At 39.3% G+C, this 125,042-nt stretch overlaps 2 protein-coding genes across 4 annotated transcripts in view; both read left to right on the forward strand.

Moving 5' to 3' along the window:
• Positions 1-623, forward strand: part of LOC132672879 (guanylate-binding protein 1) — a 17,427-nt gene extending 16,804 nt beyond the window's left edge. Inside the window, exon 11 of the mRNA XM_060625255.3 lies at positions 1-623. This exon is cut by the window's left edge and continues 556 nt beyond it. The gene's annotated coding sequence lies outside the window, so the exon portion shown is untranslated.
• Positions 624-30,705: 30,082 nt separating this feature from the next.
• KYAT3 (kynurenine aminotransferase 3) lies at positions 30,706-103,441 on the forward strand. 3 transcript variants are annotated; one of them, XM_078451715.2, is made up of 14 exons: positions 30,706-30,973; positions 37,292-37,391; positions 66,906-66,964; positions 67,749-67,893; positions 71,267-71,416; positions 75,679-75,765; positions 77,015-77,140; positions 77,240-77,360; positions 84,718-84,794; positions 86,191-86,280; positions 91,909-92,095; positions 96,062-96,138; positions 96,414-96,500; positions 102,880-103,441. In XM_078451715.2, exons 2-14 carry the CDS (start codon positions 37,293-37,295, stop codon positions 102,940-102,942), a joined length of 1,368 nt encoding a protein of 455 aa, XP_078307841.1. In that variant the 5' UTR covers positions 30,706-30,973; position 37,292; the 3' UTR covers positions 102,943-103,441. The 3 variants fall into 3 exon arrangements, with proteins under 3 accessions (XP_078307841.1, XP_078307839.1, XP_078307840.1); XM_078451713.2 differs by lacking the exon at positions 30,706-30,973 and adding an exon at positions 31,256-31,384; XM_078451714.2 differs by lacking the exon at positions 30,706-30,973 and adding an exon at positions 36,147-36,374.
• The last annotated feature ends 21,601 nt before the right edge of the window (positions 103,442-125,042 follow it).

The following is a 125,042-nucleotide window of genomic DNA, read 5'->3' on the forward strand; positions in this document are numbered from 1 at the left end:
TGTGAGCAATGATGTGATCACTAGGCCCTAGGAATAGACAATCCTCCCTGATGGATTCTAAGCAGAAGCAAACCACCTTATATAGAGATCTAGAATCTACAGAATTTTCATAAGAAGGTAGAAGAAACCATTAGCATGAATAGGGATTGGATCACAAACAAATGGGCCAAAAAAGGAAACTCCTTTTTTACTTAATTCACCCAGGTTGTAACTTTAATGGTACATTTTAGAGGTTTAGATAATTGACACTGGACTGAACATAGTAACATGATGACAATTATGCATTATGTGTTTGTAACAATATATAATTCACAAAGATGGACTTTAAATGATGACAGATAACATACTAGAAAACTGAGCTAAGTTAATTAATAGATCATTTAAGATCCTATAAATTAGGCAACCTTTTTCCACTTCTCAACAGTCTATACTTGAAAGTTTGCTGATTTTCCCCAAAGTGATTATAGATTGTTTTTTATATTTTTTGAATAACAAAACAATGCTCTTGGTATTAGTATGCACAGACTTTCTCCTAATTTTCTAAACTCCTAGGTAAATGGTTGATATTTTTCAAAATGATTAAAAATTATTTTTAAGCTGAAAATAAAATATGCTTCACTGGGCTTTTTTTTTTTTTTTTTTTCAGTTTTCACCCAAAAATAAGACTTTACTCTTCACACCAATGGTTGGCTAACTCATCTGCAAAAGACCGGGTAGTGGCTATTCATGACTTTGTAGGCCCTACAGTCTCTGTCTCAACTGCTCAATTCTGCCATGTAGTGTGAGAGCAGTCATAGACAATACATAAATGGTTGGACATGGCTGTGTTCCAATAAAACTTTATTTTAAAAAATAAGTAGCACTCATAAGCCATAGTTTCCAGATTATTGCTCTATAAAAACATTGGTCAAAGTCTATGTATCCGCCTTATGTTGCTTACATTTGTAAGGGAATGTGTATTAAATTGTATGTTAAGATCTTGAAAATATTATACAATGTTTCAAGATATTAGAAGATGAGAGAAATGCAGAGACGTAGCTAATGCCATTAAATCCACATTAATAAGCCTGATTTGCTGATTGCATAGGGACATTTTCTTCCAATGAACCCCCTTACCTCCTATTACATGGTGAATACCTCTTTCCACAGTTAAACACATGCTACTAAGCAGTATTTTTTCATTTGACTGCCTTCACTGGAGATCAGGGAGATCTACGGCATGTATGTAGGTATGCACACAGACCCACAATGCTTATATAAATAGGCTTTGTCTTTTCTTATCCAAGCTGCATTGCAACAAAAGAGTAAATAAAATACATTTTTATTAACTAAAGAAACTTCATGGTAGAAAGAACACATATGCCTTCAAAACCAAGTAGTGGTCTCTTTAATAACCATTTAAAAATACTAACATTAAGGGGCGCTTGGGTGGCTCAGTCAGTTAAGTGTCTGACTCTAGACTTTGGCTCAGATCATGATCTCATGATTTGTGAGTTTGATTCCTGCATCAGGCTCCATGCTGGCAATGTGGAGCCTGCTTGGGATCCTATCTCTATCTCCTTTGCCCCTCCCCAGCTCTTTCTCAAAATAAGTTTTTAAAAAACCTTAAAAATAATAACACTGAAACTAAGCAAAATTACATAACTTCCTTTCTAGCTTGATAGCATGAGTCTATACCAGATTTCAAATCATCTGACGCCTGGTTTAATGCTTTTTCTATACTATCTCTAGGAACAAAATGAAGCTGTCTCCAGGGAGGCATGTTGCTTTCACCAGTAGTCTTCAACCCCACCGTGCATTAAAACCAATTTATTAAATATAAAGATTCTCTGGGCCCTAGCCTTCCCTTGACTTTCTGATATAGTAAATTTGAGATGGGTCATCGGGTGATATCTGCCAAAGCTAGCATATGTTAGGACCTATATTTGCTGACCCTTATGATGTTCTTGTGTCAAAATTCTTTTTAACCTGGGCAGGTATATTTTCTACTGTTTAAGTGACAGTCTGTTACTTTTCCTTCTATGGGTTTAATGAAAGGATATATAAGGTCCATTGATATAGTGGGAGGGGCTGAAAACTATCCTCCACATATTCAGGTCAAGGGTCAATTAGGCCACACAAGCTCAGAGCCTGGAGCCTGCTTCAGATTCTGTGTCTCTCTCTCAGCCCCTCCCCACTTATACTCTGTCTCTCAAAACTAAATAAACATTAGAAAAATTTTTTAAAGATTTAAAAAAAGAATCAATTAGGCCAATTAAGGTATTGACTGAAAAATAAACACAAAGATAAAAATTTAAGAAACCTTTTAAATATTTGATAGACAGATAAACTAAAACTCAATACTGTTACCACTCTGCATGCATAATTTCAACAAATTAGATGAAATGGACTAATTTCTAAAAAAAACCCCACAAACTACTAAAACCCACCTTAGGTGAAATAGATGATCTGAATTGTACTGTAACTTCTAAATTGAATTCTAATTGAATTTGTAGTTTAAAAAGAATCTGAACTGAAATCCATAAGATAATGGAATAGGAAATCCTGGCTCTCATCTACACCAATAAAAGAATGCTATTTCACTTTGCTGGTATCAGTCCCTGCCACAAGTTGAAACAGCTTAGCATCTAGAGAAAAATTTTGCTCAGCCCACGACTTTTCCCTCAGGGGCAAAATATAAGGGAAGCAACCATCTGATATCATCCTCACTTTTCCGGATGCTGCCCAAAAGACCTACTCGAGAGTGATGAGGCAAGCAGCAAAGTTAGAATGCCTGGGGGCGACTTTGAACAAAGAAAAGGGCAGGACCTCTCAGCTGACTGCATAGCTCTGTGGGATTAAGAGAAGTTACATGATTGTGAGAGAGGAAGGGAGACAAGTAGAGCTTGCACCCAGTGCCATTCCAGTACATCCTGGCATTTTAGTTTATTGTCCTAGGGAAAAGAAGCAGGCAGCTCTCAACAGCTGGCATGGCTCTATGGGATAGGAAGAGACACACAATCCAGAATCTTCTCCAGAAGGGAGGGAGAAAAATGGAACTCAACAACTTCTCATTTCAGTACTGTGACCCAGAAAAAATGTGGCAGGAGGTTTGTGGTGGCCGGCATAGCTCTGTGAAATTGGAAGACGGCCCATAACCCTGAGATTTCTCCCCTGGAAGAGAGGGAGAGGACTGGAATATGTTTCTAATACACCACCCTATCAATACACTGCTCTAAGGAAAAAGAAAGCAGGTTTACAGCAGCCAACATGACTCTGTGAAATTGAAAGAAGGTATACCACCCTGAAATCTCTTCCCTAGAAGGAAGGGAGATTGGGAGGTCCACATCCACAGAAAACATTTGACAGGCCCCCAGGATCTCCAGCTGGGCTGACCAATAAATGTCTTTTCCTGCCAAAACCAGTCTGTAAAGACTGGAAGAGGTGAATGCTTCATCCTGTGCACAGAAACCAGTGCAAAGTTATAAGGAACATGAAGAGTCAGGGAAATATGATGCAACCAAATAAACAAAATAAATCTTCAATAACCAACCCTAAAGAAATGGAGAACTGTAAATTGCCTGACAAAGAATTCAAAATAATACTCTTAAAGCTCAATGAACTACAAGAGAACACAGACAACTAAAAAAAATCAAGAAAATACATGAACAAAATGAGAATGTGAAGAAAGGAATAGAAACCATAAAAAATAATCAAGCAGAAAATCTGGAGTTGAAGGATACAACTGACCGGCCCCCCCCCAAAAAAAATCAAAAGCTTCAACAGCAGACTTAATTATTCAGAAATAATCAATGACCTTTTCGTGGAAATGAAAGGTAAAGCATAGGATATATAGTCAATGGCCTTTTAACAGCATTCTACGAGGACAGATGGTACCTACACTTGCAGCGAGCACAGCATAATATATACACAGTTGTGGAATCACTATGTTGTACACCTGAAACTGACGTGACATTGTATGCCAACTATACACAAATACAAAAATAAATACCCTCAGGAGGTTGGTATTCGAAGAAGTTATGAGTGGGGTGCCTGGGTGGGTGGCTCAGTCGGTGAAGCATCCAACCTCAGCTCAGGTCATGATCTTGTGGTTCGTGAGTTTGAGCCCTGTCTAGACCTGGAGCCTGCTTCGGATTCTGTGTCTTCCTCTCTGCCCCTCCCCCATTCACCCTCTGTCTCTCTCTTTCTCAAAAAGAAATAAACATTTTAAAAATTTAAAATAAATAAATAAGTTATGAGTGAAGTTTTATATAAAGTGAAAAACTAATGGCTGAATTTATCTGTGTTAAAATTTTGAATTTCATAGTCTACACTTATTTTTCAATTTGCAACCCTGTATATAGTTGTCCTCAATTTGCTTTGCCAAATTGTAATCTTTTTTCCTCTGTGTTATATGTATAGTATAAATTCCCCAAAGGCAGAATAAAATCCAAAAAATGTTCGTTAAAATATTTGCAAAGTCTGAGGATAGGAAAAGTGTTGAACATGTAAGAGATTTATTGGAATCTCAGCTTGAATTCTAACTGCAAGTACTTATGAAAATGTAAATATTAACATGAAATATCTGGCAGTTCTTATAATAAGTGTAAATTGAATTAGAAAAAAAATCAATGGCCTTGAAAACAGGTCATTTGAAATTAGCCAGTTAGAGGAATAAAAAGAAAAAGAGTAAGGAAAGCATATGGGACCTATCGGATATCATCAAGCAAAGAAATATATGCATTATGGGAGTAAAAGAGGAGAAAACAGATAAGGACAGAAACTTTATTTACAGAAATAATGGCTGAAAATTCCCCAAATCTTGGGAGGGATGTGGACATCCACATTCATGAAACTAAAGGACCCTAAGCAAAATCAACCAAAGAAGATTGTCTCAAGAAACATTATAGTCAAATTCTCAAAATTCAAAGACAAAAGAGCTTTGAATGCAGCAAGGGAAAAGTGATTTGTCACATACAAGGGAATCCCCAGAAGGCTATCAGTGAATTTTTTTTTCTTTTTATTTAAAAAAAATTTTTAGGGATGCCTGGGTGGCTCAGTTGGTTAAGCATCCAACTTTGGCTCAGGTCATGATCTCACAGTTCATGGGTTTAAACCCCACATCAGGCTCTGTGCTGACAGCTCAGAGCCTGGAGCCTGTTTCAGGATTCTGTGTCTCCCTCTGTCTCTGCTCCTTCTTAATTCATGCTGTTTCTCTCTCTCTCTCTCTCAAATGTTTTAATAAACACTAAAAAAAAAAATAAATAAACATAAGAATATTTATGAGGTAATACATTAAGACTCCCCAGTGGTTTTTTTGTTTTGCTTGATTTACCTGCTAGCACTGGTTTGATGATAACAAGTAAGTTTTTGTCTTAATGATTGCAGACCGGTGTAGAAACAAGGGGCCTAGTCCAACTCCATCGTTGGGAGGAGACCATAAGGAGAGGGAGTGGGAACAGGATGAAGGTGTAGGCTGAGCAAGGTGGCCCGAGTGATGCCTCTTAGAGGACTGGGAGGTCCATGTACAGCCTGACTGCAGAGAGGACACAGCTATAATTTACCTCCAGGGCCTTTTTAGGACTGCTGCACCCCCGCCCCTCCTCTCTCACAAGGGGGTCGGAACTGATAGGTTCCATAGCAATCATTTCTTCTGCCCTCTCCTTTCATACCAACAGCTACCCTGGGTAACAGTATTATAACAGGACAGTGACATACAGGTATGCCTTTGTCCTGAGAAGAAGTAAGACATTTAAACTTTATTATAACTGAACAAATAAAACCTGAGTTTTAATATCTTTATTAAATGTCTGAATTACTTGTCTAAATCTTATTACCATAATAGCTTAGATATAAAATAAAATACCAATATTTTTCTCCACTAATAATAGACACATAGGAAAAAGCAAACATCAAGAAGCAAGAGAGGTCCATTTTCTCCTCTCTTTGGGGAAAACATTTTATAATTGTTTTTAAACTTCACCTTTGTTTGGAGGGATACTATGCAGGCCTGTACTTGAAAATGAATTTTTTTATGTTAAAACAACTTGTAGTAAGTATAACAATGTTTGGCGAAACAGTGTTTAATCCTGGTTACAGGTGGTTTTTGCTGAAAAGAGCATAAGTCCAAAAGAAAATAGAAAGTGCTTATAAGAACTATGATAGTTTTTGGCTCCTAGCATGTATATGTTAAATCCACGTATACTTTTTATATACTTTATAATGAATTTCATACTCTACCAGTAAGGTCTTCAGAGGACATTTACTATTACTGCACAAAATGCCCAAGCATTTCTATTAGGTAAAATTGCAAGTAAAACAGCTTACAATAAAAATTTCTTTGGCGTTCTTTCACTAGCAATTTTATCATTACCTGATGAAATAAAAATCTTTCAGTAAAACCAATTGATGTAAGTGATACATATACTAGAATTCATATTTTAAAAAATTTTTATATTTATTTTTGAGAGAGAAAGAGAGAATGCAAGCAGGGGAGGGGCAGAGAGAGAGACACACACAGAATCCGAAGCAGGCTGCAGGCTCCAGGCTTACAAGGTGTCAGCAGAGAACTCGACATGAGGCTTAAACTCATGAACCATGAGATCATGACCTGAACTGAAGTTGGACGCTTAACCGACTAAGCCACTCAAGTGCCCTTCAGGGAATTTCTTAACAGAACCTTTGCAGGGAGATGATATATTCAAAGTGAAAAAAAAAAAAAAAAAAAATGCCAACCAAGAACACTATGCCTGGCAAAGTTGTCCTTCAGAAATGAAGAAGAGATAAAGACATTCTCAAACAAAAGCTGAGGGACTTCACAAATCCTGCCTTACAAGGAATGTTCAAGGGACTTCTACAAGTCAAAACAAAAAGAGTACTAAGTCACAAAATGAAAACGTATGAAAGTGTTAAGCTCACTGATAAAGGTAAATATATGATCAAATTTAGAATATGCTAATATGGTAATGATGGTGCATAAATCACATTTAACTCTAGTATAAAAGTTAAATTACAAAATTATTAAAATAACTAAAACAATAATTTGTTGATGGATACACAATATTAAAAGATGTAAAGTATGGCATAAGTAGTATAAAATGTGGGAGAGAGACAAGATGTAAGAGTGTAGTTTTGGTATGTGATTGAAGTTAAGTTGTTACCAGCTTAAAATAGACTATAATAAATATAATTTTATGTATGCTTTATGGTAATCACAAAGAAAAATTCTCTAGTAGATACATAATACATAGAAAGAAAAGAATCAAAACATGCATTTTTTGTAAAAAATCAACAAATCACAAAGGAAGACAGCATGAGAGGAAAAAAGGAACAAAGAAACTACAAAACAGTCAGAAAACAACAAAATGGCAGGTATAAGTCCTTACCTATCTTAATTATTTTCAAAGTAAACTAATTAAATTCTCTAAGACAGAGTAGCCGAATGGATTTTAAAAAACAGGAATTAAAATCCTTTAAAATTAAAAAGAACAGACTCCAACAGTATGCTGCCTACTAGAGATTCCATTTAGCTTTAAGGACACACACAGACTAAACTTTGTTTATGAGTTCTAAGAATTTTTATGAAGCTTTGGTACATGATTGAAGTTGTTACCAGTTTAAAATAGGCTGTAATAAATGTGTTTTATGTACGCTTCATGTGAAGTTTTATGAAGTTTCTACATACAGGATCTTGTTATCTGCAAACACAGATAATTTTCTTCATGCTTTCTGATTTAGATTTCTTTCTTTTTTTTTTTTTTTTTTTTAAGGAAAACATGATTTAAATGCGTTTGGAAAGTGTTTTTTATTTTATTTTATTATTTATTTTTTTTTTTTTGAAAGAGAGAGAGTGCAAGTCAGGGAAGTATACAGGGAGACAGAGGGAGAGAATCTTAAGCAGACTCCACACTCAGCACAGAGCCCAATGCAGGGCTCGATCTCACAACATGAGCCAAACTCAAGAGATCATGACATGAGCCAAACTCAAGAATTGGGCACTTAACTGACTGAGCCACCCAGGCGCCCCTGATTTGGATTACTTTTATTTATTTCTATTGCCTAATTGTTTTGGCTAGGGCTCCAGTACTATGTTGAATAGAGGTGGTGAGAATGGGTATCCTTGTCTTGTTCCTGATCATCACTGAGTATAATGTTAACTGTGGGCTGTTATATATGGTCTGTACTCTGTTGAGGTACATTCTTGTATACCTAGTTTATGAGTATTATTTTATCATAAAAAGATGTTGAATTTTGTCAAATGTTTTATATGCATATATCGAGATGATCATATGATTTTTATCCTTAATTATATTAACGTGGTGTATCATGTTTATGGATTTCCTTATGCTGAGCCATCCTTGCATCACAGAGAAAAATCAACTAATATTTGACAAGGATGCCAAGAATACACAGTGGGGGAAATTATAGTCTCTTCCACAAATGCTGTTGGGGAAAAATAGATATCATATGCAAAAAAATTAAATTGCACCCTTCCTTTACACCATCCACAAAAATCAACTCAAAATGAATTAAAGACTTCAACACAAGACCTGAAATGGTAAAATTCTTAGAGAAAAACAGAGCAGATCTTTTTGACATTGGTCTTGATGATGTTTTCTTAGATAGGACACCAAAAATACAGGCCACAAAATCAAAAATAGACAGATAAGACTACACCAAGCTTCTGCAAAGCAAAGGAAACAAGAGAATGAAAAGGCAACCTATGGAATGAAAGAAAATATTTGCAAATCATATCTCTGATTTGGGCTATATGCCCTTGATCAACTGAGGTTTATTAATTAATGTAATTCACCATACTAAAAGTCTGAGGAATAAAGACCACTTAATTATATAAATAAATGTAGATAAACCTCAACAAAATAATATAGCCGTTCGTGATAAAACTCTAGGCAAACTCGGAGTAAAAATTAACTTCTTTGAGCTGATAAAAGCATCTACAAAAGCCCTACAGATAACATCATATTTAATGATGAAAAACTGCTTTGCCACTAACTCAGAACAAAGCAAGTAAGTCTAGTCTCACCACTCCTGTTCAACACCACCCATCCAGAAAATCCCAGGGAATCTACCAAAACAACCTCTTTGAACTAATAGGTCATAAGATATAAGATCAACACACAAATCAATCTTCAGGACTCCATCTCCTGTTCTATTGATCTATGTGCTCATTTTTGTGCCAATACTATACTGTTTTGATTAATTACAGTTTGTAATATACCTTGAAATCTGGGATTGTGATACTTCCAGGTTTGTTGTATAATATTGTAATATGTTGTATAGTGCCAGATGGTGGTGACCGCAGTTATGGTAAACATTGGGTAATGTGGAGAATTGTCGAATCAATATTTTTGAAACAGTGCTGACTATACTGACCCCATCATTGACTGTGTGTTCCAGGCCCCTTGGTGATTAGCTTACATACCTTGGAAATGCCCATCAAGGTAGGGATTTGGGGGGAGGGGGGCTTGCTTTGGCCTCCCAGGAATCTGTTAGAGATAACGTATTTCTTTCCTCTTCCTGATGCATAGGTAGTACCACAAGCACTAACTGAAGTAGCCGTCAGTTAGGTGCTCGCAAGCCCTTTGAGGAACACGCAGACCCTTTGAGCTCACTACAGTGCCCCTTTTGTGTGGCCCCTCGCTCTATAAAATCTGTGGACTAAGGTCTGAATTTTGTGGAGCGTAACTATGCAGGTGACATGGATCATCCTCCACCGGATCCTTCCTGTCAGTAAGTTTCCCAGAGTAAAACTGTGCAAACTGTATGGAGTGGCCTGCTTTATTTTCCAGTCTCAAAGTGGCTTCTCAGTTTGGGGGACACTTTCCTGTCTCTTCTCTACCTTCTAACAATGTTATATGATGTGGGAATAATGGGGTTCAGAGCCCATGGCCAAGAAAGAATTCTTGAGACATCTTCAGTGCAAAAAGGTGGTTTTATTAAAGCACAGAGACAGGACCCATGGGCAGAGAGAGCTACACTAGGGTTGTGAGCAGTGGCTGATTATATATTTTCAGATTGGGAGGGGGTTAGGGATAGCGTAAGTCTATAAGGAATTTTGCAAGCAAGGTTTCCAGGACCGAAGGGGGCTAGCTGTTGTTAGGAAAAGGTCATTTATTACTGTCTAGGGAAACCTCAGTCACGAGACCCTCCAGATGTATATCAGTGGGCCATATCCTTGGAGGATGATTGCTAACATCTATCTTGAGGGGAGGGGACAGAGATAAAGGATGTTTCCAAAGGAATTTTTATATGTTAAAGTAGACTTACAGGATCCTGGGGGGTCAGGATGATGTTAAGCTAAGATTGCCTTTTGCCTTTATCAAAGTGTTAGCATCGAGGCAGCTGAGCTCCCAAAGGAAGGTCACTCTGCCTGTTTCAAAGATTTGTCAGTGAGTTGTAGATAGTAGGGAAATTTAACTTGTTCTTATTGCCTTTGTTTCCCACATCATTGTACACATTAACATAACATTGAATGTCAATTTTACTTCAGTAATAATAAAAAATGTATCTTCAACTGCATTTTTATATACAAGTAATGAACAATTGGAAGCCAGAATTTAAAAAAACAATGCCATTTACAACAACACAAGAAATACTTAGGTATAAATCTAACAAAACATTCAACAGAATCTCTATGCTGAAAATTATTCTAAGACCAAGAGATTTTAGGATAGACCATGACCCATGAACCTCCTTAGATTCTCTCCCCTAGCAGTTTTTACAATGTTCCTTCTACTGGCTGTAGAGAAGGTTCAAGACCCTTTTTTATCTAGTATTAGCCCTGACAAAAGTATATGCCTAACATTGGTTAAGTTCCATTGAGCACTAAAAATATGTCCATTGTGTGTGTTAGGATTTCTCCAAGTAGAAAGAGGAAAAAATATGACCCTGAACTCAGAATGACAAAAAATATTTCTACTCGATTTGCACACACACACACACACACACACACACACACACACAACCTTCCCATCCACTGGGAGTTCTTTGACAAAAAGGAATTCATAGAACACAAGAAAAGGAAAACTCACCCAAGTTTTTATTATGGAGATTTTTTTCACCAGCCAAACATCAAAACAGAGTCCCTAGGGAGTTAGATGAGACCACCTGGAAAACAGCAATTGCTTGGGCTAAAGGGATCCTTTCATTCAAAAGGTACTTGTTGAGTACCTATCAGGTACTCTGTCAAGGACTGGGAAGCATTGTTGTACTTCTTATTCAAGAAACTAATAGTCTAGTGGTGAATACAGATATTAAACAAATATCTGTATTCAGATTGGGATTCTTCCTCTCTCTCTCTTTCTCTCTCTGCCCATCCCCTGCTCGTGCTCTCTCTCTTAAAATAAATAAGTAAATATTTTTTAAAAGATACATTCAGATATTAAATAAATAAATAAATAAATAAGGGCAAATACCCAGGAAATTGAGGGGAGAGGATTTCTATGATTTAGGAAGGAGCTGATCTAATTCACCTACCCCAAGATACCTCTTGTTGGCTCTGTAGTACATCTTAACTATATTTCCCCCTTTCTGTAAGCTGGTAGAAAAAGAAAATCTGAATAAGGAGGGAGAGATAAGAAAAGAGAGATAGCCTATCACCTGGCCCCCAAACACAACTTTAACAGCATATCAGGCACTCAGCATCATTCTTTTTGAGAGGATTGGTGAGACATAAAAAAAAGTAATGAGCTCTATCTAGTGGCCAACAGTTTAATTTTCCTTCACAGTATTTTATCACTGACATATTGCCTGTCTCCCCCATTAGAATAGAAGCTCCATGTGGGCAGAACTGTTTTGTCCATAAGGGTGCCTGGCATAGTAAGTAGCTCATACCATGATTATTTTTAAACATGTGAGTATCAGCGCAACTCCATTCTCAATGCTTCTCCCTGAAAGTTTACCTTTTGGTTATTTAACATCATATTGAATATTTCAGGAATTTGATAGCTGTTTATATTCTTATAGTATTTATTTTTAATTTTTTTTATTTTTATGTATTTTTGAGAGAGAGAGAGAGACAGAGTGTGAGCAAGGGAGGAGCAGAGAGAGAGGGCGACACAGAATCTGAAGCAGGCTCCAGGCTCCTAGCTGTTAGCACAGAGCCCAATGAGGGACTCAAACCCATGAACTACAAGATCATGACCTGAGCCAAAGTAGGATGCTCAACCAGGCATCCAGGCCCCCCTATGGTGATGGACTTTTGATCCCTCACTTTGTCATAGTGTCAATGTCTTTTTGGCACTGCTGCCTGTCCAGTCAGTACTACATGCCTTATGCTGGGTGGATTTCCAGAGCAATGGCAGGAAAGTAACACCAGATTCTCTAGGTCTGTAAGTAAGAAATAATAATGAAATCCTATGTGGGAAGGGAGAGGGAGAAGATTCTCCTTTAAACAGTACAAGAATAGGGGTGCCTGGGTGGCTCAATCAGCTCAGCGTCCAACTTCGGCTCAGATCATGATCTCATGGTTCGTGGGTTTGAGCCCTGCATCAGGCTCTGTGCTGAGAGCTTGAAGCCGGGAGCCTGATTCGGAATCTGTGTCTCCATCTCTCTTTGCTCCTCCCCTGCTCACACTCTGTCTCTGTCTCTGTCTCTGTCTCTGAAAAATAAATAAACATTAAAAAAAATTTTTTAATTAAAAGAAAAGTCCATCACCATAGAAACCCTTCAGCAGCTGAGAATCTGCATATAGCCTTAAAGAGAGAGGCCTCTGAAAGATTAAGAGCTCCATTCTGAATGTGAGTCAAGAATTCCAGAGGCAAAGTCAGACTGAGAAAGAATGCATAATACCTCACTAAGCAGAGCAATTTCTACCAGTTTCTAATGTAATGATACTTGTGTGAGGACATTTTCTAACGTTATTTAGCTGGAAACCACACACCTAGCCTGTCATAATGGGCACAGTACTTGCAAAAGCTTTCACAAGGATAATTTTTATTATTATATTTTACATTTGGACCCCATGTTTTGAACTATTTTTCCCTACCAAATTGACTTTTAAAGTCAACATTTATTCTTTTTAAAAACTGTTCAAAGATTATGAAGATTATAGAAGTAACCAATGCTAAAGGCTAAATTGCTATAAATCCAGCCAAATGTATATGCGGAAAGACAGCTGGACAGACAGATAAATAGATACATAGGCAGGCTTTCTATGGGTAAATGTTCAATTTCCATTATGGTTTTTGAAATACTTAAACTGTTTGTACAGCTATTATTTATCTGGCTGGAAAGCATTAATTTACTATAATAATACCTACACACATGCACGCACACACACACACATACACACACGGAGAACATTGGATTTAAAATAGCTCCATGAGGCTGAACACTGAACATAACTTTTTGTGACATATGTATGTATATTATATATACACACATACCTTATAGAATGATTATTAAGATCAATTTAATTACGATGTTCATCATCTCACATAGTTGCCATAGTTAACTGTGTGTGTATGTGTGTGTGTGTGTATGTGTGTTGAGAATGTTGAAGATCTACTCTCATCAGCTTTCAAGAACACAACTCTTTTTTTTTAAGATTTTTTCTTTTTTTGAGAAAGAGAGAGAGGAGCAGAGGACAGGCAGAGAGAGGTAGAGAGAGAATCTTAGCCCAGTGCAGAGCCCAATACAGGGCTCAATCTCATGACCATGAGGTCATGACCTGAGCCAAAATTAAGAGTTGGATACTTAAGCGACTGAGCCACCTAGGTGCCACTTAAAGATTTTCTTTTTAAGTAATCCCTACACCCAACATGGGGTTTGAATTTACAACCCTGAGATCAAGAGTCTCATGCTTTGCTGACTGAAACATCTAGGTGCCCCTCAAGAACATAACTCTTGGGGCGCTTGGTGCTGTCAGCGAGGGGTCTGCTTCGGATCCTCTGTCCCCCTCCCTCTCTACCCCTCCCCTGGTCACGTTCTCTGAAAATTAATTTAAAAAAATTTAAAAATAAAAAAGAATGTAACTTTTAAAAAAATAATTAATCTTAATAGCGGGAATGTCAGGTAGCAAAAAAAGCTTTAGGAATTTACAAACCCAGATTTCACTTTCTCTCCTAGAGCAGGTCCTTTTTAGTATCTCCCTAGGGTCATGAGGTAAAAGAAGAATGCTCTGTTTGCCTGCCTCTTAGCACCTACAGGTGACAGACACCTTTTGAGAAGCATTGCCAGGTAATGAGGCTTAGCTTCCACCTTGTTCTCCTCCCTGTCACTCCTCTATTGTCACCTGGAAAGTAAAGTGGCATGCTTTTGGTAAGTAAATTAGAAGAGTCAGTAAACCATTACAGCCATAGTACAACATGTCAGAAAATCCGTATAAAAAAGTTAAGGGGCACCTGGGTGGCTCAGTCAGTTGAGCATCCGACTTCGGCTCAGGTCATGATCTCGTGGTTTCTGAGTTCAAACCCTGCGTCGGGCTCTGTGCTGACAGCTCAGAGCCTGGAGCCTGCTTCAGATTCTGTGTCCCCTTCTCTTTCCACCCCATGCCTGCTTGTGCTCTGTCTCTCTCTGTCTTTCAAAAATGAATAAACATTAAAAAAATTTTTTTTAAAGAGTTAAAATTGAAGTTGACTTATCTCTTATTTAAATATAGTAGGTCTGGGGCTGGAGTAGTGGCTCCATCATGTCAGGGCCCAGGCTCCTTCTCTCCCATTCTATTGCTCTGCCATCTTCAATGTGCAGATTCCACGTGCTGGTCCAAGCAATCGTGTCTGCACTCAAACTGTCAGGGAAACTGCAAAACAAGGGAGCAATAAGGGCATGCTAGCCCTTTAAGACTTTTCCTGAATGAAGCACACATAGTTTCCCTTATACCCCAGTGGCCAGAATTTAGTCTTATGGCCAACCTAGCTACGACAGAGGCTGGAAATATAATCTCTATCCCAGTAGCCACAAACTCTGCTGAAATTTGAAATTTCTGTCATCAGCTAGACTCCAAGAGCTGACCTTTACTGCTCACCTGCTTGTACCCACTGAGACATTTGTCCCACATTTTTCCTTAAACTTTTTTTCCAGCTTATCTCTTAACTCAGGCAAATGATCCTACAGGCGTAGCACCCCATTATGGAAACTGAAACTGCCCCTCAAGCAATAATGACTGCCCAGAGGAAGAGCTCCTGGGGCCCAGACCACCCAGACCCAGTTTGAGTTATAAACCCCCTACTCACACCTCCCCAGGTGAACAATGGAATGACCTCTGGAATGACGGAGATATACCTTTACCTCATTATAATACTAAAATCTCTGCCCAAGGAGGGCACAAGCCTCCTTTATATAACATACAGGTCATGTACAGGCATGTTTCCTCAAGGCGCAGGTGTGACCTAACGCCTGCCTCTACGAACGGTGCCAAGGCTTCCCTTTCTAAATGTTCATCCTAACCCTAGATAAAAGGAACCCATTCACCCCTACTCAGGGAGTCAGAACTTTGGAAGTTATTCCCTGGGATCTTACTTGCTTATTTGCTGCAAATAAAGTTTCCTTTGTGTGACAATTCACCTGGTGTAGTTTCTATCTGTGAGTCACCGAGAACAAATTCGCATTAGTTCAGTTCTATTACTAGAGTGTGGTAGGGTCCCCTCCCTAAGGAAAGAAGAAAAAAAAAAAAAAAAAAAACTCAAGGCAACTTGGCTATACCCATACGTGACAACATCCCTCACGATCTTGTAACATGAAACACTCAATCAGACTACATGTTTGTGTGTTACCATATATGGGAGACAAAGAAGTGAAAAATATGTTTAAAAAAACCCTTGCCACGTGGCATTCGGGGTTGAGTTCTCTGAGTACGAACCCACCTGCGTGGTGCCGGCAGGACTAAAGTTGCTTCCCGGAAAGAAAAGTCTCAGTGTCATGACTCTGCGAGAATCCTGCTACATGACTTGGGGGCTCTCCTCCGGGATTCGGAGACAGTGCGTTTCCACCCCGTTTGCCACCAGGGGTGAGAACCTCAGGGCAAGAGGCGGCTCACCTGGCGCCAGCAGACCCCTGGATCCGCAGGGGACTAGCCCTTCCCGCGATCTGGGGCGAGGACCGCCTGTGCGCTATCGGAATCCCGTGAGGGCCAGGAACCAGCTCGGGGAGCGCCGTCAGACTGGCAAGAACCCGGTTCGTTTTGGCAGACCTGCCCGTAAGAGGCAGAAGGGGAGCCTGATCACCTCCCAGAGTTGCCCTAGTAGTTGCATAAGGGGCGAGGAACGAAGCTGCAACTCTAAGGTGTTGGGCGCTGGACAATGGGTGGCAGGTTGGAGTCGCCGTGTGACTGTGTATGGGGACTTGTCTGTCCTTCACTTCCTGGGTAAATGACTATGATCATTAGAGCCAACTGTCTTGGTTATTCTACCTCAGAATGGGGACTTTAAGGAATAGTCCCAAGCGGCTGCTGAAACTCCTTTTCTTTCACGGAAATTCCCTGTCTTCTCCGACTGACATGGACTAATTTCACTGGTGGAAAACAAAACAAAAGAAACTTGGAGTCTGCCCCTCTGTCTGAGCTGACAAGATTTAAAACTGGGAATTCTCTTTCTCTGCCTTCTGCTGGCACCTGGTCTCTTCTGCCTTCCCTTCCCCTCCTCCTATTTCTACACCACCTGGGGCGCAGCCGGCAGAACTGGCTCCTCAATGCCTCAGGCACCATCAGCTCCTCCCACCCTAGATGTCAAGGAGCAAAGACCACCACCTATGTCAGATTTCCCCACCAACATTCCAGGTAAAAATTAACCATGCCTTACCTGGACTCATCAAATAGCCTTATGTGGACTCAAGTAAAACGTATTCAGTGTTTAAGCTAATTTAAGTTTGTTGGTTTGAGATAGACAATGTTTATCAACATCAAAAAAATTAAAACAAAAACTTTTATTCTACCTACATTTGCTGAAGATCAAATAAGCTCATGTTATCTCTGTTCCAATTTGTTAACAAAAGGATGACTTTAAAGTGATGGCTAATTTTGTCCGTCTCAAAGCTTTCATGGGTAGGGGCGCCTGGGTGGCTCAGTCGATTAAGTGTCCGACTTCAGCTCAGGTCATGATCTCAGGATCCGGGAGTTCGAGCCACGCATCGGGCTCTGGGCTGATGGCTCAGAGCCTGGAGCCTGCTTCCGATTCTGTGTCTCCCTCTCTCTCTGCCCCTCCCCCGTTCATGCTCTGTCTCTCTCTGTCTCAAAAATAAATAAACGTTAAATAAATAAATAAATAAATAAATAAAAAGCTTTCATGGGTAATTGTTAAGATAGCTTTCAAAGTCCTTGGTAACCTAAAACAATAAAGTTTTGCTTGCATGATAAGTTGAGATTAAATTCAATGGATACCTAACAAGATAAGAGGCTAAAGCACTAATTACTAGATGTGGGTCTGTGCTTTTGACTTGTTGCAAAAAACTAAGGATATTTGGAACTGTTGAAAAATATGCTTTGTGCTTAATGGATTCGTAAGTTTGCCATTTAAAAAATTCTGATGTTGGGAATGCAAACTGGTGCAGCCACTCTGGAAAACATTATGGAGGTTCCTAAAAAAAACAAAAATAGAACTACCCTATGACCCAGCAATTGCACTACTGGTATTTATCCAAGGGATACAGGTGTACACTTTCGAAGGGACACATGCACCTCCATGTTTATAGCAGCACTATCAACAATAGCCAAAGTATGGAGAGAGCCCGAATGTCCATCAGTGGATGAATGGATAAAGAAGATGTAATATATATTTATACAATGGAGTATTACTCGGCAGTCAAAAAGAATGAAATCTTGCCATTTGCAACCATGTGGGTGGAACTGGAGGGTATTATGCTAAGTGAAATTAGTCAGTCAGAGAAAGACAAACATCATATGACTTCACTCATATGAGGACTTTAAGAGACAAAACAGATGAACATAAGGGAAGGGAAACAAAAATAATATACAAACAGGGAGGGGGACAAAACATAAGAGACTCATAAATATGGAGAACAAACTGAGTGTTACTGGAGGAGGTGTGGGAGGGGGGATGGGCTAAATGGGTAAGGGGCATTAAGGAATCTACTCCTGAAATCATTGTTTCACTATATGCTAACAAATTTGGATGTATATTGTAAAAAATTAAATTAAAAATAAATAAATAAATAAATAGTAACCTCTTAAAAATAAATAAAAAAATAAAAAATTCTAATGTAACAGAGTTCACAATTGGTTACTACTTAGTTTTCACAGGAGACTAAGGTTTCTAAGGGTTAAAATTCTGCTAAATATAGATAAAACTGATAAAAATAAGAAAAACAACTCTGTATGTAAAAAAGTAGGAGATATGAAAGAAAGATATAAGAAATGTAAATGTATTTTTGTTGATGGTAAAAGAAAGTAATTTTATCCTAAATGAGACTAGTTATTTGGAGAGAAATGGCTTGGGACAAAATCTAAATGCAAAGAAAAGTTGTAGAAGGTTCGTGAAGGAAAATCTTTAAAAAGAAATTTTATGTGTGGTCAGGACGGACTAAGGTTAAAGATGAATGGATTTTAAAAGTACACAGGGTTAAGATTAAAATTCCTCCTCCTTTGATCCAAAGGCTGGGAAAATGATGGCAATACTGTTGGTGCCAGCCTCCAAACCCTTCACATTTGTGTTGTTCTTGTTTAGCAGAGGAATGGATGCCTCTGCCATATGAAGGATGAATGATATATAAAGGGCTTTTACTAAGATGTATGGGAGCTATTTTACTAAACTTAGCCTACTGTATGCCAAAAATGGATATCCACATGACTGAAACATATTTATGTGGGCATTGTTGAAAAAGGCAGGGGAAAAGACCTTGACTTTGGCTCTTTAACCCTCTCCCTCAATGACCAATGATCAATATGTAAGTTACTATTGAACCAAAATAAAATTAGTACATCCTACGACAACCAGGAAAATCTTGCTAGGTCACAGTCCATACCCCCAAGATGCTACTGGCCAGAAATGGAGGGATAAGAAAAAAAAAAAAATGAAAGACCAGGTCAGCTCTCAGAGGTAGAGTCAAGCCTGGGTAAGAATGACTACTCCCAGCACCTCGAGAGACTGACAGGGCTCTTGGCTGCCAGTTGCATAGCCAGCCAAAACAAAGGGCCAGGAAATGAGGTTTCTCCTGGTTAGCTATAGGAAATTGAGATAAGGGGCAACTTTTTTCCTTTTTCCTATAGATGGGTAATTCCCCAACCAAGGCCATTACTCCTTTGGAATTCTAATTATGATTCATTTGCTTTTGCCCAAAGCCTTGGCCCCAGTACAAATTGGGAAAAGAGGGAACCTGGGTGCCAGAGGAAATTATCAATGAAAATATTGTCCTACAATTGTGAAGGGAAATGGGGAGAATTTCCCTATGCTCATTGTTTTGGGGCCTTAAAAAAAATCGAGATATATGTAAGCAATATAAGGTGGATGGTAATTTAATGGCAGCCCTTTCTAAACTCCAGCAATCAGGAGGGGAAACAATTAAGGGCACCTTACCTGTATCCAAAACAGACCTAGAGAAGGAGGAAGGGAAGTCTTCCACCTCAACCTCCTCCTCTTCAGGTCCTCAACTATATATTAAAAAAAACAAACAAACAAAAAACAAAAAAAAAAACAAAACAAACAAACAACTCAGGAAATCTAAGTTTTAGCCCTTCAATTATGCTAAATTGGCCACTATTTTTTTTTTAATGTTTATTTATTTTTGAGAGAGAGAGAGAGAGACAGAGCGTGAGTGGGGGGAGGAGCAGAGAGAGAGTGGGACACAGAATCCAAAGCAGGCTCCAGGCTCTGGGCTGTCAGCACAGAGCCAGACGCGGGGCTTGAACCCACAAACCATGAGATCGTGACCTGAGCTGAAGTCGGATGCTTAACCGACTGAGCCACCCAGGCGCCCCTAAATTGGCCACTATTTTACAAACACAAAATGGGAGTTCAATAGCCTTCCTAGAGAAGTTGGGGGAGGCTCTCATTAAATATATGGCTATCCCCCATGACACTCCTAAGGCTGAGATAACTTTAAAGGACATATTTGTCACTCAATCAGCCCTAGATATTCAGAGAAAATGCAATAATTGGCTGTTGGCCTTGAAAGGACCCTGGAGGAGCCCTTATGAGCTGCCAGTTGGGCATATTACAAACAAAACAGAAAAGGAAACTTAAAAAAAAAAAAAATCTGAAGCCTTAGTTATGGCCTTACATACTATGTCAGACCAGACTTCCTGAGGTCCTGGCACCAAGTGCCATTTATATGGCCATTCAGAGCTCGAAAATGAAAACGTCCTCAGAGGGGACAACCAAAACGAAAACCGCATAAGCCATGCCTCTTATATGGAGACAATCACTGGAGATCTGAATGCCCTTGGGGACCTCTATCTGTGAGGGCTCAGATAACCAATGTCCCTGGAAGGGACTAACTGGGGCCTGGGGCTCTTCACAGTTGCTCCCCTAAACCAACTGTCTATCAGAAACCCAGAGCCTCAGATAACTCTAAATATGGAAGGAAAACTGGTTGATTTCCTTCCTAACACCAGAGGTACCTTTTCTGTCCTCTTTTCCACTCCAGGCCAACCACCCAAACGCAGCATGACGATTAGAGGCATCTTCGAAAAACTTGTAACTAAATTTTTCTCTCGGCCCCTGGGATGTATATGGGGAATCCTAATTTTTTCTCATTCTTTACTGAGAATGCCAGAGAGCCTTACTCCTTTGCTACAAAGGAACATTATAACTAAATTAGAGACTATGGTGCCACTAACTCCAGGACAGATAAACAATTATGTAAGTTTTTGAAAATTACTGGATGTTGTAGGCTATAGATACCAGGGTTCAGGAGAATAGTTTGCTGCTATATCAATTATTAAAGGAGACTCAATCCCACCTACTCTCCCCCGAAAAATAAACTGGGGTCTCACTTCTAGACACTGTCTCCAGCCCTTGGAATTGTTACAAACACAGCAGGGCAATTACTATCACCAAGCTCACAAAGCTAAAAAATTATTAAAACACAGCATCAGGCTTCTCCTTTAGGGGAGGATAAAACTTATCAAAGGGCCCAAAGGATGTTTACTAAAAAAATTTGTCAAGGACAGTTCTGTAAGTAGTATCAGGCGATGAAGTATATCTTAAAAACAATCCTTTCAACCACAAACTTGCTCTCCCAGACAATCAAGGAACTGGAGACTAAGTAGGAAAGACTAACAATTAGGTCTCACTCAGATGCCAAGGTTAAAAAAAAAAAAATTCCAACATCTGTTTATATGGGTTAACGCTTTTACGTATTGGGTAAATGCCTTCCCCTACAAGACAGAAAAGGCACAAAAAGTAATAAAAATTCTCCTTTATAAAATAATACCCAGGTTTTGCTTGCCTAAAAATTTACCTAAAAGTTTTACACATCAAAATAAAGCAGAATGTCTGCTTATATTCAAGAAAACTCTACATAACACCGCACAAGCATTAGATGCTTTAAAAACTTTTTTTTTAAATTAAGTTAGGGCCAAACTGTTGGAAATACAGCCACCATTGATTATTTACTGCTCTTGCTTCTCCATCACCTGGGTTATGAGAGATTCCCTGGCATATGTTGTTTACAAAGTCAGGGTCTCCTAGATTATTTGACAGGCTTGGAAACTGTAGACATTATCTTAAGATGCCATCTTGTTGGTCAGTATAATCTTTACTTTGTGTTTTTCTCTTTGTTTCTGCTAATGTTTATGCCACCTCCTGCCTGCCAGCCTTCCTGTAAAACCATACTGTGGGCCACTTGACCGACCTCGGGTAGACTCTGACTGCTGTCCCCCTACACCGTCCCTTATCAGCTTGAAGAAGCCAGAGCGGTCATTGTCCCTGTTCCCTAACAGCAGTTACAGGCTCTATTCCAGGGAGAAATAGATAGGGAAAAGGATAACATTAGGCAGGGAGAGATAAGGGGCCTTCGGAGAAAGACTGCAGCTGCCAGTGAGAGGCTAAAGAAGCAAATGGGGTTCTCCCTTATAAAGTCCTTTATAGGCACCCTTCCCCCATTATCAAGGGCATAAGCAGGGAGGGGGGATCTAAATGAGATAAACAATAAGGCAACAGATGTGGGCTCTTGGCTTTACCCTAACCACCTTATACCCCCGGGTCAGGGAGCGATTAGCTGTAAATCTGACCACAGACACCCCTTTAAACCAGGAGATGCAATATAAATAAAGGAATGAAATGTCCAACCCCTAAAACCCCTCTGGAGGGGCCCATTCACTGTCATTTTGTCCACCTCTACTGCAGTAAAGATAGCAAGTGGGTCCCTGGATTCACTACAGCAGAGTGAAGCCAGCATCTCGAAACTGGGAATGCATCCTTGATCCATCAACGCTGTGCAAACTGACCATATGGAAGAAGCAATCTGCAACTCCAGAGGCTCCAGGAGACTGCAGCCCTGCTTTAGTCACTCAGGGAAGCTGACTATTCTATGCATGACAGAAGCTTGAGGAATCCACGGTCAGGTGAAACAAAAGACTGTCCTTATTTTTATAGGTTTCCTTACTTCAGTGATGCACTGTCACGCTTTGTTTCTCACTATAATTGTGATTCTTCCTCTACTCTTTGCCATAGGATTGGCCATGACCACCCTGGCTGGTTGGAAATGTGTTAAGAGGTTTCTGTTAACACTCACCTTCCTTTTGTGGATAGGATACTTCGTCGGTACCAACGTGGGAAAACAATGGCCATAAGAGTCTAGAAAATTAGATCCCCACAAACCTTATAGTAAAACAAAATACCTCAGTCCTACTACTGGGGTTTGGCTCCTCGGAAGTTCAATTATTAGGAAAAAAATGCCTTGCCTGGTGGGGAGAAAGTTCATCGTCGTCTCTGTTAAAAATTTAACATGTCTAGGCCAAAGATTTTATAATTCAACTGCCCAGAAAACTCAATGGTGGGGGACCCCAGATCACTTTGAGCCAGATCCCCCTTGTCTAACTTCTCTCATCTTTGACAGGCCTGAGACAGTGTCAGCGCAGCCATCAAATGGCGGGCCCCAGGTGGACTGTACTAGATATGTGGAAGGACAGCTTATACAGTACTTTCCTTAGTCTGGTCAGGGTCATATGTGCTGGAAGCTATTCGTCTATCTTTCTTCCTGCTCCCACTTGCCAGAGGGAGACATTTGGGAGTCCAAATGTATGGGGACAGGGTAACTCAAAGGAAGCAGCATGCCTCACAAATGAACGATTAAAAAGATAATAAATGGCCTCCATGCATTGAATCCAATATTATGGCCCTGCCACCTGGGTGGAGGATGGGTATTGGGGCTACTACGTACCCATTTACATGCTAAACCGCATAATTAGACTGCAAGCAGTTACAGAAATTATAACCACTGAAACTGCCAGAGCTCTTAACTTACTAGCCAAGCAACAAACCAAAATGTACAATGCCATCTATCAAAATTGCTTGGCTTTGGGTTACATGCTTGCTTCTGAGAGAGGTGTTTGTGAAAAATTTAACCTGAGCAACTGCTGCCTACAGATAGATGATGAGGAAAAAGTCATGGAGGAGATCACAGATCAAATAAAAAATGTTGCTCATGTCCCAGTCCAGACCTGAACGGTTAAAACCCCAGGGAGTTATTTGGAGGATGGTTTTCAACTCTCAGGGGGATACAAAACCCTCATGGAAATTATCCTTCTAATTTTGGGAGGGTGCTTTATCTTACCCTGCTTAGCTCCCCCAGTTGTATGGTCTGCCTTCAGTCTCATTGAGGCCATAATTAAAAAAAAAAGACGGCCATTCATGTAAATATGTTATAAAAATATAAACCTCTAAACCAAGATGATGCTCTTTGACCTAAATAGAGGGGTCTGAGCATCACAGGGGGGAATGTGGTAGGGTCCCCTCCCTAAGGAAAGAAAAAAAAAAATACCTCAAGGCAACCTGGCTATATGCGCATACATACGTGACAACATTCCAGACCTTGTAACATGAGACACTTAATCAGACTACATGTTTGTGTGTTACCATATATGGGAGACAAAGAAGTAAAAAATATATTAAAAAAGACTATGCCACATGGCATTCAGGGCTCAGTTCTTTGGATACGAACCTAACTGAGCGGTGCCTGCAGGAATAAAGTTGCTTCCTGGGAAGAGAGCCTTGGTGTCACGACTCTATGTGAGAATCCTGCTACAATAGAAGAGAATGCTAAATATTAGGGAATAATCAGCAGTCCCCTCCTAAGTTTTCTCTTTCCTTTTTTCTTCAGGAACAATTTTATAGGACTTACTAAGAACCAAGTAATGTTCTAAGTTTTTTTAGGTCTATAAAGTCATCGAATCCTCATAGCAGCACTCTAAGTAAGGTGCTCACGTTTTACAGAGGAGGAAATTGGAAGTCAAGAGAAATAAAGTAACTTGCCCAAGGTTGCACAGCTAGATAATTGCAGAGCTAGGATTTGAACCAGACAGTTTGGCTTAGCCTCTGTGATATACTGCCTTCTCTCCGCTATATTTCAGAATATTTTTAGTCCTCTATGATGAGGGGGCATAAGAGGCAAGCTGACAATCTCACAAACACCCTTTCCCTCCCCACCCCCTCAAGGTGGGATATGTGTGACATTCCTCAGGCATTCCTGGCTGCCCAGGAACAAAGGAAAGGACAGAAAATAAATGGTTAACTAATAGAGATCAGAGTCATGCAGGTCATGAGTCCCCATCAGTTTAGGTATGTCTTAGTAAATTACAAGAAAAAGGCAATCTTTTTTTTTTTTTTAAGTTTATTTATTTATTTTGAGAGAGAGAGAGAGAGAGAGAGGAAGAGAGACAGTGGGGGAGGGCAGAGAGAGGTGGGGAGAGAATCTCAAGCAGGGCCCAAATCCATCAACCGTGAGATCATGACCTGAGCTGAGTCAAGAATCAGACACTTAACTGACTGAGCCACTTAGGTGCCCAAGAAAAAAGCAATCTTATCAATAGCCTAATCCCCGGAAACTATAAACTTAGTTTCCTGGAGCCCCAACATCACCCTCTCTTCCATAGTGATGTGGGGAACAAAGTCAAGAAGGAAATGGTAGATAAATTTCTTTATAAACTGCAGTCCATTGACAGTATAACATTTTTCCAGGAGCTCCCTACTGTCTTAATGTTAATGCCTTACTAGAGGGAAAATCACCTGAGCCTGACAATAGCAAGGCCTCAGGCATCTTAGGAGTACTCTTTAGCACATCAAAGTCCCTCTGGAGGCCTCCATTTTGACTTTACCTCTCCCAACTCCATAGTGTCTAACCAGTCACTCTTCACAATCCCAGTGCTGCTCTTTCTGCCTACGGGTCTCCATGCTTTAATAAAATCACCTTTTTGCACCAAAAATGTCTCAAGAATTCTTTCTTGGCCATCAGCTCCAAACCCCCCCAATCCAAAACCCCCTCACTCTATATGAAGCAATAGAAGGGCTTTAGCTACATATGGAAGATACTGTCTTTATATTCACAAAACAAATAAGCAGAAGCTATAAGGAAAATGAGCTATTAATTCCAGGTAGTCACATATATTTCTCTTTTAAACACCAACATGAGTATAAAGAATAACATGAGGCTTAACATAGGAACAAAGTATTTGAATGCCCAGCATTTGATCATTTAGTCATTTAATGAATATGTATGTAAGCCAATAACAACAGCAAGAGAAGTCAAATCAAAGATACATTTTGTCTCTACTTAAGCCCCACTAAAATAACAGTAAGGAAATTCTTTTAAGCCATAAACCCATGAGAACAAAAACAAGGGGAAAGCGAGTAGCAACAAAAATTATAGAAGTTAGAATGCAAATGGACAGGTAGTAACTGACAGCAGATTCAGATAAGCTGAGTCCTAGATCAGTCATGGAGAAAGCCAAAAAAGCAACTAGAATTACCCCCACAAGACTCAGGACTTGGTTCAGGACTAAATACAGGAGGATCATTCACTTAAAGGTCTTAATGAGAAACAACTAGATCCCCAGATCCCTACCCCCGGTCCACATAGCCCTGCCAATTGGTCTCTCTTCATTTTAGCAAGAGATTAGCAGTTTATACTCTGAAGAGGGTGAGCAAAGAGTGTCTGAATTAGGAGAAACCAGGCACAGCTGAAGTGGAGGGGCAGTGCTGAAATAGAAACAAAAACTGACTATCAGCAGAATGAACATTGGGATCCTTAGCCCTCTTTCCCTCCTCTGCCACGGCCCTAGCCCAACAGCTATCACTCCTTACTTTAGCAACCTCCTAACTGAAGGATCTTCCTGCTTCAAATCTTGCCTGTCCACAACTTTCTTCTCCAAAGCAGCTAGAGTACATTTTAAAAATGTAATTAAGATTACATTATTCCTCAACTAAAGGTTTTCCAATGGCTGCTCCAGAATAAAATCTAAATCCTTTTCTGTGGTCTACAAGGTTCTGCATGATATGTTCCCAATCTTCTCCATCTTAATCTGGAAGCACATTCCCTCTGGATCGCTATGGTTTAACCACCCCGGTCTCTTTTATTCCTTGAACATGCCAAGTTTGTTCCCATATCAGGGCCTTTTTCTTTTCCAGATTCATTTTTTTGCAAGGTTGCTTCTTCATCATTTGCCGGAGTCCAGCTCCAGCAGGCCCAGGGGTTCCCGAAGGATGGAGGGCATCGGTGAAAATAAAACAAAACTAAAATAAAAAACTAAAAAATAAAAAACTAAAACTAAAATAAAAATGGACACAGATAACAGCAATGTGTTGAACTGACCGATTTATTGTAGTAAACGTGGCATTATATTTGCTAGTGATTTCCTTGTAGCATACGTCATCTATGTTTTTGTAACATTACCTAACTTTGAAAATGTTCCTGTGTGTAATCAACCTTTAAGAAATAACATGGCGATTTTCCCCTAGTTTTCCCGCATACCCTTTGATTATTGATTAATTTCTTACATTATTCCATTATGCATCTGCGTTTATCTATAATCTACAAAGCATTTGCTTTGGTGTTCTTGTGAAAGGCCCTCCATTTCTCAACACCGCAAGTGGAACAGTTACAGGGACATGACCTCCTAACCACATGAGGCCAGAAGAACAATGTGCTTGCCTCGGTCCCAGGTGCCAGGAAGGGGCTGAAAAAGCCTTAGAAACCCATGCCTCATACATTCTCAGAGAGACAATGCACCTAGGAACCAATGAACCGACTAGGTTCAGTCATCATCTGGAATGCCTTGGGGGGGGGGGGGGGGCGCGCCAGGTGGGCCTAAGGGTTGAAGTCACCTGTGCCCAGAGATACACTCCTTAGTTGCCGGAGTGAAGCTTTCAAATCCATTTGTCTCTCCTTTACAGGCCCTCTTTGCTGACAAAGGTGTGAGGCTATCCTTCCTGTAAGTAGAAGTCTCCATAGGGGATGACAAGGGCTAAACGTAAGGCCGCTCAGTTTCTTGCGGAACCTTATTTTCTTCCCTAATGGTTCTTTTCCCAGGGGGCCTGCCGAGGGCAATTCCCCAACAGACAATACCCCAGGTAGTTTTAAGGCCAAATTACCTAAAAGTGGGAGTACAAGAAGCTTCACTGTCATTGGGCCGCCCTACAGTCACCAATCCGTCCACAGGCCGGGCCCTGCTACTCAGGCTTGGATAGCTCGGCTTCCAGCAATCATTCAATTCTGGGATCTAATGTTACCTCAAAACAAACAAACAAAAACAAACAAAAAACAAAAAAAAACCCTTCCTGGGGCACCTGGGTGGTTCAGTTGGTTGAGTGTCTAACTCTTGATTTTGGTTCTGGTTGTGATCCCAGGGGTGCTTGAGATTCTATCTGTGTGTCTGTATCTCTCTGGGGAAAAAAAAAAAATCCTTTCCTGACCATCCTATTTAAACCATCTGATGTCTCCACCCATCATTGCTTCTTTTATAGCAATTACCCTCTGAAGTCATTGTATGCATTAACTCCTCTATTGTCTGTTTCTGCCTCTGTAAGGTTCAGGACACTCACTTCCTCTGCTTCAGTTTTTCAAGCAGCCTCAGCACCCAAGTACTCCATTCATAGTTGTGACATGTGAGAAAAAGAAAAGCAGCACCGAACATTGGGAACTGAACCGACACTCTTAAGGCTTTGGCTTCAGTGTTGTTAGGAACCCACTGCAATGTTCCTTCCCCTACAAAACATAACAATCTGACCGAACACTAACATGAGACAAAATCACTCTGTGGTCATGATGAAGTAAGACAACAGACAAGATCACTTAATAATCTTGCCTAAACACAGATTAAAAATAAGGTCATTGTAGGGGCGCCTGGGTGGCTCAGTCGGTGAAGCGTCTGACTTCAGCTCAGGTCACGATCTCGCGGTCCGTGAGTTCGAGCCCCGCGTCGGGCTCTGGGCTGATGGCTCAGAGCTTGGAGCCTGCTTCCGATTCTGTGTCTCCCTCTCTCTCTGACCCTCCCCCGTTCATGCTCTGTCTCTCTCTGTCTCAAAAATAAATAAACGTTAAAAAAAATAATTAAAAAAAAATAAGGTCATTGTACACGTTTCATTAGATTGCCAGAGGGGCCAGAGCACAAAAAACGGTTAGGAGGCCCTGAGTTAGCCCTTTTGTGTTACTACACCCTGAATCCAGTTCTTTGCCTCCATGAACCTCAGTCTGCCCATCTGTCAACCAAGAACATTAATGGCTATGTTACAAGATTATTGTAATGTTTAAATGAAATAAACAATGTCCAGCCCGCTGCTTAACACAACAACAACAAAAAAAAACCACACCAAGATTATTGTGAAAACTACAAAAATACTAAATTTCCTCCTCTCCCATCTAGTCAAATTGTTGCCTCTTTTCCAATTACGGATTTAGCCTTGCAATTATCCTCCCCTCCTTCTATGTAAGAATACAATACCTCATTTTACAATTACCCCTACTTCCTGACAACACCCAAAACAGAATGAACCTCCCTTTCTTTGAACCCTCCTCCAAAATCACCGAATACAAGCCCAGGTTTTATAAGTCATTTCTAACATCCTGTTACTGAATGATCCCTGCTTCCCCAAGGTGTGTGTGTTCTCCCTCATTGCAACGAATAGTATACCTAACTTTCTGACTACAGTTGTGTTTTCTGTGGTCTTTGGGACCACCAATATTCTCCATATTTGCTGGAAAATACTGACAGATGAATGGGCTCACAATAGTTCACAATATAAAGGTAGGTCCTCTGAAGTACCCAGCAATTTCTTCATTCACTTAATCATATTTTTTTTAATTTAAAAAAAATGTTTATTTATTTTTGAGAGAAAGAGATAAAGAGAGAGTGCAAGCAGGGAAGGGGCAGAGAGAGAGGGAGACACAGAATCTGAAGCAGGCTCCAGGCTCTGAGCTGTCAGCACAGAGCCGGACCGGAGGGTTGAACCCACCGGGAACTGTGAGATCATGACCTGAGCCGAAGTCAGACTTAACCGACTGAACCACACAGGCGCCCCTCACCTAATCATCTTATGACCCTCCTTGTACCTAGTTTAAGAGTGTATTCCTTTGGGGCGCCTGGGTGGCTCAGTAGGTTAAGCATCAAGCTCAGGTCATGATCTCACCCATGGTGAGTTCAAGCCCCACATCGGGCTCTTGACAGCTCCGAGCCTGGAGCCTGCTTCAGATTCTCTCTTTCTCTCTCTCTGCCCCTCCCCTACTCACGTTCTGTCTCTCAAAAATAAAATAAGCATTTAAAAAAAAGTATATTCCTTCAACCAAAGATTATCTTTGTTCTTTCCTCTAGGCCTGAGTACGATGCTACTGCCACACTCACTCCATCTACCCTCTCATCTTCTTAAAATAGGAGAGGAAGAAAATCCAATTGTGAAATTCGATTTTTAACAGAAACTGTGCTTTCGCTAGCATCGCCTCCCCCAAAGACACGTGGTGTCCTTTACTCTCCAGCGATTTTTTTGTTCACTTTTAAAATCTCCTGTATTTTCCTTGGTGGCACATTCCCTTCTCAGTTCTTTAATCAAACCCATTTTACTGTTCAGAAATGTAAATTCCTGCTTTTTTTCCTCACCCCTGTCCCAGATGACGAATTACATCTACAAACCCCTTTTCACACTCTGTTTAGTGTCGCCCTCTCTCAAAAAACCTTAGCATACGTGGCAATGAGAAAAAATGAAATATGGCCTTTTGTAGCAACATGGATGGAACTGGAGAGTGTGATGCTAAGTGAAATAAGCCATACAGAGAAAGACAGATACCATATGGTTTCACTCTTATGTGGATCCTGAGAAACATAACAGAAACCCATGGGGGAGGGGAAGGAAAAAAAAAAAAAAAAAAGAGGTTAGAGTGGGAGAGAGCCAAAGCATTAGAGACTGTTAAAAACTGAGAACAAACTGAGGGTTGATGGGGGGTGGGAGGGAGGGCAGGGTGGGAGGGAGGGCAGGGTGGGTGATGGGTATTGAGGAGGGCACCTTTTGGGATGAGCACTGGGTGTTGTATGGAAACCAATTTGACAGTAAATTTCATATATTAAAAAATAAAAAAAATAAAATTAAAAAAAAAACAAAACAAACAAAAAAAAAAAACCTTAGCATTATTCTCACTACAACTTTTCTCTGGCCTAAGCCCAGGGCCCCGCGGTTTACCCTTTCTTCCAAATCAGCCCTCTTCCTCTAACATCCAATTAGGGCCCAGGGCCTAAATTTCATAGCCAATCCGCGGCCACATCCAAGGCCCCTCCTCGACCCCACCCCCCTGCCTAGCCCAGCCTCTGTTCCTCTGACCTAACACCGCCCCCGCACCTCCACTGTCCGGAGCAGTTCGCGATCTTCTCAGGCCCTCCAGCCCCTTTCAGCGCCTTCCGTCCCACCCCGCATCCCTTGGCATCCAGTCCTCGCTCGCGGCCGACGCCTCAGCCAATCCGCGTGCTGCATCCCGACCCCGCGGGCACCCGCGCCCAGACTCCGCCCCCACGCCCGAATCCTGACCCACCCGGCCCTGAAGCGCAGGCGTGACCCGAGACGGGGGGGGGGGGGGGGGGGCGACACTGGCTCTCGCGTAGGAGGTGAGTGGGGTGTCAGGGGGGCGCTCCGGGTCCCGGCGCGCGGAGTCGTGTGGAGCGAGGCCGGGAGGGAGGCGGCCGGAGTCGAGCTCCCGGCGAGCCGGAGAGGCCGACTGGATCTCCTTCAGGACCGGGACTAGCGTTTGGGAGCAGGCAGCGTGACCCGGGGCTGGGTCCCTTGACCCGCACTCTGGCGCTGCGGGGCGCCCGCGCTGGCGTTGTTTCCTCTGGAGAGGTGGCTGGCTTGGCAGGTGGGGCCCCAGCACCCCGGTCACCCCCCCCCCCCCCAAAAAAAGCCTTTTTGCCCCTTTTGCTCTTGATTTTACAACTTTGGCATTTTGAAAACACCGACAACAGTTCATCCAAAACCGGGATTCCTAACTGGAAAGGAAACGAAGGCTGTTCACTTGCCGTGTAAGTGAAGCGTGGAGTCTGAAGTGTGTGGTTAGAAAAGCAGCCCAATCTGCCGCTCCACGAGTGCGACCCCCCGCCCTTGGGCTGCCTCCCGGGCACGGGGGCGCCTGTCCCCCTCTGCGGCCTGAGGCCAGAATTGGGCAGCCCGCCCACTTCCACGGCAGGCGCCAACCGAGCACAAAGTCACTTCGTGTTGTGCTAGAACCTCATTCCTTCTCATGGAAACAAGGCAGCCACACTTCTTCCCCCAATCAGATTTATATTCGCCGAAGATCGGCTTTTTAACAGTTTCAGGATCCTGCCTCCTTAAGTGTGGTGCGGGCTAAATATGGTTCGGGTTTCCCGTTCTTGCTCCAGTGACAGGGCTTTGAGGCCTGTTATTCCCACTGTACTTCCACGTCCAGTACCTGTTCACCTAGATGCCCTCTGTTGCACCAGGGAACTTTGCAAACAAAAGTTTGGAAGAAGTGGGCCGACAGGGAGAGCGTAAGGTAGAAATAATCTTTGTTCAAACTGCTAACGTGGGCTGTGCATTGGCGTCAGCCTTTTTTGGAGTCACCTCACCTTGAGGCTTGCAGTTAATCTGAGCGATCTGAACATCGTCAGATTAAACCTTTTCGTCCCCACTAGCAAAGCAGTTATATGTAAATTGATCATTTGGGTTTAAGGCCAGAGTTTCAAACTGATAAGATTAATTTTGACTGCTTTGCTTACATTGTAGCTCTGGGTTCTGCTCCCCGCCCCCACCAACAATTCTCGACCCTTCTCAGCTTGTGGCACACACACCTTCTGTATCTTGGTTTTAAATACTCTACTCCAATGATGAGAAATAGTTTAATTTTATATTGATCATGATTATTTCAATATGGAGCTGACCTTATGTATAATATGCTATAATCAGGTTTACCAGATCGCCTTGCTATACAATTGCCTGGTTTTCTTCTCAGAGCATTGTTTTTAAGGAGAAGCTAGGAAAATATAGTGAAAATGTTGTTTAGGGTTAAAAGCCATATACCTTTGATTTTTTTCTGACTTTTCAATGACATCCAAATTTGTTCATTTATTTTTATTATTTGTAAATATACATATGGAATGTTAATTGCATTAGAAAGTGCTGGTCAAAATGTGTTTATGTAAACTGCAGAAGAAAAACAGCTTCAGAGGTTCTGAATCTATATCTGTCAGCCTACTTAGATTTCTTTGGAGCCTTTTTTTTTTCTTTCCCCCCACGGATACCCCACAATTTCTCCCACAAACAGATTACCTAGTGAGAGAGTAATGGTTGAGGAGAGAGCCCAGATCTGGGTATTGAGAAATTCTATCATTTAGTGGCAGGTTGGAGGAGAGGTAGGAGGGAAATGAGGGATCCTACTACGTCCAAAGCCAAGAGAACACGGGTGTTTCTGGGAGGAGATAGGACTTACCCAGTAGTATCTGAAGCTGCAGAGAGCTCAAGGGTCAGAACTGACTTGAGCAAGATCTGCCTCTGTGGAGTAATGGGTACAAAAGTCAGATTGCATACAGGAAGAATGAAATCTTGCCATTTGCAACTAACTATGTGGATGGAACTGGAGGGCATTATGCTAAGCGAAATTAGTCAGAAAAAGACAAATATCATATAACTTCACTCATATGAGGAATTTAAGATACAAAACAGATGAATAAAAGGGAAGGGAAGCAAAAATAATATAAAAACAGGGAGGGGGCAAAACATAAGAGACTCTTAAATATGGAGGAAAAACAGGGTTGCTGGAGGGGTTGTGGGAAGGGGATGGGCTAAATGGGTAAGGGGCATTAAGGAATCTACTCCTGAAATCATTGTTGGACCATATGCTAACTTGGGTGTAAAATAAACAATAGATAAATTAAAAAAAAAAAAAAAAAGACTACATCAGGTTGAAGAGTATGTAGATTGAGGGAAAGGAGACAACTAATCTGTCTTTTTAAAAGTTTTGCTCTTAAGAGAAAGTAACAGGAAGGTTTTGATTTGAAGAGGAATTGTACGATAGGGAGGAGAAGTTAGAGTCAAGAGTTTAATTCTTGGTTGGTGTTTTGTATTTGCTGTTTTTTGTAACTGGAAGAGATGTGAGCAAGGAAAGTTGCATTTACAAGAGAAAGGGTAATAATCATTGGAGAAAGATCTCTGTAGTGCTAGGAGTGAATGAGATCTAAGCCATGGGAGGAAGAATTATCCTTTTGTGGGAGGGTGAGTTCCTGTAGTATAGAAAGGAAGGGAAAAAGGATTCTTTGGGCTTGGTGTTTTCTATTTGGGTAAATTGAGATGGTAAATCTGATGGCTTCTATTTTCTCTATGATAGGAAGCAAGGGCATCTATTTAGAACAAAGCTTTTAGGTTAGAGGAGTGTGGGAAAAATTAAAATCTGGACTGTAGGAGAGAAGTGTGGCCTGCCCTCTTAGGGTTTCCAGCTGGGCCTTAGAATTATACTGACATAAGGCAGATAGTAGGAGAAGCGTACAAAGAAGCGGCCAAAACAACTGCTTTTATACTAGGTTGAACGTGGAGAGGCAATTGTGGGAAAGTAACTAAAATATTTAGGTAAGCTAAAGGAAGATAAGGATTATTTTAACAAGGCCTCTTTTTACAAAATTCTCTCAGCTTCAGTTTACCATCTAAGAGTGTTCCTTTTCTCCTGTAAGGGAAGGCACCTTTCACATGGAAATTTTATCTCCTGTTTTCAGGAAGAAAAGGAAGGATCAGATTGCTCTTTTTGGCATTTGCTATTTTTCAAGTGCCTTTAGCTCAAAATAATTCTTATTCCAAAGTGGCGTATTTTGGGGTGGCATATCCTGCCATCCTTCCCCTACAAAATAGAGTATAACGCTGCAGAGTGTTGGGGGTCAATTCGAAGTTAATGGCCATGTATTTATGGTGAAACCACGCATCCTGTATGACCTTCCCCAGCTTGGGAAAACCAAACACTGTAGATGAGTTGATCCAGGGCTAGAGTGTTAGAGACAGGTGAGAGGCTAGACAGGGTGGGGTAGGGCATTGTCTAGAAGATTACTGAAGTGATGAACTGGCATCTATATTGGAAAATAAAGGAAAGTGCAGGCTGATTGGGAAAAGGAAAGGCAGCCTCCTAGAGATCTTGATAATACTGAAGAATAGAATAATTAATTGAAAGGAAAGATAGTTTATGGTCAAAGAGCAGAATGTTTCAATCAGTTATTTTGCAATTAGACCCGACTGAGGTAATGGCAAGGTGCAGTGTATGGTAGCAGGAGAGAGTCTAAGGTGGAATGGAGCAGAAGAGCAGTGGACATGGGGATGTCACCTGTTGGGTAGATCATCTCTGAAGCCATTGAAATTACCTGGGATGGTCACAGTATTGAGTTGAGAATACTGTGCGTACTGACAAAGTCCTTAATAAGGACAGGGAGTTACCAGCAGGACAGAAAATAATGTCAGTGAGGCAGATGAGGGAAGTAATAGTCTGGCAGTGGTAAAATGGATGGCAAGAAAGAGTTAGGTGGGGCATATATGAGCAGAAGCCAACACTGAGGAACATAGAAGTGATATGTTCAGGAAACGGTTAAGATTTGTGTTAAAACAAGGAGAATACTCTGAGAACATAAAGATATATTGGAATTTGCTGATTATGGTCCACCTGTTCTAAAAGACACAATGGAAGGTTTGGAACGTGGAAGAGAAATGGAGAACTGGGTCAGTTGCCTGCAAGTACATTGTATTATGGAGGTAATACGCTGTTGAAGGTAGATAGGGAGGAGGCGAGATTTAGGCTTTGTGATTTCCAGATGAAAACAGGTAGATTGAGTGTCAACTTCCTAAGGAGAATGGGCACTGAGGCCTGGTGGCCAGAGATTTCCCAAGAGCTGGAGTCTAAGCTCCACTCGTGATCAGTCAGTGACTTACCAGCACCTTCTGGATTTACCTTCAAACCAAGGACTGATGTATTCACCTGTTTTGAAAAATGAGGGAACTGATGTTCAGCAAGAGTCAGCAACTTCTCCAAGGATAGAAAACTTTTTAAAATATCAGAATAAGGACTCGAATCCAGGTATCCTGATTCCTAGTACTGTCCCTGCACCCCTGCCCAGTTCTTCTCCAGAAGGTGGAACAGGTCTCTCTCATTTGTCCACTTAGAAGAAAATATTTTGCTTATACTTAGTCTAAATACCTAAGGAATTAGGCTGAACTGAAATAAATGAACATTGATTTGCTGGGGGGGAGAGGGGGGAGCAACTAATTATCCTAAATCAAATAGCTCCATGATACTCAATAAAGATTTTTTTATATTGTTCCCTTTGTTTGGTAATACCTTTTCTTAAAACTATCCACGTTGCCTAAACTAGTTAATAATTTATTCCTGAATAGAACAGTTAATGATGCAAGAATAAGCATTCCTTAATTTAAGAAAACCTGTTCTTCAACTTGAAAGACTTAAAACATAAGGGGTAATTATTTACTTTACAAAAGGAATCAATATTTCATAAAAAGATTCATAAATAGCCACTGATACCATTAATTTGTAATGTGATTTGATGTATTTATTCAGTAATTTAACATTTTATTTATCAAGTGCATACTATTTACCAGAGAATGCAGTAGTAAACTAAATACACCAGGCCCTGCACATGAAGCATCAAATGAGTGAATGAATGACCAACCAAACAACAACAACAAAAGTGCTTTGCAGAAAATTAAAATAGGCTGATGTGATAGAATGGCTGAGAGGCTGTTGTTGTTTTTTAATTTTTTAATGTTTATTATTTATTTTTGAGAGAGACAGAGACAGAGACGGAGTGCAAGCAGGGGAGGGGCAGAGAGAGGAAGACACAGAACCTGAAGCAGGTTCCAGGCTCCAAGCTGTCAGCACAGATCCGGATGCAGGGCTTGAACTCTCAAACTGCGAGATCATGACCTGAGCCAAAGTCAGATGTTTAACCAACTGAGCCACCCAGGCACCCCTAAGAGGCTGTTGTTTTAAGCTGAGATATTGCTGACAAGGTCAGGATTTTATATTTAACTTCTTAAGAAACTTCAATATATTATTTCTCACATTTAAAGCTTTCTGTAGCCTTAACATTTTGGTAACTCAAAGAGAGTCTTAGCTAGCTTTGGTGGATTCCTTTAAATCTGTAGAGTATGTCTCTTCTAAAGTTTAATTAACCACTGGAGATAGAGGAAATGACACCCACTGATACAAGATTCTCAGACTAAAACTTCTTCTAAGTAAGAAGTTTCTGTTTACCTGAATGCTCTTAGAAAGTTGAGTTGTCTTCTAATTCCAGGTGACAGTATAATAATAGAATTTCATATTGCTTTGGTAACAGTTTTCCTTATAAGTAGAGACGTAATTCAGAATGCATGCCTGTTATGTGACTAGAATCTATTGAAATAGCTTGCTACCTTTCTATGGGATTGTTGAGGAAAGTGCCGTCTGAAAATAACCTAAAATTCATTCGTATATTCTTTATGTTTGTCAAGGACCTGCTATAATGCTTTTCAAACAACTTGCTAAATTCTAACCACTTTAATTTACTGTCACAAATTGTGCTTTTTTATATGACTTTATCCGGACGATTCTGAAATTTGAGTAGTTCCTAGGTTGAAATATCCTGGTTTTTATAGCTGCTATAAATGAAACTTCTACTTACTGTAATTTTATGCTCTTGACTAAATTAGAGCTTTTTGTTTTTTGAATTCACAATATGCTTACACACCTCTAGTTTAAAATGACATATCCATAAATTTTTATAAGATAAAGAGGGTTCTAGTGATGAGAGGTTATATGTAGAAAGAGAACTGTGAAAAAGTTTTACTTATATTTTGTGTAAGCTTATGGTCTATTAGCTAGCTGTAAGTGTCTGATAGTGATGTGTCATATATTTTCTTCTTGTTAACATATTTCTTTTATCCTGCAGCATGTTTTTGGCCCAGAGGAGACTTTGTTCCCTTGAAAGTAGAGCAAAATTCCTGAAGACAATTTATTCTTCAAAAATCCTCGGACTCCCTACTTCTGCTGTAGGTATTGCTTAATCACTTATACAGATATGTATTGTACTTATCCTGCCATGTCAAAAAAGGATACAATTTTCTGGGTACTTTAGAAGCATTTTATTGGAATGAGTATTTCTATGATGTGTAAGCTGAAGGTATCGCTGGTCATTGCTGGAACTGACATTCACTGAGCTGCTTGCTGTTTAAGTATCATAGTGCTGGCTGTTGCATACTCATTGTCTCCTTTTATCTTTGCATAACTCTTCAAGTTATGAATTGTTATATTCTTGCGTTACAAGTGAGAAACTGGAGACTTAGACAGGTGTAGTAACTTCCCCAAGGTCACAGCTTTTAAATGGCATAATCAAAATGCCCACTCACCCCTGTCCAGCTCTGGCACTCTCAAGGGCACTCCCTGCCCACTCGAGATAGGAAGTTATAGTGAATGTAAGTGCTGGCCCTGTGACTTCCAGTTTATTAGAAAATATGGCAGATTGAGGAACAGATGATGTGAGAGCATGGAAAAGCAAACAATCCAAAATGTGGGTCATAACAAGATAGATTAAGTGACCCAGTCAGTGGCATGGGAAAAAAGTTGGGGGAGGGATATTTCAGAAGGACTGCTCTAGGATGAAAAGAGGCTTCAGAACTTCATCCAGCAAATACAGCATGTAGACCTTGTTTAGGAACTTGATTGCAATCAACTGAAATGCAAAAAAGGTATTTTTAAAGACAGAAAAATATGGATATGAATTGGGTATTAGATGGTTACAAAAACAAAGTCCAACTGAGAAATTTTGCAGATCTAACTGGCTTTATTAAATGATTCATGAACCGGCACCCTCCCATCCAGTGAGCAGAGAGGAGCCCCAAGGAGTTGTACAAAATGGAAGGCTTTTGTGGAAAGGAGGGTGGGGAAAGGAAGTTATTAGCAAAATGAAAGGATTGCTCCATGCCAGGAGCAATTACTTCATCTTTCTTTGAGGGATAGGGTGACCCATGTAGTAGACTCATTGGCAACTAATTGAAAAATTCCTGGCTGACTGATTAAGACTACATTTCTGAGGGAAGTTGATGGTGCAGTTAGATTAGGTATTAAGCCCCAGTTTGGTAACTTGGTCTAAGTGACATCATTTTGGGCCTGTGGTTTTGTTTTTAACAATTCTCTCGATTCTCCAAGTAACTGAGAGATGTGATCAAAATTTAAGGCATTAGTGCCATTCTCAGTTACCACTCTGAAGTTCACAATTTTGTTCTTTTAGGTGGTACCTATAGGTTACGATATTCCTGCTTAACCTCTTGATATTCACAGGTCATAACTTCCAGTTTACACTCATTATGTTGGTCACTTTCGTCATTCCTTAAACAGCCCAGTCATTTGCTTCGTAATTAGTAGAGGAAGATATGATTACTATAAGGAGGATAATTCCCAGTGTTTGGAGTGTACTCTGAAGCCATTGTCCCAAGACTCAAACCAATCAAAATCCACAAAGTCAAAGAAAGACTCCAAGGAAGGAATCACCTTTTCACCTTTTTCCTTTGGTCTTATGTAATTGAGTTCTTCCCCAGAGATACTAACCCTGCTATAGCAGGTGCTGTTGGCCTCAGCACAGACACCTCCTTGTTCAGGTAAAAGATAATCAAGAGTTATTCTAATATCAAGGACAACTTTTGCCAGAGAGGCTAAAGATCTTTGTAGGACAACTATCCCATTAGCAACCGATTCTTCATTATCTTCAAGAGTTTGGGAGAGGTTTCTGATCACATCCTCCTTTTCATTAACTCCTATCCCGGGAATCATGACCCTGCCAAAGGAAGCAAATCCCGAATCCTGAATGCCTCCTGGTAGGTCTTTTTTAACTCAACGGTATAAATTCAGGGGAGTCGACCAATGAGATGTCTTAGTTTGCTTGTGAAAAGTTAGGGGTACAGTTAGATAACTTAAGAGGCCTTGCCCGGCTTGTGCCAACAAGGCATTCACAGGCCCAAAGAGAATGATAATTGCCATAAAGACACACAAACCATTCCCATTAGGATGGGATTATTGCATTTGCCCTCTCACCTGTCACCCCAGCCTGGGGTCAGTTAGATTTTCAGCACAATGGGAAGAACATTTCTAAACTGAAAGAATGAGTCCTTACAATACCCTGCAAAGATGGGTGTTGCTGGTGAGATGTCTTAGAGAATGGGAGCAGATGTGAGCTAGATGATCAGGAGAACGAGGATGTTCAAATAACAAGATTTATAGAAGTGATTGTATCTAATTGGGTGCTACACTTACAATTGAAGAAAGAAAAAAAAGCACAGTTTGTTCTATCTATAAAAGTTGAAATCAGTGGGAGACTTCAGGGGGTGCAGAGTTAATTGTAGTTTTCAGTGACATTAGGAAAAGAAGAGAAATAAGTCACAGGGAGGACCAGGGCTCTCTAACATCCTGGACAGATTGGAATCTTTGATGACAGATCCAGCAGTCTGAAAGATTACTCCCCTTTCCCTCTTAGCAATGGCCTGGGAGATACAGATGAAGGTCTTGTCTTTCCAGGCTAATGCCAAAGGAAAGAAAGAGGAGAAAAAATTTCATGTTAAAGTATGAAGTCTTGATCTGGTGTCTTGGGAAGAAGCAGTTCACTTCGATGTCAGCTACTTGTCTTGTCAATTTGATTTATATGTCTCCAGCATCTTACAGGAGCAGAGGTCAAGTGAGGCTGTCTTGTCTTTAGCTGTATGATATGTATGCAAGGCTTAATGCCCTCTAGTTTTTCAACAGTGTCAGTGGTCAGGAATACTTGGTAAGGTCCTTTCCAATGTGGCTCTAGAGCTGCTTTTTTTTTTTTCCCCTTCTCAGTGGTGTTTCCAAAATACCCAGTCCCCAGGCTCCAGAGTGACCAACAGGATCCTTGGAACTAGGGTCAGAGAAAGCTTCTTTAACCTGTTGATGGTAGGCCTTAGCATTAGACATTAAAGACTCACAGTAGGGGCGCCTGGGTGGCTTGGTTGAGCAACCAACTTCAGCTTGGGTCACAATCTCACAGGTCGTGAGTTCAAGCCCCGCGTCGGGCTCTGTGCTTACAGCTCAGAGCCTGGACCCTGCTTCAGATTCTGTGTCTCCCTCTCTCTATGCCCCGCCCCCACTCACATTCTGTGTCTCTCTCAAAAATAAATAAACATTAAAAAAAAAAAAAAAAAGACTCAAAGTAGCTAGTCATACTGGCATGAGGTGACAAGCAGAAAGTTGCATGCCAATAGAAGTTGGCCTGCAGGTGACTATCTCATGTAGAGTGAGTTTATGTTTCCCAAGGGGGACATTGTGAATTATCAGCAGAGCCAGTGGCAGAACCTTAGACCAAGGGAGTCCAGCAGTTTCAGTAAGCTCAGAGATTTTAAGTTGGAAAATTGCATTAGTTCTTTCAACCTTGCCCAATGAATTGAGGCAATAGGAAAAGTGATATGTCCGAGATGTTTGTAAGGCCTTTATTAAAGCTTGTATGATTCTCCCAATGAAGTGGATGCCTTGATCACTAGAAATTATGGAAAGTATACCCCAAATGGGAAACATGTTTTCTACCAGTTTCTTTGTCACTTGAGGGAGTAAGCCTTGCAGCCGGGGAAAGCTTCAGCCTATCTGGAAAATATACAAACAATAACAAGAACATATTGATAACCCCAGAATGGTGGCAGTTGAATGAAGTCCAGCTGTAGGTGTTCAAAGGGTCCATAGGAGGCTGGGAACAAAAATAGGTTTTCTAGAACTGTGGTCCTGACAGGTTAGACACTGATGGTAAACTGTGGTTTGTTTGTTTGTTTGTTTGTTTGTTTGTTTTTGGCAGTCTTGTAGAAGTTTCTCCACCAATGTTTGTTTATAATTTGAGTTATGTTAAACCTATGGTGGGTGAAGGAATGTAAAAATCAAAAAATGGGATTTGCCAAGGAGCCGGAAAGAACCAAGCAGCCATCATGGGCTTCCCGTATCCTTGACTGTTCATTGAATTTACAGGCGTTATTTGCACATCCTAATTTTTCTGATTCAGGAGCAAACTGTTACCATGTCGCAAGGACATCAGGATGGCAAAGGTCTGGCAACAAAGGGACGTTTTTTTGTAGAAGCAGAATGGACTTTATCCACATGTGCCACATCCTTTACAGATTCTCTTGCTGCTGCCTCTGCATGAAAGTCAGCTGGGGCATGTCCCTGATGTTCAGGTTTAATCCTTTTAGTATGTGTCTCTACTTGAGGACAGGAACTTCAGAAGATAGAGTAAGGTCGTGTATGCGTCCATTTTTTCTTGGGGTCCCAGTGGACATGAAAAAACCCCTTTGTTTCCATAACATTCCAAACTCATGGATTACCCCAGTGGCATATCCTTCAGCAGTGTAAATATTAACAATGTGCCCTTTTGAAAACTGACCTGCGCTGGTGAGGGTCTGGTGCTCTGCTTGTTGGGCTGATTTAGCTTTTGGCACATTTCCCTTTCCGGGTAGTTCATATTGGGTGGTAACAGCATAATCAGCCTGGAACTTCCATTTTCATTTTTACAGTATGACCCATCAAAAAACAAGATTAGATCAGAATTAGTCAAAGGGGTGTCCTTTAGATCAGGACACAGTGTCCTGAAATGGGACGTTAGTACCTCACAGTAGTGAGGCTCACCTTCATTAGGCAGGGGGGCCCTAATGTGTCAGGTCTAAGAATGTTGCAACATTTAAGATGAAGATTGGTGGTGAAAGCAGAAGGACTTTGAGTTTAGTGGGTCAATTCAGAGTTAGGAAGGCTTTGGACAGCATGTGGGGTTTGTAAGTAGACATCCCTTCCAGAATGTTAGATCAGCTGAGGCTTCTGACTGAAGCTGCATCTTGCCTTAAAGCAGCTGGGATAGACTGAAGCACCTGAATCAAGCTGCATACTATAATGGGCAACAAGCCTTTGTCACCATCTTGTGTGAGCATCTCCAGGACTTGGTTATTTTTCATGTATAAATTAGGCGAACGATTTTTGAATAGTTCAGCTTCCCTGGGGCAGGTGGCTCTTGTAAGGCTTGTTTCGGTTTTAGAAAGGCCTGTTTATGCAGATCATCCCCGGGGAAAGGGGTCCAGGAACCAAAATGGTAATAAGTTCATAAAATGGGGAAGCACATAAAAATTAGCAACCCATAGTCTGTGACATCAGCTAGACCTAGAACTCCATGAAGCTGTCACTTTGTTGTAGGCCTAGGAAATTCCTGGATTAGTCTAATTCTTTTTAGAGATAGCCAGATCCCACCAGTACTTACATCATGATCTAAGTAATAAACAGTGTCTGAGGATGATTGCGATTCTTCAGATACCTTATGTCCTTTTCAACTAACTGTTGTAGCAAATAAATGGGATCTTGTATGGATGCCTTCTTAGTAACAGAGCACAGCAAGAGACTGTCCACATGCTATAAAAGAGTTCATTACCTGGGGAACTGGAGGGTATTTCTGTCTTTGTGGAGCAGCTGGGAGAAATAAGAAGGGGACTCAATGAGCCTTGGCCTCTGTACCCAACTGTTCGGGTGTATTGTTGATCATTCTGAGTAAAGGCAAATAGATCTTGTCTGTCAGGATCTGCAGGGATGCTGAAAGAGGCTGAATGGAGGTCTGCCACAGCGAACAATTTTGAGTCAGGTGGAACTTGGGACAAAAGGCATGTTTGGAAAAAAGGGGAATAACTGTCTTGTTAATAGATCTGAAGTCCTGGACAAATTGCTATTCCCTCCCATTAGGTTTCTGGACTGGCAAGCCCCTTGAGTGTTAGAAGGCCTCCTACAGAATTGATTAACTCCTGGCTGATTAGGTCTTCTCGTATTGGTTGGAGGCCTTGCATGGATGCTGAGGAAATTCGGGAGGAAGTTTAGTCACATCTATACGTATTTTTATACGCACTGCGCTTTTTATCCTTCCATTGTCTATACTGGAAGCAGCTCATCGAATTTCAGGCATCTTGATTAAATTAAGGAACTTCTGTTAGAATTCTTCTATTTCGGGACACCTGGGTGGCTCAGTCAGTTGGGCATCTGACTTTGGCTCGGGTCATGATCTCACAGCTTGTGGGTTCGAGCCCCGTGTCAGTCTCTGTGCTGACAGCTCAGAACCTGGAGCCTGCTTCAGATTCTGTGTCTCCCTCTCTGTCTCTGCCCCTCCCCCGCGCTCGCTCTCTCTCTCTCTCTCTCTCTCTCTCTCTCAAATAAATAAGCATTAAAAAAAAAATCTTCTATTTCAAGGACAGAATGGAAAGAACATGAAAGATCAGGTTCAGGTTGGTCAGGGAGCTCCAAAGTGAGGTCTTCCTTGGAGGCAACCCATATTAACCCTTTGAGTTTGGACGGGGATGGTTACCTGATAGAATGACTAGGGCTATGTCACACAGCAAAAAGGAATGTTTTTCAGTAAAAGGTTCCAAAGTCATTGGTACTGGTTGAGGTAGAATTTCTCTCTGAATTTTGTTAGCCACCCCCACAGTGGCAACTTCTTTTTCTCTCTGAGGGAACTGTTGCCCTATGAGAGTGAACTTTAAAGTACAAAGTGTGGTGGGGTGGCTGGGTAGCTCACTCAGTTAAAAATCTGATTTTGGCTCAGGTTGTGATCTTGTGGTTGGGCTCTGTGCTGACAGCTCAGAGCCTGGAGCCTGCTTGGGATTGTGTCTCCCTCTTTATCTGCCCCACTGCTTGCACTCTGTCTCTGTCTCTGTCTCTCAAAAATAAATAAACATTAAAAAGAAAAAAAAAGATAGAAAGTGTAGCTGCAACTTCAGGCAGCTTAATTTCAAAAGGTAGTTCTTGAACAGTCTCTTCAGAGTATAAAGGCAGTTCAGACACAGAATTAGTAAAACCTAGCACCCAGGTAAAAAAGGATAGAGTGGAGCAGTAGGGGTCACATCAGTCTTAATGTCTTTTGTTTCAGGTACCTCTGCTGTTTTTACTTTTTCATTAGCCTTTTGTAATGAATCTTTTAATGAAGCTATTTTAGAACCTTGAAGTCTTTTGGAAACTTTTGTATACCAATTAAAATAGGTATCCTATTCTGTTCCTTTAATTTGGGAACCTTTCTTTTCTTTTATTTTAAAGTTTATTTATTTTTAGAGAGGGAAAGCACAAGTCAGGGAGGGGCAGAGAAGGGGGGTGGGGGGAGAGAGAGAAAGAAAAAGAATCCCAAGCAGGCTCTGCACTATCATCACAGAGCCCCAAGCAGGGCTTGAACCCATGAACCGTGAGATCATGCTCTGAGCTGAAGTTGGACAGTTAACCTACTGGCACCTAGGCACCCGTGGGAATCTTTATTTTTAAGTGTACTTTGCAAATAAGTGATCTTGTCTAACTGGAATGTTCCCCTTAATGGCCATTGCAATTCTAGGTGTTCTTAGTAATATTTTGCCATTTCTATAGATATTACAGCTCCCAGCACTATAGTTTTTAGACCTAACATAAGCATGCTTGACTCTAGAATTCAAGGATCCATCCCATTAGCCTTTGAGTCTCTCAGAGCTGAACTAACACCTAAAATGATGTGCCTTGGGGTTGAGAATTGTGTATTTTACAGTGCACCTTGTTGAATGGAAGTTTTCTTGAGGTTGGCGGTTGACCTAGTGTTAATCCAACTTGTCCATGACCAACTTCTCATAGGAATCTTCTTAAGGTGGCAAGCACTCCAACAGCTCTTAAATGCCCCACCCATGGTCACCAATTTTTGCAGCGTTTTGGTCTCCAAGATCCCTGCTAGCAGTAACCTTTATTTACACAAGCAAAACAAGACAAATGTGCACCTTAACATACCAGCAATAACCAAAACGTGAGGCATTTAAAGCATTGCTAGCCAATAGAAGGCCTCATGTGCACTGCTAGCAATTCCCAGTGTGTACTAAACCAGCAGACTCCACAGTCAGGGAGACTGTGGATAGGAAACTGGGAGAGGATTCCGACATGGACTTACAGACTGAGCCAACAGCTAGGGACTGGTGTTTCTTTAGAGCCTTCTCTGTCAGTCTAGACTGACTCCTTAACCCTGGGCTGGAAAGCCAATTAGATGCGTAGCTTGAACACAAAAAGAGCAAAACTGAAACCGAGACAGACTTACCTATGGATCCAAGGAAATAATGTTAATTAGGCATGATAATGACATCAAAGTTCTATAAGAAAATGTTGATAATTTTTAGAGCTATATGCCAAGTATATAGGGGCAGAAGGACTTAAAGTCTAAGATTTGTTTACTCAGCAATAAAAATGATTTTAAAAGAAGTGGAGAGATGAAGCAAATGAGGCAAAATCGTGATATGTGTATGAGTATTTTATATTAGGTTGCATCATATGACACTGTCGTTTTCATAGGTCAAAATGGATGAATAGTGGCACTTTCACGTTCAACCTAATTCTAATCTCTCAACTTTTCTGTAGGTTTGAAATTTCACAAAAACCATCACTAGCTTCTCCCTCTACTTGTGAATACTATGATTTCTACCTCATAAACGTCTTGAATTCTAGCTCTCCTCTTTATTACCACTGTAACTATCAGGAAAATGCCTACAGTTCACTGGAGCCTTTGCAGTGAACATAGTCAACACAGATAAGTAAGCATTCTTCCTGCCTTAGGCAGATGAAAATAAGCAGGCTCATCAGTGTTATCAAGGGTAGCATTGACAAGTTTAAATCAAGAGATAGTGGACCTAGCTAGACTCCTTCCTGTAGACCTGTTTTCTCTAGAAATCCTCATCCACACCATCATTAATATCATTGGAAAGTTACATAAAAGTCATCTCTGAGGAAAGGACTGTAATGGACGTTGGGCTGCACTTTATCTGTATCACTTGCTTTATTTTTTTATTTTTTAATTAAAATTTTTTTTTAACGTTTAGCCCAATGCGGGGCTTGAGCTCACAATCCTGAAATCAAGACCTGAGCTGAGGTCAATAGTCGGACACTTAACCCACTGAGCCACCCAGGTGCCCTTCTTTTCTGCTTTCTAAGTAGACACTAGGTTTTAAGTATGTGGTGTGTACCAAGAACTTTTTCACTATGGATTTAACTTATTTAATTATCACAACAGCGGCACAGGACAGGCATTCATTTTCCTTATAAACAGATGAGGAAATTGAGTTTCAGAGAAGAACCTGCTACTTTGCATAGCCAGTAGGTTTTGTTTTGTTTTAATTTTTTATTTGAGAGAGAGAGAGTGTGTGTGTGTGTGAGTGAGCATGCTTATACGTGAGCTGGGGACAGGGAGAGAAGGAAAGAGGAAAATCTTAACCAAGCTCCATGCTGAGCATGGGGCCTGACTCGGGGCCAATTCTTTTACCTCAGGATCGTGACCTGAGCAGAAATCAAGAGTCAAACAATCAACCGACTGAGCCACCCAGGTGCCCCTACTAGTAGTTTTGATGTTTAATTTCAAAGTAAGATCTACCTGGCTTGAAAGTTCATTGTGTTAAACAAGTTTGGAAATTTTAATTGGTATGTAGGCGTATATTCCAGGACACAGATTGGTGGGACCCCAATCTGCTTCACATATCTTCCTGGTGCTAGTGCCCAGTAGAAACCTGAGACCTGTTGTACAGTCTTAAATCCAAATTCACAAGAGTTGTCCTGATTGGTTTAGCCTGACTCAGTCGATTCCTAATCTAATACACTGTGGGGGAGTGTGGGGGGGGGAGTGAGATTATATAGTCCAGACAGGCAGAGGTTTCACCCCTGTGAATATAGGTGGGGACAATAAACTCACTTATACTCAGTCTTGGCTTGGACCCAATTTTCAAAGAGCATAAATCAGGCTTTTTTTTTTTTTTCCTTGACCTGAGTCCATTTTTTTTGGTATTTCCATTCTGTATTTACCTACTCTGCCAGCTCCCAGGTTTGAAGACTCTTATTTCCAATAAGCTTGTTTTTCTATAGGTATTGTTAAAAGATAATTTTCAGAAAAAAGGCAGAATCATGACTTATACAAATGTAAAGATGCATATGTATTAAAGATTTTTATTTTATTCATATGAGAGAACAAACAAGTTATGACCAGTTCAAAGGAAAGTAAAAAAGCATAAATTTGTATGTGATAAAGGAATTGAATTGCAAATGAAGGTAAAACTCATTTTTCCACTGGATGGAGGGAAGTCAATCAAAACTCTGGAACCATTTTGCCTGTCAGTTACCTTCAGTCTACAAAGGTATAAAATATGTCAAAGACCAATTTTAGCTCTGCTGGACTCAGCCCTGGAAGGGTGTGTTCATGTAGCCACTGCATAGTTCTCCCTTAAAGAACACATTTTTCCTCTTACATATTATCTCTCAGAGGGGATCCAAATTCCTTCCCTTTCACTCACTTATTTAGTCAACAAATATCAAATAGCTACAGCATATTAGACACAAGTAATTATAATTTGAAACAACTGTATATGTTGCTTAAAAATTCCAGTTAAATATATGTGCCTTTGAGTTATAAATTGGATTTTTATGTAATTAGTTTTTCTCCTTGTATATCTTAAGTCATCAATCCCTGCTCTACATTTGCACTTCTGAGTTTTAACTTTGTTCTTCTACCATTACAGGAACAGGAACATTCTATGCCATCTAGTGGCAAAAGAGTATGATTTGTCTGTGTTTTGTTTTGTTTTTGCAGAGGTGGGGGAGTTGGAATATATAAATCATCATACCTTGGAAAACATCTAAAATCTATGAGATAATTCTGTTATTATCTGCTTGCTTGAGAAGTATTTTGTCCAAAGGGAGAAAGAAGACATTTCAGCATACCCTGGAAGCTTTTTTTTTTTTTAATTAAAAAAACTTATTTTCCATTTATTAATAGACTATTTTTTAGAGTATTATATGTTCAGAGCGAAACTGAGCAGAAACTAGAGAATTCCCATCTATCCCCTGCCCTCCCACATGCACAGCCTCCCCTATTATCAGTATCCGCTACCACAGTGGTACATTTATTACAATTGATGAACCCATAGTGATGCATCATTGTTACCCAATGTTCATAGTTTTTATTAGTGTTCATTCATATTGTTGTACATTCTGGGGATTTTGACAAAGGTATGAGGAAATGCACCTTCATAGTATTATGCAGAATAGTTTCACTACCCTAAAAATCCTGTTTTCTACCTATTCATACCTTCTTCTGCCCAAGCCCTGGCATACACTGATCTTTTTACTGTCTTCATGATTTTGCCCTTAAGGTTCCCTCTTGTCATCTTTGCCTGATGCCTCATTTATTTTTAGCACTGAATAACTTCTGTCATCTGGTTCTACCACAGTTTATCCATTTGCCTACTGAATGGTATCTTGGTTGCTTCTAAGTTTTGGCAATTACAAATTGCCAAACATCACACACGGGATTTTTTTATGAACATAATTCTTCAACTGCTTTGTGTGAAATACCAATGAGAGTGATTGCTGGATTGTATAGAATTTTAGTTTTATAAGAAACTACCCTGGCAGCTTTTTAAAATCAGCTTTATCAAAATACAATTAATGGTATCCACTTAGGCTATAAAATTCTATGATGATTTGAAGAAGTATCATAAAACCACTGCTAAAATCAACATATAGAATGTGGTCAAGATTCCTCCTGTTCCTTTGCAGTTCATCCCTCACTGTTGATTGGCTCTGGCTCCATACGTTAGTTTTCTTTGTAAAAAAATATTATTTTGTATTAATTGGATTATAATAGTATGTACTATGTCATCTTTTTTTTTCATATGCATAATGATTTTTAAATTTACTCATGTTGTGATGTATCATTAGTTCATTCCTTTTTTTAAAAACAATTTTTAATGTTTATTTTTAAGAGAGAGGAGGGGTACAGAGAGAGGGAGACACAGAATCCAAAGCAGGCTCCAGGCTCTGAGCTGTCAGCACAGAGCCTGATGCAGGGCTCAGACTCACAAACCACGAGATCGTGACCTGAGCTGAAGTTGGATGCCTAACGGGCTGAGCCACCAAAGTGCCCCAGTAGTTCATTCCTTTTTATTACTGACTAGTATCACATTATATGGATATACCATCATTTATTTATCCATTTACCTGTTAATGGGCTTTTAGATTGTTTCCAGGTTTTGCTATTGTGAGTAAAACTGTTGTGAACATCTGTATACAAGCCATTGTGTAGACATATGCTTTCATTTCTTTTAGGTAAACACCTAACAGTGGAATGGTTGGGTTGTACTATACATTTACATTCAATTTTTAAGTAACTGCTAAGTAGCTTCCAAAGTGGTTGTACCATTTTACATGCCCACCAGGTTCCTGTGAGTTCCAGGCTGCCCCACATCCTTACCAACACTCACTATCAACATTTTTAGCCATTCTCATGGGTATTTAGTAGCACCTCATTATGGTTTTAATTTGCATTTTCCCAATGACTAATGACATTGAGCATCTTTTATGTGCTTCTGGCCATTCATATATTTTCTACAAAGTGGCTGTCAAATCTTGTTTACCTTCTCTTGAGTTGTAAAAGTTCTTTATATATTCCAAATAGTTTTTTGTAAGATATATGTTGTAATTCTTTCCCCCTTCTGTGGCTTACCTGGCAACTATTTAAGATTTGTGAGCCCATTGAATGATATTTAGGGGGAGGGAAAAATAATTCTGTTGTGTACCCTCCTAGGTTTTCTGGCTGAGACCCTGCAAATTAGAGTTACAAAGACAGAGTAACAAGAGTAAAAGAAACATACTTAATTAACATGTAACATGTGCATTGTACATACAAACGGGAGAGCTCAGTAATGAGTAACTCAAAGGGGTGCTTTCGGTTTGAATAGCATCTTAAGAAAGAACAGTAAAGGGACGCCTGGGTGGCTCAGTCACTTAAGCGGCCAACTTCTGCTCAGGTCATGATCTCATGGTTCTTGGGTTCGAGCCCCATGTTGGGCTCTGTGCTGGCAGTTCAGAGCCTGGAGCCTGTTTCAGATTCTCCTTCTCTCTCTGTCCCTCCCCCACTTGCTCATGCTTTCTCTCTCTCTCTCTCTCTCAAAAATAAATAAACATTAAAAAAAAATTTTTAACTAAAAAAAATTAAAGCATGGGAAACAGAAACACCGTGAATGCAATTAGAGAAAGGCAAGTGGTCTTATACTGTTGATTCACTGTATGTGAGGGGATGGCATGGTGGGAGAGAAGACTGGAAATAAATTAAGGGCCTTGAATGCCAGGTTTGAATTTGAACTTTGTTCCATAGTTTGAGGAAAGTCAATAAAGATTTTAGAGCAAAGTGGTAGCATCCCCTAATCTATTTTATAGCTCTGTAGTGATGGGTGATGGGTTAGAGGGAGGATGTCATTGAGGTATTTAAAAATAAGGATAGTTAAAAAGAAGTAGGATTTCATTGTGTTCAGAAAATACTTGTGAATGCAACCTGCCAAAAACCATTTTAGATACCAGAGATACAGCACTGAACAACACAAGTCCTTATTATCTGAAGTTTTCATTTTAGTGAGCAAGATAGAAATTAAGGAGTAATAATTTCAAGTAGTGGTAAATGTCATAAGAAAATAAAATAGAAATAAGCTAAAATTATTGGTGGGGCTAGTGGGAGAGAGGCAATAATATTAGGGCATATAGTTTTGGAAGCCCTCTCTGAGGTTATATTTCAGTATTGTGTACATGTGTGTATTTAACCACACAAATATTTATTTCTATAGTAAGGAAAAAACCTCATTTCATCTTCTCCAAGGTACCATGAGGTCTGACTACACGGGCGCACACACACAGCTTCCTTGCTATGCGCCGTTGCTTATCCAGCATTCACCCCAAGGAAACAAGCAGGGTGAAGAGGGGTGGGGTGCGGAGTCATATTGAATAGAGTGACATAAAGAGGCAGGCACATGAAGATCTAAGAGAAGGGCATTCCAGGCAGAGCACACAGCAATTACAAAGTTTTTTTTTTTAATAAATTTTTTTTTTAACATTTATTTGTTATTGAGAGACAGAGACAGAACGTGAGCAGGGGAGGGGCAGAGAGAGAGGGAGACACAGAATCCGAAGCAGGCTCCAGGCTCCGAGCTGTCAACACAGAAGGGGCTCGAACTCAGAAACCATGAGATCATGACCTGAGCCGAAGTCGGTTGCCCAACCAACTGAGCCACTCAGGCACCCCCAAAGTTTTTTTTTTTTTTTTTTTTTTTTGAGAGAGAGAGAGCAAGTGGGAGAGGGCAGAGAAAGAGGGAGAGAGAAAGAATCCCAATTAGGCTCTGAGCTGTCAGCGTGGGGCCCGAACTCAGAAACTGTGAGATCATGACCTGAGCTGAAACCAAGAGTTGGACACTTAACCAACTGAGCCACCCAGGCGCCCCACAAAGGCTTTTATGTCATCAACTTTGCTACAGTAACAAAACCCACCAAATCTTACCTTCTTAGGTCACTAAACACTGCATTCTCACCCATAAGACATACAGGCTACAAATAAGTACTGGCTTTGCTCCAGTTTGCAACTCCACTCTGTCTTTTTAATCTAGGATTGAGGCTAAAGGAGTAGCCCCTGTCTGAAACATGGTCTTCTCATAGTAAAGGACAGAAGAAATTAAGGCTGAGCCAAAACCACGCAAAAGTACTTACAGCTTCTTGAACATAGTATATGTCACATCCACTTGCACTCCATTGACCAGAGCAAATCACATGGCCAATCTCAAAGTCATTCCTTCCGAAAAGGAGAGGTGAATATATAGGGTAATAATATATGATAGATAGGAGCAAACTGGGTGTGTTTAAGATATGGAAAGATTGAAAGGCTCAATGGGAATAGGGAATCTTGGTTTGTTTTGCTTACTGGTATATCCCAAGCCAAAGAGTGCCTTGTACACAATAGGTATTCAATAAATATTTGTTGTGTGAATGAACGAAAGCCGATGTGGTTAGAATGTAAAGAAGACATGAGCTTGCAGTTAGCAGCAATGGGGGAGATTGGGTAGAAATGTAGATGAAGTGGATGAGGTACAGGTGTCTGGCTTCACTTACCCTTGAGCCTGGGTACACTTCTCTCCTTCTCATGGTGACATGAGCTTTCTTTTTATTTATTTTTATTAATGTTTATTTATTCTTGAGAGAGATAGAAAGATAGAGTGCCAGTGGAGGAGGGGCCAAGAGAGATGGGGACACAGAATCTGAAGCAGGCTCCAGGCTGTCAGCATAGAGCCTGACACTGGGCTTGAACTCATGAACCGTGAGATCTCAGCCCGAGCTGAAGTCAGACACTTAACTGAATGTGCCACCCAGGAGCCCCCCTAATAAATTCCCCTTTTTGCCAAAACTGTTTCAGATGGAGTTTCTGTGCAACAAGAGAGCTGATTAACAGAGCCTGGGAGCTTCAAAGGCATCTATGCACTGGTCTGTTTCTCACTCTTAAAGCTAGGAAAGAGTATATAGCAAAGTTTCTTTTTAGTCAGGTTAGGGAACATTCAAATTTCTAGCAAATTCAAACTGGTAAAATGTCAATAAATTATGCAGTTTATTATACAGTAAATTATGCGGTTATGCACATTTTCTTTTTAAAATAGATCCATATTTTTAAAAAATATGGATCTTCTACTCTTAGGAAGCAAGTGTTAAGGAATGAAGGGAAACGATACTACGTGTCATCATGGTGGTTGTTGGAACATCAAATTTTATACCTTATATTTTCTATAAAAGTAATCAAAAGTTGTGTGGTTAGGTAGTTTAGCTGGAACTAGATGACTATAATATTGATGACATTTCATTTTTTCTTGTGGTAATGAATACTTTACAATGTTACAATAGGGCATTCACCTTCCACATCAGACTTTAAAGGAAACAGAGCAGGAACCCTATAATTAAATGCACAGTGGAAACACACTGGAAATAACAAATGCTCAAACAATGAATGACTAAAATGTATGGATACTTATGTATCCATAAGTAACCTGAAATAATGTCTGCTAATTAAAAGTGAAAGTTTTATGATGACTAAGAAAAACTTAAAAAAAATTTTTTTTTTACGTTTTATTGTATTTTTGAGAGACAGAGTGTGGGTGGGGGATGGACAGAGAGAGAGGGAGACACAGAATGTGAAGCAGGCTTCAGGCTTCAAGTCGTCAGCACAGGGCCCGACGCTGGGCTCAAACTCACGAACCATGAGATCATGACCTGAATCGAAGTCAGACGCTTAACCAACTGAGCTACCCAGGTGCCCCGATGACTAAGAAAATTAGTAAAATGTTTAAGGTACTCTGCTAAAAGACAAGGCAAATGTTTAAAAAATCACATGTGATTGCAACTATACCGAATTCATAGATCTGAAAGATAATAGATGTTTTGGCTGCCCAGCAGCTGGGCACCACATCAAGGGGGTGCCCACTACAAGCTTGTTTACTTCCTTCTCCAGCCTGGTCTTGACGCACAGGGTCTGTCTGCTTCTCATGTCTGATTATTGTCTTCACCTCTCTAACCACTAGCTTTGTTTTTTTCTGTTTCTGACCTTTTCTTGCACTCTTTATCTTTGTTACACTTGACTCAGTCCATGCTTCATAGATGTTAACAGCCTCAGCTTCCCCAGCTTCAACCCACCTTTCGGGGAAACTTTTTCTACACCTATTCTATCCCACCTATATGCAGCATGTCTTACAGACAGAGTCTTCACAATATATGCAGTTGAAACTTTAGTATTCTAGAGTCTTAGGATAATGGGTAATATTTTCTTTTCTTTCCAAAGTTTCCTTGTTCCAACACCATTGCAATAAACATTTTAAAGACAATAGCAATAGGCCTTTTTCTCATTTCTGCCAAGAGTGGCACCTAGTGGTGATTCTTTAGAACTGCACTTTTCAGCCACAAGTTGATTTAAAAAAAAAAAAAAAGAAATCAAAGAAGCAGATGCTACTATTACTACTACTATTACTACTATTCACTAGCAGTTTTGTGTTTATAATATAACAGTATAATATATGTATGCCAGGAATTAATCTACCTGGGAGCAGAAACCACCTCATGGAGTTAGCTGGCTCAGAAATTATACAAGCCTTGCAGATTTCCCAACATACATGTAAGGCAATTCCCCATAGGAATCCAGTTTTCTTCACATTTTAAAAAATTTATTTATTGTTTAATTTACTACATCCAAGTTAGTTAGCATATAGTGCAACAATGATTTCAGGAGTAGATTCCTTAATGCCCCTTACTCATTTATGCCATCCCCCCTCCCATAACCTCTCCAGCAATGCTGTTTGTTCTCTATATTTAAGAGTCTTATGTTTTGGCCCTCTCCTGTTTTATATTATTTTTGCTTCCCTTCCCTTATGTTCATATGTTTTATACCTTAAGTTCCTCATCTAAGTGAAGTCATGATATTTGTCTTTTTCTGAGTAATTTCGCTTAATATAATATCCTCCAGTTCCATCCACAGAGTTGCAAATGGATTGCCTTTTTGATTGCCGAGTAATACTCCATTATATATATATATCACATCTTCTTTATCCATTCATTCATCGATGGACACTTGGGTTCTTTCCATACATTGGCTATTGTCAATAGTGCTGCTATAAACATTGGGGTGCACGTGCCCCTTCAAAACAGCATACCTGTATCCCCTGGATAAATTACTAGTAGTGCAATTGCTGGATTGTAGGGTGGTTCTGTTTTTTATTTGAGGAACCTCTATACTGTTTTCAAGAGTGGCTGCACCAGTTTGATTCCCACCAGTAGTGTAAAAGCGTTCTTCTTTATCTGCATCCTGGCAACATCCATTGTTTCCTGAGTTGTTAATGTTAGCCATTCTGACATGTGTGAGTTGGTATCTCATTGTGGTTTTGATTTGTATTTCCCTGAGGATGAGTGATGTTGAGCATTTTTCATGTGTCGGTTAGCCATCTAGATGTCTTCCTTGGAGAAGTGTCTATTCGTGTCTTTTGCCCATTTGTCCACTGGATTATTTGTTTTTTGGGTGTTGAGTTTGATAAGTTCCTCACAGATTTTAGATACTAACCCTTTATCTGATATGTCATTTGCAAATATCTTCTCCCATTCCATCGGTTGCCTTTTAGTTTTTCCGATTGTTTCTTTCCTTGTGCAGAAGCTTTTTATCTTGATGAGGTCCCAATAGTTTCATTTTTGCTTTTGTTTCCCTTGGCTCTGGAGATCTGTTGAGTAAGAAGTTGTTGCAGCCGAGGTCAAAGAGGTTTTTGCCTGCTTTCTCCTTGAAGATTTTGATGGCTTCCTGTCTTACATTTAGGTCTTTCATACATTCTGAGTTGAATTTTGTGTATGGTGTAAGAAAGTGATCCAGGTTCTTTGTTTTTTTTGTTGTTTTTTTTTTTGCATGTCACTGTCCACTTTTCCCAGCACCATTTGCTAAAGAGACTGTCTTTATTCCATTAGATATTCTTTCCTGCTTTGTCAAAGATTAGTTGGCCGTACACTTGGGGGTCCATTTCTGGGTTCTCTATTCTGTTCCATTGATATGAGTGTCTGTTCTTGTGCCAGTATCATATTGTCTTGATTACAGCTTTGTAGTACATCTTGAAGTCCGGGATTGAGATGCCTCCAGCTTCAGTTTTCTCTTTCAAGATTACTTTGGCTATTCGGCTATTTTATGGTCCCATACAAATTTTAGGATTGTCTGTTCTAGCTCTGTGAAGAATGCTGTTGTTATTTTGATAGGGATTGCATTGAATATGTAGATTGCTTTGGGTAGTATTGACATTTTAACAATGTTTGTTCTTCTGATTCAGAAGCATGGAATATATTTCCATTTTTTTGTGTCTTCTGTTTTTTCATAAGCTTCTGTAGTTTTCAGTGTATAGATTTTTCCCTCTTTGGTTAGGTTTATGCCTAGGTATTTTATTGTTTTTTTTGTGTGTGCAGTTGTAAATGGGATCAATTCCTTGATTTCTCTTTCTGTTGCTTCATTGTGTATAGGAATGCAACTGATTTCTGTGCATTTATTTTATATCCTGTGACTTTGCTGAACTCATGGATCAGTTCTAGCAGTTTTTTGGTGGAATCTTTTGGGTTTTCCATGTAGAGTATCATGTCATCTGCAAAAAGTGAAAGTTTGACTTCCTCCTTGCCGATTTGGATGCCTTTTATTCCTTTGTGTTGTCTGATTGCTAAGGCTAAAACTTCCAATACTATGTTAACAGTGGCAAGAGTGGACATCCCTGTTGTGTTCGTGACCTTAGGGAGAAAGCTCTGTTTCCCCCATTGAGGATGATATTGGCAGTGGGTCTTTCATATATGGCTTTTATGATCTTGAGGTATGATCCTTCTGTCTCTATTTTCTTGAGGGTTTTTATCAAGAAAGGATGCTGTATTTTGTCAAATGCTTTCTCTGCATCTATTGAGAGGATCATGTGGTTCTTGTCCTTTCTTTTATTGATGTGATGTGTCACATTGATTATTTTGCTGATATTGAACCTGCCCTGCATCCCAGGTATAAATCCCACTTGGTCGTGGTGAATAATTTTTTTAATGTATTGTTGGATCTGGTTGGCTAGTATCTTGTTGAGGATTTTTGCATCCATGTTCATCAAAGAAATTGGTCTGTAGTTTTAGTGGGGTCTTTGTCTGGTTTTGGAATCAAGGTGATGCTGGCTTCATAGAAAGAGTTTGGAAGTTTTCCTTCCATTTCTATATTTTGGAATGGTTTCAAGAGAATAGGTGTTAACTCTTCTTTAAATGTTTGGTAGAATTCCCCCTGGAAAGCTCTCTGGCCCTGGACTCTTGTTTTTTTGGGAGATTTTTGATTACTACTTCAATTTCTTTACTGGTTATGGGTCTGTTCAAATTTTCTATTTCTTCCTGTTTCCGTTTTGGTAGTTTATATGTTTCTAGGAATTTGTCCACTTCTTCCAAATTGCCCATTTTATTGGCATATAATTGCTCATAAGATTCTCTTGTTACTGTTTGTATTTCTGCAGTGTTTGGTTGTGATCTCTACTCTTTCATTCTTGATTTTATTTATTTGGGTCCTTTTTCTTTTTGCTCAAACTGGCTAGGGGCTTATCAATTTTGTTAATTCTTTTCTTTTTTTAAAATTTATTTATTTTTGAGAGAGAGACAGAAACAGTGTGAGTGGGGGAGGGGCAGAGAGAGAGAGACACACACACAGAATCTGAAGCAGGCTCCAGGCTCTGAGCTGTCAGCACAGAGCCCGATGCGGGGCTCGAACCCATGAACCGTGAGATCATGACTTGAGCTGAAGTCGAACGCTCAACCAACTGAGCCACCCAGGTGCCCCCCCCCCCCCCCCCCCCCCGCCCCACAGTTTTAGTAATTCTTTCAAGGAACCAGCTTCTGGTTTCATTGATCTGTTCTACTGTTTTTTTGGTTTTGATAGCATTGGTTTCTGCTCTAATCTTTATTATTTCCTGCTTTCAGCTGGTTTTCGGTTTTATTTGCTGTTCTTTTTCCAGGTCTTTGAGCTGTGAGGTTAGGTTGTGTAACAGACCTTTCTTCCTTCTATAGGAAGGTCTGAATTGCTATATACTTCCCTCTTATGACCACCTTTGCTGCATCCCAGAGGTTTTAGGCTGTGGTATTACCATTTCCATGGCTTCCATGTGCTTTCTAATTTCCTCTTTAATGTCTTGGTTAGCCTATTCATTCTTTCAAAAAAAATTTTTTTTAATGTTTATTTATTATTGGAAGACAGACACAGAGTGTAAGCAGGGGAGGGGTAGGCAGAGGGGCAGACACAGAATCTGAAGTAGGCTCCAGGCTCTGAGCTGTCAGCACAGAGCTTGACACGGGGCTCGAGCCCACAAACTGTGAGATCATGACCTGAGCTGAAGTCGGTCGTCCAACCAACTGAGCCACCCAGGCACCCCACCTATACTCCAAGTATTTGTTATCTTTCCAAATTTTTTCTTATGGTTGATTTTGAGTTTCATAACGTTGTGGTCTGAAAATATGCATGGTATGATCTCAATCTTTTTGTACTTGAGGGCTGATTTGTGTTCCAGTTTGTGATCTCTTCTGTGATCTATTCTGGAGTTCCATGTGCACTCAAGAAGAATGCATATACTTCGGCTTTTGGATGAAATGTTCTGAATATATCTGTTAAGTCCATCTGGCCCAGTGTGTCATTCAAAGCCCTTGTTTCCTTGTTGATTTTCTGTTTAGATGATCTCCTTTGCTGTAAGTGGAGTGTTGAAGTCCCCTACTATTATGATGTTATTGTCAATGAGTTTCTTTGACACAATGTTTGTGATTAATTGGTTTATATATTTGGGTGCTTGCACGTTGGGGGCATAAATGTTTACATTTGTTGAGGCTTCTTGATTATGATATAATACAATTCTTCACCTCTTGTTACAATCTTTATCTTAAAATCTAGATTGTCTGATATAAGTATGGTTACCACGGCTTTCTTTTGGCGACTATTAGCATGATAGATGGTTCTCCATCCCCTTATTTTCAATCTGAAGGTGTCTTTAGGCTTAATATGGGTCTCTTGTAAACAGCATATAGATGGATCTTGTTTTCTTATCCGTTCTGTTATATTCTGTCTGTTGATTGGAGCGTTTAGACCATTGACATTTAGAGTGAGTACTGACAGATATGATTTATTGCCTTTCTGTCACCTATAGAGTTGGAGTTTCTGGTAATGTTCTCTGGTGCTTTCTAGTCTTTGTTGCTTTTGGTCTTTTTTTTTTTCCCCCTCATCTTTTCTCTCCTCAGAGAGAAGTTAAAATTTCTTGCACGGCTGGTTCACTAGTCACAAACTCCTTTGATTTTTGTTTGTCTCGGAAACTTTTTATCTCTCCTTCTATTTTGAATGACAGCCTTGCTGCATAGAGAATTCTTGGCTGCATATTCTTCCCATTCAGCACATTGACTATATCCTACCACTCCTTTCTGGCCTGCCAAGTTTCTTTGGATAGGTCTGCTGTGAACCTGATATGTCTTCCCTTGTAGGTTAGGGACTTCTTTTTTTCCCTTGCTGCTTTCATAATTCTTTCCTTGCCTGAGTATTTTGTGAATTTGACTATGGTATGGTCGGTTTTTGTTGAATCTAATGGGAGTCCTCTGTACTTACTGGATTTTGATGACTGTCTTTCCCCTGGTTAGGAAAGTTTTCTGCTATGATGTGCTCACATAAATTTTCTACCCCTTTTTCTCTCTCTTCATCTTCTGGGAACCCTGTGATTCTTATTTCTTTTTAAAGAGTCACTGAGTTCTCCAATTTTTATTTCATACTCTTTTGCCATAGTCTCCTTCTTTTTATCTGTTTCATTATTCTCCCTAAGTTTGTCCTCTGTATCGCTGATTTGCTACTCTGCCTCATCCATCCTTGCCGCCATGGCATCCACTCGAGATTGCAGCTCAGTTGTAGCATTTCTTATTTCATCCTGACTAGTTTTTACTTCTTTTATCTCTGCAGAAAGGGATTCTAATCTATTTTCCACCTCAGCTAGTATTCTTAGTATCATGATTCTAAAGTCTGGTTCAGACATCTTGCTTGTATCTGTGTTGATTAAGTCCCTGGCTCTCATTTCTTCCTGTTCTTTCTTTTGGGGTGAATTCCTTTGTTTCATCATTTTGGAGAAGAAAAGGAATTAATAAAGTAAAAAAATAATAATAAAATTAAAAACAACTCAAAGACATCAAATAAAGTTTGCTAGATCCTAGGTGTGTTTTGGTGTGGTTGTTGAAAGAAGCTTGATAGATTAGAAAAAAAAGGGAAAGATAAGGAGAAAAAAAGGAAAACTTCTGGAAATTTGAAAAAATGAATACAATAAAATAGAATAAAATGAAATGATAAAAGTAAAACAATTTAAAAAATTTACAAAAAAGTAAAAAATGTAGAAAAAATTTAAAGAAAAATTTTTTAATATAAATGGAAAATACAAGTAGATTTTTTTCTCTTTTCTGTATTCAAGAGTAAGAAAAGAAAAAGGAAAAAATTGAGTAAAAGAACCAGTGAACAGAATGCAGTATGATTGAAATTATATCTGTTTTCCCAGAGAAGTCAAGCTATGAAGTACTTTATAGTCTGCAAACTAAGCAGGCAGAGAGACTTGTGTTTGTCAAGAGCACTGTTGGCCCAGTTGGGCAGGGCTTAGTGTAACAGGTCCATTCTCCACTTGATGGCCCTGCTTAGCTTACTGGGCTGGAGTGCTGTGGCGCATGTAGACATGTATGCTTATCCGAAGGAAGGGTGAAAATGGCATCACCCAGCTACCCAATCTCTTGTATTGGAACTCTGTGCTCTCCACAACCGGCACCCTCCTTTGTCTCTGGCTTCCGTCCACTCCCCACTTCTAAACTGCCTGTGATAAAGCCGTCAGGCTGCCAAGCAGCACCTCCCTCCTGAGTTTTATCTCAAATGGGGCTGTGTTTCCCAACCCCTCACTTCTATGGGACTGCAGCTTTGACTCACTCAGATCTTCTGGGGGAGGGTCTTACTGAGCAATGGCCAAGTGCCAGCCATCCCTCAAAACGTTCAGGAGACTGCACTGCTGCCAATGCCCAGAGTCTGTGTCTGGGTGCCAGCCTGCCCTGGAAGAAGTTAACGCGATTGTGTAGCAGCAGTGTTTCAGGGTTTATGGAAAATCACAACACACATCTGGCACCAGGCTTCCCCTGTAACGTCTTTGTTCCAGCACCAGTGAATGTGGTTGTTCTCCAGAGTCCACTGGGACCTTTTCCTGTGGGGTGACTGCACAGTCTCTACCAGATGTCCTACTAGCAGGGGAACCGCCTCTCCCCATGTGGCCTGAGGACCTATCCAACCTTGCTCTCTGCTCCTGGGGATTCTCCCTTTCCACCAGAGCACCTCCAGATATTGAGTTGTGAAGTTTCAGACTCCGCTCCCCCTGTTTATAGAGTCTTAATGGAATTTAAACACTCTTCTTTCTCCTTTCTCCCTTTTGTGTTCAGTCTCTGCGGCTATTTCCACTTTTCCACTTTCTTTCCAGCTGCTTTTTTTTTTGGGGGGGGGGGGTGCTTTTCTTGTACTCTTCCCCCATCTCCATCCTCTCTCTGCAAGGAAAAACAGCTCCCTGCCCTCCACAGCTTCTCTCTCCCCCAGTTCTCCTCTCCATGCTGCGTACCTGCCAAGTTCTGTGGTTTAGATTGTGCAGATTGTTGTGTTAATCCTCAAATCAGTTTTCTAGGTGTGCAGGATGGTTTAGTGTTGATCTGCCTGTATTTCAGGGTTGAGAGACGCAATAAAAAATCAGTTTTATTTTCATTTCCTAAGACTGGATCTCCTCTGAACAGTAATTCTTATATAGTGAGAATTTGCATCTTCTGCTGAATCCTGATGTTTTTGGACACTATAGGGTGTCTTGTAAATGTTCACCACTGTTTTAATTTCCTCAGGCTGCCTTAACCGTACTACAAACTGAGTGGCGTAAGCAACAAAACTGTATCAGCTCACAGTTCTGTAGGCTTAAATTCCAAGAGCAAAGTGTACCAGGGTTGGTTTCTTTTGTATGATGTCAGAAAGAGTCTGTTGATGCTTTTCCCCTAGTTTCTGGTGGTTTGCTGTCAATCTTTGGCATTCCCTGACTCTCTTCTTTCATCTTCATGTGGCATTCTCCCTGTATACCAGACTGTCTCTAAATTTACCCTTTTTATAAGGCCACTGTCATATTGGATTAGCGCCTCCCCTCCCCCCACCAACCCGTGACCTTAATTTAACCAATTACGGCTGCAGTGAACTTATTTCCAAATAAGATCACATTCTGAGGTACTGGGTGGTAGGGCCTCAACATGAATTTGGAGGGGACACAGTCCAACCCACGGCAATCCTTGTACGTTCAGACTTTCATTTCTGCTATGTTGGTATCAGGCTTAGCCATGAAATTGCTTTGGCCAATATAATGTGAGGAGAAGTGGTGTGTGCAGTTTAAGCAGAGACTAAAAATTTGTTTCCCTCTGCTATGAATCTGACAGTATTCCAAATAGAGACTATTTCACCAGCTTATGTCTCAGAGTGACTGTGACATGGAGCAGAGTAGCAGCTGACATTGAGTGGATCTGTTGTATGAAAAAGAAATAAACCTTCATGATTTTAAGCCACGAAGACTTTGAGGTCATTTGTTACTGAAGCATACATTAACTTAAGCTGACTGACACAGTAAATACCTGACTTAAGCTGATACCGTAAATTCACTTCTAATGTGGAGGTTTTCTTCATTCATCAGATATTTGTTGAAAAATTACTATGTGATAGGCCTAGTTTTATGTGTTGGACACTGTGATAGTTAATTTTATATCAATTTGACGAGGTCAAGGAACCCAGGTGTTTGTTCAAACATCAGTCTGGATGTCTCTGAAGGTGTTTATCAAGTGAGATTAACATTTAAATCAGTGGACTTTAAGTAAATTGTCCTCTATATAATGTGAATGGGCCTGATCCAATCAGTTGAAGGCCTTAGGAGAAAAAAAGACTAACACTCCCCTAGGAAAAGGGAATTCTGCCGCCAGACTGCTTTCAGACTCTGAGCTGTAAAATCAACTCTTCTTGGGTCTCCAGTCTCCTGGACTGCTCTGCAGATTTCAAACTTGCTGACCCCCACAAGTCACATGAGCCAATTCTTTAAATAAATCACTGTATATATGCACATCCTATTGGTTCTGTTTCTTTGCAGAAACTTGATTAATACACATATCAGCAAACAAGCTAGAAATAATCCTCAGAGATTATAGTCTAAGGAAGGATATACATAAATAAAGAGGAAAATTACAGTGTTATGTAGTAAATGCTGGAAAATACTCCATGTAATAGGAGTACATAGAAAGAGCATATAACCTTGACTTACGGAGTCAGAAAACAGTCTCTGGAGGAAATGAAGTCTAACATGAGAACTGAAAGTGGCAAGTGGATTAGGAGTTAGCCAAATGCAGAAGCAGGGTGGTGGGGACCAGGGATTGAATTGAGTATAGGACATGCATTCTCAGTGGAGGAATTATTGCCCTTAAGGGGAGAAAACTGGTATTTGGCAGGTGAAATCAACCATAACTATTACAACTTCTTGTGACCTTGTAAAACTGAATCCTTACTGACAAATTCATACTCCTTCATTTATGGGGCAGTGGGGGAGATGAATAGAAGAAACATCTAAAAGGTCTTCTTAAGGGGGCAGTGACGAAAAAGGTTGAGAACATTGGTGTAGAAAGACCATTAAGGTAGAGGAATGATTACATGGAAGCTACAGAAGTAAACTAGTATATAATAACTAGTACATACTAACTAATTTACTAAATAGTATACTTAGGTCTATCCTTAATCTTTGGGGACTTTTAAAAGTAGAATATATTATTATGTAAAGGAACTATTCATGTTTATGTTACCTTCCTGCATTTAACCTCTTCCATAGGGACCTATTTCACCTGTAAACATCTGTTTCTATTTGCAAAGTCTTTCAGGAGCCATGATGACTGATCCTATCTGTGCTTTGCTAGTTATGTCATGTATCAGATCCAAGAGTTACTAATTTCTATAGTATGACTGATTTATATACTATGACTATTTCTATACCATTAGAATGGTTGGGGTATAGGAGTGGGACAAAGCAGAAGCAGGGAGGTGGTGAGAGAAGAGGCTGTTCTGAACACAAATTTTAAAATTAAATCTGGAAATGTGATTTGCCTTCAGTTACCTAAATAAGGAAAATTGGACTTTATGTCTAAATTATCTGCTGCAGACTTTGCTCACTTTTTTAATATATGAATCTGTCCTTTGTGTGTGTAGACACATGCTGAATGAATCATTAAGTTTTAAACATTTTCTTAGAAATGTTGTTTCTAAGGACAGTTGTTAAAATATCTTTTTCTGTCTATCATGCCAGGACTTTTTAGTTTTATAATTGTAGTTTCTAGAATAGCATCATGTTCAGGTGGGTACTTAATCATAAAGCTATTCTGGAAGGTGCATTAGCCTCTGGAGAATTTGCATGTGATTTACATCACTGGAGTTTCAAAGATTAAAAAATAGAAGAGTAAAAAGATATTCTTCTGGGCTCCATTGTTGGAATGCACAATGGTCTATTTAGTAACCATTATCATTATCTTCCTCCCAGATTGAATTAAAATTACTTTAATATTCTATTAGGAAAATCTTTGTAAAAATGCTGCCAATCATTTTTATTTTTCCCCCAGCAGCTTGTTAACAGTGAATTCAAGGCTAATTCAGTGCTTTGGGAATATAGTATAAACTTAATTTTAAAATCTAGAGAACTAAGAAATTGTATGTTATACCATCAGTTTTAACTTTTAATATTTTTCTACCATATCCCTGGCTTGCTTGATGTAAGTAGACTTGATCTAAATTAAAAAAAAAAATTTTTTTAATGTTTATTTTTGGGAGAAAGAGAGAGAGGGAGGGACAGAGAGAGAGAGAGAGAGAGACAAAATCTAAAGCAGGCTCCAGGCCTCATGCTGTCAGCACAGAACCAAACATGGGGCTTGAACCCACGAACCGCAAAATCATGACCTGAGCTGAAGTTGGACTCTTAACCAACTGAGCCACCCAGGCGCCTCCGACTTGATCTAAATTTATAATATACTTTTCTTAGGAGGCAGCATTCTTGTACTATTTTTTGTAAGGTCTTTTTACATAAAAGACAGTATATAGAAATAGGTCTGAGTATGTACTCTGGAGTCAAACTGCCTGGGTTCAAATCCTGAGTTGAATCTGTTTGGGTTTTGGAGCACCTGGGTGACTGAGTGGGTTAAGCCTCCAACTCTTGATTTCAGCTCAGGTCATGATCTCACAGTTTTATGAGTTCAAGCCTCGCATCGGGCTCTGTGCTGACTGTGCAGAGTCTGCTTGGAATTTTCTCCTCTCTCTCTGCCTCTACCCACTTGCACTCTCTCAGTCTCTCTCTGCCTCTACCCACTTGCACTCTCTCAGTCTGTCTCAAAACAAATATGTAAAATAAATTAAAAAAAAAAAAAGAATCTGTGTGGGTTAAAATGTTACACAAGCTTTTATAAACTTGGGCAGATGAGTAAAGTTCCGTAACTTTATCCTCTGTACCTCACTTTACTCCAATGTAAATGATGGCTGATAAGAGAACTACCACATAGAGTTGTTGTGAATTGTAAATGAGTTAATTATGTAAAACACTTAGAACAGTACCTGGTATGTACTCAGTACTCAATAATGTGAACTATTGGGGCACCTGGGTGGCTCAGTCAGTTAGGCGGCCGACTTTGGCTCAGGTCGTGATCTCGCAGTCTGGGAGTTGGAGCCCTGCATCAGGCTCTATGCTGACAGCTCAGAGCCTGGAGCCTGCATCAGATTCTGTGTCTCCTTCTCTCTCTGCCCCTCTCCCATTCATGCTCTGTCTCTCTCACTCTCAAAAATAGATAAACGTAAAAAAATTTAAAAAAAAGTAATGTGACTATCAACAATAGCCAAAGTATGGAAAGAGCCCAAATGTCCATCGATGGATGAATGGATAAAGAAAATGTGGTGTGTGTGTGTGTGTGTGTGTGTACACACACACACACACACACACACACACACACACACACACAATTGAGTATTACTCGCCAATCAAAAAGAATGAAATCTTGCCATTTGCAACTACGTGGATGGAACTGGAGGGTATTATGCTAAGTGAAATTAGTCAGAGAAAGACAAAAATCATATGATTTCACTCATATGAGCACTTTAAGAAACAAAACAGATGAACATAAGGGAAAGGAAACAAAAATAATATAAAAACAGGGAGGGGGACAAAATAGAAGAGACTTACAAATATGGAGAACAAACTGAGGGTTACTGGAGGGGTTGTGTGTGGCGGGGGCGGGTGGTGGGCTAAATGGGTAAGGGGCATTAAGGAATCTACTCCTGAAATCATTGTTTACTATATGCTAACTAATTTGGATGTAAATTTTAAAAAATAAAAGATAAAATTAAAAAAAAAATGATGTGAGCTATTACTATTTGGAGCTCTGTATTGAGTTTTAAAACCATTTGTTGAGTGCTTCTTGTATGCAATACAAGGAACTTACTTGTGGAGCTGTTCATACATCTTACCTAAAATGATCTTCAGAGAATGACTCAAGGTATTTTTTTAAACTGACTTTTTTTTTTTTTAGTATCATTATTGTTCTCTTCAGTACATTTCAGGCCTTCATATTAGTTTATGTTGTTTAGGCTAGGATGATATTTTTGTTTTTATGTGAGAAGATAAACATCTATGGTTCCTTAGAAAAAGCATTCCTTGGGGCAGTTGGTGGGAGAGGACTTCCTCTTCAGAATTTTGTATTGACAAATGCTACACATAGCATTTGTCATTGTGGCACTGCTTTTTCTGTGGTGACAATAGGAAAAAGGTAGTTACCCATGATTTTCTGACTTTTTGAAAACATTTTAAATGTTTTACTTATTTTTGAGAGAGAGAGAGAGAGAGAGCATGCGCAGGTGGGAAAGAGAAAGAGAAGGAGACAGAGGATCCCAAGCGGACTCTGCGATGATAGCAGAGAGCCCATTGTGGAGCTCGAACTCAGGAACCATGAGATCATGACTGGAGCTGAAGTCGGATGCTCAACCGACTGAACCACCCAGGCGCCCCTTGAAGTTTTATTAAAGAAATTTAAAAACTTTCAATATTTATATCTTTCAGAAAATGTCTTTGAAAATCACCAATGCAAAACGAATTGAAGGCCTTGATAGTAATGTGTGGTGAGTACCTCAGAGTAAACAATAATAATTTGGTGAAGTTTTTTTTCCTATACATTTTATATACACACCTATATTGGGAATTTTTAGCCTTATCTACAATCTACAAATAAAAGCACTTATTTTAATTTATTCATTAAGTGGAATTGTAAGGAAGTTAAGGATCCATACACTGATTTATTCATTTAGCACATGTGTTAAGCCTGCAAATAGAGAAAAGGACAAATTTGGATGATGCCCACATGGCACTTAATTTGTAGTCCATTAGCTAGCAGCCGCTGGTGTGGTTGAGGAAAAAAAATAGATGATGGAACTGTCGGTGTCATGGAATTGAGATTTGTAAGAAATTTTTAAGTTAATTAATTCAGCTATCATCTTATTAGGTAAAGTCATTTTGTAGGTGGTAAAATTTGGGGGGGGGAACTCATTTTTTTTTTTTTTTTTTATTTGTAAGACTAAAGTAGGTCTTAGTTTTTCAGTTTTAATGTTAAGATTGTGAGGTATAAGGGATGCCTGGGTGGCTCATTCGGTTAAGCATCCAACACTGGGTTTCAGCTCAGGTCATGATCTCATAGTTTCATGAGTTTGAGCCACGTGTCGGGCTCTGTGCTGACAGTGCTGAGCCTGCTTTGGATTTTCTATCTCCCTCTTTCTTTCCTCCTTCTCCACTCATGCTGTCTCTCTCTCTCAAAGTAAATAAATAACATTTTATAAAAAGTAAAAAGATTATGAGGCATAAAAATCTAACTTTGTAATTATGGTACTTATTAGTATTTTTTAATTTTAGGATTGAATTTACCAAGTTGGCCGCAGACCCCTCTGTTGTGAATCTTGGCCAAGGCCTTCCAGATATATCCCCTCCTATATATGTAAAGGAAGAATTATCAAAGATTGCAGCAATCGATAGCCTGAACCAGTATACACGAGGCTTTGTAAGTATATTAAGACCATGTGTGACATGAACTTGTATTTTATATTGTATTGTGTGTGAAATGTGAAGTGAACTTCTATCACTTCTCTGTAATTGGCTTTCTGGGGCCAACTGTCCCAAACAGATAATCAGAGAAACCCCCATCCTTGCCCTGATCTCCTAGAAGGAGCCATCCCCAACTTCTAACGCCTCCATAGTCCTTTACCATTGTTCCAGCATAGGGTCTAATGGCAACAAGGAAGAGAGAATATTCTCTTTTTTCCTCCAGTTTTTTTTTCTTAATTGCAGTGGAGTTAACATTCAGTGTTATGTTAGTTTCAGGTATACAGAATAATGATTCAGCAATTCTGTACATTACTCAGTGCTCATCATGGTACATGTACTTTTAGTCTCTATAACCTATTCACTCGTCCTCCTACTCATCTCCCCTCTGCTAACAGATTAGTTTGTTCTCTATAGTTAAGAGTCTGGTTTTTGGCTTGTCTCTGTCCCTCTCTCTTTTTTTCCCTTTGTTTTGTTTCTTAAATTCCACATCTTAGTGCAATCATAAGGTATTTGTCTTTCTCTAGCTGTCTTCTTTTGTTTAGCATTATACTCTAGCTCCATCCATGTTGTTGCAATTAACAAGATTTCATTCTTTGTTATGGCTGAGTAATATTCCATTGTATATATTTATACCAACTCTTCTTTTCCATTCATTCTATTGATGGACACTTGGGCTGCTTCCATAGTTTGGCTATTGTAAATAGTGCTGCTATTAATATAGGGGTGCATATATCTTTTCAAATTAGTGTTTTCAAATTTATTGGGTAAGTATCCAGTGGAATTACTGGATCCTATGGTAACTCTGTTTAATTTTCTGAGGAAGCTCTGTACTGTTCCACAGTGGCTGTACCAATTGGCATTCACACCGCTAGTGCTAGAACTTCCTTTCTTCACCTCCTTGCCAACACTTGTTGTTTCTTGAGTTTTTTATTTTTGCCATTCTGACAGCTATAAGGTGATATTTCATTGCGGTTTTGATTTGCATTTACAATTCTATTTTTAATTTTTTGAGGAACCTCTATGCTGTCTTCCACAGTGACTATACCAATTTGCAGAGTATTCTCTCAATGCACATATTTTCTCTGCCGTTAACACATGCAGTTATTAGGCCATCAGCACTGGCCTCTTAATTAATAACCTCTTTTTCCAATTAGTTACTTTCTTCCTCTTTACCTGTCTATCAATCCCTATCCTTCTGTGATGAAATACTTAGGATATCCAAAGTTTCCTAGATTCTACAAAAAAAGTGCCACAACGTAGTAAGTGAATTGAGCAAGGTTTCAGGGTGTAAGGCCAATAGATAAAAATCAATTGTATTTCTGTATACTAAAAATGAGCAGCTGGTTAAGATTTTTTGAAATATCATTTATAATAGCATCCCAAAGCATTAAATATTTGAACTGATGTTTTAAAATATACACAAGATCTGTGTGCTGAAAACTACAAAACATTGCTGAGAGACATTAAAGAAGACCTATATAAATGGAGTCATAATGTGATATCCAACAGACTGGGAGATGGAATATTGTTGTCAGTTCTCTCTAAGCTGATCCATAGTAGAGTTTGGCAGCCTATGGCCTTGATCCATATCTGACTCACTCCTGATTTTGTATAAATAAAGTTTTATTAGATCATAACCATGCCCATTCTTTAAATATTTTTCAGGTTTTATAAATATATGTGAGTATGTATGTATATGTGTTTGTATGTTAGTATAAGCACAGGGAATGGTGTTGCACTGTCACCAGGCCGTGGACGACATTGGTCACCTCAGGGAGATGAGATGGAAGGTTGTTGAGGAGAGAACATAATTTTTTTTTTTTTTACACATCTCTGCCTAGTTTTAAATATTATATGAAGCATACTTTATTTTTATAAGTAAAAATTTCTTTAAGACACAGACCCTTATAATTCTGAGGTAAGATGTGTAGTGTTTATAGTTGCTTTCAGATCACCCTTTGCTAGAGTTTGTTAGACCTGTCATTAAAATGAAATTCAAAGGGAATTTTGGATTTCTGGAAGTAGTGACAATTTCCTGCTCTTTCCACAAATCATGTATATTTTTTTGAGCTTGAATTTAAGTAGTCTTTTCTCTTGCTATTATTTTTTAGTTTAGTGGCTTTGTTCTATCACCTCCCCTATTATTAATTATACTTAATTTCTCTCATATTGTAATATCTCTCATCTCAAAATATGAGAAATGTGCTATAGCTTTGTTTTTATTGGTTTTAACTGTGTGGGGGTCTGTGACATACTAGCTAACATTCTGACAAAGGTGACAAATAAAAGTATCTTTGAAAAAAGAGCCTCCTTTTCACATGAACTGGGATGGATAACTTACTTCATAAACATGGGGTATATCCTGCCAACCTCCATCTTGTCCTGTGTCCTGACCAGTTTATTCAGAGCTTTAGGTGCTTTGCAAACAAGGGCACTTGCCCTGCACTTAGACTCTTATTTGGAACTGACAGAAAATCAAGGTCATTCTCCAAAAGCAAAAACAAGAGGTACATGCTACACAAGAAAAAATAAGTAATATTGACTTTGATACCAGATAGACAAAGAAGGGGGATGGGAAGGGAAATAAAAGAGAAGGAGGGAAGAACAGGGAACATAGAAGGAAAGAATTGAGGAAGCACTAATCAAGGAGTTAAGACTCCCCGCATGTCTCAGACTTTGTGCATTTATAGTCCCTTCGTTCCTCTGGTGAAGGTTGTTCTCTTAGATGACTCCTCCCCTCTTGGCTGTCATGAAGAATGTCCTGCTTCCTCCTAACATTAGCTCTCACGTCAGCACTAATGGGTGTTTCTTTGGGGAATGTGTGTTTGCCCTCACTCTGTCATCCATTGATTGGCATAATAACTTACTCTTCGGTAACCTGGAAGAACAGATTCAGGGTATATACCGTCAATGCAGGCTTTTTAATTTTAATTGCAAAAAAGTCCAACTCTATTCAGTATAATTTAATTACTATCAAAAATAAAGTAGTTCAATAGGATTTCATGGCTGTCCAAAAAGGTACTGTCAAAGGTATATTTGGTACTGATGTCAATTTTTATCAAAGCAAACATGTTGGAATTTTGAATTCCAAATCAATCATTTAATGGGGATTTTTTAGTCATTAGCAAGTTTTCATGACCATTCATGTAGGAACTGTCTGTGAGTAGGGAAAAATGTTTTTTATTTTCATCAAAAAAATAAAAATTTTATTTGGATAATTATAACCAAAAAACCCAAATTTTAAAAATTCTTTCATTTTAAATCCAGATTGCTTCCAAGAAGTAGATCCCATAATCAAATTCAAGGTTTTTTTCTTTTTTATTCAACAGGGTCATCCATCGCTTGTGAAAGCTCTATCCTGCTTATATGAAAAAATTTATCAAAAGCAAATCAATCCAAATAAAGAAATCCTTGTGACAGTAGGAGCATATGGATCTCTTTTTAATACCATTCAAGGATTAATTGATGAGGGAGATGAAGTAAGTATATTAAGATTATCATCTTACCCATAGCAATCATTATTATCATTTGTATTGCCTTTGAATCTGTTACTTATTTTACACTATTTTTAATTATTTTTTTTTTTTTTTTTTTTTAATTTTTTTTTCAACGTTTTTTATTTATTTTTGGGACAGAGAGAGACAGAGCATGAACGGGGAAGGGGCAGAGAGAGAGGGAGACACAGAATCGGAAACAGGCTCCAGGCTCCGAGCCATCAGCCCAGAGCCTGACGCGGGGCTCGAACTCACGGACCGCGAGATCGTGACCTGGCTGAAGTCGGACGCTTAACCGACTGCGCCACCCAGGCGCCCCTAATTATTTTTGAAGTGTAATGCATATGAGTAAAATTCACAGATCTTAAGTGTACAGCTTGATACATTTTTTACCTGTGTGTATATTTACATATATACATATATCCATGTAACCCCAGCCAGATGAAGATATATATTCCCAGCACCCAGAAGGCTCCCTTATGCCTCTTCCTAGTTAATATTCTCCCAGAGGTAACCACTCTTCTGTCTTCTATCACCATAGGCTCATTTTACCTGCTCTTTAATGTAATATAAATGGAATCACACAGTATGTTCTTGAATTGGCTTCTCTCATTTATCATTATGTCTGTGAGATTCATCTGTTTTGCTGCATGTGACTCATTCTTATTTCTATAGCCTATCTAGAGAAGGGTAAGTGGAAGGGGCCAATCATGATGGGGAAAATGAATCTTTAGTTTGCACTACTAAAATTACCCTTATCTGAACTCAGTCAGCCAGTATTTGGTCAGTGTGTTTTTGTGCCCGGCACTGTTAGCAGCAGCATGTGAGGGATGTGTAACAAGAAGGTTGTGTGATTTCTGCTTTAGTACTGGGACTCTTTCCCTATTATTCCAATACCCCTGCTTCAGTATTTCCTGACCTCTTTCATTCATTCATTCAGAAATCACTGAGGATCTCCCATAATAGGCACTGTGGGAGATTTTTAAAAGACAGTTTCTGGGGCGCCTGGGTGGCTCAGTCGGTTAAGCGGCCGACTTCGGCTCAGGTCATGATTTCGCGGTCCGTGAGTTCGAGCGTCGCGTCGGGCTCTGTGCTGACAGCTCAGAGCCTGGAGCCTGTTTCAGATTCTGTGTCTCCCTCTCTGACCCTCCCCCGTTCATGCTCTGTCTCTCTCTGTCTCAAAAATAAATAAACGTTAAAAAAAAAAAATTAAAAGACAGTTTCTGTGTGGAAGGAGTTCCCCATCTAGTAGAGGAGATAGACTCGCAAGCAGGTGAATAGGAATGTGTGTGTATGTTACAGTAGTGACAGAAAGAAGTGATTGACTCTACTAATGTAGGCCTGGGAAACTCCAGAGAGGCACTGCTGAATATTTACCATGATCTATGTTGTTAATTCCTTTCTTTGAACTCTCATGGCACTCTCTGTACCTCTTACATACAAGATACTGCTACTACATTGTATTATGTTCCTCTTTTACATCTCTAATTCTCTCTACTATGCCAGACAATAAGCTACTTAAGGAAACATCTTAAGGAAGTGCAGTTACACTTTCATATACATAATCTCCTTTAATCCTGTAAAATAGTTGAAAGTTTTATCTCATTCTTTGATGTTGTTAATCCTTTGTTGCTTCCTCTTTTTGCATCCCAGAGGCTCAGCCCTTGACCTTCTTTATTCTTTCTTCCCTGATCACTGTATCTGATATTTTGAAATCACACACGTGTCACTTTCTGTCACATTGACCTGTTTTATTTTCTTTATAGTATTTGTTATTATCTGAAATTATCTAATTTACTTCTGTTTTTTTCTTGTTTATGGTCTCTCACAGTAGAAAGTTTATTGCTATATTGCCAGTCCCTAAAATACTGAGTGCTCAATAAATACTCTTCAGAAAGTGAGGGGAATTATTCCCATCATAAAAATAAAGAAATTACAGCAAAGAATATCAAGTATATTCTTTCAATTTTACCTCGCTTCCTCCCAGTTTTCTTTTATATCTCACTTCAAATCAGGTACTAGGTTTCTCACTAGGGTTCAAAGATAGGTCATCTTGGTCCCTGAGAATTTCACAGACTAATTAAGAGCTTACAGTTCCCTTGAGGGAAAGATCCATTCCCAGAGGGAACGAACAAAGTTCATTTCTTTGTCCTTCCCATTACCTAACACCTAACATAGCAGATTTTATAGTAGGTACTCAATGTGAGTTGAATGACTAGTAGAAATGAAGGGGCTTTAGAATGTAACAGCCTTATATGACTTTAGTGAGAAAGGCCTTGAAGAGTTACTTCACATCATATGAAATACACATTAAATGTGCAAATGTAGAACAAGAGTTAGTGGTGTGCCTGGGTGGTTCAGTTGGTTAACCGTCCGACTTCGGCTCAGGTCATTGTCTCACAGTTTGTGGGTTTGAGCCCCACATCAAGCTCTGGGCTGACAGCTCAGAGCCTGGAGCCTGCTTTGAATTCTGTGTCTCCCTCTCTCTTTTCCCCTCCCCCCATTCACACTCTGTCTCTATCTCTGTCTCTTTCTCAAAAATAAATAAACATTAAAAAAAAATTTGGAGCAACAGTTAGATATCACTAATTTAGCCAACAAAAGTTAAGTGAGACAACTTAGTGTTGACTTAGGAAATTATAGTTATCCAATTTCCTAAAGCAATTTAACTGTATGTATGTATAACGTGCCCTAAAAATGTTTATACTCTTTAATCTAGCAAAATAACAATCATGTGAATTTATTCAACTGTTTAAAAATAGAGAAACTACAGGGGCACCTGGGTGGCTCTGTCAATTAAGCATCTGACTTTTGATTTCGGTGCAGGTCGTGGTCTCACGGTTGTGGGATTGAGCCCCACATTGCACTGAGTGTGGAGCCTGCTTGGGGTTCTCTCTCTCCCTCTCTCTGCCTCTCTCTGCACTTTTTCTCTCTCTCTCAAAATAAATAAACATTTTTAAAAATAGAGAAACTACACATACTCACAAATAAATATAGCATTGTTATGTATATAAGCAAATGATTAAAACTTATTTTAGAATTCAGTAGACTCCCAAATAGCCATTAAGATAATAAATATTAAAAAGAAAAAACCAAACAGCGGGGGGTGGGGGTTGGCGCCTGGGTGGCTCAGTCAGTTAAGTGTCCAACTTCGGCTCAGGTCATGATCTCCTGGTCCCTGAGTTCAAGCCCCACATCAGGCTCTGTGCTGACAGCTCAGACCCTGGAGCCTGCTTCAGATTCTGTGTCTCCCTCTCCCTCCGGCCCTGGCCCTTCCTCTCTCACACTGCTTCTATCTCTCTCAAAAATAAATAAACATCAAAAAAAATTCCTTAAAAGATAATAAACATTAAAACTGTAATAATATGAAGTTTTCATGTAATATTGTTAGGTTTAAAAAGATAATAAAAATTGAATATACATGAAAGATATAAATTATGTGTTCAGACTTTCCTTACAGAAAAGTAAAAAATCAGGGATGCTTACTTAGATCCAAGCTGGTGGACTCTGGGTGGAATACCAAAGGGACTGGTTGGATTGGCCCACTGACCTAAAAGCCAGCCCACGGGTGACTGAGAGAGAGCATGTAGGGGCAAAGGAACAAGGAATATATCTCAAGAGATTGGGAAAAAAGACTGAATCTAGCTAGGTATAAGTCACCAGAGGGAAACTGAGGGTATCAGACAATAACAGTAGCATCTTAACTAGTCTCCCTGCGTCCATTGTTTGTTTTGGAGTGCTTTTGACCAAAGAGAAACATCTTTATTCTCAGGATAATACTTATAAGTTAGTTCTCCATAATGGAGAGCATTGCTGTTATCTTTCCTCAGAGTCTTTTGCTTCTGCCCCTCTCTGATTTTTTTGTTTGTTTGTCATCTAAAATTTAAAGAAATTCTTCATGTTTTTGGCTGGAACATTCTTTGGAGGATGTGATGGGAATTATGGCCTCTTTCCCCAGAAAAATCTACCTAGGCACATGTAAAGTTTTGCATATAATTTCAAGAATCCCCACTGTAAGCCCTTCTGTGGATCTCATTAAGAGAGCCAGAACTCCCTGGACACATCTGTCTCTAACGTCTCTTCCATGTCCTCTCCCACGAAGAGGCAGGCATGAAGGCAAGGAAGGCCAGTTCTTTCATTGCTGCATTTCAGCATGTAGGACAGCACCTCACACATAGGAGGTACACAATGTATTTTAAATGAATGAATGATTGATATGTTACATTCTTATTTGGTTTTTATTTTAGGTCATAGTAATAGTACCTTTCTATGACTGCTATGAGCCCATGGTGAGAATGGCTGGAGCAACACCTGTTTTTATTCCCCTAAGACCTGTAAGTTTGCCAATGCGATACATATACTTTAAGATGCTTTGAAAATATACAGAATTGCTTTGTCACTGATGAAGTTTCTACTTTTATTACATTTTGGGATTTACTGTGTATCTCTACAATGGCTGAAGGTAATCAACATCTTTAAGAGGGCAGCTGTTATTGCTTTATCACTGTGTTTGCCATGTGTCTCTGTTGTATCAATATCCACACTATATGTAACATTCTTTTGTGGTTATGTGTCTCCCCCATAAACTATGAACACCACCAGATCAGAGACCAATTCTTTTTTTTTCCTCATTTTTAATGTTTATTTATTTTGAGAGAGAGCATGCAGGAGTAGGGGAGGGGCAGAGAGAGAGAGAGAGAGAGAGAGAGAGACAGACTCCCAAGCAGGCTCCACACTGTCAGCACAGAATCCGATGTGGGGCTCGAACCCATGAACCGTTGAGATCAAGACCTGAGCTGAAATCAAGAGTAAAATAGATGCTCAACCATCTCAGCCACCCAGGCGCCCCTCTTTTTTTTTTTTTTTTTTTTTTTTTTTTTTTAAGATTTTATTTTTAAGTAATATGCACCCAACATGGGGCTCGAACCTGCAACTCTGAGATGAAGAATTGCACACTCCACCCGACTGAGCCAGCCAGGCACCCCAGAGACTATTTCTAACTCACTTTTATAGCCCTGCTCCCTAGTGACTAACAGTGTAGGGTATATGCTGGGTGCTTTATAAATGCTTGTTGAATTATGAATGAATTGTCTAAGGACAAACCACCCTGAATGTGCCCGATCTCGTCTGATCTCGGAATTATGAATGAATTATTTTTTTTAATTTTGCTACTAAGGAATTTAATAAAGTATGCTACTATTGTCTTTTTTAAACATCTTACTATAATAAGTAATACACTAAGGTGAATCACAGAATCTTGTATTAGCCTTACAGTCTCAGACATGTTAACCATAGTTATAGCTGGCTCCTTTGAAGGCATGTACATACTTTAACAGCTGTTTGTGTTGACAGAGTTTATTTTCCCATTTACTAGGTGTGAGCATGAGACTTAAGTCCTCTTGGGCACTTAAGGCAGAATGAAAGCTTAGTTATTTCTATTTTCTTTGTTAGTCATTTATTCAGTTACCTTTGCCATGCCTTTCTCTACTCTGCCCCGCCACCCTGTGCCATTAGGTTATTTATTTGTAAGACAGCAAACATGAATTAATTGGATTAAATCACATCTTGATTCTTCATATGTAGAAACCTGTCGATGGGAAAAAATGGTCTAGTTCTGACTGGACATTGGATCCTCAAGAACTGGCAAGTAAGTTTAACTCCAAAACCAAAGCGATTATACTGAATACTCCACATAACCCCATTGGCAAGGTGAGTCTTTGATCTCTTTATACAGTCTTCTGACCTATCATTGTCTCACATGTTGAATCATAATTGGCTCTGCTCTTTTGTTTTCTTTAATACATATAGGTATATACCAAAGAAGAACTCCAAGTAATTGCTGACCTTTGCATCAAATATGACACACTCTGCTTCAGTGATGAGGTTTATGAATGGCTTGTATATACTGGAAATAAACATGTAAAAATAGGTACTGATTATTACATAGAGTCACAAATCTAAATGTGTTTGGGCACATGTGGAACAACTGATTGGAAGGGATCCCAGAACAGCTTTAAAATAGTCCTTGCAATGGGTATTGGTCTGTGTGAGCACTTAAATGGGATTTGGATAAATGATGCTTGAGTGAACTAATAAACAGACTGAAAGACAAGCAGTACAAACTTTGGGGAAGAGATTTTTGGATCATACTATAAGGCTATGAAACCAGAGAAGTTATACTTTTGCCCATATCCTTGGCTTTTTATCAAGAATTTATCTTTTACGTGGTACATAAGATACAGGGAGCTTACTTGTTCCCAAGTTGGACTGTCTCTGCTGAGCAAGTTGCCAAAATGCCAAGTCGACAGGAGAAAATTGCAGGGCGAGTAAGCTATTGCTGCTTGGCTCTTGCCTGAGGTTTCATCATTACTACCCTGCCATCTCCCAAGACACCCTGCCTCGGTGTCTTCTGGAGTTATCTAAACTGATATCAACCATAAGACTATATGCTGGGTTGCAAACTTTGGGTCTGTACATTTGCCCTTTCTATGCCTGGAAACACTTTCGCCCCAAATATCCACATGGCTCAATCTCCCCCAGGGCTTTATTCAGATACCAGTTTTTATGGCCACATTTAAGATAGTTATAAGTCTTTCTTCCAGAATTTCCTTTGCTTTATTTTTTTTTTGTTCTGTTTTGTTTTTTCTATTATAATAATATATATATAGTTTATTTCTATATAGTTTACTTCTAACCTGCTGGAACATAGGATATTTGTTTGTTTTAGTGACTTCTGAATGTGCAGTTTCTAGGATAGGATCTTGCACGTGTTAGGTAATCAGAAAGTAATTGATGAAGAAATGAATAGGAAATATGAAGGAGATAAGGGAAGAAAAACTGAAATCACTGTGGCAGATATCAATAAATAAATTAATGCACTTGTATGTAAATAGTTGTTTCATATATCATAATTATCCCTGTGGTACGTTTTAAAGTGTAGAAATATGGAGGACAAAGCAGCTGCTTGAGAAGATCAACAGAGGAGTGGGCAAAAGATGGAATTTGTTAAGCAGAGAGGTACAAATAAAATTCCTATCAGGGGGCACCTGGGTGGCTCAGCCAGTTATGCGTCTGACTTCAGCTCATGTCATGATCTCACAGTTTGTGAGTTCAAGCCCCGCATCAGGCTCTGTGCTGACAGCTTAGAGCCTGGAGCCTGCTTCAAATTCTGTGTCTCCCTCTCGCTCTGCTCCTCCCCCCCTCATGCTCTGTCTCTCTCTCCTTCAAAAAATAAAAATTAAAAACATTAAAATTCCTATCAGATAAACTACTGTGGACTGAGGCAAGAAGGCATAACAGATCAAGATATACTTAAGATTAGGGCAAGTGGTTTATAAGGATATGTTATAACAGTTACACATGATAATGGAAAAGTAGAGTAATTCTGACAGTCTTGATTATGAGAACAAAGTTTAAACTTGTTGAGGAGGTAAGTGGTTCTGAAACTCAATGTTAGTATAGAGCACCTTGAAGCCACAATGTTCACATTGTAGAATAGGGATACGTTGCCTTCCATCCTGAAGCTAGAAGCAATTTTCTTAATAGAAACTTAATAATTAGGAGTCAATATAAAAATCCCGGTTGTGTGCATATTTGTACAAAGAGCCATTGATACAGACATATCAGAGTTTTTCTGATTTTGCCTCTCACTAAATGTTCATTTGTTTCACTGTTGGTAGCATACACTATCAGATAATGGTAGTACTTTAGGTGCTTGAGAAAATTTCATGGAGGAAAACTTAAAATTGATTAAAAAAAAATTCTACACATTAATTTGATCACCAAAGTTCCAGTGAAGCATAATTTGAGAACTACTGCAGGAGGTGTGCCAAGACAAGGGAATGGGTTCCTTGATTGGATTTGTTTTATAAGGTAAGAACCGGTTACAGGCGAGGACCTGAAGTGAGTTAGATGCCCTAGCAGTGGAGTTGACACAAGTGGGCTATTTAGAAGTCAACAATAGGGGAGAGTATAGCATCTGAAGGTGGGAAGGGAACCAGCCAGTGGGATTCTGAAATCTCTGGCCCAGCCCCTTCAGCAGTGGTGAGGCCTGTAAGCAGAGGTGGACGTGTACAGAGGAGGGGCAGCTCTGTGGGGAGTAAGGAATATTCCTGCCTCTCATGCTTTCTTTAGTCTTGCTAAGTTTCAGTCTCTATGAGGCCTAGAAGAGAAGATGTCTGGAGACAAGTAGAATTATAGGCCTGACAGTTAGGATCAAATTATGAGGGGAAAGGGTTTTGGCAGTCGTCAAAATTTTGTTGGTGGTGGAACCCATGGAAGAGAATTTTCTCAGGGAGAATTGATAAACAGAGAAGGCAGCCAGAGATGTGCAAGGCATGGTGCCTCAACACAGCAAACTGCTGTTTCATGTCAAAATTGCATCAGAGTTCACCTTCGTTCACCCTTCTTGTTGATGACCTCTGTTTCAGATCATTGAACCATTCCCAGTCGAAAATCAGGTCAACATAGACAAATAATTATTTTTTGTAATTAAAAATGTTTAAGTTCATTTATTCTGAGAGAGATTGGGGGAGAGGCGGAGAGAGAGAGTGAAAAAGAGAGAATCCCAAGCAGGCTCCGTGTTGTCAGTGCAGAGCCTGATGCAGGGCTTGAACTCACAAACCATGAGATCATCACTTGAGCTGAAGTCGGACACTTAACCAACTGAACTACCCAGGCACCCCTTTTTTGTAATTTTTAACAATTAAACAGAGGAATAGGCATCTAGCTAATTAATAAATATAATTTTGTACTCAACACATATGTTCATTTCTAAGTGATAATGTCTCAAATCCTTAGAGTTTTAGTTAACTAAGTTCAGCAATATTTTTCCAATAGATAACTTAAATGATCTTGAGTTATTGTTTAAACCTTTATTATATTGTTTAAACCTCATATAAGCCCTTCATAGTAAAAGTGTAACACATATTACTTGCTAAAGATATCAAGACCTATATATTTAAAAAAATATATATGTTTAATCTTTATTTTTGAGAGAGAGAGAGAGAGAGATACAGAGTGTGAGTGGGAGAGGAACAGAGAAGGAGACACAGAATCTGAAGTTGGACGCTTAACTGACTGAGCCACCCAGGTGCCCCAAGACCTATATTTTTAACTCAGATATTTTAGTTGTTATAACAGCCCATAAAGTTAAAACAAGAAAAAAAATGAATTCACTATTTCATTATTTAGGGAGTGGTTTGGTTCCATGAAAACTTAGGTATTCTATCAAATATGAATACACGAAAGATGCAAAGTGACTATTCCGTTAATCTGCAGAGTGTGATAGTAGTTCTTTAATATAACACAATAAAGCTTTCCAGCCATACATCGTGAATTAGCATCACCCTCATGCTTTCACTGAGGCCATTTTCCCTGGGGTAGCACTCTTCCTTCTGTCTATAATCTTTATCTGACTTCTGTTGAAGCCTAAGCCACCTGTAAATAACTGTTATTGCTGCTGCAGCTGATTTAAAGACCACGAGTCATAAATGAGAAGTGCAATGACCACTTGCCTTTCAGATACAAATGCAACCTAAGCTTAATACTTGATATCAGTTTTCCTTTTTACTTTTATTTATGCCTGTAAGTAATCTCTACGACCACCATGGGGCTTGAACTCAACCCCAAGACCAAGACTCACATGCCAGCCAGCCAGCCAGCCAGGTGCCCCTAGGTTGTGTTTTGTAAGTAATCACTATGTCCAGCGTGGAGCTTGAACTCACAACCCTGAGATCAAGAGTGGCATGCTCTACCAACTGAACCAGCCAGGCACTCCTAGGTACCATTTTTTAAAAATGATCAGACATGCAAAGATTTTTTTTTTCTTCTAGATTCACACACAGTGTTGTGGTCTTCTGTTCTATCTGTTTGCTTTAATTTCTGTGGCTCCCCAAGTCTCGGAGAGGATATGAACATCCAGATGTTTTAAAAAAATTCCTTAGGGCCCTTTTTAATGAAGTAGTAGAATTTGTTCTTGGATCAGATTCTTGATTCAAATGATGTCTCTGCATTTCTGTAAAATGACATGTCAGTCAACAGAGAAACCTCTCTTCTATAAAAAAGATATTAATACATTTATATTGATATACTAATCTTTTGGCATTTAGACAAATAATATAAAATTCCTTGTAAGTTATTCAGTTGATTAGCTTACTGCTTGAAAAAAGACATCCATTTTTTAAAATGGCTAAAATAGCCATCAAAATTGCTTAGCTCTTTTCAAAAAAATATTATACCAAAACTATTACATTGATGTTTTGTGAATGAAACCTACATTTGACATGTGGGTAGTTTTGATTTCCTTTGGATATAACTTAAGAAAACATGTTAGGATTGTATTCGTTTCTCTGGGTAATTCTTAATTTCAAAGAATTTATTTCTGATTTTAATGTTTGTTTATTTGTGAGAGAGAGACAGAGCACAAGCAGGGGAGGAGCAGAGAAAGAGAGGGAAACACAGAATCTGAAATAGGCTCCAGGCTCTGAGCTTTCAGCACAGAGCCTGACGCAGGGCTGGAACTCGGGAATGGCGAGATCATGATCTGAGCAGAAGATGGATGCTTAACCGACAGAGCCACTCAGGTGCCCCTTAAAGAACTTATTTCTAAATATTGTGTTTACTAATAGACTTTCCGGGTTTTGGATACATATTATTACTTTAAAGGAGGTGATACTCTGCATTATACATAGTTTAGATTTTCTCTGGTCAAATAGGAAAGTGGGACATGTGTCATGGTATTCTTTTGGAATACTAGAACTGTTTCAAAACTTGAAATGATAGGATATTTATATCAAATGTTAGAATATTCTTTCTTTGAATTGATTCTCTAAATATTTTCTTTATTTATTATTTTTGGGTTTTGTTTTACTCCACAGAGAATACAATTATAACATCCTGATTTATGTAGTTTTCCTACCTTTACAGATATTGGCAAGTATTTCACAATGGACTGATTACGTATGAATCCATTTTGGAAATTTCTTTAGCTACCTTACATTTTAGTAGCCACATGACTTGTATATGAGAAGATTAAGAAAACAGTAGCTTAGATCACACAGAAATGGCTATTTGTTTTCTCTTTATGTATACCAACACTCTTAGAACAATACAAGAGTATCTACTGTACCTCTGAAAAACAAGTGAAAAACTCATGGGATTGCATGTGAAGAACTTAACATCTAAACTACTCGAGCAATCCAAAGAGCAGCATAGGGGGACGCCTGGGTGGCTCAGTTGGTCAAGCGCCGACTTTGGCTCAGGTCATGATCTCATGGTTCATGAGTTCGAGCCCCACGTCAGGCTCTGTGCTGACAGCTCAGATCCTGGAGCCTGCTTCCGATTCTGTGTCTCCCTCTCTCCCCCTTCTCCGCTCGTGCACTCTTTCTAAAAATAAATAAACATTAAAAAAAGGGAACAAAGAGCAGCATAGGTAGCACTCTCCGAAGATTAACAAGGGAATAATTGACCAATTTTGGGCAGAATTCACAAGCTCCTGCATTTTATACCTGTATGATTTTACCTGCATTCTCTTTGCCCCAAATACCTTTCCTCCCCTTCTCTGACTGGCAGAATTCCACATGGTCTTCCAGGTCTCAGCTTAAGCTTTACTGGCTGCAGAAAGCTACCCCTAACACCTTCTGTCCTTGCATGATACTCCATGCTGCTTACTATTACAGCACTTACCACACTGTATATGACTGTTGTTTTACTTTTCTCCTATCCCCACTAGACCATAAGCTCTTCAAAGATAGGATGTGCTTTTTTCTCATCTTTGTTTCTTTTAGACATGGCTTAGTCCCTGGGACCTGGTCATTGGTAATAAATGTTTGCTAAGCAAATGAGTATGTGAATGAATGATTTTATTAAAGATGTCAATCACTTGAAAACGTTTACACTGTCATTTCTCATTATTTGTGGAATCCATATTTGTGAATCACCTACTCGCAGAAATCTATTTGTAACTTCAAAGTCGATACTCACAGCGCTTCATTCACAGACGTGCCAAGAGGGGCAAAAAATTTGAGTCACCTCATATGTGTATTCTCAGTTGAGGTCAACAAGGCAACACTCTGCCTTCTTATTTCAGCTTATACTATAAACAAGTGCCCTTTTCATGGTGATTTTGTTGTTTAAAATAGACCCCATAGCATAGTGCTGAAGTGCTGGCTGATGTTTTGAAGTATAAGAAGACTGTGGTGTGCATTATGGAGAGAATAAGTATGCCAAATAAACTCCATTCAGACAAGTTCTAGGGCTATTGGCCACGGAGATATTAAGGGGTGATACCTAAAAGGTATGGGCTTTTGGGGTGAAAAATTGTTCTAAAACTGGTTGCCCAGCTCTGCAGATATGCTAAAAACCATTGAATTAGACAATTTAAATAAGTAAATTTTATGGTGTGGGATATATATCTTAAAATTGTTAGCAAAACACACATGCACACATGCATCGCGGGGCCCTACCCCCAGAGTTTCTGATTGAGGAGATCTGAGGTATGGTCCGATAGTTTGCCTTCCTTACAAGTTCCCCATTGATATTGCTAGTACTGGTGTGAGAACCACATTTTAAGAAACATTGTCTTAGGAATCCTGTAGAGGTAGACTCGGAAAATGGGCAGAGTAGAGGCGAGTCAACAATGGCCAGGACCACAATCAAAATGGTGCCACAGGAAGAGTGCAGTATTAGTGAATGCACAGCTACCACTGACACTGAGCGCCAGGTGCCACGCCACGGCTGTGCTACCACTGCCTGGAACGCTGCCTACTGACACCTTTGCCACTTCTGACCCTTGAAGTGATTTTGCTACTTAACATTATTTAATCTATCACATATTATACAGTATTTTTAAGCACTGTGACATTTTCAACTATGTTTGGCTTAAAGTTACATTATATTTTAAAAACCTGCTGAAATAGGGGTGTCTAGGTGGCTCAGTTGGTTAAGCGTCCAACTTTGGCTCAGGTCATGGTCTCACAGTTCATGAGTTCGAGCCCCACATTGGGCTCTGTGCTGACAGCTCGGAGCCTGGAGCCTACTTCAGATTCTGTGTCTCCCTCTCTCTCTGGCCCTTTCCCTCTCGAGCTCTGTCTCTCTCTCTCTCAAAAATAAATAAACATACATTAAATAAATAAACATACATAAATAAATAAACATTAAAAAATTAAAAAAAAAACCTACTGAAATATACCGACTGCATTATACTACATTTATGTTTTTAAGTTATACTGAATGTAGATTGATTGGAAAGCAATTATTTAACTTTTTTTTTTCTTTTTCCGGTTTAGCTACTTTTCCAGGTATGTGGGAGAGAACAATAACGATAGGAAGTGCCGGAAAGACTTTCAGTGTAACTGGCTGGAAGGTAAGATGCAAAAGAATAATTGCTTAAAAACAGACACGTATTTTATTTCTTGGAGAGAGAGAGAGAGAGAGAGAGAGTGTGTTAAATGCATATATATTCAGTTTACCCAGGTTTTTGTACTTACTGACCTTTTGTTTACTCATTCAGCTTTCCTGTTGACCTTTCTCCTTTTTGAGACCTAATCATTTCTTTCTTTTTTTTTAAAGTTTTTTTAAACTTTATTTAAAGTCTAGTTAGTTAATATACAGTGTAATATTAGTTTCAGGTATAGAATTTAGTGATTCATCACTTCATTACCATACCCAGTGCTCATCACAGGTGCCCTCTTAAATCCCCATCACCTATTTAACCCATCCCCCCACACCTCCACTCCCGTCCACTAACACTCGGTTTGTTCTCTCTAGCTACACATCCATTTCTTGGGTGTGTGTGTGTGTGTGTGTGTGTGTGTGTCTCTCTCTCGTTTTTTCCTTTGCTCGTTTGTTTTGTTTCTTAAATTCCACATATGAGTGAGATCACATGGTATTTGCCTTTCTCTGACTTATTTCACTTAGCATAATACTCTGTAGCTCCATCCATGTCATTGCAAATGGCAGAAAAATAGTCATTTTTCATTTTATAAGTAACCAACCAATGGCACTCTTCTTTGCAAAGAATGTTCAGATTATTGCATATTAATAAAAAAGGAGGAAAAATATAATACATAATAATAGCTAATATTTTGGCACTTACTATGTGCCAGGTTCTAAGTGCTTTACACATACTCATTCTCATAATGGCATTATGAAGTGAGTATAATTTATTATCCCCATTTTATAGATAATAAAACTAGTAAGAGAAGTTAAGTAAGTTGCCTGAGGTTATACTGCTAATAAACTCAAGCCAGCCAGGCAATCCAGCTTCAGAATTTATGTACTTAAGCACTGCACTATGTAATACATTAACAATTTACCCAATCGAAGCTTGATTATCTTCCAACCAGCCCTATCCTGAACATGGCCAAGAAGCAAGGAGTATCAAAAATGGGGCCTGCAGAACCAAATTATGGAAGAGTCCCTTAGGCCCTCATTCAGAGTTACTTTTATCTAATTCAAATAAGCTTTGTTATGAGTTTTTAGACGTTCAGAAGTAGCGAATTAGAAAAGAAAAGGGTTATAATGATTGTGGGCACTATTTACCTTCTGAAGACAGAGTTTAGTGACTCCGGTGGGACACTTTCCCAGAGAACAGTGTTGAAATGATGAGCAAATACTAATAACTACACTACTTTCATAGAGTGAACATTTTAGAATTACATATGTTTAATAATTACATTAAGCTGAGCTACTCTATCAGATTTAATACATACAGTTAGATTCACTTTCTGAAATCTGCTTTTCTTTTTTTCCTTTTTCAGCTTGGCTGGTCCATTGGTCCTAATCATTTGATAAAACATTTACAGACAGTTCAACAAAACACTGTTTATACTTGTGCTACACCTTTACAGGTAGGTGTTAGAGTAACTTGGGGTTGAAGCATGGTCTTTTGGTGAAGGTGTTACTAGAATGGTTTTTTGGTTTGTTTGTTTAAAGTCATTGAGTTTTAGCTTTGAACACTGGCGGGATTGCAAAGTAGAACAGACTCTGTGAAGGACAGTGACAACACCAAGCAAAATTATAGATGTGCATGTGCTCCAAAGCAGGAATCCATCTTCTGGGAGTTTACTCTGTTGCTATTATCTGTATACCTGAGAAGCAAGAAGCTCTGTATGTGCGTGGCCATTCTTTGCAAAAGATAGGGGATGCACATTATCCATCCACTGGCAATTAAATAAACCATGGTCTAGCCAAACATTTAAATATTATCTGAGTTTTGCATTAGTTTCCCATTTCTCTGTGACAAATTACCACAAACTTAGTGGCTTAAAACAAAAAATTTTAATCTTACAGTTCTGGAGGTCAACAGTCTGAAATGGGTCTTACAGGGCTAAAAACAAGGTGTCTCCATACTGGTGTTCCTTCTGCAGGTTGTAAGGGAGTGTTCGTTGCTTGTCTTTTCCATCTTCTAGGGGCTGCTCACATTCCTTGGCTTGAGGTCACATAACTCTAACATGATTCTGACTCTCCTGCTACCTTCTTTCCCATACGAGGATCCTTATGATTGTATTAGGCCCATGAATAATCCAAGATAATCTCTTCGTTTTGAGATCCTTAATTTAAACCTCATTTGCAAAGTTTATTTTACTATGTAGAGTAACATATTTATAGGTTCTGGGTTTTAAGACCTAGACACCTTTGGGGTCCATTATTCTGTCTGTCACCATGACTATTTAAAAATGAAAAGAAAGGAAAGAGAGAGGGAAAGGAGGGAGCTCTATAATTATCGATATGGAAAGATTTCTAGAATATACTATAAGGTTAAAAGAGCAACATACAGAGTAGTGTGTATTTGTGCTATATCCTGTATAAGAAAGGGAGAAACCATACACTTTTATTTTCTTAAAGGATATCTGGAAGGATCTGTAAGAGGCTACTAAAAGTGGCTATTTGGGTATGAGGAATAGGCGATATGAATAGATAGGGATAGGGGTGGGTACAAGACTTTTTAATGTATATCTTTTTTATATTGTTTCTGTGTGTTTTTTTTAAATAAATTTATAAAACAGGGATATGTGTACCATCATTCTGTGAATAATCAGATCACTGAAAAAAATATCTTTTTCTGGAAGGCTGTTAGAAGGCTGAAAGATTGAAATGTGTTGGCTATAGTAAGTTTACTTTTTTTGCTTCCTGCCAAAAATATCTACTGAATGAGACAAAATTTTGTTTTAAAATTCTCTTTCCTGTGACTCTCTAAAGCAGTGTCATAATAAAGGTTAGTTTTGACTTCTGGTTTTATATATATTAAACTCATTTCATCCACTCAAGATCAATCCATTCACTTATTCAACAAATATTTGCTAGTAGAAGAAATACAGCATAAAGAAATTCTTCCCTTATTGAGCTTACAGCCTATTGGGAGTATGCAGATAATAAAGAAGAAAATATTTTATTAAAAAAATTTTTAGATATAATTTATTGTCAAATTGGTTTCCATACAACACCCAGTGCTCATCCCAACAGGTGCCCTCCTCAATGCCCATCATCCACTTTCCCCTCTCCCCCACCCCCCATCAACCCTCGGTTTGTTCTCAGTATTTAAGAGTCCCTTACAGTTTGCCTCCTTCCCTCTCTGTAACTTTTTTTCGCCCTTCCCCTCCCCTCTGGTCTTCTATTAAGTTTCTCAGGATCCACATATAAGTGAAAACATATGATATCTGTCTTTCTCTGCCTGAATTATTTCACTTAGCATAACACTCTCCAGTTCCATCCATGTTGCTACAAATGGCCAGATTTCATTCTTTCTCAATGCCAAGTAGTATTCCATTGTATATATAAACCACATCTTCTTTATCCATTCGTCAGCTGATGGACATTTAGGCTCTTTCCATAATTTGGCTATTGTTGAAGGTGCTGCTATAAACATTGGGGTACAAGTGCCCCTATGCATCAGTACTCCTATATCCCTTGGGTAAATTCCTAGCAGTGCTACTGCTGGGTCATAGGGTAGATCTATTTTTAATTTTTTGAGGAACCTCCACACTGTTCCAGAGTGGCTGCACAAATTTGCATTCCCACCAACAGCGCAAGAGGGTTCCTGTTTCTCCACATCCTCTCCAGCATCTGTAGTCTCCTGATTTGTTCATTTTAGCCACTCTGACCGGTGTGAGGTAGTATCTCAGTGTGATTTTGATTTGTATTTCCCTGATGATGAGTGATGTTGAGCATCTTTTCATGTGCCTGTTGGCCATCTGGATGTCTTCTTTAGAAAAATGTCTGTCCTGTCTTCTGCCCATTTCTTCACTGGATTATTTGTTTTTTGGGTGTGGAGTTTGGTGAATTCTTTATAGGTTTTGGATACTAGCCCTTTATCTGATACGTCACTTGCAAATATCTTTTCCCATTCCATCGGTTGCCTTTTAGTTTTGCTGATTGTTTCCTTTGCAGTACAGAAGCTTTTTATCTTGATGAGGTGCCAATAGTTCATTTTTGCTTTTAATTCCCTTGCCCTTGGAGATGTGTCAAGTAAGAAATTGCAGCAGCTGAGGTCAGAGGGGGTTTTTCCTGCTTTCTCCTCTAGGGTTTTGATGGTTTCCTGTCTCACATTCAGGTTCTTCATCCATTTTGAGTTTATTTTTGTGAATGGTGTAAGAAATTGGTCTAGTTTCTTTCTTCTGCATGTTGCCTACTCGGAGTATGCAGATGATAAAGAAGAAAAAATTTTATTAAAAAAAATTTTTTTAATGTTTATTTACTTTTGAGAGAGAGACAGACAGACAGACAGAGGTGGGAGCACGGTAGGGGCAGAGAGAGAGAGAGAGGAAGTTGCAGAATCTCAAGTAGGCTCTAGGCTCTGAGCTGTCAGCACAGAGCCCGATGCGAGGCTCAGACTCAGGGACTGCGAGATCATGGCCTGGGCCAAAGTCGGACACTTAACCAACTGAGCCACCCAGGTGCCCCAAGAAGTAAATATTTTAATAATATGTCAGATGTTGATAGATACGACAGAGAAAATTAAAGCAAGTAAGAGGAAGGATATAAAGTGCTAAGGGGAAAATATACAGTGTTAAATGGAGTAACCTTTGAAAGTCTCACTGAGAAGGGGTCATTTGAGCTACAAACTGAAGGTTAAGTAGCCAAATAATTACCTAGAGAAGAACCTTCCAGACTGTGAGAACAAGTGCAAAGGCCCTGGGGTAGGTATTCTGGCTGTCATATTTATATCAGTGAAAAACATGAGACTGGGTTGAGATGATCAAAGGACAAGAGTAGGAGGAACAAAAGGAGCCAGATCAAGTAAGGCCATGTTTATCACTGTCAAGGCTGAGTGAGATAGGAAGCCACTGGAGAGTTTGAGCACAAGGATTACATCATCTAACTTGTGTCATCAAAGGGACTCTGGCTGCTTTATTGAATCAGAGGACTGTTGAAGTGAACCAAGAGAGAGACAGTAGTTGACTGAACCAATATAGGGATGGTGAAGTGGTGGAAGGTGATTGGGTGCTGAATATATTTTGAAGGTAGAGCTGACTGTATTTGCCATTGGGTCACATGGTGGGGTAAGAGACAGAAAGAGTCCAGTATAATACTATAGTTAGGATCGATGTTTATGTCTCTTGAGCTTTGAATTTTCTAGGGCAATATCTCCTACTATACGGAGTGAATAAGTTGCTGAGGAAAAAGCAAGATTCAGCTAAGGATCTGGAACTTCTTTTTCTGAACCATCTGACCCTCCCTGTAAGCTAAGTGCCTGGTTTTTTTCCGTGTAGTCAGATAGCCATGTTTGGAAACTGGCCCATGCTTCCAGGGGACCACAGATTCCTAGGCTGAAGCAGCTGATCCTCATTTATCCAAGATTTTTTTAGTACTGTGAATTATCAATTCTTTTTTCCTGGTGGATTCTTTTGGCATGCAGTCTTCTCTGTCTCTCCATGTCATCTCCTGCCATGCTGCCTCTCTTGGTACTCTGCAGTCACACCAGATTCCGTTCTTCCAACAGAACAAATTATAGCCTGCCTTTTTCATGTATTGGTTTCCTCATCCCTTCTACATGCCCCCTCCAATAGATACTAACTAGAGTCTCCATAAAGGCAAGGACCATATTTATCTTGTTTATCATTATATCCCCAGTGTTTTATCACAATGCCAATATTTAACATTGGTATTCAGTATATGATTACTGAGTGAATGAATTTATCCTTTAATTCTTTGAAAAAAAAAATTTTAATGTTTATTTATTTTGAGAGAGAGAGTGAGTGCATGCATGAGGGGAAGAGTGGCAGAGACAGGGAGAGAGAGAATCCCAAGCAGGCTTCTCACTGGCAGTGCAGAGATCAATTTGGGGCTCCATCCCATGAACCAGGAGATCATAACCTCAGCTGAACTCAAGAGGTGAACGCTTAACTGACTGAGCCACCCAGGCACGCCATCCTTTAATTCTTAATACCTCTCAGTTCTGATTAATTTTTTTTTTAATTTAGCGACTTTGCTCTGCCCCTCTATCTCTTAATTATTCCCAGAGTCTTGATTATTTGCTTAGATGTCCTTGTTTGCTCTGAGAACTGATATTTCTTTTCTTTGTTCTTTTTTAAAGTTTATTTATTTTGAGAGAGAGAGAGAACATGTGAGCAAGTAGGGAAGGGAAGAGAGGGGGAAAGAGAGAATCCAAAGCAGGCTCCATGTAGGGGGCTCAGTCTTGCAAACTGTGAGATCATGACCTGAGACGAAATCAAGTTGGACTCTTAACCGACTGAGCCACCCAGGCAGCCCTGAGAACTGGTATTTCTAAGGGGTTTCAGTTCACACTCACCTACCAAGCTTCTGTCCTCCTGCTTGTACAGATCCTTGTTCTTTATGTGTGTCCAGATTCAGATTTGTTTACCTTTTCCTGACTTGTTGCCTTCTCAGACACCTACCTGGTCGTCTTTAACAACATTGTTTTTTTCCTCTTGGACCAATTTCTCTTCTGTCACTTCTGAGTTTGCTGGGGAATGGTACAGAAGTGACTCCACATGCCCCAGAAATTCTTTTCTAATCCCTGTGACACTTAGACACTTCTGGGATATGGATGATTAGAACAGGGATTACAATTTAGATGAGAATGATTGCATACCTATGGGGAGTGATAGTGGGTCAGCTTTCATTTCCACTGCATCCTCCAAGGTAATGGGAAAAGGCTGTCTAGTCCATCATCTTTCACACTTAGATCTAGCAAGTCATTCTATAGCTGACCTCAGTGGAAAATAACTTAATGTCTTTTCATTTCCAAGTAAGCCATCTTTATACAGTACCTCTTTTTAATTTGGATCGTCATGCCTAATTCTCAGTTCTTCACGTTAGATTTGATCATTTGCATGTAACCGATTCCTCCATTAATGCAGTCTGACATAGGTTCACAGGAATTTAACTGTAATTCCCTGAATGACTTTTTTTCCCCCCAATAATGTCACTTAGGGCAGTCTCAATTACACCAGTAAACTCAGCAGTAAATAACATTACTGTATTTCCTTTCCACATGTTTCAATCTTAACATGCAGGAAGCCTTGGCTCAAGCTTTTTGGATTGACATCAAGCGCATGGATGACCCAGAGTGTTACTTTAATTCTTTGCCAAAAGAGTTAGAAGTAAAAAGAGATCGGATGATACATTTACTTGAAAGTCTTGGCCTAAAACCCATAGTTCCTGATGGGGGATACTTCATCATTGCTGATGTGTCTTTGCTAGGTTTGTAAGGGTTTTTATTATTTCAAATATATGGAAACTTATGTGTGAAATTACATCAGAATTAGGGAGTAAAGATTGCTGTCAAAGCCATATCAGCATTTTGTCTATGGAAAAATGGCTTTTCATTATGTCCGTGTTTTTGTTTTGTTTTGTTTTATATAATCATTTTGACTTTAGGTCCCTGACCTTAAATGCAACTGTTATTAACATGGTTACAGGTATTCCATTAAACATCAAATTTGCTATCATCTTGTTCTAGTGTGTAGTTTGAAATACAGGTACGTGAAATAATATACATACCCTGTGTTCCTTTGAGTAAAATTTTCGTTTCCTTTTTACTGAAGAAAAAGGTGGTTTCTAAAAGGTTGATGCTATTGGGGAATATTAAAATGCTATTTTAGAATTTACTGAAATGAAGTAAAGAAGAAAAATAATATTTATTGAGAGGCTACTACATGCCTAGCACTTCCACACACCCTTTTGAAGAAAGTGTTGTTAGCTCCATTTTTAAAGATGTGAACACTTAGAAAGCTTTAAGTAACTTGCTGAAGTCACATAGCTACATTCCACATAGTTTTGACTCCAAAAAGCAATGGTTTTTATATTACCTGCAGCTGTTGTATGTAGTTCTGACATGCCATACAAATCTGAAATTAGAAGCATGGTAACATTTTGTATATAACTTATTTTCTTAAAAAAAAATTATGATGTTAATGATGGTACATTTAAAAGTTTAATTTATTCTGACAGAAATTATAGCCAAATTGTTTGTTTCAAGGTTATATTACAATGAAGTGATATTCTACTGAACTTGAAAAGCCTTTTATAGATACCAAATTTTATAAGGCTGGAAACTTGATTTTATAATGAAACGGTGATTATTATTTCTTCATTTGTTGTGAGAGAAGGAGAGACCATGGTGCCCAGAGGTTTTTGCTGTCCTTTTGCCTGAGAGCTGGATATGTTTGGCTCCCAAGCTCTGTTCTTATTTAAAACCCCTTAAGATGTCTTATACTCTGAGGTTTGGAAATCACTTTTCCTGTGTTATGTCCAAATGTACAGCTCATTTTGTGAAATGATAAAAAGAAATGGCACAGTTTTCATCACGTACAGTTTTGCTATTGAGTTGGAACTCCGTAAGATTTTCAACATGAATTATTTTTAAAGTAATTGATTAAGTACTTGATCTACTTCTAAAGAGCATTTAAGCTAACTCATATTAAAAAGTTTTCCATGTATAATATATAAGTAGAAATTTATGTAACGGAGAATCAGTGTCACACAAGACGAGGAGGAAGCAAATGTTTTAGTTGCCTAGGTTCAATATAGTGTTGTAATTAACATTAACTTGGGACTGAACTTTGTGGCTGCATGAGCAAATAGAAAATGAAATTAGTTGCCAGTTTCTTGGATAAAAGGACACTTAAATTTTTATATAAGGATAATTCTCCCCTGGAACCAAATTGTTCGAGATGGTAAATTCTGAAAGGAATTTATTGCATTGTAACATGAAACATCAAAAAGACAGTAATGCAACCTTTGTGTGGAACGTTGCCCTAAGCTCTTAAATAGTTTCCCATATTATCTTCAGTCAATCCACCTTGCTTGCAATACCAGTTTAGGTCTCAGATCTTGAGCTAGTGTGGTTGTAATGGAACAGAAAGGATTTTGGTTAGAAAACCATTTATGATGATGTGGGGAGAAAAAGATGTCACTTCCTTATAGTCCTTTTTCACCTGTGGGGGAAAATATTAATGTCTATAAGACCTTCCTACATATGAGGACAAGTTCATTCTCTTGTACCCTTTTATCTACTCAGATTAATTTAAATGTGGACATTCTTCCAGGTATTAGATTTTGGTCCCACCATTTGCTAAAGACAAAAGCAAAATCCAACATTTTCATTTGATGGTAGCTTGAAAATAAAAATAGACCATAAGATTGATGCACATAGTAATTAACAACCTTTACAACTCATAACAATGGCTAACTGGTTAATATGATTTGAGTATTTATGATATAGTAGGTATTATGTTAAGAGCTTTACAAATATTCCAATCTCACAAAAGTCCAATGAGATTGGTACTATTATATCTCCATTAAAAGATGAGAGAGGAGAGAGAGAGAGGGAATTAAGAAATTTACTGAATCTAATTAACTACTTAGTAGCAGAGTTGGGTTCTTAACCCAGAGATCCATTTCCTAACCAATGAATTTATCTTTTTTCTGCTGTATTAAGCAACTTTTCAGGTCAGTGAGCTTCACCCTAGAACTAAAGAGGGGACCATTTGATAAGAAGACAAGATGACAAATAGGGAGATGATTGCAGTTGTTCTAGTGAGATAATAAGGTCCACAACTGTGGAGAAGTGGGTTGCAATACCAATAACCAATTTTGATTTTAGTAGATTACTTAAATATGTTAATGTTATTATACTATGGTTCAAACTGCTATCTAAAGAAATATTTTGTTTAGTTATTTTGAGCATCTCTGACTTGAGTTTTCAAAAGCAGTAGATTCCAACATTCTTCTAACTATAAAATCTTTAGAATTGTATTTGTTCCCTTCTTTCCTTTTGAGCACCATGGCAATAAATTCAACTTTTCTAAGCTTCACAAGAATAAATGAGTACTACAACCGGTGTCGGTTACAGTTAGTTAATATCCTGCTTTTCTTCTTTCTTCTGCTGTAGGTAATCACTTCTTTCTCTGGGTTACCTTTGAATACTTGTTACATGGAATTTTGACAAAACTTATAATTAAAGTCTAACTTTAAGTTGTTATTGTTAGAGCCAAACCTGAAGTAAACACACACACACACACATACACACACACGTACATATAACTTGAAATAGTAATTTAACTTCCTCATCTGTAAAGTGAAGATAGCTACCTCTCAAATAAATGACTCTTTTTTCATGCTTAACAAATAGTAAGTGCTCAATAAATGGTAATATATTGTTAGCATTATATGGAAATTTTACATTCTTAAAGCACAGAAGAAAATGGAAATAAAATCATTAAGTAAAAACATATTAAGACTTAAAAAAATAAAGATGAAGCTTTTTTCAATGTCAAGGTTTTTACACTGTTAATTTGAAGAGACCTAGTATTTAATGAATAAAATATAAGTAACTGCCTCAATTTGCTTTGAGTAATAAATTATAAAATATTATTGATTACAGTAACTGTCAATGTTATTTGCTTTGGGGCATTCAAAAAGATCTAAGAGTACAGATTAATAAAACAGACAATATTGCTGATACTGAATACCAGAAAATATCTTGCCCAGACCTTAAAGCAAGATTGGAGCAAGAGGTAAGAATGGAACACATATTTGAAGTTTTTCCAAAAAAAATGTTTTTAATGTTTAAAAAGCATAATATAGAAGAAAGAAGTAAACAGTCTATCTTGGAAGATCTACACAGATATTCTCCCTTTATAAATGATGAATAGCATTAAAGTATGCACTCAACAGATGCACTGTTCATTACTTATATGCTAGACACTGAGCTAGGAGTTGGAAATAATGATAGGTTGCAATACAGACACTTTATCCTTGTGGAGCTTACAATCTAATAATGAATGACTATTTGGAGATATAATTATTACTGATGAATACTCTATAAGTTTAGATGTTATTTCTTTAATAATGATCATAGAAGTTTGCATTATTTCTGTATGGAAAGACAGCACTCCTCTTTTCTCCCGTCTTCCTATCCCTCCCCAGTTCTAAGATCAATATGCACAAGCATGATTATCCATATATATCCATAAAGTTCTACCTTAGAGTATCACTAAAACTTATCTGTGAATTCCTCACTTCCCACCCCACCATGCAGTATGAGAGTCCAGTAAGTTCTCTGAAAATCTTCTGAGAACATTTTGAATCTTGATAGATATAGATGAAATACATGTTGGCCTCAGATATAATACATAGGCCGTCTAATCTTCATTGTTGTTTTAGATGCAGACCTCTCTGATATGAAGGACAGCAATGAACCTTATGACTATAAATTTGTGAAATGGATGACTAAAAATAAGGTAATGTTTATTTGCCTTTGAGATATTGTGATGTATTTTATGGTTAATTTATGAAGGAAACTTGCTGACATGTTTTGAACAATGTTAACTATAGTTTTGTTATATCATATTCCACTTATAGTTGTGTAGAGGATTTTTAAAACATTTTTCTTTTTGGAAGTTGTTGTGAATATTTAGAAGTATCTATTTGTTTTTAATGTTAATGTTTATCAGCCTAAAATTCATATTTGACATAGAAGTAGTTTTCCTATTTTATTTTTCTGTTTACTTTTCAGAAACTGTCAGCCATTCCAGTTTCCGCATTCTGTAACGCAGAGACCAAATTACAGTTTGAGAAGTTTGTGCGATTTTGCTTCATTAAAGTAAGTTCCCTGTTTTATTAAAAAACACATTTATGATGTTCTTCCTTCTGATTTATAAAGCACCTTTTTTTTCTATTGCTAGGAATGATGTGTTCATATGTAGTTTTTTAATTTTGGCTTGCTGCCATGAAATTAACTGCCTACAAGGACAAAACTCAACACTTGAGCATTGAGTTTACTGTCTTACATGATCAGACTCCTTACTGTGTGACAATGCAATGTCCAGCATGCAATAAAAAATTACTAGACATGTGAAGTCATAAGGAAATGTGACTCTTAATAAAAAATATTAAAAAAAATAGCAGTCAGTAGAAACAGATTGCAAGGTGACCCAGATATAGGAATTAGCAGACAAGGATTTTAAAGCAGATGTTATAAGTATGCTCAAGAAATTAAAAGAGGGCACCTGGGTGTCAGTCGGTTAAGTATCTGACTCTTGATTTCAGCTCAGGTCATGATCTCCTCCCCTGTGAATGCGTGTGCTCTCTCTCAAAAATAATTAATTAATTAGTTAGCTAATTAATAATTTAATTAAAAAAAAAGAAAATATGGTCATAATGAGTGAACAAATTAAGACTATAAAAAATCAAGTGGAAATTTAACAACTTTAAATTGTAATTTCTGATATGAAAAATATATGGGGTTAACACAGAGAGGATTGAGGATGTCAGGAAAAAAATAACACACTTGAATTACAGATTCACAGAAACCATCCAGTCTGAAAAACAGAAGGAGCAATTATTTTTGAGAATCAGTGGAGCCTTAGGTCTATGAGACAGTATCAAGTGATAATATACATGTAATTGGAGTACCAAAAAGAATGTGGCGGAAAGAATATTTTTAGAAGTAATTTCCTTGTATTTGGTGAAAAGCAACTTAGAGATCTAAAAGCTCAGTGAATCACAAGGAGGATATAAAGAAAACCACACCTAGACACTTAAACTGCTAAAAACCAAGGGTAAGGTAAGATCTTGAAAAAAGCCAAAGAAAAACTATACCTCACATGCATATGAATTTAACAACTTCTCATCAGAAACAATGGAGACCAGAATACAATGAAATGAAATCCTGGGGCGCCTGGGTGGCGCAGTCGGTTGAGCGTCCGACTTCAGCCAGGTCACGATCTCGCGGTCCGTGAGTTCGAGCCCCGCGTCGGGCCCTGGGCTGATGGCTCGGAGCCTGGAGCCTGTTTCCGATTCTGTGTCTCCCTCTCTCACTGCCCCTCCCCCGTTCATGCTCTGTCTCTCTCTGTCCCAAAAATAAATAAAAAACGTTGAAAAAAAAATTTTTTAAAAAAAAGAAATGAAATCCTGAAACTGCTGAAATAAAAAATGTATTAGCCCAGAACTCTTTTATCCAGGAAAATAGCCTTTAAAACTAAAAATGAAGTGTACATTCCTAACCAGTAAAAGCCGATTGAATTCCTTACCATCAGACCTGTACTAAAAAAATACCTGAATATATGTATTATTGCTATTTTTAAGGTGTTATTGCCACTGAAGACAGGCTTAATACATTCAAGAAACTCTTTTTACAAACACATTCGTCTATAAATCTAGTCAGAATGATGTAATCATTGTTTTCAATTTTAGAGACAATCTCTAGACAAACTATGGAAGACTTACTCAGAAGAGAATAAATTTTTTTTTTTCAACGTTTATTTATTTTTGGGACAGAGAGAGACAGAGCATGAACGGGGGAGGGGCAGAGAGAGAGGGAGACACAGAATCGGAAACAAGCTCCAGGCTCTGAGCCATCAGCCCAGAGCCTGACGCGGGGCTCGAACTCACGGACCGTGAGATCGTGACCTGGCTGAAGTTGGACGCCCAACCGACTGCGCCACCCAGGCGCCCCAGAAAGCACAGGCAGGTGAGGGGCAGAGAGAAAGGGACAGAAGATCCAAAGTGGGCGCTATGCTGACAGCAGAGGAGCCCCACCCACATAGGGCTAGAACTCATGAACCACGAGATATGACCTGAGCCAAAGTCAGGTGCTTAACCAACTGAGCCACACAGGAGCCCCTTACTCAGAAGAGAATAAAAATGTTAACAACCTAATGTCAACATTTAATTGACTGAAGTGTAGAAGAAGGGTAAGGCCATTAATATTCTCATCTTACAGTGGATCTAGAAATAGAGGCATATTATTTGAAGTTATAAATAGAACTAAGAAAAGAGTAACAGAAGACTTCCTGTTTTAAAATCGTAAACACAGCCCTTCCCCATTCTCTGCTTGAAAGTTATTCAAAACAACTAGGAAAATGGAAAACAGATTCACAAATTCCCCAGTAAGTGAAGAAGAGTTGCCAAATCCAGTGATTTGGTAGAGGGAAGACACCTAGAAAGTCTCTTGTGTCTACATCTTCAAATTATAGACAGCCAGCAAGCAACCTGCTCATCAGAAGAATAGGACAATAAGTGCACTGGCAGAGGGAGCTTCTCCAGACTCATGAAAGGCAGAACAGAAACATACAGCTGTATCATCTAGAACCTATGTGGGGCAGGGCGGAAAGGAGATTCTAGTTGGGTTATAGATTTTCTCATTCACTGCTGTCATTTTTGCTAAAAGCCTTATTGGGGAAATGTAGAGGAAGATATATTAAATTCCAGGTAGCGACTTAAATTAGCTGGGAGGAAAAAAAAGTATCCTCCTCCCTCTCCACTGAAGTCCACATCAGTCATATTAAACTTCACTGTGAGCCAGGGAGAATTTCTCCTGTCTTCTAGTGTGGCTCTGGTTCCTCACTTACACTGAGCTGCAGATACATCTTCAAATCACAGAGTCAGTAGGTAGCATATTCATTACCCAGAACAATAGGAACCGTAGGTGTGCTAGCAGTGGGAGCTCACAAAGGTAATTCAATCAAAAATGAGTAATGAAAAGGAGTCCACTATGAATCTATAAGAAAATACTATAAGGAAAAAAGGGGAAAGGTACAAGGAAAAACAAGCATCGGAAAGAGAATATTCAACCAGAAGAATGTTGCTGTAGAACAAATAAAAATCAGTAGCTCAAATCCAAAACCTTTAAATAGATAATATAAGAAGATGAAATGGCAGTTTGTCAGAGCTCAGGTACAAAATTGAAGGAGAAAAGGTAATTGTAGTGGCATAGGAAACAGCACAGAGAACACTCAATACTTCTGTAAGATTATTAAGGATTGGGGAAAGTGAACAAGTAAGAGTGGAAAGGATCAAAGATTTTTAAAATATTGGAAAAATTATGGATGTGGAAGACAAATGAAATGTGTTGAATCCCGTGGGAGGTGGAAATAAATGAAACCTGAAAAGCATTTTATGGCTTTATTTCGAGAATGCTTTCTATTTAAAAACAAAACAAAACAAAACAAAACAAAAACAGACAAATCTAATACTTGAAAGGGAATGCCTTGTCTCAGGCAAAATTGTCCCAGAACAATTAACACTGAGATACATTGGACTTAAAAGATAAAGAAACAATCCTTTGGCATCTAAACAAAAAGACCCACGCCTTCTTGGGGGCAGGTAAGAGGATCATTGTGGACACACCTCCTTTACATCAACACTCAATATTGGAAGAGAGGGGAGCACCACCAAGAAGTCTCTAGGGAAAGTTAATGTAACTAACCCAACCTCTTGGAAAGGCTAAAAATAAAAGGATGGCAAAACATGCCAAGAAAATGGAAATTGAAAGAAAGCAGGTTAAATTTAAGGCAAAATAAGCCGAAAAGCAGCACTTCCCAATGGTTATGGGTAAAATTCTCAGCAGCTATCACATATATGAAGGGATGTCCCACTTTACTCATATTACAAGAAATGAAAATTAAAACTGTGACAAAATTTTACTTTATTTATTAGATTGGAAACAAGCAAACAACTAAAAAGTTCCATGAGACAATTGTATAGATTGAGAGTGGGGGTATAATTTGTAAAATCTCTTAACAGTCAGTTTGAATATTTCCATCCAAATGTAAATCCACATACTTCTTAACCCAGAAATTCTACTTCTAGGATTTTTTTTTCCTGTGGATTTACCTGCACATTTTGAATGACTTGTGCTTGAGGATTTTCCATATTTGTAACTCCCTTCTTTGAAAAAAACTTGGCTCTCATCACATAATCACTTCTTTACTCAGTCCCTCTGTATGAGCCACCTGCCTTTCCAGCCACCACTGCTGACAAGCACCCTTTACCCTACTCAGGCTTTGACCTGAGGCTTTGTACCAGGCTGCCACTGTCACCTACTGCAGGGTCTCCTTCACCCCTCATGGGCTCTGACACCCCATGCCCATCTACCTTGGCAGATGCCTGCCTCATCCTGTCCAGGTTCCAGCACCCTGCACAGAGCCACCCCTGTGATCCAGATGCTGGTTTACCCCGCTTGGACTCTGACGCCCTGTTCCAGTCAACACTGCTGCTGCCATCATCACCACCTCATGCCACCCACATTGGAAACCCTCCTCACTCCACTCTGGCTGCAACATCCTGCACCAGGCCGCCTCCATATATGAACACCTGCTTCACTCAGCCCCACCTAATGGCTTTTGCACTAAATCATTCTGTAGAGAGGGAAGAAGAAATAAAAGAAGTAGTGAAAGCAGAAGAGAAAAACAGGAGACTTGATTTTCACTATTTTCAATTTAATTTTATACCAAATTCTGGTATTACCTATTCAAAAGGCAAATGAATTTTATTAGTAATTATAACTATGAAACATTGATGGGAGTGGGCAGAGTAGTGTGGAAGAATGAATTTTTCCCCAGAGCAGAGAATGATGAATTTTGCCTGAAGTTGATAAATAAGGAAATAGAACCAAATGCATAATTCAGATCTTGGAGGTAACCGCTGGAACTAAAATGAGAAATTGCCATAAAAGGTTGTCTTGGAAGATGGTGGGTATAGTAGGAAGGAGTAGGGAGAGGAGGAGCAGATGAGTCTTACTCTGTGGAAGCTCTTCTGTACTCTCTGATTTGTTTCTGCAACTATATATTAATTTGATTGCTTTCCTTTTGTAGGTCTGCCTTTGCATTTTGAGTTTGAAAAATTCTCTTCACTTAGATCAGATATTCACTTAAATCTTCATTTAGTGCTATGATGTTTCATACTTTTTCTACTTTATCAAATCTGTCTTTATCTTAAAGTGAACAAATCATTAGAGTACTATCCAAAACTTAATGAATGGTGGCTGTAATTTGCTTAACTGGCCTATTTTCAATTCGACAAATGCCAGCTAGTGGTAGTACCGTTCGCCGTGTGTCAGAAAGAAACATCTTCATGTTTGTAAATGTCATTATAGCAGAAGACAGACTTTGCAGATTTTAGTGCTTTTAGTTAACTAGTCTTTTCAGTAAACTTTTCTGAGCAGCAAGGAAAAATAATTTTTTTCGGGAATCTTAGTGTTGGATAAATAGATATCAATAAATACACAGATTTCTCAAATGAAGAGGATTTCTCCCATATGAATTCCTTTCCTAAAGACATTCCAATACCTCAACTGGAGATTGACTATCAGTCCTATAATCTCCCATGCTTATAAATGGACATCGTGAGGGGTGTCATGTCATGTTCAGAAGGGCGTGAGGTGAGAAGCAAGGAAGCAAACATAATAAATATCAATCCCATCAGCACATCCTTGAGTCTTGCTGCTGGCGTCAGTGTCATTTATGAGTCTGGGTCTCTGGCACTGCCAGTTGCTTGTGCTACGAAAATGGTTATAAATCGTGAGAGGGTCCACACTGGTAGACATGGTTTGGGCTGGGATCAGGTTAAACCGTTTTCAATCTGATTTGCATTTATACAGTTTGGTGATGCTTTTTGGCCCCATGGCACTTAATTCTGTACATTTTTCAGTGTCAGGATAGTAGCAATGAACTGGCAGCCACTATCACAAAGCAGTATGACGTAGTGACTGGTGTCACACTTCTCCAGCTCCTCTAATATTGAATTCTTAGGAGGTTCGTACACTTTTCCAGCCAGGCAGTAATGGGATATAACATTATAAATAATTGGCTTGTTTGATTTGCTGGTGGGCTGTTTAAAGAACTTGGAATCTGTGTACCACACAGTCAAGCAAGGGAAGATGCTACAAATGCCATTTCCCAGTTTCTGTCTGTGCTCCTCCCAGAGTTAAGGCTTAATACAGGAAAGGCTTCCAATGACTCATCTCCTGGGAAGACATGATCCCAGAATGAATGCTCTGGGGTTTGGCGCCGCAGAGGCCAAGGACAGCCTGGAGCCCAACTAGGCCTGGCTCAAGTTGTCCGGGATTGAGGAGCACTTGGTTTCCAAATCACTACATGACTCTTCTGATCCATTAACTTTGGCATATTTTTTATATTTAAATATTTAATTCATCTTGAATTTATTTGATATGTAATGATGATTATTTCATTAATTTACAGAAAGACAGTACACTGGATGCTGCTGAAGAAATCATTAAGGGATGGAATAGACAGAAGTCTTGATACGTGCAGACTGTTTCTACTAGATGACCGAATATGTAATTATTATTTAGTGCTGCCATCTGCTGGATATTGAAAAACAAATATTTCAGTACAAATGAAATTTGAAGAAAATTTTCCAAATGTTAACCCTACTGGGTTGTTTTGTTTGTTTTGTTTTTCAGTTGAAATGTATGGAAACACCTTCCATAACCATTTTATGAGAAGGAGTATAGCATTTGGCTTAAGAATTGTGAGAAGCTGGTTGGTGTTTAACCTCTCATTGCTTCAGTTTCCTCATCATAAAAGGGGAATAAAGTATAGCACCTACTTTAGGATGCCTGGCTGGCTCGGTTGGTAGAGCATGCAACTCTTGATCTGGGGTCATGAGTTTGAGCCCCACGTTGGGCATGGAGCCTGTGCCAAAAAAACCCCAAAACAACAGCACTTATTTTAGATGAAGTTTGTGAGGATAAAATAGATTGATATATGTAAAGCCTCAATAAACACTCAACTAATGTTAGCCGGTTTCATGACTCCACCTTGTATAAAAACTCTTAGCCAGTTATACCCCCTCAACTCCATGTCCTTGCTTTATCTACCCACACGTAGTTCTCTCCCTTTCATTTACCAGTGGCTTTGAACTTTGCTCCCAATTTTGCTTCTCTGTCACAAATACTGCCATCATCTGGAGTAGCTTCAAGGTTCACAGGGATTGCCTAGGCCTTCAGCACTTTGACCTACTCACCTTTAGTGATGTTCACCTTCACTCCACACCCCAGCCACTTACCCTCTTGGGCACACCCTGAACCTTTCATCATTTAAAGCTGTGCCACCTTTGAGATAATAAGTTAGTCATCTCACACTGTAACCACCTATCCTAATAGTATTCTCTCTGTGTGTCTCATCTGCTCTTAAAATACCACTTTTTAAAACTCACTATAATTTTAAATCCACTATTTCTCAAAAAGAAAAAAAGGGTTTATGGCACTCTTATAGCAGAATCACAATCAATCTACGAGAATAGATTTCTCATCTTCACTCTAGACCTGCTGAAAATAATTTCAGGATCTGGCCTTTCCAAGCTGATTTTTATACCCGCTGGATTTTGATAATCATTGCTGTAGTCCACGGAGCCTTTTATTCCTATTGGTTGGTCCCCTTATATCTTCCTCACCCAGCTTAGATTTCATCATCTGTCACTTCAGCCAAGATACTTTTGCTGCCTTAAATAACTTGCCCATTGTTCTATCTCACCTATCCGGTCAAAAAACAAAAACAAAACCACCCTAAAACTCCACCTTGGGATTGAAGTTCCATGCTTACACCTGGGTTGCTGAGCACTGCTGTAGCAAAATGAACAATTATGCACACAGCAACAACCATGAATGCACATCATTGACCTTAACTAGATTTTATCCTTCCATGATACCTTAATGAGCTTTTTCTACCTTTTACCACAGTAGCAATTCCTAATACTCTCCCATTCTCCACAATAAAAATATCCAACCTCCTTTCTCTTCACACCTCAAAGCCGAACACTACCAGCACACTGAAATCACAGCTAATAACCTCATCTCCCACTTCTGTGAAAAACAAAACAAAACAACATGTAAAAGCAGAAACTAACAGACGAGCACTCCTAACTGGGATCCTACCAAAAGGTCCATGACCTATCTGCATCAGCATTCATCCTTAATTCATTTCATCCAGGAGAGGTGAGGCAGATTGGGGAGGGTTGGTAGGAAGGCAAAACCAGGTCCAGTCATGCAGAAGGAAACCTAGGGCCTCAGGAGCCAACTACTGCATAGCAATATGAATCCCATGTGTAATTTTTAGCCTGTCCACTCTTGTAGGCTTGATACAGTTTCACTAGGGTTTAAATCTGCTCTTTGCAGACCTGGGCTTGTCCAGTGCTGATCCTACCATCTGTGCTCTGCATCCCATTTCTTCTCGCATTCTCACTTGGTTCTGTCCATTCTCTTGTATATTCAGCCTCTACTGGCTCCCTTCCTCAGCAGTGAGACATGTCCAAATTTCTCTCCTATTAGAAAACTCCTTGGGGCGCCTGGGTGGCTCAGTCAGTTGGGCGTCGACTTTGGCTCAGGTCATGAAATCACGGTGTGTGGGTTCGAGCCCCGTGTCAGGCTCTGTGCTGACAGCTCAGAACCTGGAGCCTGCTTCAGATTCTGTGTCTCCCTCTCTCTCTGCCCCTCCCCCGTTCATGCTCTGTCTCTGTCTCAAAAATAAATAAGTAAACATTAAAAAAATTTTTTTTTTTAAAAAGAAAACTCCCTGATGCTATCTACTACCCTATTACCTCTTCCACTTCAGGGCAAAATTTCTTCCTTCCATCTTTCCTTCCTCCCTCTTCCCTTCCTTCCTTTTTTGTTCCTTTAACAAATACTCATTGAAAAAAACCCACCAAATCAAATATAAGAGTTCATTGAACTCATGCTATGTACCAGACACTATTATAGGCACTTACACTGAACACATAAACAAAAATCCCTGCCTTCCAGGGCTTTCCTTCTGGCGAGGGGTGTGAGAATAATTCATAAACATAATGAAATATATTGAATGTTAAACTTTTTTATGTTATTAAGTTTTTTGTTTTAATTTCAGTATAGTTAACACACAAGCTATATTAGTTTCAGGTATACAAAATACTGATTCAACAATTTTATACATTACTCAGTGCTCATGATGATAAGTGTACTCTTTAATCCCTATTTCACCCATCCCCCCACTGACCTCCCCTCTGGTAACCATCAGTTTGTTCTCTATAGTTAAGAGTCTCTTAATTGGTTTGTCTCCTTTTTTCTTTCCTTTTGTTCATTTGTTCTGTTTCTTAAATTTCATATATGATGAAATCATATGGTATTTGTTTTTGACTTATTTCGCTTAGCATTATATTCTCTAGCTCCATCCATGTTGCAAATGGCAAGATTTCATTCTTTTTTATGGCTGAATAACACTCCATTGTATGTATATACCACATCTTTATCCACTCATCAATTGATGGATACTTGGGCTGCTTTCATAATTTGGCTATTGTAAATAATGCTGCAATAATTATATATCTGTTTGAATTAGTGTTTTTGTATTCTTTGGGTAAACACCCAGTAGTGTGATTTCTGGATTGTGGGGTAGTTCTGTTTTTAATTTTTTTGAGGAATCTCCATACTGTTTTCCACAGTGGCTGCACCAGTTTGCATTCCCACCAACAATGCACAGTTTCCTTTTGTTCCACATCCTCACCAACACTTGTTTCTTGTGTTTTACTTTAGCCATTCTAACAGATGTGAGGTGATATCTCAAATGTGGTTTTGATTTGCATTTCTCTGATAATGAGTGATGTTGAGCATCTTTTCATGTCTGTTGGCTATCTGTATGTCTTCTTTAGAAAAATGGCTGTATGTTTTCTGCCCATTTTTTAACTGGATTATCTGATTTTTGGATATTGAGTTTTATTTTAGACGAGTGCATGAGCGGGGGAAGGGCAGAGGCAGAGGAAGAGAGAGAGAATCTTAAGCAGGCTCCACACACAGCGTGGAGCCCAATGCCAGGCTTGATCACACAACCCTGTGATCATGACCTGAGCCAAAACCAAGAGTTGGACGCTTAACCAACCGAGTGACCCAGGCACCCCTGGGTGTTCAGTTTTATAAGTTCTTGATATATCTTAGATTCTAACTCTTACTAGATATGTCATTTGCAAACATCTCCCATTCAGGAGGTTCTTTTAGTTAGGTTGATCGTTTCCTTTGCTGTGCAGAACCTATTTTGATGTAATCTCAGTAGTTTATTTTTGCTTTTATCTCCCTTGTCTCAGGAGACCTATCTAGAAAAATGTTGCTATGGTCACTGTCAGACAAATTACTCTCCGTGCTCTCTTCTAGGATTTTTTATGGTTTCAAGTCTCACATTTAGGTTATTTAATCCATCGTGAGTTTATTTTTGTGTATGGTATAAGTAAGTGGTCCAGTTTCATTCTTTTGCATATAGCTGTCCAGTTTTCCCAGCACCATTTGTTGAAGAAACTGTCTTTTTCCCATAGCATATTCTTGCCTTTTTTGTTGAAGATTAATTGGCCATATAATCATAGGTTTGTTTCTTGGCTTTCTATCCTGTTCCATTGATGCGTGTGTCTATTTTTGTGCCAGTACCATACTGTTTTGATTACTATAGTTCTGTAGTATAACTTGAAATCTGAAATTGCAATACCTCCAGCTTTGTTTTCCTATTTCAAGATTGTTTTGGCTTTTGAGGGTCTCTTGTGGTTCCATACAAATTTTAGGATTATTTGTTCCAGTACTGTGAAAAATGCTGTTGGTATTTTGATAGGGATTGCATTAAATCTGTAGATTGCCTTAGGTAGTATGGACATTTTAATGATATTTGTTCTTTCAATCCATGAGCATGGTATACCTTTCCGTTTGTTTGTGTCATCTTCGGTTTTTTTCATCAGTGTTTTGTAGTTTTCAGAGTAGAGGTCTTTTTCCTCCTTGTTTAAGTTTATTGCTAGATTTTTTTATCCTTTTTGGTGCAATTGCAAATGGGGTTGCTTTCTTAATTTCTCTTTCTGTTGTTTTATTATTAGTATAGAAATGCAGTGGATTTCTGTACATTGATTTTGTATCTTGTGATCTTACCGAATGTTAAACTTATATATGGAAATTGTTTGAAAAAAAGAGAAGCGGAGCAAGATAGAGGAGAATGAGAGTGTTATGAAGCAAATTGAGGTGTTAAACATTTAGCCAGGTAGGTCTCATGGAGGGAACATGGAGACAGACTTAGAGGAGGGGAGGGAGGGAACCTTGTGGAGATCTTGGGAAAGAATACTCTAGCCAGAAGGAATAGCCAGTACAAAGGCACTTTGACAGGAAGGTGTACTCAGCATGTTTGATGAGTACCAAGAGTCTGGTATGGCTGGATGTAATAAGCGAGGGACAAAGTAGCAAGTGTGAGGTCAGCGAAGTAACATAGTGTAAGGATAATGGTTTAATCCAGAGAATCAGGGTTCTATCTATACTTAATTTTTAACATGATAAAATAATGTGTACTGCAGCACTGTGAGACATAAGTGAAATTAGAAAACCTTATTTGTCTAATCCTAACCTGTGTAAATACCTATGTTTTCTTTGGAAACTTCTGAAGCATCTTTTTCAATGTTGTCTTTCTGAGCCACTTTTACTTTACTTTCCATCTGGGATTTAGGTGTTCTGCATCTTCAGAGCTACTTCCCTTCCTCTTCCCTTTTCTGACTGAAGGTAAACTGGATATTTCAGCTTTTTCCCATTTTTTTTCTTTTCCTTTGAGAGTGGCTTTTAGGGTTTAGTAATCTGTACTTCAGAGCCCTCAGATGTGGTCCTGGATCTTCTCATTTTACAGATGCTCCCCTTGCTTGTGCCCATTGGCTCTTTTTGATCTGGATATTGTCTTCCTTCTTCATTCTGCCTTTCTGCTTTTTCTTTTTTCTGTAACTTCTGTTCTTCTGTAACAATGCTATGATTAGTTTTTATTTCACTTCAACGACATCTACATGCATTTTAATGTTAAATAATGTGCCAACCACTATAAGGGCATGAATGAGCTTATTTTTTTATCGTCTCAGGAAATAAACCAGGTTTTCTTGGTGCTTCCTCTGGTAGGTTGTTCAGAAACTGAAATAACATCAGTAAAAAAAAAAAAAAAAGTCGGTTACTATATAAAACACTTCAAATTTTCCTTGCTTTTCTTTATAAGTTCTGGATCTACCTCAATATTTTGCTGCTTGTTCTTTTGTTTCAAATTCCACAAAGGCAGATCCCTTTGGATTTCCAGTAGACTTATAATGTGGTAGACTTCTATAAAAAGACATGGCCACATTTTCCAGATACTCTTTCAATCCAGCTGTGATTTTGGGAAGTAACTCCTATATGTTTAACTTCTAAGTAAGAATTGCTTACATATTTACTTGGAATGTTAAAAAAAAAAAAAAAAAAAAAAAGAGTCCTCTTTCTTCCCTGAGCAACTGGAAGGATTGAGGTCAAGAAGGTTCCGGAGGAACAGATTTGGGGGAAGGTCAGGAGGTCAGTTGTGAACACATTGACTTTGAGATGCTTATTCCACTTTCAGATGGAGATGTTGGGTAAGCAGCTGGAGAGTCTGCTTGGAGTTTAGGGAAGAGGCTGGACATACACACATCTGAGAGGCTGTGGCATATTGATGGCATTTAGACTTGAGAGTGGAGAGGATCACCAAGTATGTCAGTATTAGCAACAAGAAGAAGACTGATAACTTAGCTCACGAGTTTTACAAAATTTTACTGCAGAGTGGAATAACTTCTGAAAGTTTTTTTCATTTGATGACTCCACTGTGACACACCCACACCACCTACCTTCAGCCCTCTGCAGTCTGGATTCCATACCCAATACTCTGGTAAGTTCTCTAAAGATCTCCATTCATGTTCTAGATTTGAAGGAAACATCTTAGTCCCATCTGGCTTTAGCTCTTAGTATTTACCACTGCAGACCACTCTGGCCTTCTTAACTCCTATCCTTTCTTGCTCCTGCAACATTGCACATCCATGAATAGCCTCCCACCTCCCTAGCTGCTCCTTCTCAGTCTTCTTTACCTGTTCCTTAAATACTGATATTTGACTTTCTCACTAACTTCATTTACTCTTTATGTGCTGGTGATGCCCAAATTGGTATCTCCAACCTAGTCCTTTCTGTTGAATTTCAGACCCATATACCCAACACCCCATTTGTCATCTTGTATGGATTTTTCACAGGCAAACCGTATACCCAGTCTGGTCTCCTCACCAATCCAGTTGCTCAAGTCAGCAAAAAAAGAAATCATTCTTAACTTTTCTCTTCACATCCCACTTCCTCTATGTATTATCCTAAATATCTCTTAAATCCATCACCTCTCTGCCCCCAACTGCCACCCCTCTAGTACAGGCCAATGTTATCTCAAGTAGATTACCAGTCAATTTCCTAACAGTTCTCCCTGACTTGCCCTTGGCAATCCATTATCCTTGTAGACCAAATGAGCTCTCTAAAATGCAAATGTGATCATGTCACATATATTAGGTAAGCATATGCATGTTACAAGTTACAGAAATTCTAGCCCGTATGGGTTTAAATCAAATAAAAAGGAATTTTCTGTCTTAGCTGAACATCTTAGGAGTAGTCTAGTTTCAGTTACAGCTTGATCCAGGACACAGATTATAATCTGTTACCAAGCTCTATCTTGCAATTCTGTCCTCTCTGAGTCAGCTTTATATTCAGGTTGCCACGTCCTGTGATAGCAAGTTGACTGTAGCAGTTTCTAAGTATCATATGGTCACATTAGCCAATCCAGCAAAAAAAAAAAGGGGGGGGGGTACTTTTTCTGAAACTCCAGCATTGGTCATACTGTGTCATATTTGTCCACCCCTGAGCTACATGCTGTGCCAAGAGGATTGGACGTCCTAAATACTCAGGCCAATCCAAGGTCAATTCAACACAAACTACATTGGTTGACACAAGGGACAGAATGAAGAAGAGGGGAAATGAATGAGCAACCATCTTAAGTGACTAAGAACTCTTTAATCACTCTGCACTTTTTAAAAAAATTTTTAAATGTTTATTTTTTGAAAGAGAGAAAGGGAGAGGGAGACACAGAATCCGAAGCAGGCTCCAGGCTCTGAGCTGTCAGCACAGGCCTGATGGCAGGGCTCAAACTCACAGACCACGAGATCATGACCTGAGCCAAAGTCGGACACTTAACCGAATGAGCCACCCAGGTGCCCCCACCCTTCATCACTCTTAACATAAGGGCTACTGTCCTCATCAGGGCCCTGCAATGCCCTGCATGATAATGGTCTCTTTCACCTCCCTAGCCTCATCTTTCCTGGTCATTTTTTCCAACTCACAGGTCTGGTAATGCTGAACTCCTTTCAATTTCTCCTTCTTCTCTTTTCTCCTTATCCTCCATGTCTTCCTCCTCCTTTTTCTTCTCCTCCACCTCCTCCTCCTGCTGCTGCTTCTGCTGCTGCTTCTGCTTCTGCTTCTTTTACCTTAGAGAGCGAGTGAGTGGGGGAGAGAAGCAGAGGGGGAGAGGGAGAAACTTAAGCAGGCTCCAGACTCAGTGCAGAGCCTGAAGCAGGGCTTGATCCCATGGTCCAGGGATCATGACCTGAGCTGAAATCAAGTCAGATGTTCAATCAACTGAGCCACCCAGGCGCCCCTCATTTTGATTTCTAAATGAGTTTTTTTTCTCTCTGATCATGAGAGGTTTTTTTTTTTTTTTTAATGAGTTTTTTAAGCATACGTCATTTCCTGATGTTCATACTTAATTTAGGTGGTATAATGCTTAATTTTATGTGCCAACTTGGCTGGGCCATGGTTCCCAGATAGGTGATCAAACATTATTCTGGATGTTTCTATAAGGGTGGTTTTAAATGAGATTAACATTTAAATCAGTGGACCTTGAGTAAAGCAAATTGCCCTCCATGATATGGGTGGACTTTATCCAATCAGTTGTAGGCCTGAGAACAAAAGACTGACCTCCCCTGAGCAAGAGGGAATTCTGCCAGCAGACAGACTTCAGACCTGAACTGCAACATCATCTGTGTGGGTCTCCAGCCTGCAGACCCACCCTGCAGATTTTGGATTTGCCAGCATCCATAATCATGTGTGCCAATTAAAAAATAATAATAAATCTCTGTGTATATACACATGTCCATTGGTTCTGTTTCTCTGGAGAATTCTGACTAACCCAGGTGGATTAGCAAAAATAAGAAAAGTTGTCTATGAATTCCCAAAGTTAGGTGAGAAGTCATTCAGTGATATCATACCATAGGATAGTAAGAGATGTGGACTTTGCACAGTGAGCAATGATGAATTTCAGCAGATTTTTATGGAAGAGAGGGAGGGAATATGGAAAACATTATGGTTTGGCTAACCAAAAGCCAATTATATTCTTATCCTTTGACCACTTCTATATAGAGACTAAAAAGCCAAAATTTCCCATTTCTCAGCTTCTCTTACAACTAATCAAAACTACCTGAGAAGAGCTTCCCTTTGTGGAAAAAGATAAAGGCAAAGTCATCCTTAGACTTTTTGTCTTTTCTGTGCTCTTCACCCTTCCACCTTCTTCCTGCCTTGAATGTAGAAGTAAGGTCTGGAGGCAACACCGCCATATTGCATTCATGCAGCAACTGGCATGAAAGTGAAGGTCTATGTGATCAGAAGGCTCCTGCTCCTGCAGGAAAAGATGATGAAGGCCTGAAGGATTAAGTATGAGAGAAAGGCAAATAATCACAAATCTTTGTCAAATTTGTGAATTTTTCCCCTCATTCTTATGATGAAAACAATTATATAACTACATAATTACCAAATATTTAAACCAAAAATTATTCCCAAATAAAGCAAGGCGTCTCCTCAGTCTCAGTTGGATAAACCCACGGGTGAAACAAAACAAAACAAAAACCTCAACCATGTTCTTGAGCCATGAGAATTTCATTTTATTGCTGCTCTGAGAATACATCTAATTACTCAATCATGCCAATTAAATAGGAAGTTCACCTGCTGACAAACAGCTATCTTGGGATATAGCAGAATAAATTCTAGAAATAATTGGATTTCCTAATCAATATTAACTTCATCATATTACACAGCTGCTACTTTCTTTTACATTTAGGTACAGCATTTTTTTCTTACAATATGTAAAACTTTTCATTTGTAGCAAAATCTCATGGTTAAAAAAGATGAATAATAATTTTGTCCTTTTGTCACTGAGTGTGGTTGCCCTGTCTGAAGCATTATTTTCACAAACTCTTATCCCTCTCATTAGTTAGCCTATAAAAGTATAAACATCCTGTTTTAGCTGAAACCTTACAACTGTATCTTCTAACACAACTCCATTACTCTACAACTGTGTAAATTTCTGAGGTGACTTATTATGACATCACTTTTGTAATTATTCTTGAAGCATCCTGCTGGCCAATACATGCATGAAAGTACAAAACTCATGAAAATAGTTCACCAGTTTTCTAAAATGTCTTCTCTCTGGAATGCCCTTCTCCTGGTAAGACCCTAGCCTGGGAAGTAACCATTTAAAATTTTTTTAATTTTTTAATTTTGTTTATTTATTTTGAGAGAGACCGAGAGAGAGCAAGAGAGAAAATCCCAAGCAGGCTCCATGCAGTCAGAGCCAAGCCCGACGCGGGGCTCAAACCCATGAACCGTGAGATCATGACCTGAGCCAAAATCGAGAGTCAGATGTTAAACTGAGCCACCCAGGTGCCCAGGAAGTAGCAGACCATTTTAAAAGAAAGTCAGCTCATGAAATTTCTCTGGTGAAAACCCCTCAAGGCCATTTCATCTCACCTCAGAGTAAAAACCAAAATCATTATTCTGACCTTCCAGCTCCTGCATGACCTGATCCTGCTCTTCTGTAATCTCATCTCCTACAAGTCTCCCCTTCCCTCGAGGCACTCCTTGAGAATCCCTGATCACAGGTGTAGCTCCAGATTAGATCTTTTTTTTTTTTTTTTTTTAATTTGGTATTTAAGTAATCTCTCCACCCAACATGGGCTCGAACTCATAATCTTGAGATCAAGAGTCGCATGCTCTGGGCCAGCCAGGTGCCCCCAGATCAGGTCCTTTGCACCTGAGGTTCCCTCTTCCTGGAATACTTACCCCCAGTGTTCACCTGGCTACCTCAGATCTTTATTTAAATGTCACTTCAGGGGAATTTATCTGACCCACCTTCAAAATTGTAAACCCTGCCTCCCTCCATCCCCTTTTCCTGACTTATTTTTCTCCTTGGCACTTAGCACCATGGAAGTTACAACATGTCTCTCTTATTTAATGTACCATCCATGTCCTCTCCTAATACCTATTCCATGAGACCAGGGATTTTAATGGTCTGTTCACTGCTGTATCTCCAGCACCTAAAGCAGAGTCTGGCATGTTGTAGGCACTCAACAAAAATTTGAATTTCTGCAGATGGAATTTGGCACTCAGAACAACATTGGTTCTTTGTTGTTGTTTTGTCTTTAACCACTGGCTCTCTCTTTAGCCCTTGTTCTTCTCTTATGAATGATTTTTGAAGTGCCAAAGATTGTTCCTAAAACTGCTGATATGATTAGCATGTCTCAGAGTCTTCTTCCTGACTCCCGAGTCATCTGTGCTGAGGGATCCAGCTAATCACTAATGGGATTCTGTCTGGTCTCTGGAAGCCCAATCCCAAGATATAAGACTCAAAGTTGTGCTTGGCTACTAGCTCCAAGATAATTATATTCAATTAGTGGTCTGCAAGCATTTTTAAGCCAGTAGTGCATATATACACATGCAAACGCACACACATGCACAAATGCATACATAAAAGCTTAAAATTACATCCATCTCCCTTTTGCCTGGCAATAAATATTTCTAATCAGGCTCTGCTTTTCTAAAATCATATTGAAAGGATACCTCAGCCTCTGCTCTCCAAACATGGAGAAATAAGCACTTAAATCAGTGCAACATTTCTGGAAGGCAATTTCACAATATCTATCAAAATGTTTTGAGCATGACCCTTGATGCCCTGATTCTATCGCTAGGTATTTATGTTCTTTTTAAAAATTTTTTTTAAATATTTATTTTTTGAGAAAGACAGAGTGTGAGCCAGGGAGGGACAGAGAGAGAGGGAGACAGAATCCGAAGCAGGCTCCAGGCTCTGAGCTGTCAGCACAAAGCTCAGTGTGGGGCTCAAACCCATGAACTGGGAGATCATGACCTGAGCTGAAGTCAGATGCTTAACCCACTGAGCGACCCGGGTGCCCTGGTACCTATGCTCTTTTAACATGTAAACATTTGTCTATACATATGAACAAGAGTGTTCATGACAGCATTGTTTATAATACCAAAAAACTGGAAATAACCAATTCCTCCATTACTGATGGTGTAGTTAAATAAATTATGTATATAGTCAAAAAATGAAGTTCATTTCTGTTACTTGAAAAAAAAAATGAATAGACTAGTGAATATTATATGTTTGTGCAAATAAAACAAAAGTACATCAATGAATTAATATGCCAGGGTACAGTATGGGTTCATTTGCATGAGTTTGACTTGTGCAAATTAGATATTGGAACATATAAAATTTTTAACAGTTTTTCTTGTGCTCAGAATTTTAAATAATTTTAACTTCCCAAATTAGAAATTCATTTAAAATATTACATGATTTCAAACCTGGCAGGCCCAGTGCTTACACAGTTGCAACATAGTAGTGTCACCTGAGCTGTAAACATTGTCATCTTTTGGCCAAAGTGCTAAGGCAGGAGGGAGTTTGGGCGGTCTGAAGGACTGAACGACCGTCAGTGTGGTATGGCGCCCCCTGGTGCTGTTTTCAGGCAGAGACTTTTATTCAGGAAATGGGAGTAGCTGTCTGCAGTGCTGACAACTGATCTTAAGAAGTCACATAATCTTTCTTTTTTTAATCTCACCATCAGCATTTACAATTGTGTGGAAAAGTAAATTTCCATTAATAGATCCAAATACTTTTGAGTTCCAAATAAAAGTCCTTGAAGGTATGAGCCATCATAGTGTAGTTTAGTAGTTTGAAGGCAAGTCATAACTAAATTCTTACTAACTTAACTTTAATTCTCATTAAAGTGTAGCTAATATGTTACTCTGGAACAATTTTATGAGAATCTGAAAGAATCAAACAAATCTAGTTATTTTATATGTAGAGATTTGTGACCATTTAGTTTGGTGGGAAATTCTCAGAATTTCTTTTTTTTTTTTTTTTTTTTTAAGTTTATTTATTTTTGAGACAGACAGAGACAGAGCATGAACGGGGAAGGGTCAGAGAGAGAGGGAGACACAGAATCCGAAACAGGCTCCAGGCTCTGAGCGGGTCAGCACAGAGCCCGACACGGGGCCGAACCCACGGACTGTGAGATCATGACCTGAGCCGAAGTCGGCTGCCCAACCGACTGAGCCACCCAGGCGCCCCTCAGGATTTCTATTGTAAAATCAAACTAATGACCTTGGGCTTCTGAGGAATCTTTTTTTTTTTTTTTAAACACTAGCTTTCATACATAACAGAAAAGAAAGCAGAAAGGTATAACCAATACCTCATTTGCAAAATAAACAATAATAGAAGACTACAGCAAGAGTGTAACTTAACCGAAAGGGTAAAGATGATAATCCACAGACCTGCTAGAAACGAGCATTTGATGAGAGGCTACAAAGTTAGCCTGAGTGGTCAGAATAGAGGAATGCAAAAAGTGGCACGGGTTTGTGATGGCAGGTTTTATACTGCATCTTGATGCAAAAGCCATAGAATAAGGTCGTTAGAACAGTGGAAGATGGCTAACCAATTAGGGCTTTGTCCTTTTAATTAAAAAGCTGCGTCCAAATTTACTTTGGTTTTTCTTTAACTTGAAAAAATCCACTTGCAGTAAAAGTATTCTATATAAGTGATGGTGTACCGAATACCAGCTCTATTAAGCTCTATTTGAGAATTACTTATCTTGGGGCGCCTGGGTGGCTCAGTCGGTTAAGCGTCCGACTTCGGCTCAGGTCATGATCTCGCGGTCAGTGGGTTCGAGCCCCGCGTCGGGCTCTGTGCTGACAGCTCAGAGCCTGAGGCTTGTTTCAGATTCTGTGTCTCCCTCTTTCTCTGACCCTCCCCTGTTCGTGCTTCCCTCTTTCTCTGACCCTCCCCTGTTCCTGCTCTCTCTCTCTGTCTCAAAAATAAATAAATGTTTAGAAAAAAAAAAAAAAAGCAGAGAATTACTTATCTTACTGTCACACTCATTACATGACTTGGTTTAGCAGTGGGTGCACTGCTAATACTCAGATAATAGTAATACCAGTAATGAGAGCAGAGACTCTTGATGTCAGAACATGAGTCCGTGAGCAGACTACCCATTTTGACTAAGATCAGTGGTAGAACAGTGTGTGGCAAATACCTTACTTCACAAGTGTGGGGGGGCGCCTGGGTGGCGCAGTCGGTTAAGCGTCCGACTTCAGCCAGGTCACGATCTCACGGTCCGTGAGTTCGAGCCCCGCGTCAGGCTCTGAGCCCCGCGTCAGGCGCTGGGCTGATGGCTCGGAGCCTGGAGCCTGTTTCCGATTCTGTGTCTCCCTCTCTCTCTCTGCCCCTCCCCCGTTCATGCTCTGTCTCTCTCTGTCCCAAAAATAAATAAAAAATAAAAAAAAAATAAAAAAAATAAAAAAACAAGTGTGGGGCAGGGTCCGTTCATCTCGTTAATGTGAAAGAGTAAGAATACTAGGTACGAAAGGTCAGAAAATAGCAAGAGTGAACAGGTATAATGGACAATTTTGTAGAAGAGAGAAAGCATGAAGGATGCAGAAAAAGGGAAAGCTATAATTCAGAAAGCTCTTTTGGTGAGCCTGACTAATTTCGTCTAATTATTGTGAAGAACAGTCAGAATAATGATATTTTAAATATATTATTTCTTTTATTCAACCAACAACCCATACAAACCAACATTTATTGGGTGTCTTCTGTGTGCAAAGGATTAGTCACAAAGGTCCAAGGAAAATTATGCTTCAGCCCTCAGTGAGCTCACTGCACTTTCCTTTCAAGCACCTGAAATAGCAGAATCAGCAGTGGTAAAGCATTGCTTAAAACAGATCCCTGGTACATGCACTGGTTTTACCACTTACATTGCACTAAGACTTAAGGACCTTCTGTACATCATTCCCCTATTTCAAAGGCAGAGGTTGCTTCCTATTTTAGACCATTATTACCAAAGCTCCAATTTTCCTATTTTTAGCATTTATCTTGCTTCCAGTGTTATATTATTATAAATAATGCTGCAATGGACATCTTTACAAACATAGTATCCCATATTTTAGATTATTTCCTTACTTTGGTTCTCAGAAGAGGGATTGCTGGCACAAGAGGTTTTAATATTCTTGCTTTCTAAAAGCAAATTGCTTTCTAAAAGGTTGTATTGATTTATACTAGTGAGCAACACATGCTAATAATGAGACAAGCAATTTTATATTCGTATTACATGGTCATCCTTTATAATTAACACTTTCAGAGTTTTCATTTAATATTCAAATCATATGAGATTATTTGGAAATAGGTACTTATTTTATACAGTAAGGTTTTTAGCACATGATTTTCATGGAAACAATATCTAATATTAAAACTTAGTCTTGGGGTGCCTGGGTGGCTCAGTCTGTTGAACGTCCAACTTCGGCTCAGGTCATGATCTCACAGCTCGTAAGTTCGAGCCCTGCGTCAGGCTCTGTGCTGACAGCTCGGAGCCTGGAGCCCACTTTGGATTCTGTGTCTCCCTCTCTCTGCCCCTAACCCACTTGCATTCTGTCTCTCTCTCTCCAAAATAAACATAAAAAAATTAAAAAAAAAAACTTAGTTTTTAAGAAAGTGTCAAGTAACAGGTCACATGAATATGAACATGTCCATGTTCTTATTTTCCCCCAATAGTTCATCAAGGCACTTGAAAACCATTAACAGAATTTTAAAGCTAAATGATTTAAAAAAAATTTTTTAACGTTTATTTATTTTTAAGAGAGAGAGAGAGAGAGAGAGAGAAAACGAGTGGAGGAGGGGCAGAGAGAGGGAGACACAGAATCTGAGGCGGGCTCCAGGCTCTGAGCTGTTAGCACAGAGCCTGTTGCGGGGCTTGAACTCGTGAACCATGGGATCATGACTTGAGCCGAAGTCAGACGCTTAACCAACTGAGCCATCCAGGTGTCCCTAAAGGTAAATCTTATGTACACTAAAATAAATATGCTTAAAAACATTTTTAGGAAATTATAATCACGTAGATCGTTTAATGTCCTCATATTTTTTATTAGAAAATGAGGAAGTTGGTATTTTGGGAAAAATATTAGTTTTAAGACAAAGAATAAAACAGCATTAAACAGTGCAGCATAACTTTTGATGTCACATACTTAATGCCAAATTATATCTTTTTGGAAAAATATTAATTTTAATAGTGACAAGGTATTAATCGAACTTTCTATTTTTTTTAAATGTTTATTTATTTTTGACAGAGAGAGAGAGACAGAGCATGAGCGGGGGAGGGGCAGAGAGAGAGGGAGACACAATCTGAAGCAGGCTCTGGGCTCCAAGCTGTCAGCACAGAGCCCGACGTGGGGCTTGAATTCACAGACCGTGAGATCATGACCTGAGTTGAAGTTGGACGCTCAACCGACTGAGCCACCCAGGCACCCCTAATTGAACCTTTTAGAGTTATTTTGTTTTGTTTTCCTTTTATCAGAGTATTTTAGAAGTTTAAGAGAAAAGTACCCACTGAATATTGAATTAAAGAGTGAACTAATTTCTAACAATCTTTGTTCCTGATTGTGTAAGGAGATAACTGACAGTTAATATCATCCGCTTACAGATTATTAATGTGTTAAGCCTAAATTCTACTTTCTAGCATGTGGAGTAGCTGCTGGCTTTTCTCAGTGAAAAGCTAGATTTATTCTCAAATGGAGGACAAGCTGCCAATACTGGGGCCTAAAAGATGTCACATAAATCAACAAACAAATGGAAAAGTTAAATTCAGGATCACGTACACAAGTACATTTAGCAGTGGGACATGAGCCAGGCACATTTCAGTGCAGGCAGCACACGGTCTGACAAACACAAGTAATCTTATGCAGACAGCTGATCAGAATATTTTAGAGCACAGCTGCCCCATACAATCAAGCCCACACGGTTGCTGCAGGTACACTGCTTGTTGAATCTATTCCCTGATCTCCAAGTCTGTAAATTGAATTTCTGTACATTGGGTTTCTATTAGGAGGCATACTGTGTGGACTCTGATGCAAATTGCCAGGGTTCCAATCCCAGCTCTGCCATTTACTAGCCTTGTGTTTTCAGGCCATTCTTAACCATCCTGTGCCTCAAATTTCCCTATCTATAAAATGGGGACAGGAACACTATCCAACTTATAGCTTTGTTCCTGTGAATATTAAGTGAATTAATATACACAAATCCTTAAAATAGTACCTGGCACATAATAAGCACTCTGTGAGTGTAGGTTACTTTTTTTAAATAATAAACCAAGTAAGCCTTGGTTCTACCTTTATTTTTTTTCAAAAGAAATTTTTTTTAACGTTTATTCATTTTTGAGAGACAGAGCATGAGCAGGGAAGGGGCAGGGAGAGGGAGGGAGACACAGAATCCAAAGCAGGCTCCAGGTTCCCAGCTGTCAGCACAGAGCTTGATGCGGGGCTGGAACTCATGAACTGCGATATGACCTGAGCTGAAGTCAGAGGCTTAACCGACTGAGCCACCCAGGCTCCCCTACCTTTATCCTTTTTAATACATTTTTTTAAATGTTTATTCTTTTTTTGAGAGAAAGAGACAGAGCATGAGTGGAGGAGGGGCAGAGAGAGAGGGAGACAGAATCTGAAACAGGCTCTAGTCTCTGAGCTGTCAGCATAGAGTCTGACACGGGGCTCGAATTCACAAACTGTGAGATCATGACCTGAGCCAAAGTCGGACGCTCAATCAGCTGAGCCACTCAGGCACCCTTAACTTTATTTTTTTTTTAATGTTTATTTATTTATTTTTGAGAGAGAAAGAGAGAGAGGGAGAGAGAATCCCAAGCAGCCTCCACGCTATCATCACGGAGCCTGACACGGGGCTCCATCCCACAAATTGTGAGACCTGAACCGAAATCAAGAGTCAGACGCTCATTAGACTGAGCTACCCAGGTGCTCCTGTATGTGACTATCATTAATATCATGATTATTAACTTTTATTACCACTTCTACCTGAATTTAAAGAAAAATTTTATGTCTTTATTAAAGAATCAGAAGGATAGGGATGACTGGGTGGCTCAGTTGGTTGAGCGACCGACTCTTGGTTTTATTTATTTATTTATTTTTTATTTATTTTTTATTTTTTTTATTTTTTAATATATGAAATTTACTGTCAAATTGGTTTCCATACAACACCCAGTGCTCATCCCAAAAGGTGCCCTCCTCAATACCCATCACCCACCCTGCCCTCCCTCCCACCCCCCATCAACCCTCAGTTTGTTCTCAGTTTTAACAGTCTCTAATGCTTTGGCTCTCTCCCACTCTAACCTCTTTTTTTTTTTTTTTTTTTTTTTTTTTTTTTTTTTCCTTCCCCTCCCCCATGGGTTTCTGTTATGTTTCTCAGGATCCACATAAGAGTGAAACCATATGGTATCTGTCTTTCTCTGTATGGCTTATTTCACTTAGCATCACACTCTCCAGTTCCATCCATGTTGCTACAAAAGGCCATATTTCATTTTTCCTCATTGCCACGTAGTATTCCATTGTGTATATAAACCACAATTTCTTTATCCATTCATCAGTTGATGGACATTTAGGCTCTTTCCATAATTTGGCTATTGTTGAGAGTGCCGCTATAAACATTGGGGTACAGGTGCCCCTATGCATCAGTACTCCTGTATCCCTTGGATAAATTCCTAGCAGTGCTATTGCTGGGTCATAGGGTAGGTCTATTTTTAATTTTCTGAGGAACCTCCACACTGCTTTCCAGAGCGGCTGCACCAATTTGCATTCCCACCAACAGTGCAAGAGGGTTCCTGTTTCTCCACATCCTCTCCAGCATCTATAGTCTCCTGATTTCTTCATTTTGGCCACTCTGACTGGCGTGAGGTGGTATCTGAGTGTGGTTTTGATTTGTATTTCCCTGATAAGGAGCGACGTTGAACATCTTTTCATGTGCCTGTTGGCCATCCGGATGTCTTCTTTAGAGAAGTGTCTATTCATGTTTTCTGCCCATTTCTTCACTGGGTTATTTGTTTTTCGGGTGTGGAGTTCGACTCTTGGTTTTAGCTCAGGTCATGATCTCACGGTTCGGTCTGCAGGTTTGAGCCCCGCATTGGGCTCGGTGCTAACAGTACGGAGCCTGCTCAGGATTCTTTCTCCCTCTCTGCCCCTCCCCAACTGGAGCATGTGCTTGCTCTCTCTCTCTCAAAATAAATAAATAAACTTAAAAAAAAAATCAAAAGGATAGTGAATGCTTCTACAAATAGCATCTGTATTTCCCAGGGGACAGTAATTTGGGCCCCAAAATATAGTCCTGCAGTATCAGTTACATAGTGGACATGCATAGAAGGGGACAAATTTTAGAGTCAGGTTTTCCTGGTTTGAATTCTACCTCCACCACTAACTTCTTGTGTGACCCTGGGCACTTTACCCACTCAAACTCTCTAAGCCTTTAGAAGGAGAATAACATCTTGCCTGATATGACAACCCAGATAGATAACCTAACGAATGTGAGGTACCTGACAGATGGCCTGACGCATAAGGACCTTAGTTCTGGCACTTCCCATGTGGGGCCCTCCTTTTCCCTCTCTGGCTCCCTGCCACCTTCAGCAGGATTTTACTTTTCTGCCTGGTGAAATCAAACCACCACAAAGCAGGCCCAGGACAATCACCAACTGAAAACTTCGTGTGTAAGGTAATTGGTAATATAGTAAGTATTATAGTGCTATTTTTAAGACACGTACGCTAAAATATGCGTGCGTCAAGGTGGTGTGTGGGATTTGTTCCTAAAATGCTTTAGCAAGGGGAGACAGAAAGGAAGAAACAGATACATGAAACAAATGCAGCAAAATCTTGATACTCGTTTAATCAAGAAGAGAGACACCTGAGGATTCATTATGTTATGCTCTAATTTTTCGTGTTTGAATGTCTTCATACATGATAAAAATTTGAACAATTAAAAAACCCCCGCACATTTCTGGAAGTAATAATATTACATTAGTTATCAGGCGCATGAGGCTTCATCCCATTTCTAAGAGTCCAAGTCAGGTCTGGTCATATATTTCACTGAATCCTCTGTTCTTCCTAGTCCAGCAGAATATGTCATTTAATTTCCAAGTGAATATTTTTCAAGCCTTGCTTACATTAGGAAAATGTTATTTTCTCTAATGTCACCATAACAGACACTTAAATATCAATGTTTCCAAAAGTGAGGTCACAAGATAAATTCAATGAACCTCTACAACATTATGCCAAGTAAAAGAAGCCAGACAACATATTATATGATTCCATTGACATGAAAAGTCCAGAAAAGGCAAATCTGTAAGACAGAGAGTAGATTAGTGATTCCTGGGGCAGGAAGTGGAATTTGCATTAACTGTACATGGTCATGAGTGCTTTTATTTGGATGATGGGAATGTGCTAAAACTGGATTGTAGGGATGTATGCACAACTTGGTAAAGATACTAAAGGGGTGCTTAGCTGGCTCAGTCAGTAAAGCATGTGACTCTTGATCTCAGGGCTGTGGGTTTGAGCCCCACATTGGGTGTAAAGATTACTTAGAAATAAAATCTTAAAATAAAAATTTTAAATTACTAAAAATCACTAATTTCTAAAGAGGTGAATTCTGTAGTATGTGATTATACATCAATAAAGTTTTTAAAAATATTTCTAGGTGGGTCACGCACTTTTAAAAAATCATTTATTAGGCACGTAAAAGCATTTTACACTTCAGAAGAACCATAGCACATCAAGTGATGTGAACGTTTAAAATAAATGCTTAAGTTAAAAAAGATGAGTTTGGGGCATCTGGATGGCTCAGTCAGTTAAGTGTCTAACTTCAGCTCAGGTCATGATCTCACGGTCTATGGGTTTGAGCCCCATGTCAGGCTCTATGCTGACAGCTCGGAGCCTGGGGCCTGCTTCGGATTCTGTGTCTCCCTCTTTCTCTGCCTCTCCCCAGCTTGTGCTCTCTCTCTCTCTCTCTCAATAATAAATAAATAAAGTTAAAAAAAAGTTTAAATTAAAAAAAAGATGAGTTGATTTAAATAATTGATTTGAGTGAATTATCTTACTTAATTCAGTCACATATTTAAGTTAAATAAAAATGACGATATTAACAAACCAGAAGTTTTGTTAAATTCTAGTCTGGGTCGTTAATTCCTATGTGATAAAACCCTAACTGTGAGTGTGTGTGTGTGTGTGTGTGTGTGTGTGTGTGTGTGTGTGTTGTGTTTTTTAATCTCAGGATCAGATGTAAAGATAAAATGGGATAACTGTTGATGCAAATGCTGTATAAATTGCCAATGCTGTACTAACAACAAAAAAGGAACGGCTTACCTAAATGGTTTCTATTTTAATATAAAAGAAATCCTGGGGCGCCTGGGTGGCGCAGTCGGTTAAGCGTCCGACAGCCAGGTCACGATCTCGCGGTCCGTGAGTTCGAGCCCCGCGTCAGGCTCTGGGCTGATGGCTCGGAGCCTGGAGCCTGTTTCCGATTCTGTGTCTCCCTCTCTCTCTGCCCCTCCCCCGTTCATGCTCTGTCTCTCTCTGTCCCAAAAATAAAAAAAAAAAAAAAAGTTGAAAAAAAAATTTAAAAAAATATAAAAGAAATCCTAACTAGGTTATGACAGATGAGAGACTCTCCAGGTGAGGCAGGAGTAATTTAACAGGTTGCCCAGCTTTCTTGCTCCAGGGTTTCAACCCCTCGGATTTCTTCCTTTTGGAAACATTACTGAATTCCTACCATAAACCATTAGGTGGTAGGTCCTTCTTCCTTTTTTTTTCTAAAATTTTTTATTAACATTTATTTATTTTTGAGAGACAGAGAGAGACAGAGTGTGAGCCGGGGAGGGGCAGAGACAGAGGGAGACACAGAATCCGAAGCAGGCTCTGGGCTCTGATCTGTCAGCACAGAGGCCGATGCAGGGTTCAAACTCATGAACGGTGAGATCGTGACCTGAGCCGAAGTCGGACGCTCAACCACTGAGCCACCCAGGTACCTGCGTAGGTCCTTATTCTCGATCTTCCAGAGGTGCCTAGTTGTCCTCTTCTTCCTCCTCTCCCTCTTCCTCTCCCAAGTCAAGGTTCTCTACCTATGAAAACTTCCTGCCCCTTTGGGGTGGAGCACCCCCAAGCCCTTTTCTGGTTGCACTTGGCACAGCTGAAATGCACGGACATTTTTGAAACTTTTCCAGATATTAAGGGGGAACCCCCACCTCCACCCACCCCACCCCCGCCCCGCCACCAGCCAAAGTACAGTCATGTTTTTAAAAACAGAATTACACATAGGAAGACTGAAGGAAATGAGACAAAACAAAACTATCCTGTCTCCAGCCAGATTTCATTTCCTAAACTTCTGCTTCTTACACCCCTTGTTCT

This window comes from Panthera onca, chromosome C1 (genome assembly GCF_046562875.1).
Source record: "Panthera onca isolate mPanOnc1 chromosome C1, mPanOnc1 haplotype 2, whole genome shotgun sequence".
Classification (NCBI taxonomy): Eukaryota; Metazoa; Chordata; class Mammalia; order Carnivora; family Felidae; genus Panthera; species Panthera onca.

Excerpts from the sequence above, each read along its gene's own strand:
- KYAT3 (XM_078451715.2), top strand. The coding sequence starts at position 37,293 with ATGTTTTTGGCCCAGAGGAGACTTTGTTCCCTTGAAAGTAGAGCAAAA. Across the intron at positions 67,894-71,266 it reads ACCAGTATACACGAGGCTTT|GGTCATCCATCGCTTGTGAA; the intron begins GTAAGTATATTA and ends TTTATTCAACAG. Across the intron at positions 75,766-77,014 it reads TTTTTATTCCCCTAAGACCT|AAACCTGTCGATGGGAAAAA; the intron begins GTAAGTTTGCCA and ends CTTCATATGTAG.